Raw genomic sequence first — 144179 nt, 5'->3', positions numbered from 1 at the left:
TAGAAGATTCAGAGATTTTGAAACCGATACTTCGGAAGATCTGTTTTAAATACAGATATAGACATCTAGGCCGTACGTTGACCTATAGTTGTTAATTTCTGTGTCATTTTTGGTCTCTTGTGGAGAGTTGTCTCATTGGCAATCATATCACATCTTCTTTTTTATACTTAGGGTATAAACGGAGTTTATTTTCCTTACTTAATCTTGTAGATTTTGTTCACTCATCAATAGATTCCGATATCAAATTCATAAGTCTTACATTTATGCATAATGAAACAAGAATGATAATAATTAAGATCTTACTCACATAATGTAGACCGAACCTTGCCAATGGCGAACAAACGAATTTGCGAAGTTTACTTTCATCATGTTCATTGTCCGTGTCGAAACAGAAACAACAACCATTCAACAATCCTTTCTACATAATTCAAATATTAAAATAAACGAAAATTAATGAAAGTTTTAAGTATCATAAGTTTGTTTTATCTGTTCCTATTTTATTGGAAATGATTGAAAAATGAAATACAGGCGAATTCATCAAAATCGCAAAAATAATAACTCCCGTAAAAAGTACATATGCAGTATCTGAATCTAGGTAAAAAACAAAACACGAGCAGATATGCCCACAGACCGACACTCGGCTTGCACTTTCAAATTTAAATGTTCCGTAAATCGCAATTTGTATTTTTCGAATCCGAATTTAATATATGTTTTGTTACAAGTTTATATACAACTTTATGGTAAACTACGTCATTTAAAACCTTAGCCTGATACGAGACGGACAGATAAAAAGAAAACAGACGGATAGACAGACCTAAATACATAGGGTGACCTTTTGACCATGCGTTATAATGGCAGGAAACCCCAATTTGTTAAAAAAAAACATGTTATAAGAACTAAAACCAATATATTTCTAGAAAGAAAATAAGCTTTTTGTCCATCTTTTAAGATGTTTAATAACATTTTATATTTAGAATACTTTGTTTAACTTACATATACAATGGTTTGATTTCAAAGGGGTATACAATGTATATTACTACTGTATAAATTAACTTACCTTTAAAACACCTTTCAGTGACCCACCTATGTCATTGTACCATATCTTGTTTAAACGTCTCTGGCAACAGGATTGCGAAATGAAATCAAGCATCATATTTTCGTGTGCGCACTCCAGAGGACTGATTGTGATGTCCCAAACAGAAAATTCAGTCACAACAAGTTCCATTGCAAGTGCAGCATTTTCCTCATATAATTTTGATTGGAGGTACACACTTCTTTCTTCGTAAATCCTTGGAGTCAATAAACAAAATATATAAATTGATACCCCTAGGGTTTTTGTTTTAATGAATTGTAGGAGCTCTAACATCTTTTTCCTTTTGATAAACAATGCCAATTCTCTTTAAGAAGAAATGACTGCTTATATATTACATCCCTGCTGGACACAATGTATATCAAAGTGATGAACATAAAATGAGAACCATCAAGTAAAGATGGAATATAAATTCGATGTAGATTGATTGTGGAAGGTTGTGTTTCTTCTAAAGACGTTGAAAATTTGATACTTCTGTACGGTCTGTATCTCTCAAAAAACAGTGTTGCTTTAATTTTCTGCTAATTTTTTGGTTTAATTTAACAACAAATTGTCTACTCTCTTGAAAATATAGATCCTAGAAAATTATAAAATACTGATAATTATTTCGAACCTTTGTTTATTTCGTTTTTGTTGCTCTTCGTCTGTCATATTTTGGAGTTTCACCTTTATATCTGTAAAAGGTTGTACATAACAGTACAGGGAGATAACTCTGTAAAATTAGCTGAACGTTTTTAATCACGTTCTATTGTTAAGGAAAAACAAATCTTCTCGATGATGATTAAGATGAAACCATCCCTTTGAAAATTTACGAACGACATCACGAATGAGTCGACAGTTAAAAAAGTAATATCTGGATTACAGATTACGATAAATGTGTTCCAATAATTATGAAAGGTACTAGGCTCATAATTTAAAACGCCAGACGCGTATTACTTATTGGTTTCTGGACATTTTCTTACCTGGCCTGTTTTCTCATATCATCATATCGTGACTGATCTTTTGTGCTTTTGACTTTGTAAGCCATTTTACTGTATAGACAACTAGCAAGCAGAGCACAAACTGAAATAAATACTTAATATATAGTTAATGAAATATTTATTTTTACCTTTACGTATTGTAATGATCACGATAATTAAAAACATACTACATTGTTGCAAATCAAGCGGATTCTGATCTTGCCTATGTATAATATGGGTCACTTTTTTGCCATTTTAAATGAGGTAGCGAAGCGATACACAGTCACAAATGAGGTGCCGAATATTTTGGCTTCAACGAGTGCTTCACTTATGCAACTTATTGTGCAGTAAAATTATTGTTCATGATGGCTGAATTATCAAAACAGGTTTATATTATCATCAAGATTGTTAAAGGTATGTTTAAAGGGCTATTTTGCTCTTCATCTTTAATATAAGCTTTGGATTTCAAATATTTTGGCCACGAGCATCACTGAAGAGACATGTATTGTCGAAATGCGCATCTGGTGCAATAAAATTGGTACCGTTTTTTTTTTTTTTTTACAACTTAATGGAAAAATGACGTGAAACTGAAAATAATGAATAAAGAATGACTTACGCAATTGATTTCGAGATTTCATCCAGAAAATCGAAGCCAGATTTGGTCTGTTTTCCAGAATTGCCCAGAGCAACAAATCCTCATATGAACTATTGCTCTCCCAATCTATAGTGGTACCTGTACATAAAAAAAGTGATTACAAAAGAAAAAAAGGGAGTCTTCCGAAACTGGAATCAAAATAATAATTATTTGATAAACAATTTGCAAGTATTTGTCGGTTAAGGGACAGGTCATGGTTGATTAGCTGATAGTAGCTCTGACCTTTTTGACAAGTATTGTAATTATAACAAAAATAACATAATTTGTTTTCAAATTTTAACTCTTTGACTCCCTAAAATATAGAGTTAGCAAATCTTTACCGTTTTCCAAAAGTCTGTTTTTTTTCAATTTTCCATGTATATATTGTTATGGAAATAAGTCACATTACAATTTACCAACTGTTCCACTACTGTGTATTTTAATGTTCAATCTAAACCAAGAATGAATAAATGAAGTGTTGAAAAACGCAAATTTATCTAAAATTGTTTTCTAATGTTTTATTCTAATACGCCAGATGCGCGTTTCGTCTACATAAGGATCATCAGTGATGCCCAGATTAAAATAGTTATAAATCCAAACAAGTACAAAGTTGAAGAGATTTGAGAACCCTAAATTCTAAAAGTTCTGCCAAATACGGCTAAGGTAATCTATGCCCGAGATAAGAAAAACCTTAGTATTTCATACTTTTGTAAACAGGAAATTAATAAAAATGACCATACACAAGATATAATTGATATTGAAAATTAAACTTAAACAATCAGAGAAAACCAACGAACAACAGATACACGGCACTACAATAAATGCAAACGATCGATAAATTAAGGCAACAGTAGTATACTGCTGTTTAAAAGTCATAAATCGATTGAGAGAAAACAAATCAGTGTTCCAAAATAAATCTGAGGAAAACAACGAAACAACAGAACAATGAAGTGCAGACAAAACACAAACGACAATGTAACATACAGAAAGGCTAATTTCGTAGTCAGATTAATCTCAAAAGTGAGCATAATCATGGTAAGGAATACATTTAATAACATATTTGTCCCTGTTAACTATTATCTATGAACCCTCAAAGAGTCTTAAAAAATTATGTTTTTTATTATAGGTCTCCATAAAAAAGGCTATTTTATTTTATCTAATATCCAAAATGTCAATTATAAGCATATCGTGTCTTTCAAGTGCCATGCTCCTACCCCAAAATACCGAATCATTCGATAAGAGGTTTTTTTTTAAATACCGATTAAAGTTTATTTTTCCTTCAGCTCTTTAATTTTCTTTAAAATTCCTGTCAGTATAAGTCACATCTCATATGTATTTCAACAAAACACAAAAACAACCAAAACATTTATTTATATTATATTATATTAATAACCAATGACGAACATTTGTGTCAGCTAGTTACCGACTGCTCAAAAATTAGATTTTTAAATGAGAATGCACAGAATAGAATAGAAACATTATCGAGAAGTATGTTTCATAAACTATTCCAGCAACGAGCAATACTAATCGAACAGTAATCAAAAGCGTGAAATACCGAGCTGAAAAGAAGGGACATACCTAAAGATAAAACATTTTTTGTATATAGTGTATTTACATTTTACCGTTTTAATATGAAAGAAGCAACTTTTATATTTGAATGATGGACGACTTTTAGTGTATATCAGAATAGTGTAAATAATGGTGATAGGGTCACGTCCCCCAGAGGAGATAATTAATATCTCTTTTATAGTTTTAAAAGTTTTATCTTTTAAACATAATCCAGAGGATTTTAACTGTGTGAGTAGATATTACGCCGGTTTTAGGATTGGTGGTTCTCCTGACATAAGAGGGAGTTGCAGTACAGGTAAACAGGTAAAAGCTACAAAAATATTTTTTTGTCATGCATTCGATTTCACCTCGAGAGATGCACACTCCTGATGAAGCTTACTTGTTTAGCGAAATATTGCGTATTTTTATTTAAAATCTAGTAGAACTTTTTAATGTATTAATTAGCGTGTTTAAGTTAAATTCTTAGACATTTATATAATTTTAATTCAGTAACTGTATCAGTTTATTTTCACAACTGATCCACGCTTAAATAGCTTGAATGTTGATTGTTGCTATTTTTAGACATTATATATATATATATAGGCACTTTATATTCTTCGTCCATTTATTCCTTTCTGCACCATTGTATAAAAAAAATAATCAACGTGTGGTTCGTTTGATCTCAGTACTTCATTAGTTAAAATCCGATTATGACGTCGAATTTTCTTGCTTTCCTCTGAATTTTCTATTGTAACGGCATGAAAAAAGGCGACCAGGCCTGATGACGTCACATAGAAAGAACACATCTTTTTGCAGATCATTCGAAAAGAAGGAATAAGTTTGCCTGCATAATGTTAGAAAATCATTAGAGGAACAGATTCCACCACGAAATCTCGTGTAATACGATATTTATCCACTTTCGACAGTTAAATTTTAAATGTTTAACTGTCTCGAGTGGATAAATATCGCATAACACTACATGCAGAGGTAGAATCTATATATATACAACTCGTCTAAACATCAACCAAACAATGTTAGATCTGTAGATTTTTTTATTTTTTTTTCCCTCTACGGGATTTGAACCCATGCTATTGAGATATCGTGACACCAAATCGCCTGCACTGTAGCCGTCCCGCTAGACCGCACGACCACCTTGGCTTCACAATAATAAAGCTTTATGTGGCCGTGTGTTACCTTTACTCGTAAGTTTTAATCTAGAGTCGTACTACAGTACATGATATATAAGGCATGGAGATGTTATTGTTACAGATCAGCTCAATTATCTTTAGTAAAGGATCCTACAAATTAATGCAAGTTACAGTCACAGAAAATAATTGTATTTGTAACAACGTCTGAGTCAGTGACAACTCTACAACAGATTTATCTATTGGATCACCAGCAATGATGGTGATACATGGCTGTGTACATTATGTATATACAACTCGTCTAAACATCAACCCAACAATGTTAGAACTGTAAATTTGCTTTCGCAAATATATATATATATATGCACACGTATAAAAATTGCGGTTTTTATCCAACGCAATCATAGGTTTGAACGTAGTTTTCAATTTAGACTCGTTTATATTTTTTCGTTTGGGCTTGTATCATATTTTCCCTCCGGTTTATATGATCCGTTCCTCCTATATTGACTCTTAAAATTCAAGAGTCTATCTAAAAATGAGGGTACTTTTTATATGGCTTTCCAAATACCGTTTTGATCCCTAACACCACTGAAGAAACATTTATTGTCGAAATCCGGATCTGGTGTACTAAAAAAATATTAACACCGTATGTTTGCGGCATAACATCGTGGCAACAAGTTCATTTTTTTTTCTGTTTAGTATTAAATTTATATTAAGATCCATTTTATTACATCTTGTGATCAATTTTATTTGGCAATCGCCAATGGCAGTCGCAGCAGGGTTAAAGAACATCAGTTGTTCGACCTGATAGTCAAATGCGTTTTGTTTTAATATAGTAATTCACCTTTTCGGTCTTTTGGAAAATGTTGTTTGTACTGTTTTAGACCCTTCTACAACGAAATTTGTTTTACATGCACACGTATAAAAATTGCGGTTTTTATCCAACGCAATCATAGGTTTGAACGTAGTTTTCAATTAAGACTCGTATATATAAAGAAAATTTGCGAAATCAAATTTACAGATCTAACATTGTTAGGTTGATGTTCAGACGAGTTGTATATACATAATGTACACAGCCATGTATCACCATCATTGCTTATGATCCGATGGATAAATCTTTTGTAGAGTTGTCACTGACTCAGGCGTACTTATGAATATAATTATCTTTTGTGACTGCATCTTGCATTAATTTGTAGGATCCTTTACTATGGATAATTGAGCTGATCTGTAACAATAACATCTCCATGCCTTATATATCATGTACTGTAGTCCGACGCTAAAGGTAAGGTAACACACGGCCACCGAAAGCTTTAGTGAAGACTAGGTGGTCGTGTGGTCTAGCGGGACGTCTACAGTGCAGGCGTTTATGTGTCACGATATCTCAGTAGCATGGGTTCGAATCCCGGCGAGAAAAGAACAAAAAAATTGCGAAAGCAAATTTACAGATCTAACATTGTCGGGTTGATGTTTAGACGAGTTGTAATTGAGATAATATATATATATATATATAGAGTCTATAAGAATCTACCAACCAGTAAACTTAATAGGTATTGGATCATCAAAATTGACAGTACTACACAAACAGGAAAAATTATATGAGTCTGAAAGAATGTGTAACAATACCGATAAATAGATGGAAAACAAAACACTAAAAAGTGCAATGATATTCAACACCTTTTAGTGTTTTGTTTTCCATCTATTTATCGGTATTGTTACACAATCTTTCAGACTCATATATATATATATATATATTATATATATTATCTCAATTATTATTTTTAAACGGTACTATTGACATATATAACAGATATTTGCATTAATATAAACAAGAAATATAAGTAGGTAATAGACATACTTTTTGGATATTCCAGCAGTGATTGACAAATATTTCTACTAGCTAAAATACACATTTTACTCGTTAATACGGTTATGATAGATAATTCATCAGATATTGTCTCCTTGTGTTTTTCATTGGTCAGTATCTTCCAATTTTCTCTAAATTCTCTTTCCTTTTTCGAAAAAATTTCGGTAGGAGGAGTATCTACTATTATTTTATTTAAGATGCCAATTATTTCGTCAATGCATTTCAAATCATATTCTCCTTTTTTAAGTTTGTACGCTTTCTGTAATGTTTCAACAGCTCTTTTTGATGCCCACTGAAATAAATAAATAAATTTCCCATTTTGACTTAAATTCATTTACGAGTATCTGAAATTAAATTTTTTATAGTTACATTAGATGTATGTTTTATTATAAAACGTTATTCCGATTGGCTAACATTATTCTCTGGTCATTCTGAAATCGACCTTCATTTAAACATTAATTGTAACATTCATGTTGACACATGCTTCTACAGTTAAGTGCACAGGTGAATAAAAGAAAAACTTAATAGTAATCGTGTTCTCATGATCATAACGAACAAATGTAATAATAAATAGTTGATGCTTCTTTTACTTATATCACAGGGTTGTAAAAGCGTTACCGTGTGCACATGTTTAGAGTAAAGCGATATCGCGCTTCATACGGGTGCCACATGTGGAGCAGGATCTGCTTACCCTTCCGGAGCACCTGAGTTCACCCCCAGTTTTTGGTTGGGTTCATGTTGCTTATTCATTAGTTTTCTATGTTGTGTCATGTATTCTATTGTTTGTCTGTTTGTCTTCTTTCATTTTTGGCCAGGCGTTGTCAGTTTATTTTCGATTTATGAGTTTGACTGTCCCTCTGGTATCTTTCGTCCCTCTTTCTTACAAAATGCACTTCGGTCAACGCTTTTACACCCCAATAAAGCTACAAAAAGAAGCATTCAATTCTTAATTAAAGTATAACGCTGACTGTGTCTATGTAAAGATTTCGATTGGTCAATTTGCCAGAAAGAAATGCTAAAATAATAACAAAAATCTTGCTGCTTCTGAAAGTCAAGTTGCAATCAAGGTAGTTTCTATATATTTTTTTAGTATTGTCAGATTTATACATGGCATTTCAATGCTGTCTGTATTTTTTTTTAATGGAACAATGCTGTGAAACTACGTGCAGAAAATGTATATATTTTTTTGCAAAACCAGATTTATTGTTAGCAAATATAAGGAAAATACCTACTAAAACAATAACTCAAATTAAATAATTATAGAAACGCCATCAATAATAATATACGGTTAATATTCTTAGAATCGCTTAAAAAATGCTGAATCTGAATTGAGGGGATACGAATACAGGTTAGATTTTTCTAGGTAAAGCTATAGTAAAGTGTAAGATTTCATATTGGAAATCCAAATAAGAAATTCAGGATGCTATAATAATTTTAACAAAATTTTCTATCACGTTTCAAAAATAAAGAAATAAAAAAAAAACTAAAACATATTATGCTGCAACATCATTGGCTTTTTATCAGGATTTAATTTTATAATCATATCGATGCTGAATAAACACTTAATCATAAGTCTGTTCTATGTTCGTTTGGAATTTCAACCAAGGATGAAGAACTGGATCTTCCGTCACAGTATTGGATACCTAAACTACATATGTGTCCTTACAAAGAACGGTATATTGCTTGGTCTTCCAAGTGCTCAACGAAACTTCTTTCTAAATCATCAACATCTATTTTATCAGCAATGAAAGTCGGGCTCCAAAGTTATTGTGAAACTGCCTATTCTAGAGGTGGCGTGAATCAGATGTGGATACTAAAAATTTCCAAAGATCTTTTAGAGCACATACAATCAAAGACTGACTCTCTCATCTTGCAAAAGTATTAAATCATTTGACTTTTCTACACTTTACACAAGTATTCCCCATTCCAAACTAAAAGACAAATTGAAAGAGTTGGTATTATTTGTTTCATTAGAAAGAATGGCGAGCGTAGATACAAGTATCTTGTATTTGAGAGGGATATATCGCACTTTGTAAAGAATCACTCTGATTCAAACAAAAAATTCTCTGAAACTGACATTATCAAGATGCTTGATTTCTTGATTGACAACATATGTGTTACGTTTGTAGGACGTGTTTCTCAACAGACTGTCGGAATTTCAATGGGAACCAATTGTGCCCCTCTGATTGCCGACTTGTTTCTTTATTATTATGAGGCTGACTTCATACAGGAACTTCTTAGGAAGAAAGATAAGATTTTAGCAATATCTTTTAACTTTACGTTCCGCTATACAGATAATGTTCACTAACTAAATAATACAAAATTTGGTGACTATGCTGAACAAATCTATCCCATCGAACTAGAGATAAAGGATGCTACATATACAGTTAAGTCGGCCTCATAGCGTGACTATCATCTAGAAGTTGACAAAGAGGGTCGGTTGAAAACAAAACTTTATGACAAAAGAGATGACCTGTCCTTGCGGTCATAAAACTTTCGAGCACGATTGATTGTACTCGTACTCAAGAATCAACCAATCAAATTGCTGGATTTCGCATTTCGAGCATAATTTTTGTGCTCCGAGCACTGAGCAAAGTTTTATGCATTGAAGGCCTGGGGTTCGTATTGCTTAGTCTTTATTTTTCTATGTTGTGTCATCTGTGCTATTAATTGTCTGCTTGTTTTATATATTTAGCCATGGCGTTGTCAGTTTATTTTAAATCTATGAGTCTGACTCTCTCTCTGGTATCTTTCGTCCCTCTTTGACAACTTAAAAGCAGAAGGATGTTGTATTTGTACAAATATTATTTTTCAGCTCATAAAACAAATTGATACCTTAGAGCAATATTATTATAGCTAATATTTTTTCTAGATATCACTAAATAGAGATACATTTGCATTTCTCAAACGTCTGTGAAATTACAAAGTTAATGCACCAAACGACCTCCAGAAGGAAACAAACAGCATAAAAAACAATCTAAATATTGCATATGAATTTTAATATATCTATAAGCGAAAAAAGAAGATATTTCCTTTGTTATACACATAGGACAAATATACTGAAGAATTAATTTAAACTCAAGAACGGGAAAAAGTCTTCAAAAATTACAAGGGAGACAACCTTTACTACTGAAAAATTAAACGAAGACTCTCAAATCCTTCTATTTTTATGAATTTAATGCACTTACCTTAAATACGCCTTGAAAATCAGTCTTAGCGGCTGCCATTCCATTACAGAGAAGTGTTTTCTTAAAAATGAAGTATTTAAGTTTTCAGGAAACATGTATTATAAATATATTGATTTTATTTAACACAAATAAGGTTGACTTTTTTTTTTATCTCATGTGATCAAGCGCATTCAAGTTGTTATGATAGTGTTATTATAGAAACAGCCAGAAAATAACACCCTAGTGCAACTATTAAAGTTGTCAAATAAACACTGAAATGTTTTTCTTTGCAATTACAAGAAACTATACTTGAAACTATCTTTTCGCGGTGTCTTTTTTGTTTTAGTTTAAATAAATATTAGTGTGTGTATTATCCGTCCAAGTACACGATTACGGCTAACGCAATGCATTTCATCTATTCAAAGACTTAAGTCTTTATATATTCTCGATGTGGCAAATAAAAGTATCTAGCACGAATGAAATAATCCATTCGGAAAATGTGCTTTTGGTAGCTTTTGTAAACGAATATCAAAGGTCAATAATGTCATACAACACAAAAAAATATTCTGAGGCGAAAATCATTTGCAACATGAAGACAACAAAGTGTTTTCCACTCGGTCAATGTAACGCTCAACTATTTGTCTATGGATTCCAAAGTCTGTCAAAATATTAACAGTTGAAATTTCATCCAGAAATACTTGTACACGTACAGTTGTATCCGTATTTGGACTTATTTGATCATACCATATTACACTTAATTATATTTCACGTTGAAAATATTGTTCAAAAGGATTGATTTTCGAAAAAAGACTTTCAGTGTCTTGACAAAAAGGTTTATATTGTTTCTGTTAATACATAAACTTCTAAATGTGTTATATCCTAGATGGTTTTACTTTGAATGGGTTGATACATATACAGTCATTTTACGTTTAACACAAGAAATGTAAGAATATAACATGAAATGTCTTGTTTAGACTTCCGACTATTTTTCATATAATATATATATATATATATTACTGTGGTAAATTCAAGTACGTATTATATTTAGACAATATAGTGTTTATTCACTGAAACATTTTAGTATTTAATAACCTTAAGTAAATTTGAAAATTTATTAAGTAAGAACAAGATAAGTGCAGTGATAGTATGTATGTGTCAACAATTAATGACTGAACTGAACATGGAAACTTGACCTACTTATACTTTATTCAATCTTTGTATAATAAGTTTGGTTCTGGTTAAAACACTATTGTTTACATACCTGATATATGTCGGAAACTTGATTGAAACCTATTCGAACCTTATGTTCTTCCAACAAAACAGACACATACTCATGCCTATCAGCAATAATCGCTTCTTTAAGAAGGATCTTGAAATTCTGGTGAAAATGAGAAAAATGAACAAAGAGACAAACACTTCTATTGATTTTGGATATTGAAAACACTTCATCGAGGTGTGGTTTCAGTTTTGAAAACACTTCATCAAAGTGATATTGTTTTGAAAACCTGGTTCACTGCTGGAGTGTTGTTTTTTATTTCATATTCTTGAGCACCGGTATCCAAACTATATATATTGCTACTTTAGCTAGCTTCCTAGGCCTTTATTAATAGTCACATTAGAACACTGCTTTTAAACAAATGTACCGTTTTTTATTCTATTTTTTTTCAAGGTACCATTTATCTTGTTGGTAGTATGAAAATAAGATGTGTGGGTATGATTCCCAATGAGATGACTATACACTGAAATGCAAATCAAGTGGCTGTATGCAATTATAGTCTCAAAAATAAAAGAGATAATTTAATGAGAAATAATTCAAATTAAAACATTGCGACATATTTATAACAAAACAATTTGCACACTTTTAAAATAACCAACATAGAAGCGGGTTAGTCAATGTGCACCGCATTTGAGGGTTTTTTTTCCAAACAGATAGACAATATATTACAATCATTCTTTAATTATCTGATTATTATTACCTGTGTTTTGTTTCTTTTTTCCATATCTTGAATAGTCTGGTATGCAATATAATAGAATAGTGGTAACGATGCAGGACTCAAAGTAGCTTGATATTTTTCCATAAATGTCCCTGTATTAATTGTAGATATTTGGAGGGAATTTTCTGTCACTGGTATAGAATTGTGTAAGGTTTTTTTCTTGACAACGTTATTTCTTATTCCGTTGGTTAGCGTTGGTAGTTTCCGATTACTCTCACAGGGCTGAGTTATATCCGGGTCCTCTAAAAATTTAGAAATTGCGAGTAAGCATTCATAAATGAACTATAAAGTTGTCGTAACATGTAGGAGGTTCAATGAAAACCATTTTCAAACGAGTTTAGCAATAACTTCAAAACGGCATTCTGATTTAAGCCTGAATTTTTCCAAATAAAAGCATGTTTTTTTTTTATTAATTATATTTTTTATCAAAAATACCTTCAGTTCCTTTACTCTCTGAGCTATCTGTAGAGTTGAAACGTCCGCCATTTGACAATCCATCTCTTGATATATGTGACCATCCACGAATAATTGATGTAGTTACCGAATCTGTGAAGTGTGATGGTTTAGTGTCTTTGTTTATATCAAGGATGGTTATCTTGTAAACAAAAAAATATAAAAATATTGTCAATTGCAGTTTCGAAAAAAAACCCAGTAATTCCTTCATCTATAGCGCCGCACAAATAACATGACATGAAATTACTTCAATCGAAGTACAAAATCGTAGACTAGTTTTAGTTTCTATTTTTAAAATATAAAGATTTGCACAACGATACTAATATAAGTTGGTAATATACAAAGATGATGTTATAAAATCGTTTTGACAAATATTTCGGCTTAACAAATATCCTTCGTCAGTGTCAATAATTTTAACAATACATATATGTTTATGTATATAATTCGTCTAAATAACAGCCCGAAAATATTAGATCTGCAAATTTTTGGTCTTCCCTGACAGGGATTCGTACTTACAAATTAATGTAGGATGCAGTCACAGAAATAATTATATTATAAGTACTTCTGAAACAGTGACAACTCTACTACTATTCCAGATTTTATTCATGAGATCACCAATGATGAATACAAGGCTGAAAACCCATGCTGTATATATAATCCGTCTTAATAACAGTCCATTACAATGTTAGATTTTCGCAAATATATTTTAACCTGGCTAGGATTCGAATGCATGCTTAAATCGCACTGTGCCCGGTGCGCTAACCAACTCTAACACCAACGTTCGACTAAAATCACGCTTTCGGCAAAAATATATAAACATATAATTGTATAATACAGGATTATGTAGAACCAATATATTTAGTGGAATAGAAATGAATTTTAACATGGTTTCAAATTATCTTAAAACTGACAAATTACATTACACCTCTTAAGTAAAAAAGTTAATACATAATATGTGATATAACAAGTTTTTTATAAACTAAAATAAATATTAATAGGCTATTATGTAATTGAAATTTAGATACCACATTTTATTTTTGAATTACTGTTGATTTTAATAAAAAAAAAAAGTCTCCTTCATATAGTATTATATCTGAAGTATCGGTTTACACATTTTTAAACAGTTATATTGGTTTGTTTGTGCATTTACCGATATTTATTTTCTATGAAACAACATGCTTATCATGCTTATCGACAGGTTGTATGTATCCCCATGGGCACTAATGGTGTCCCATTAATAGCAGACTTGTTTTTGTACTGTTAAGAATCACAGTTTATGACTAAACTCAGGAAAAACCCGTCGAAATTGCATTTAATTGATAAATTCAACAACAATTTTACCGTTATCTTGATATTTTTTCGTTAAATATTCAAGAATTTTTTCAATACACTGCTGAAATTTACCCCAATGAACTTACTGTAAATAGATTAAATTTGTTCTGTAATAACTATCCTTTACAGGATTTAGATATTTCGGTTTTAAACGGGACACTCCACACTAAAATTTACGACAAAAGAGACGATTTTTCGTTCCCTATTATTAATTTTCCATTTTAAGATGGTGATGTTCCTTTGGCACCATCTTACGATGTTTATATTTTACAGCTCGTTCGCTATGCCCGTGTCTGTTGTGACGTTTTTTATTTTAACGAACGCAATTTATGTCTTACTGGTAAATTACTAAACCAGGGATATCGTTACCATAAATTACATAAAACCTTTACTAAATTTTCCCATAGATATAAAGATTTGGCTTTGAAGTTTGGTTGTACCTGTAGAGAAATTATTTCAAACAGGATAGCACATCCTCATTTTTTATCACTAGTATGTTATATACATATACATATTAATGGATCTACAATCTGTCAATACCTGTAACTTGGCTTTGCACAAGGTCATGTTTTTCTCTGGCTGTTTATGACGTCTTTACACTAAATCCATTGGATGTTGGATGTGTACGGATTGATAGTTTAGTCTAAGATGCATCATTTTTTATTAGTTGTTAGTGGCTTTGAACTAGCTGTCAGATAACTGCAAGTACTCTCAGATTTGTTCATTGTGTCTTTTTGTGTCGGGATGTATAATATACCGGTCACATCCACTTGTATTTTTGTCCATCTGATGAGTTAAGCATTTTTCAACTGATTTTTACAGTTCGTTCTTATTTTGAACTGTTATACCACTGTCCCAGGTTAGGGGAGGGTTGGGATCCCGCTAACATGTTTAACCCTGCCACATTATTTATGAATGTGCCTGTCCCAATTCAGGAGCCTGTTATTCAGTGGTTGTTGTTTGTTTATGAGTTACATATTTGTTTTTCGTTCATTTTTTTTATATAAATAAGGCCGTTAGTTTTTCTCGTTTGAATTGTTTACATTGTCTTATCGGGGCCTTTTATAGCTGACTATGTGGTATGAGCTTTGCTCATTGTTGAAGGCCGTACGGTAATCTATAGTTGTTAATGTGAGTGTCATTTTGGTCTCTTGTGGACAGTTGTCTCATTGGCAATCATACCACCTCTTCTTTTTTATATATTAAATGGCTAATCTTTTCAAAATTCAAAGTGTATTCAAAATTCAAAGTGTACGATGTATATCAACAATATCGTTTTTAAACGATAGAATTAAATTTCAGGGCGAACAATCCCGAAAGAATATACATTTGAATATACAACTTGTTGATAAATATTCCGTATCAACTTCACAAATAATACACGATGGTCTTGAAGTATAGATTTTGCGTACTGACGTTGTTTATCATTTTAATAACGTGTTATATTATTCTTTTATTTGTCTTTATTATATTACTTTTACTGTTAAGTCTGTTTTTTTTAGATATCCTTTTTGACTTAACTCTGTGCTTATGTATCCCATCATACTTTGAACGACAAAATTATTTTATGATGTGACTCTGTACCTATGTATCTTAATGACAAAATTATTTTATTTATTAACAGTTCTTTTACTGTTAAACCACTTTTTTTGTGATATACATTTGACGTGACTCTGTACTCATGTATCCCGTCATACTTTGAACCACACTATTATTTTATTTATAATTACTTTATACTGTTTAGCCATTTTTTATTATATCTATTTTGCGTGACTGTATTTATGCATCCCGTCATACTTTGAGCGACAAAATCATTTCATGTCTACCTGTGCGAATTTCAATCGCGCAATTTTACACTAGTACTCAGAACCCTCCTTCCTTGATGGGTGCATTTTACATAGACAAATAAAATCGTATAATATAATCAAAATGAGGATGTTTATTTGATGTATGCCTTTTTGTGCTTCTTCGTTACATTTGTTGTTTTAATAGTGATTAATATGATAACACAATGTTGACTGCTGTACCCCTATGTTTGAAATTTTTGACTATTGTGTCTGTTTGTTTTGTTCAAGCATCGGTGACAATATAATGGAATGTGATACCACTGTCATACAAGTGAGAGGTTTAGCTAGCTATAAAACCAGGTTCATTCCAACATTTTCTACATTTTAAAATGCCTGTACCAAGTCAGGAATATGACAGTTCTTGTCTATTCGTTTTTGATGCGTTTTGTTATTTGATTTTGCCATGTGATTATGGACTTTCCGAATTGATTTTCCTCTGAGTTCAGTATTTTAGTGATTTTACTTTTTGATATATGGCTTGGTTTTAATAACAAACTGCTTTGTTTACAAAACGAAAGATGAATTTCAACTTTTTAATCAGGTGTTAATAATGATACATTTGTAACAGAAATTGTTCATTTCTACAGTTAAGTGTTACTTACCAAAAATTTGTATTCATGAATGCATTTCAATCCTGCTTTAAGTTTGTTGAGACTTTTATCTTTTGGAGATACTATTCCAAACAATATTGCTGATTTTTCTTTAATATATTTCTCAATGCTTGAATCAGAACTATCGTTTCCATATCTAATGTAAGATAAAGATATGAAGTTAATGTACATCATAAATATGCTGAAATTAGGCAATGTAACGTCAGTAAAAAAGTGAAATCTGAAAAAAATTCTGAACTCAGTGGAAAATCTAATCGGAAAGTCCCTAACCACATGGCAAAATCAAATGACGAAACTATTGCTGCTTTAATATTACGCATTATATAATTCTATATCTAATGAGCAAACGACATAAATATAGAAATATAACTTCTTCTTATTGTTCGTAAAAGGTATCTAATTCAGCAGACTTTAACATGTTTAAGAATTTGTTATGAAATTGAATTGACTTACTCCTCTATGAAACCAGCCACAAAATCCGCTGCTTTTCCAGATCCTTTCAGCAATAGAACTGGTAGATCACTTTTAAGAACCTGAACTATTGCGTCTACTGTATATAAGTCGCCCTCGGCGACAACTGTTAGAACGGGCAATCTCCAGATAACTGTAATAAATCAAACATTTAAGAATAAAGTGTCTTTTCTAATATTCTAAAATTATTCGTTGTTGGGTACATTCATTAAGAGTTACACTTCCTTTTAGAATAGGATGACATTTTTGGGGTGCGGATTTGAAAACGGAAATAATAAAAAAAAAAAATATTCGAAATACACACCGAAATTAGATGTATCCCTAAAACTTATTGTACAAGTTGTGTTTGACATAAATTTATAATTGAGATTTCTTCATGGTTCTATACTGTTTCAGGTTTGTTGTTTATTACAGATTGTAATCTACTAATATCTAATGTGTATGCCTATTAAACCAGCTAGGTACTTATGTTTCTCTAAAAATTTCCAATATATATATATTTACTTAAGTACTATGCAGTTTGTATTGTAATTCCTTAGAGAGAATTAAGCTCATATACTTCTTGCATTGCCGTCACATTGTGTGCAAATGTGTTTCACTATGTTAATAAAAAAAAATATGATAAAGATTCATTTTGCATAAGCTAACGTCTGAAAGCTTCAGGAAATTTTTTTAAAGACATTTATTGTTTAAATCTACTTACGAGCTTTATTTTCTTCAAGTGTCATAAACTTTATTTCTTTTTCAGCAATGATTTTCATAGTTTGAGCGTGAAACATGGCAAATATCGTCTTTTTACCTAAAGCACGTTTCAACTGTATCTGAATAAAACATTTCGTAAGTGTAGCTTTTAATTGTATTAAAAAGGTTTTCTTTCAAATTAAAAAATACAAATTGTAAGGTCATTATGACCAATGAAAGGTACAAATATATATGAAAATCGAAAATAGTACAATACATGTACAAACTGTCAATTACAACTAAGTTATTTTTTTTAAATAGCCGTTTGTGTTCACCAAGTATATAAGTAATCCCTCACAAATCGTTATAATGTTATTTCCTTTTTTCAAAATTTCTTCGTCTTCATAATTTGTTTCTATTGGTTAAATTTTTATATCCATGCTTTTTGCTTTTGATGTTTCTTTCTTATTTATCCCTCTAAATCGTGATTCTTGGTTATTACTACATATATTGTAGTCTAAATGCATTTTGTCAAATTGAAACTAAAATGGTGCTTTCTCGTCGTCCAATGGTTCCTCTATGAATGAGCATCCAAGAATATTGACTGGTGGTAGATGCGCTTAATGTGTTGAAGAGGTTGATATAGTACGTAAGGTGTAAAACAGGTAGAACTTACTGATCAACAACTGCTGGATATTTGGAAATAATTTTCTTATCCTTTCCAAAGTTTCTTATCATTGAACTTAGCTTTCATAAAACTTATTTGTCTTTTTTTCACGCCTTTCATCCAACAAATTTGTCTTCCAATATAGTAATATCCTACTTGCATTTGTATTCTCATATACTTGCACCCGGTATGATAATTAGAGATAACTGGGATGTTCTTTTTAAAAAAATAAAGGGGCATGTCCTCAATATGAACCAATAATGACAACAATGAAATAGGAACAAACCATAGCTTTTTGTTTTTAAGACTCACTACTGATTTTAAGTTGACCTTAAACTTGTTATCTTCTGGTACATTGTCTGCTTTTTCATCTTCTCGTAAATACCATAAGTCATCTATTGCTTCCTTCACAATGGAGCTTATTCTTTCAGTTGATCCTTTGTATAATATTAAGTAATCTATTAAATAGAATATTGAGTTGTTATGGAATGTTATGAAAACTGAGATAAACCGTCGATTCAGACATAAACCAAATATCACTATTACGATAATTATTACATATAACAAAGATACTGGCGTCTAATACATTGCTTATTCTGAATAAAAAGATGAGGTATGATTAACTTTCCATGAGAGACCAAATAACACAAAAATTATCATCTTTTTTATTTTCCCTTGGTTTTGTAAGTTTATTTTTGACTTATGTATTTGAATGTTACTTCGATATCTTTCGCCTCTCTTTGGTGACTATTCCAGAAAATAGGTAAAGTAGGAGCAAGATATAACAAATGTGGACACTTAACAAAGCGAGGCTGTTCGTTCATTCAGATTGAAATTCAAAAATAATGATGTACAAAGAACACCGTTTCTAGAAGCCCGAGATTGGGGATACTTCATTCTACCTATACGCAAAACATTTCCAGCAGACCTTAACTCATCGACAATCCTTTAAAACCTAACATATAACCTGATAGTTAAGATTTTGTCATTTACATTTTTCCTACTGCCTTCAGAAACATGGTTATGAAGTTTATTTGACCAACGGTAACAAAAAGACATGGATTTTAACAAATTCTTCCGATTTTTCTCAAAATCTTATCAGAACTAGACTATTTCAATACGTTACATATAATTACAGGTATGTGTTTCTTTGAGGGAAAAAAAACTTTATAGTTATGAAGAAGAGCGACGGAACTAGAAACTACATAAGTTTAACGTGTACCATAATTATCACGAATCGTTTGACTGATACAGTTGGCCTTGTTCTTAACTCACTAGCCACTTGTTAACGTGGTCGTAGATTTTGGATAGCAGGATTTATTATAATTAAGCGATTGTGTCCGATTACTGACTGTGAAATTTTGACTCAGTGTATATTTTCATAGCGTGTGGAGCATGGATAACGAAATACGTCTACCTAGTCAAAGCACCCAGTTGTTTTGATTCTTTTAAAGTTCTTGAATTTAGTATCATTTTGATCATGTTGATACATTTTTGATAGTTGAATATTTTCAAAATACTATTGCCTCAGAGAATAACACTGAAATGAAGTAAAACAAGTGTGAAATACCTTTAGCACCCTTTGCAGTGGCTATTATTCCAGTTTTCAATACAGGTATTAACCAAGGCTTCGGAACAAAACTACTAGAATCACCAATTATTGACAAAACTAGTTTCGGAGGTCGCGATCGTCCTCGAAATAGTTCATTTATCAAAGCTGTTTCAAATGATTCATTTACATTTGATGCATTTTCGTGATTCTGATTCAGTATTGGATTGGTATTTGCCATTTTTCCTGTCTGTTAACAGTCCAAATTTCCTGGCTTTATCACTGGTTCGGTAATATTTTTCGTATCTTTCGATATCTAATTTGATCTGCCATATCTGTATAAAAAATATACTATCAAGGTTTTATAAAAAATAATTTATTATACTTGGCAGTTAACTGGGTTTTTTTTCAATTCAAGATTAAATATCATGGTGTCGTTAGTTTGTTGTCGACTAATAAGTTTGAATATCTCTATATCATTGTTTGCCTCTCTTCATTGAGATTGTTTTGATATTTTGATATGATCCGTACTTTTATTACTGTATGGGTGTCAGTATGAGTATCGTTCAAATCATGTCTTGAGCTTGAAAACCTGTACAAAAAGTATTATAAATTGAACATTACAAATTGAAGATAATTTTACACATGCATAAAGACACCCTTGTAGATTTCGAAAAAGAGCAGGCTAATGCCACTACAAGGCAGCACTCGCACCCTTAAAGGGGAAAGGGATTTTTATAAGTTGCAATAACTTCTTTCCCAATCCACTATAAATGAATATGTTTAAACTAAACATGCATAAAATAAAAAATATCAAAATGTAATTCAGCCCTAGTTATCATTGCTAAAGTTAGTTTTGATACAATATCGAAATTTACACGTTTTTTTGTGAAATTTAGCATTTAAAAGCAGCTAATTGTAATTAAAGAAACCCTGTTGATTTGTATATTCTCGCGCTATAATTCTCTTTTTAGTTTGTTAATAGACATTACATGGATTGTATTCTATAAAATAGAATACACTTCCAAAATGCAGTGAACTAGAATAAATCCCATTGAAATTTTCAACTTTCCAGTAACTAGTCGGTCCGCTAGTCACAGTGCAGGTACGAGGGGAAAACTATGATGGAAAAATGTAAACACGTGCTCTTGGAGGTAAATAAAAATTAAAAATTCTTATACAACAAATGACATTATCGTTTATCAAAGTCAAGATCCAGTAAACTTCGGCAACACACTTGAAAGTTAATCACTTGCGACCACTGAATGAAATATTATGTGTCGATAATACATTATAGATGTGTATTAAATACTTTTTTTTTAAACGTACATGCAAGACTTTTTTTTTAGTTAAGGCATGCATTGGTTCAATGATTTCGTCAAAATTCAAATTTCACGAAACTCGTTTAATATGTCTTCTATATTTTTGCCATTATGAATCTGATATTGTAAAATGCTGTAAACACAAATTTGTCCTAACCTTTTTTTGCTTGTTTTTGAATGTTATGAGTCGTTGATATTGAAAACAAGGATGATATGAATCAGAAATTTGAAGTAATCATGTTGTCTTAGCCACTACAACACACGACATTTAGGGGGAGGTAGGCGAATTCTCAAGCCGGCTTATAGTATGGATATTGAGCAGGGGGGCCTGGAATGATCCTCCAGATTTCGGGGGAAGCAACTTAACTTGTGTGATCAATTCAGCCTATTGTTTTTTTTAACACAGTTCCCGAATTTTCACAGGAATTTCGCATATATCTTGCAAATGTGAACCTGCTATCATGAAATATTTGATGATTTTTTTTTACAAATTTCTTTTAAACGTGGAAACTGATTCGTTTTTCATGATAGTTCATGAACGAGGGTACATTTTTCGAATTAGCTCCGCCACGGTTATCAACCCATATCCATGAGACACAATGAAGGCACACGTGTTGAAGGCATGAATGAACCTGCTATCATGGAAATATTTACATTTCATATTTCAATTATTTATATATTAAAAAAAAGGGTCTTTTGTTTATTTTGAGTTAATCTGTTTTTAATTATATTTTAAAATGATAAAATATGATACTTAACATATTGATTACGTTGAATATGATATCATTGATTATATCAAAGTCGCGTATTAATCTGAATTGTGGCTTTAAATACTGACGTTTATCTCGACATATTATCATGTTTAAAATTAGTGCATTCAGTATTATTCAATTGTTTATAAACTCATCATACACCATACGTACATCATCATTCAATTGCGCAACAATGCATTTCGTTCAACACGCGTTCAACATACAGTCATGTCTAACATTTCGTGCTTCATTCGTTTGGCCAATCTCTGATCTAAATGCGGGTATGTGTTGTGAAAACTGTATCAACAGTGGTTTTTAAAACCAAAAAGTATGAACAAATAAAAATAGTAACTGACAGAGTCAAAGTACGTTGTTGGCGGTGAAATCAAATGATTATTTCAGTTATAAGGGATATTATCATACGATATAGAAAGTTCCAATGCTCATTTTCTCCTATAGAAATAATGCAATTTTCGACCATTTCTGCATTTGAAACGTGTCTACTCTTGCAATGTTAGACATATAGTATTGTCATTTTTCATGTACATAAATTATAAAATACTGGGGTCACAATTGAACCATCTTAATTAGGAAACTTCGAATAATAACAAAAATGTATATAACTCACTTGTCGATGTGAAACAAACCTCTCCTTCTGTAAAACAACAAGATTTAAATATAGTACATGTTAATTAAAGTTAGAGATCACTGCAAAAGATAAACGTTGTTGTTTTATTCGTGACCTTTAAATAAGAACGATTTAAATGAATTGTGCATTTTCCGGAGATCGAATTGTAGAGCCTTGACAATACCTAGCCATCAAAACAAAGGAAGGTAGTTTAAGCATTTAAAAAATCTATATATATATATGACTCGTAATATTGGAATACAAATCAATTACAAATTGATTATATTAATGCATCATACTTGTATATCATAGCTTACTAGACTCGATCTTCATAGTTTATAGGCAAACATATAATATTGTCAATATAGTGTGCATTGTATTCCGTTTGTATTCTATAATAGTCATTTTATATTTTATATTATGAATTGTGTAATTGTGTTATTATGAATTTCTGTCAATTTTCCTCAAAGTTTATTCTTTTGTATTCCAATTCCTTTTCAATTTGACCAAATGTGATTAAACAACTTTCAGTTTCATAATGCAAGGGGCACAGTTGAAAAGTGATAGGTAATTAATTTAAAGGGGTTACATTAAATCTACATAGAAAGAGTCATTTAGCTATATATCATCTGCTCACAGACAGAATCTTGATATCAAAATCACACAAATCACAAGATATATACGAATCCCTGCTGCAGCTTTCAACACAAACATTGTCTACCTGTGGAATATTCGATGAAGTGCATGTATTGTATCTTGAAATGGGGTTGTCTTTAAGATACCACTTAATTTTTCCAATGAAAAAGAAGCTATCCAGACGGAACGGTATCTTTATTGGTGCTTTTAACCTTTCGATAATGCGTGATTACCAAATGTTTGCTCTAGAATAAACAAATGATATACAATTCAGATGTAAGGAAATACTTGTTTCGGTATTTGTTGGTTTTCAATGCTCTGCGACGTCGGACTTTGCCTTCCTTGTCCTTGTCAAGTGAACATTATTTTTACCTTTCTTCACGACCACATCAATTCAATTGCTCCAACGATTGTTTTATTTTTTTACACAATGGATTTATATCATCATGATAACAAATTCCTATGATTTTTTATTCTATTGACTGTCGAATGATTACCAGATACAATAAGCGAGGCATTATATTACAAGTACTTAACTTGATAGTTTGTTTGTTTGTTTGTTTGTTTACAAGTATTCAAACTTTCATCTGTTTGTATACTTTCCTGATTTTTATTCAAACATTATTCGTTTGAAACTTATATTTCTTTATCTATTAACATTTTCCTCGGTAATCTTCATGATAACTTTGTGTCTCCGACTATCCTTATCATCAATGTGATGTTTCTTGTACACTCATATCAACCGTAACAAACAATAAATTGCAAATGTATTCAAATATAAATGAAGAATAGACAAAGATGTCAGTTCATAGTCAGATATGAACTAGTTAAGTTCAAGATTTACAATATCAAGAAAAAAAGAACAAAAAAACGGCAGACAAACTTCCATGTGGATGTCCCATGTCTAGCAATGATATAGCTAGGATAAGGAAGACATACATTAATACTCTCATATGTTAATCTAAAAGGCCTTATCAATTTCCATATTCTCATGATATCTTGAAATGATATCCGAAGTAAACTTATTGGGATTCTCTATGTTTATTTATATTGACCGTCACCAAACTGAACAATGAATCTACTATCTGGTATAAAAATTACTGATGTGTCTCCATTTGATATATAACATGGCAATCCGACAGGGAACCAGAACATTTTCTTCTAATTATATTACTAATACCCCAACTCAATTTCTATGATTTGCAATATACTTCCCATATTTAAATTTAATTAACCTCTTTTGAACTGTACAAAAGAACTTTAATATTAGCTTTTTTTCATCAAAAGTTTATGTTGGAAGTCTTGTATCCAAATACAGAGGAGCTAATTGATCTCCTCCGTATGGAAACACTTTAGTAGACAAACACAATTTGTCACAGAAAGTAACGTTTATAATCACACCGACATTCTCTAAACATGTGAAAGTATATTAAGGAAAGAATGTAGTATATGTTACATAAAATATAACATCTGCAATCAGTTCTACGTGATATATAAATTAACGAATAACATAACGTTTCAATGCCTACCCAATAAATAAGAAAGAATTTTTCGAAATCATATCAGTCACCAGAGAGATGGCACTATATTTTGGACATATACAGTTTGTTTTACTACTATTATCTGTAAATACTTTTAATGCAGTTATGGCAATAAAGGAGGATAAATACAACAGATTTAGCAAAGTGATAATTCCAGTCGAATTTGACTTATCCAGTTTCAGTAAAAATCTGAAAAAAGCAATCAAAAGTGATACAAAAGCTATGGTTACAAAAACCATGGAATCAAGAGAACAAGGGATGGACGAAATAACATCTAAACATTTAGCAAAATCTAAGGAGATACAAAACGAGCTTACAGTTGAAATGAACAGTTTATCTATCAAGGAATTTAGAAAATTTATTAAAAGGAAAATAAGCAAAAAGGTGCGTTCAACTATTCTCAAAAATGTTTCCGACTTTCTGGAGTTCAAAAATGATGGCACTGCAAAACTGGTATGGCTTTACAAATACTTAAAAGGTAAGTTTTCAATTATTTACTTTCAATAGGTATTTCATCTCTAATTAAAAAGAGGTTCGTCCGTTTATCTCTGAATTCATTTCAAATCAACGCCATTTTCAGATTAAACGATGTTTACTACAGTTTATCAAATCATAGCATTATGTGTCTACCTGAAGCCGTTAACAGCATGTTTTTGATAATTTGGTCTATTCATGAACGTGATATAAAATTATAAATTACTAAAGATGTCTAAATATTACCATTTAGATACATGTTTGCTTTCTGGCTTTTTAAAGGCATAAAGAAGGGTAAAGCATGTTTGGTTTAACTTTTCAATACATTAGTTGTTATTTTGTTTATATTCAGGATATATCTGTTTGTGACAAAATTGCAGGTTATGTTTTTTTATGCAACAACTCATTTTCATCGATGGTTACAACTGCACCAATTCTTATCTACCAAAGTGAAGGCTTATCTCATGCACACACTGCACGCAAGAAATTATGACTGATTGATCCACACAAAAAAAACTTACTAACCACCAAAACATGACAGCACAATAAATTTTACCAACCAACAAAACATGACAGAACAATAAATCTTACCAATCACCAATACATGACAGAACAATAAATCTTACCAATCACCAATACATGACTGAACAATAAACCTTACTAACCACCAACTTTGCACTCAGCCGACAATCATTACGTACAAACAAAAAGAGACAATAAATTCCACAAGATTTATCATTTACAAATAGAAAACGTACGATACTGTGTTTCTTCAAGTTTATCGGTATCTTTATTCCCCTAATTGATTCCGATAACCTGGACATTTTGTAGATTGTACCTTATATAACAACTTGCAGTTGATATAGATGTGTCTAAATCAGTATGATTTATGATAACTAAATGTGACCTTTTTCAACCTAATACCATTTAAAAAAAGGGGCACTCCAATGACAAGAATGAGTACTTCACATTTAGATCATTTTCTCATAATGATGAGCCAGGTTTTTTTAGTTTCTTTTTTCCTTTTTACATTTTTTTCATTTTCGAGTAGTAACCTACTATTGTTTTAGTTACGTATTTGGTTTTGTATGTGTTCTTTGCTTTTTGTTGTTGTTTGTCTATTTTTTTGTATTAAGCGTACGAATATATATGTTACATCACTTTAATAAATAAAAAAATGTCTGTTTCTATATTTAGATGGGTTTGGTCATGGTAAAAAACGTAGGCCGACCAGCCATGTGGAAACTAGGACTGTCCCTATCAAAGGTAAAATTATAACTCTACTGAGGTCTCATTTTTGTTTCATAGTTTTTAGATTAAAAGAACATATATAAATAAATGAAATATAACGATGCTAGTTTTTCGTGACACCTATTGAAAAAAAGGCAATCGGCTTAAATACTATAAACTATTTAGTTTAAGAAATAAATTGTGGGAAAATAATCTACAAGATAGTTTTTAAACTTTACATGCATATTTTCATACTCTTTTATTTAAAAAGGTACAAAGTAAGAAATGGCGATATTCGTTTAGTGACATATTGTATTGATAGGTCAGTAAAGTCCAGTGAAGATATCACATGATATCAAAACTAGACGTGCTATAATGTTATAAGTTGAACCATGCCAAATGTATTACTTTCCAATTGTCAACTTCCCATTTATCAGCAGTAATATCCTCTCTATTGCATCGTATAGTGTTTATATATGTCAATTAATACGGTAGTATACTCGTGCAATAAAAAATCATTTGCATTTTTCAATTAATGTATTATGGTTTTTTTTTATATGTTTAACCGTCATTTTTATTATTATACAGAATTTTATTGTGTTATCTTTAACTTTTAGACCATAAAGGAAAAGAATTCGTTACAATGTTTCCCTCCCATGATGATACATCAAAATATGCATTAGCTGTGCAGTTGATTATAACAGCAGATATTCCTACACAGGTGAACATATATTCGGCCTATCCTGGTGTAACCCAAACAGTCAACATAACATCAGGCGTTGCCTACGTTAATCTACCATTGCATATAACAATGATTCCTATTGGACGAACATCCACGTCTATTTTGATTCGTTCAGATCAGCCAATTAGTGTTGTGTGCTACAGTGCCTTCGGAGAACATGAACCCTGTGAATATCGTGGTTATAAATGTTCATCCTACGCCTTTAATGTCTTACCTGTTAATAGTTTAGGGAAGTCTTATAACCCTTTAATGTACGAGTATCATAGCATACATATGGCTATAGTCGCAACGGCTCCGTATACAAAAGTTTGGATTGAACCTTTGCAAACTGACTTAAAGATTATGGATACGACTATAAAAGCATTGACAAATGGAACATTTACGTTAGCATATTTAGAAGGTTTACATCTGGAAACACATGATTATCGATACCTAGCCAATGTTCAGGCAAATGATTCCATTTTTGTAATATCGGGAAATAGACAAACTGTATATGATTACAGTTCCATGTATACATGCATGTTATCAGACAACCATTGGGGACAGTATTTTGTAGTGCCAATAATTGCAAAAGTGACAAACGTTTTCCTGCGTATAACTACAAGATCTTTTAATACTACTGTAAATATTGACGATAATGTACGTTTTTCACAAACAATAGTTATTCAATCTGGAAATGCATTATCAACACATTTATCGTCCAATGTACATACTGTAATTTCTTCGCAACCAGTGCTAATAACACTTTTCTGTAAGAGTAAAAACGGATTTTTCATGACATCCTTGTCTGCAATCGACCATTTTTCCAACAATTATGTAGTTGCACCACCAACACCTCGTTATACGAATCTCGAACATTATATTTCGATTATTATACGATCTTCTCAGGCTTCAGGACTTCGATTCGTTGGAAACTTACTGTCAATTCGTAAATCTGAAATTGCTTTAAACAATGACACTTATTCTTCAATTGTCATGAGCATGCGTGCCAATACAGTGATTAAAGTGAACCATATCACAGAGAATGTTTTGTTTGGAGTTACTGTGTACGGCTTTGGACCTTCTGAGGCATATGGGTTTTCGGCGGGTTTAAGAATTTAGTTCAAGAATACATTGCAAAATATGATACCCGTATCATGCCATCAACTGGTTTTAGAACAAACATGTTTATTTCCGATGTAAATACCCTATGAGTGAGTCAAATTGAATATTATTACAACAACATGCCATCGTTAATTACCTAATACCAGTACTGTAACTATATCCCACCTGAATAAGTCTGTTTAACAGTTTGGTTAGTTTTTGGACTGAATGCCGACATTTTTGTGTTTTGTATAACTATTACCGTTAAATACTGGATGTGAGTTACCTGAACGTATAAGATGTCTACATGTTGATTTATATGAAATTTAGAAAATGTTTCAGAAATACAATTCAAAGTTTTTGAAATAAATTTGAAAACGAAGATTGAAATCATGTTGAATACGAAATTAAAAATTAGTATTCGAGCACTGGAAAAGATTTATACATTTCCGAGTATGTATAAACTTAAATGTAAACAGAAACATTAAACAAAACTGATGATAAATGTCATACAATCTATGTCCTCGCATGGTGTTTTTCGTAAAGGGTATACAAAGGTTTAAAACATGTCGAAGAGTGCATTTGTGGAAATTCAGACGCTAAACATTAACATAACATTAGTTACCCCTATAAATAGGTGTTTGCGTAATTCTACATGTAACGAGTGCATCTTGTTCCAAATACGTACTTGGGATTTTAGGTCCTAAACCAGACCTGGCGCAAACTGCGAATTATCACACAATTTGTAGAGCTAACTGGATGCTTGTTCAGACAAATGCGCCAGAACAGAAGATGTTCAGTAATGTTTGTGTTGTTAGGGTGCGGCATCATTGATGATTATTAAATATGTCCATTTATTTACTAACAACACAGAAATAATGTATTTCATATTTTCTTGATAATGTGCTAGATAATATTAATTGATATGGTAAAAAGGAAAATGGCGTTTGCGTTTGCAACGTAAACAGTAAATAGTTAGTTTGACAAATACATATTGTATTAATGACTTAAGTTTGAAATTGTGATGTAAAAATCTCAATAAAATAAAATTTAATAATGAGTGAATTTAATATGTCTTCAAATACAGAGTATAATATGACCACGGTTCAGGAATGTACAATAAACCTGGATACTTATGTCTTAGAATAGGATCATTCCACAACCAAAGCACCCATACCCCTACTAATACAAAGGTTGTTGTAAATGAATAGAATAGAAATCGGCCATTGACATCCATTATCTGTCCTTTGCCCTTTTTAATTATTACCATTGCTAACATACATATAAAGGTTATGATGTATACGGAGAATATTTGTCCCTCCGTCACCAAGTACCTGTAAAAGATCAAAAGTACTGGTTAATTATTGTAGACTACTGACCAGACAAATGCTATGTATGTTGTTTTGGTGCGTCCGTAACCGTTTATATTACTTAGTTACGCTCGTGGCAGATTATTCTGAAAGCTAAATCCATATTTGATAATGTCAACAGAACATAAAACAGATCAAAGATAACTGGTTGAGAAGTTTAATGTTAGCTTTAAAAGAAATCATAGTTATATGAAATTTCGAAATTTGTTAACGATGATGACATTAATTGTTTGATTGTCGATTATTGCATCATTAGTTATTATAAATTGTTTCTAGAATATGGTGATTTTGAACTTGTGATCTTGTCCATTGTTGAAGTCTAAAAGAGCAGTTTCAATTGGTCGGTCTGTATTGTATGAATACTGTCATTGACTTTTGTTGTTAATTACGTAGTTGCATTACTTACCAGTAATATAATCCACTGACTAACATCAGCAGCCACCATGATGTTGTTGAAGATGGAGTTGTTAATTTGGAAGTGAAACAACCAACAAAATATAAGAAGAAGCTGATGAAAAATGGAATATACCTGTAAAAAAAATCAAACTCATCTTTTTAAGTATGAACTTTGACAGAAAAGTTGTTTGATTCGTTTGCTCATATATTAAACTAACATGTTTGAAAGCTTTAATACAAATTATGAGAAGTAAACTGTATAGAAATGACAGAAAATCTTTATCTGATTTAAGAATTACACAATCTAGTTCAAAAAGAGATTATATATATAAATGTGTTGGCTTTCATCTGTGCACTTTCATTGACCATATTGGGTCATGAGTTTTTCGATTTGCTTCAAGTTTGATATATCCAAGGCAAATTTAACTATTATGAGTTTCAAAATAAACGTTTAGCAGCCTTATTGGTGGCTTCAATCCCTTACAATAGATTGATTCCTATACATCACAATCGGCCTTATAACTACTGTCAAATCATTGGTAAAATTTCCTATGAAGATTCAATATTACGTACTCACCACATTAAATGGCCTATAACTTCATCGTATAGATATAAAAGTTCAAAAGAATCCACCTGTAATATACAGAAAAATTAATTTATTCGTTTATTAAATGAACCAAAGAAAATGATTTGGAAATTCCCATCGTAAACAGACATTTGATTTCAGATTTCCCAAACGTAACCATATAAATTATTCGAAATATAATTTATTGAGCAAAACATAAGTGTACTATACATGTGTAGTAGGTGTCAGTTTCAAGCCACAAATAAACGTTTAATAGTTGTTGTTAATGTTGACTTATTGTTGTTGTTGGTGGCGGTTTTACGACGAGAAGATAGCACGCTATACACGAAATAACTAGTATTCAAATATTCAGAATATGCAATTAAGTTTCAAATCAAAGCCAAAGGGAACAGCAATAAGAATGATAGTCAGTTGACTTGAGGAACATTTCCTTGGTAAATGAAATGTTCATTAGAAGAAATACAGGTTATACATTTGTAAGTATATAAAAGACGAGAAAACAAAATTCTTTGAAGTGAGCTAATGATCAAATATGACTCTAAACAACATAAGAAAAATAACTGTACTTACCAGTCCAGGTGGTTGCATCTGTTGCATCATGGGATTTTCCCGGACTGACAGATGAAGCTCGTATCCTAGCAACACCAATCTGTGATTAATTGAGTCTCCTACTAGATGAATGCTGGCACCCATAACAAATGTGATGATACATAACATATTGAATGTTGTTGAGGATTTGTTTGGGCTTCTTTCAAAAAGCTATAAATAAATATATTGTCTAATAATAAAAAAGAAAATAATTAAAAACCAATTCTTCAGAGAACAATTGAAGGTCTTTCCACCTCGATAATAAGAATGAAATTTAAAAAACGATGTTAGAAAATGTCACTCTGTGTTGATGTTATGTGGTAAATCAAACTGATATAAAAAAAAATAAGATTAATAGGTTTATGCAGAAGACTTAATTGTTTTATAATGAACCACAAAGATTTTTCAGCAAAGTCAAAATCTAGAACGTCCAATTGACCTTTGACCTTGACCTCAATTTTGAAGTCATAGGTCAGTGATTACAAATCAAAATACCCCAGGTCAATCACGTGTATGGTTGTGGAGAAATACCGATTTCAAATACAAAAGGGGAGAAAACTCCTATAAGGGTTAACCAAAACTCTTCGACTTAAAAAGGTTGAAGTTGCGCCTTTTTGTAAACAGTTATTTGGCAAACACATCATATCATTTACTGTCACAGTTTCTTTGGAATAACGATAACAAGCAAAATTCATAATTTATTACATGACCTTGGCTTTTGACCTTGACCTCAATTTCCTTCAAATGGACCAAGGACTTCATATTAAAAGACTCTAGGCCTCTACGACTTATAACGTATGAATTTATCCAACAAATCGCCTATCTTAAATTTTCGAAGGGAAATAACTCCCATAAGATGTCTTCCGATCACTCAAGTCAAAATTAACCAAATCATTCTGAAGAGTAGACGAACAATTTGGTGAAAACAGTTTGCTAAAATCTTTTACGGTTTTAGAGATATAGCGATAACAAGAAAAAGGGGACACGGTGAGATAACTCCTATAAGAATAAGTGTTCGGTCACACAGGGTGAGTTTTGAAACCCCCATTACTGTACAACATCATTGGCCAAAAAATCTATTCGATATGTTGTAAGAAAAAAAAGAATCTCAGACGGCAGAAGAAAAAAAAATAATCAGAAAAGTGGAAAGACCTAACTACCAGAGACCAAATGACGTAGATGTTAGCAGCTATAGGTTACCGTAATTAGTCTTTAAATTGTCGTCTTATCGTACTCTCTTGTTCGCATTGCTCAAATTTTAATTCAAACAATCGGTAACAGTTGTGTTTCTTCCAACAGTTATTTTACTTGTACAAAGCAAAATGCAAACTATGTTGAAAATTAAGGTAAGGTGAAAATCAGTTACTGTTACGCCTATGAATTTGTGTGAAGTCTAGTATGTATTCTTAAGTTTATTTATTTGCAATGGGATTGATGAATCTTGCAGTGTTGGTCAATACGTTTGATAGATTGTATCCGCTATTTTTTGTGTTATCTCAATACATTTAATAAATTTTATTGGCTGTTTTTGGTGTTATCTCAAAACTTCTTTTCTGGTTTATCAATCATAACATCTTTTATAGCAGTCAGAACTGTAATAAATCTGTATAGGATCTATATCATACCTTGAGTAGGCAAAATGGTGTAATAACATTGTAAGCCATATGACAATAGTCCCCAACACTAGGGTAGTTCATTGGAAACCATTTCTGGGGCACAAATAACTGGAAAGAAAAGTGTTTTTTAAACATTTAAAAAGCTTTTCAAATAAAGAATAAATACATATCACATTTCTTTGCATCATCTCAAACAAAACGTTCAGTGTTCTTTGGTTCAAGAAATGAAATGGTTTTAGGTCCACATCTTTTATAAGCGTCATTTTTGTATTTGTTTCTATGCTAACTTGAAAAATGTTTCTATGATATAAATATAGTCATTACTGCAATGAAAAATATTTTTGAATTGTAAAAAAAATGTAACCAAATTTTCAAGATATTCCAAGTAAAATGTTCTTATGACTTTATCTTGATATTGACGCTATTTTAAAAGACAACTCAAAACTTAAGTCTATATCAATCGCTTTGATCTTCGTATTCTACATTGTTAGATTCTCATTTTGGAATAATAACATGCGTGATTCTTGTCATAACAAAAGTAGTAGTTACTATGCAAGCTTGTGTTCTTACGGTAGCATTTTTACACTACACAAAATCTACATAGCACGAATTCGGCGTACTTTGCATGTGGTCTAGTAATGCGGATCATAATATTTTTAACTTAAGTTTGTCTACATACATGCATTTGTATATGTATTTACCATTTGTATTGGTATTAAATATGATTGATCTATATTTTTAGAATTTGTAAGAATCCTGTTCCTTCTTTACATCGTTATTATAAAATAAGATAGAAAATATCTAAAGGAGTCATTATATTTGACACTCGAAAAATGTTTGCTATTTTCTAATAAGATTTGTTTAGGTGCGTTTATTACTAGGTAAGTCTTGTATAGTATTACATGTTTGTTCTTACTGCAAATATAGGTCGCCCAAAATCAAACAGCCAATTCTCCACCGCCAACAGCAACCACAAATCCCAGTGGAACTTGTCATGAGACAGTGGTTTCTTCTCTTTGCTACAAAACAGTCATGCAAACAATTTAATCATACAATTTATTTCATATGGCATAAGATTAATCTTGCTACAAAACAGTCGTGCAAACAATTTAATCATACAATTTATTTCATATGGCATAAGATTGATCTTTTATCAAACCTTCGTATTAATTAACTAACTAAGATTAAAATCACTGTTGAGTTCAGGATGATTGGCTGTCGTGTTTTAATTGAATTGCTTTATAACTTGTATTCCTTTATTGCCTTCTCCTAGACTAAAAATGTATATATTTCTAAATGCCTGTATCTAAAAAAAATATTTAAAAAAAAACGGACAGACGTATTTCATTTATTCCACAGTTGTATCATTTACTATACATTTTCATTATTTATGAGCGTTTGTCAATTTGCTATTCTGAATTTCAATACAACTTTAGATGAATTACCCTTTCCGAATCTGGTTAATAAATGTATTTATAATGTGCATACAATTACCGGCCAAGGAAAATATGCATGCATAGTAAATAACAATAATAGTCGATTCTATGCAAACAGTGTCCTTTAAACAACTATCAGTTTATACTGTAATTCTCAAAGTTTGTACTTGACCTTTTAATATAAACCATATGTACACGACGAGAAAGAGTTATTTAGGATCTAACGTTCCTGATTATATTATACATGTACCATTGATCTATTTATTTATTTTTACAGTAGAAGGGACCTATTTTTTTCACTTTTGTCGGCTAGTGTTTCAACGTTGATATATGTATAATTTCTCCAGCGCTTAAATCCGACTTGTTGAAATAGATAAATTGAGAGAAAAAAACAAATTGAATGCGCATTTATCTGACTCACCTGAAATTAGTGTCTTGGTCCTCAACGTCTACATACGGTTGATTTTGTCCTCTCTTCCGTACTTTCGACTCCATTTTTAAAGTATTAAGTTTAGATAAATTGAAAATGTTTGTTTATCTCATAATTTTGTCAAGTGTATGATTACATGTACATTGTAAATGTATAGATGTGGGCATGTAATACATAGATAATAGTACAGGTATAAAAACTTAAAAAGATATCAGGATTAACTTATATATGTATTTGTAAGATGACAAAAGCCATATTTTGATAAGTGTTAATCTCAGGTCATATTTTGAAAATCTTATCAAATTGGTTTAACAAAACATTCATTGTCAATTACTGTTCATTTGTCATCATAGTGTAAGCGGCTTATTAATACTGACGAACTTTAAGAACGCAACACTAGATTTTTGTTTACAATTTTCATTTTCAAATGTATGCAATACTTGTAACATTGATTTCATTCAATACTTCAACGTCTAAATTAAGTTTGCAGTTTGAAAGTTGGAATAATTACATCTCGTTAAATGGTCAAACACTTATCATACCCTAGCTGGTGCTTCTCTTATCAATTGGAACGACTGCTTGTAACTAACACCTAAATTATAGACAGACTGAAGTCAATCAGTTCTGTGGCAGATGTTTCGAGTTCACTTTGGCTCTTATGATTATCCTTATAAATGTATCTCACTCATTGCAGACTTTTTTGACAATAATCAGTTTTAAGATATAGACCTTAATATGTTTTTCTATGTGGATTCTGTTGAATTCCAGTATTTGAGAAACATTTTAACCGAGCAAAAAAGAAATTTTACAGCACTCCAACCGAAATCATCTGACCAAGTCGCAACCCTCTCATGCTGAACAAAACATAGAAATATACATTTTCATTTAACGGTTTGCACGGTCAATGGTAACAACGTGTGGTAGAAAGGAACATTGCCGCGCAATATCGGTCCAATTACATCAGAAACGTTAACGTAACCCTAAATATGTGATCCCTAAATCGACTGTTATTTTGAAATAGTAAGGTGGTGCCATTATACAGATCAACAGAGGATTTGTTGTAAACGGACACGTCTAGGGTAGAAAAAAGGAATAACATTTCAAACATGAAAGATCAGATTTCATTAAAGCCAAACTCTTAGTACATACAAGTTGTAGAAGTTACTTCGGCAAATCATCGATGAAGTAAACAAATAGAAAATTGGTATGCGGGTCTCTAATTGTACCGCTCGGGATTTTAGTGGTTACGTGCTCGTTGTGATTAAGAGAGATCATGGGTTTAATCTCCGGTCAGTTAAAACTTACGACTTTAAAATTGGTATTTTCTTGTTCTCAACAAAATGGTTAAACCCGTTCATTAAGAAGTACATTGTAAGAGAAAATACTTCTTGGTGAAAACTGAGTCAGAGTAATGTTCCCTGTAGGGTCAGTGACATGTTTCCTATTGATTGTTACTTTTTTTTTTTAACTTTTGTCTGATGCATTGCTAAATTTTATAGACTTTTTTCCAACGGTACATTTTATCATTTTATCACGATGTGTATACTATACATGACTTTTAATCCACCTCTGAGTTAGATATATAGTTTGATGTAAGGTAAAACCCAAAATGAGCAATATGAATTTGAACACTGCTCGAACATGAAACAATACAGTTGCCACTCAAATGTTAATCAAATCTTTACTATCTAATGTGAAATTAAACACGAGAAAAAAAAATGAACAAATGTTAAATTTTTTGGATAACAGATATCCTTTATTTCTGACATTAGTATGATCACGATGTAACATGAATCATTTAAACCTAGATTGAAATGATTGATTTTTTGTTAACCTGTGAAGTATAATAGTCACAGGTTTAAGATAAGATTTCACATATTTCAATATCAATAAATAAGCAGTTTGCGTCATTTGACATGTAGGGGGGAATCATGATCCAAGGTTCTGGAACCTTAAAAATCCATCACATTCTTGACACTCAAACCAGGACCACACCAATTCCATCCATACTATATCATGGTCAATCCTAAAAGGACCACTATAAGGATTTATAAGGGGCATTGTCTGTCAAATTCATGTACACCGATTTGACTTAAACCATCAAATTTGATTTATAACATACTAAAACGTATATCCATTTTATAAAGAGTCTTAAATATACAATTTACAAGACATGAGATTGATAATATGTATCATAGTTCCGTGTGTATTTTAGCCAAGTCACCATCTAATTAACTATCGAGTTGACCTTCGAAGACTGCCGATGGTTATATAATCGATAAAATCAATATAGATATAAATAGATAGCGAACTCGTGCAATCGGATTTTTCTAGGTCTGTTTAAATTCATATTATAGGTAAAAATATATATGTAAATCATCGCTCTATCTGTATAAGAATGAGTTTTTATGGATTAAATCAGTCATTCAAATGGTTTACGATCATTTACCTTTGTTTCATTATCAATGTAGACACTATGGTTACTTTTTCTTTTGATAACAGTCTGAACACGCATAACTGATTCATGCGCAATCCATCTCTAGCTAGGGGTTAAATTGAAGGTAACATGAATGCGGATTCAATGAGGTAGAATTAATTTATTGACTTGCAAGCATGTGGATAATTATCAGCAATGTTTCTTAGCTTATTAATTTTGACCAAATTGAACCATACTGGATGGTAAAAGCGAATAATTATTTCACTATTTTACTTTTATTAATGATTGAACAATTTCCTTTTTTTTTTTTGTATATCGTAGTTAGTGCCCCTTGAAAGGATACACACATATTCCATTTGCATCTCTCTGTTGTGTGATTCAAGGTGAACAATGCCAACATGAAGACAAATATGTCACAGATAATACCAGATAGACTTGTGCTCGGCTGTATGTTTCTGAAATTACTTGAAATCATAAATTAAATAAATGTTGAATGATTACAGCTTCGTTCATTCTTCTTTGTAACTCTTGTAAGAAGCCTACGAATTAGAGTCATGCCCGAAAACGAAAGACATAATTTATCTACACCACCAAATATCACAATGCAATGATCGCTTCTCTCCCTTCCCACGTAAAGTTACATACAAAGATTTCGATGACATTAAAAGGTAAAGATGTCAAAGGATATAACAGAAGAAGCAGTAAAAAGTTTGAAAGCGAAGGTGTATGCTTGTGCAAGAGATGGTATGGCTATCAGTATTTTCGCCATGCTGTGGAATTCAGACAAAACAATTATTCACGAAGTTCTTAATCACGTCACTGAAGAAAACGAACAGAAAACTACACCATTAATTATTGCGGCTAGAAATGGGTCCGAAAAAGTAGTATCTATATTATTGTCAAACTTCAATGTAGATATAGAACAAACAGGCACTGTCAAATTCGAAAATTACACTATCGATAAAGCTACAGCTCTTTGGTGCGCTGCAGGGGCTGGTCATTTTGGAATTATTAAATTACTGATCCAAAACGGTGCCGATGTTAATCACCCAACTAAAACGAATTCAACACCTTTACGAGCTGCATGCTTTGATGGAAGATTAGAGATTGTCAAGTACTTAGTCGAACATAAGGCAGACATCAGTCTCCCAAATACTTACCGTAATACTTGTCTCATGATAGCGTCCTACAAAGGTCACATTGAGGTAGTGAAGTATTTGTTGGAAAAGAAGGGTAATCCAAACACTGTTGCTCATTGTGGTGCAACAGCTTTACACTTTGCTGCTGAATGTGGCCATGTCAGTATTGTGAAAGAACTTATAAACTATAGGGCAAAACAAATTGAAAATGATCATAAAATGACTCCATTGTTAGTTGCTGCCGAGGCTGGAAAATTTGAGGTTGTTGACTATATGGTTTCTTTACCTAGTTGCACTAAAAAAGACAAAATTGATGCTTTAGAACTATTAGGAGCTTTTTATGCAAATGACAAAATTGAATATGACCTAAACAAAGCTGTCCAATACTTTGAAGAAGCTATGCATGTGCGATATAGTGATCCAGATAACATTATTTATAAAGAATATTGTCCACCTGTCCCTGCATATGAGAATGTTAAGGAATGTCAAACTTTAGAAGATTTACAGAAAATCAAAGGACATCGTAATGCAATTCACATGCAGGCTCTAACTGTCAAAGAAAGAATCCTTGGTGAAGACAATCCTGAAGTTGCTAGTGCTTTGATATATCGTGGGGCAGTCTACGCAGATAGTGCTAGGTTTAGTCGATGTATTGAGTTGTGGTTTCATGCATTGAAACTGCGTCAGAAGAATAAGAGTTCTGTTTCGAAAGATTTATTGAGATTTGCTCAAGTGTTCTCTCAAATGATTCATGTTGGAGAAAAATTAGCAATAGCAGTTGTGGCTCAGGTTTTTGAAAAGGCTGTAGATGAACTTGTTTTTGATTCAGAGAAGTTAGTATTAGATGTGGAAAATGTAACAGCAAAAGAATTGTTTCAAATTAATATTCACACATCTTTATATCTTTTAGTTATTGCTCTTCACTGTGATCATTCAGAAGAAGAATTAGAAAAACTCAAGGCCTTGACTTACAAATTTGTCAAACTTAATCCTCTATTAGAAAACAACTATACTCCACTTCATATGGCAGTAGATTCCGCAACCATGGTGGATGACTTTCATGTTGAAGAAGTAGTATCTTTTCCTAATGGACTGTTGACTGAACTTTTTATGCAATGTGGAGCTTGTCCAAATGTCATTGACTGTCAGAAAAACACTCCATTGCATATAATTGTCCGACACAATGATCCTGATACACTAAGCCAGTGTATGCTTAGTCTAATAAAGAATGGTGCTCATACAGATATGTGTAATCTTGAGAAGAAAACACCATTAGAATGCTCAAAATCTGATGTGGCATGTTCAATAATGAGGAACAACAGTGAAATTTCTCTCAAGTGCATTGCTGCAAGGTGTATTCAGAAAAATATGGTTCCGTTCAAGGATTTAGTGCCAGATTTTTTGGAAGAATTTATAGCTATGCATTAATTAAAACTATCAAGATTTTAACCAAATTTATCCGAGGAATGTATATACTAAATGACTAAATGTACCTGATATATTTAAAACCAAACATTTAAAAAAGAAAACATTGTCAAATTATTAAATAATGGATCAGACAATTCAACCTCTAAATTTTATAAATTGGAACTGATTAAAATAATTAATTACATGTACATAAGACAAATGTAAGATTCAAGTTCAGTTGTAAAAAAGATTTGTATTATTACAAATGAAAAAAAATTCTTTCATTGAACTTACATGTACATCATTTGTACATGTATAACCATGCTTTTGCAAATGGGGGAGGGGAAGTTTATAAACCCTGTGTTTTTGCAGCTGTGCTTTGATTTTTTACCTTTTTCAACTTAGATTTGGTATTACATTTGTACATGTATCTCACTTTATTAATTATGTATGCATTATTTTATAATTGTAAGTGTGAACTCTGTATACATTTGTACGTATTTGATTTTGATTTTGATTTAATTTAAAAACCAGAATAATGTTCTGTAAATTAAACTACCCGGTACATTGTTTATCAAAAAAGTTTTTTACTGATTATTGCATATATACATTGAGCATAGTTTCCATATTTTTTGTAGAACCAATTTTAAATTGTAAATTTTCTTTCCAAATTAATTAGCTTTTATATAGATTGTACTAAATGTACTAGTAATTGTGTACATGATAACATTTTTGTACATGGTATATTTATAAAAAAGTATGTGCCATACACAAATGTAATGTTTAGTTTACAACCATTGTTTGTTTTGTTATGTTTGTCATCTGTCACTCATCATGATTATTTACAAAAAAAATGTTTTGAGAGAGATCAACTTTATTTTCCATTTACCAATTATTTGAATTCAAACTATTTATTTGACTAGTACTGTTATGGCCGATTGCATGGCGTGTCTATGTAAAGGTAATGTCTATTCTTTGGTTAGCTTGCTTGCTAGCTGAACTGTGAAATCATTATTAGGTAAGGTATACTACTCTCCTTTCGAAGTACAATGTGGCATAGTCCTACATACAGATATACAATGTTTGTATATTGGTTATCTGTCAGACTAGTCTACTCTTCAACATGTTAAAGAAGGGTAGTTTAGTACCTAATCTTAAAATGACTTCATGATATTACCTATACCTACAAACTCAATGGAATGGGCTGTAAGAATAAACATGTACATGTATATCACTAACATTGTTTATCATCTACTGTTTTCATGCTTTTACAACAATAGTTCTCTTTTATTAAGCATGTTAAGATAGAGAATTTAAACAAGGATCTGATCTTCCAGAAGCACGATAAGACATGTCCCTTTGTGTTACATAAACTGAATAAAATACAGTTTACATATTGCAATTTAAAAAAAACCCTGTTTGTTCCATTAAAGTTTATTTGGAGATCTGTGTGAAGTCATAATTCACTGTGTACTTTTTTTTAGTGTATCAGTACCTTATTTGGTGTGGAAATAAAAAATAAAAAAATTAAATGAAACTATGAAAATTAGACCTAAAAAATGATATGTGTTTCCACTATACATCGTAGCTAAACACAATTACTGGTAGAGTTGGCATAATGTTGGTACTAGGCAAATATTTTCTTTTCCTTTTTCATGAAGTTGTCAACTGGTTTCAACAGGGGAAACTCTCTGATTGAAGAACTGTTTGTAAAAGAATGACTTAAAAATCTTTAGGTTAGACATTACAAACTTGGATAGGAGAAACACATGTATTTATCATGCATAAGCAGATTAGTAACAATTCATCAAAATTCTCTGAGAAATACATTATTATGATTGCATATGTTCTTATAAGAGTATCTTCTTTTTTTTTTTACTTTACAGGTATTTTGCACTAAAGCCTTAAAGGGATTTATATTTTCTGCTGTTTTGTTTTATTTCAATTTTATATCTTTGGATCATGAATTTCAAATTAATGAAGCAAATTATATTAACTGTTTGTCAGTAAGTTATTAGAAAATATTGGATTTCTTCCTGTGTCCAATTTTTTTTTTTATTATAGAAACAGATTGGTACATATACAAATCAGGGTTCATTATGAAATTTACATGTAAGAATGATGGAGTTGTCTCTCTTTGTCCAAATCTAGATACTTTTAATAAAAAAATACATTATAAATGTTGACATATATTTTGTTTAGTGATAAAGTTAAAAAGTTTATATACAAAAAAGTAACAATCAGTACAATTTTTTCTAATGAACCAAATTACAATTATTCTCTTAGTTTATTGTAAAGTTTGTTTATTGTGTTATGAATAATTACATTGTAATTAAGTTGACCTTCAAAAGGCACCTGAATTGTTGATAAAATTATCTGTATCTACATAAATCATTTCATCTCCTTATAGTTTTAAGGAGTATTTTGACAAGTGATACTTTACAGAGTTAAGTGAAATTCATGTAACATTTGTAATGAGTCATTTTACTATATGTTGTCTTCCTTATTTGCCTGAACATTAATGTAATGTCAGTTAATTATTTGTTTACTAAGATGATTGTTGAGATTTCAACAGTGCAATCATGATCAAAACCCTATTGTTATTGGCTTGATGTTGTTATCCATGTTTCATTGTATGTATGTAGCCATATTTCAGTCCTAGGCCTCCTCTGTATCTTTGTTGGTAAACACCAGATTGTAGTGAAGGGTCCCTTCTTTAGATCATAGCCATGCCAATGTCATGCAATTTATTGATATTGTATACTTTTTAAATATTAATTTCTTAACCAATTTGTTTGTATATCATTGTACATGTATGCAATAATACAGGTTAGTACTTGTCACACTAAATATATCATTTGAAAATATATTAGTTGCAAAAAGTAATGCATGCATATTGTACATGAAACTGATGAATATACTTGTCTACCAACCAGACTTGGATTTATAGAGGGGCCCAGGCCCCCCCCCCAACCCTCCTTTTCTTGGAAAAACAAATGGTTGATTACATAGGGAATCACTGAAGCATGACCCCCTCTAAGGCAGTCACTGGGCACCGACTTATAAAAATTTCTGGATCCGCTGTTTGTCCGAAATAAAAGTTAATTGCTTCATTTTTCAGTTGAGTTATAGAATGGAATGTAAACATGGTAAATGAATAAGTTATTAATTTCATAGTCATCATTTTATTGTTTTGTCCTGGATTGACCTGAAATATTTGCCGCTGCTAAGCATGCTTTTATTTAGTGTATCATTGTTAATTAAGAGCTCAAAGCTTAAAATGTTTTTATTGTGATTGTAAATTGTATGATATTCTGTTAATCTGTGAAATTGTAATTTATTGAATAAGTGTCTATAAATACAAGTTTTTTATCTACTATGTGTTTGTTTGTAATCTTTATATAACTCATTTACACAATAATCATGATAATGATATCATACTGACTTCACAGCATTCAAGTCAATATTTGAAATTAATAAGTGAATTATAAGGCCTCTTATCATAGATGTTTTAGGGGCGTACAATAGTGAAATCAACAACTAATTCCAGGGAACACTCAGCTATGACAACCATTGTCAAGGTTCTTAACTTGTGACAGGCACATTAGTATGTGGAAGAGTTGAACGGTGGTATTCTGTTTTTAGTTTGTTTTCTAGCTTTGTCTACTTTTAATGTTAAGTCATCTCAGTCTTTTAAAGAGTAGGCAATATTAATGATAGACAGCCAGTGATTTCTCCTGACCATGATCCAATACTCCTGTTAAGATATTTCCTTCTGCATGACAGGTCAAATATATTTGGTTTATATTGAATACATTAATCTTCAATATTAAAGAACAATAGCAACAACCAACTTCTCTGAAAAATAGACATACAAACATTTGCATGAATTGTGTTAAATTTTTCTTTAGGTCCTTTTATAACTTGTTGAGCGGGATAGGATTTGATCATTGTCAAAGGCTGTACAGTGACCTATACTAGTTGATTACCTTTTACAGAGGGGGATTTAGGGGGGGGGGGGGCAGGGCCCCCCCTTTTTGGGAAAATAATTGGTTGCTTATATAGGGAATCACTGAAGCGTGACTGGAGTGGACCCCCTCTTAGGTCAGTCAGTGGGCCCCTACTTATGAAAATTTCTGGATCTGCCACTGTTTTAAATCATTTGATGTCGGTGTGAAAGTGTCTCTGACATTGCAATCATACCTCATTTTCTTATTTTAATGAACAACCTTCAACTCATTGTCCAGATCATCTTAATATTACTTTTAGTACAGATTGTGGTTGATATAATGTGTAAACCAGTTTTACATGCTCACAAACCTCCCCTTTTCCTATCAAGACAAAATCATGGAACTAAAGTTATAACAAGAGTGCACACGCTGAAATGTCTCGCCTTCTATACTAATCATTGATATTATGTTGATAGTCCTAAGTAAAAAGCTAAGCTTTATAACAACTGTACCATAAACCTAACATTAACCAAAATAACTAAACAAAGACCAATGAACCTTGAAAATGAGGTCAAGGTCAGATGAACCATGCCAGGCAGACATGTACAGCTAACAATGCTTCTATACAACATATATAGTTGACCTATTACTTGTAGTTTAAGAAAAATAGACCAAAACACAAAAACTTAACACTGTGCAATGAACCGTGAAAGTGAGGTCACGGTCAAATAAAACCTGCGCGACTGACATAAATATCATAAAATATTTCCATACACCAAATATAGTTGACCTATGGCATATAGTATTAGATAAAAAGACCAAAACTCAAAAACTTAACTTTGACCACTGAACCATGAAAATGAGGTCAAGGTCACATGACATCTGCCCGCTAGACATGTACACCTTACAATCATTCCATACAACAAATATAGTAGACCTATTGCATATAGTATGAGAACAACAGACCAAAACACAAAAATTTAACTATAACCACTGAACCATGAAAATGAGGTCAAGGTCACATGACACCTGCCAGTTGGACATGTACACCTTACAGTCCTTCAATACACTGAATATACTAGCCCTATTGCTTATAGTATCTGAGATATGGACTTGACCACCAAAACTTAACCTTGTTCACTGATCCATGAAATGAGGTCGAGGTCAAGTGAAAACTGTCTGACAGACATGAGGACCTTGCAAGGTACGCACATATCAAATATAGTTATCCTATTACTTATAATAAGAGAGAATTCAACATTTTCAAGTGGTCACTGAACCATGAAAATGAGGTCAAGGACATTGGACATGTGACTGACGGAAACTTCGTAACATGAGGCATCTATATACAAAGTATGAAGCATCCAGGTCTTCCACCTTCTAAAATATAAAGCTTTTAAGAAGTTAGCTAACGCCGCCGCCGCCGGATCACTATCCCTATGTCGAGCTTTCTGCAACAAAAGTTGCAGCCTCGACAAAAAACAATAACTTAGTAAGTTTAAGGAATGAAAATGATAGTTATGGATTTTGGCTTTTGCAATATATAAATATTGTTAATTGTCTTATGTTATGTTATTGCATTATACACAGGAGTGCACACAGAGTTGTCTGGTCAGCTTTACTAATCATGATTAAATCATGTTTGTTGCCTTTAAATCAAGTTTTAATACAATAAACCATGAAGTCTTTAACATTGATTAATCAACCATGAACATTAGGGCAAGGTTTGATCTTCTAATGACATGTACTACATCCATATAGCCCCCTCAGTAGTCCAGTAGTAGATTGCTAGCCTCCAGTTGTTGTAATTAGTAAAACTCAGTTAAAATTGGTATGTGCTGGTTGTAGCTTGGCATATCAAGTCTAGTATAAAGCAGGGTGTATATTAACCTGTTCTTGTCATGAATATGTATTTAATTCGCTGCTGGACAGTTACAGCCATCCATTCATCCATCAAGCATGCCATTAGTCAGAGATTACTCTGATGTCCAACGGAGTTATCTCGGACTAGCATGCTACACACCAAATATAGTTGAACCCATTGCTTTTTTAAGCTTAGACACAGACCAAACTATGAAAACTGAACCTGGACCAATGAATCATGAAATTGGGGATCAAGGCAAGATAAAACCTGTCAGACAAAAGGAGATAAAACCTGTCAGACAAGCCTACTGTAGAAAGTATCTGAAAAAAGGACCCAACTAAAATAAAATTTAACATGGTAAGATGAATATCACTACACTATTTTATTGACCAATTGCTTATAGTATCTGAGAAATAGACCTCATCTAGGAAACTGAACCATCATCACTTACCCATCAAAGGAGGTCCAGGTAAAGTGAACACACATGTAGACCAAAATATGTACATTGACTGTTCTTATACAAAAGATATATATCTCCATTACATGATATAATTTTATAGACATCTTTAAGTAGATTTTGTTATAATAAAGGACATGACCACTTGAAAGATAATTGCTTTAACTAGGAGATAGTTTACTTTTCGTCAGGACTTATTTGTGACTTATTTGTGTGTTTTTTTTATAAACCAATTCAAACTGTGTAACTTTTTTTTCTTTTTCTCCAAATGTGTATTTCAGATTTTTTAAACAAGTCTCTTTAGTAGAACATATGAAACTATAGAAACTGTCTTGTGCATAAAAACTGTTATAATAAATTGGATGTATTAAACTCAAATACAGGTTAGTTATTCATTATATTTTTTAATGTTAACAGCCTGATAATGTCACTTGATAAAGCCTTGATTCCTTTTCTTTACCACTAAAGGGTTTTGAACATCCTATATAGATTTGCCCTGTTGGTGTAAAGGCAAGGCAGTATGGATGGATTCTTTTCATAACCTTGGTATCATAATGAAATAAAAGTTTCCCTGTAGAATTTAAAATATGAAACACCTCTGTGCTTACATCCACTACAATAACATTGTCTCTGGGTGTTGTCACTATTCTAACTGGTGTGAATGGTATATCCCTGTTGATATTTGTATGCCCTGTATATATATTGATTATATCACCTCCTTGTCCTAACACCACAACTCTTCCTCGTTCACTGTCCACTTCACTATCTGCCACATGTATGTTCCCATTATTGCTACTGGCAATACTCTGTGGATAGGTAAAGATAGGTTGGTCCTGTTGATCATGTTCATACACTGTCTCGTGGTCTCCATTCTCATTCATCACAAACACGGCTCTACTACCTAGTTCATCATCATTGCCTCCTACCACTACTTTATTACCACTGGTAATGTGGACGGCAGTACAAACAAAAGGGTTCACATTATACATAGTGTCTGTCAATTCACCAGTGATACTATTGAGTTGTTTTAGAGTTGATTCTCCTTCTATACACAGCAGAATTTCATTAGATGGAAGTATCCCCATACCATAGATATTGATGTTGAAAGAAGATACTATGTTTAGATTATTTCCTTCAGATTTTACTTTCACTAACTTTTCATCTGTATCACAATTCATCCAAATTGCCCTGTCAGAACATGGAATGATATCTGTTACAACAGAAAGTTCAGTCTGATATTCTGAAATAATTTGGAGTGCAACACCTAATGTAACTTGACCGACTTCATTTTGTAGGATTCCAACATTAGACTGAGTGATCTCCCCTGGAACAAATTTTGGAATGGAATTGTATGATGATTTGGTTCTTGGTATGGGTATATATAGTGAATTCTCAAGTTGGACAACTTCCTGAAAGAACTTAGCAATATCTGTTGCCTTAATAAAATTTTCTATTTCATTGTTCTTGTCCTCTACCTGTTTCATAGATTTTAAAATGACATCAAGATCAGTGTCAATTGAATGCATTGTTGTTTTTTGATATTCACTTACTTCATGTTTTATCGCATCTATGTGTTTGTCAACTACTTGTTTTAAAGCATTCCCATGATTTTCAATGTTTTGTATAACCTCGGTGTACTTTTCATTTTCTCCAGACTTACATTGTTCTAAAAGTTCTTTCTTTGTTGCCAGCTTAGCTATGTTGGTTTGAATTTTACTTTGTCCTCCCTCTAGCTTCTCTATTTTCATATTGAATCCCTCACTGATTTCAATTAAATCATGTCCTTTGTGAATTTTAGAAATGCATATTGGACAAACTAGACTGTCACAGTTTGTACAGAAGCGACAGTACAATTGTCCAAAGTGATCTGTGCATTTGATGTTCAAAAACTCCACGTCCTCAGAATGTACACCTATTTGCTTAATGTCAATTATCTTATGATTTTGAGAGTTTATAATTTTTGAATGTTTTCTATCCTTACAGTTTGTACACAATAATAATCCACAGTCTTCACATTTCCATTTTATTGTTTCATTTTCACACAAGTTACATTTTACTGGTACTTGACATTTTCTAAATGATTGAGAGGACGCCATTTTGATAGATCTAGTTTGTTTAACAATGATGATGGAAGTTTTTAACAACTATGACTGGTAAAACATCCCTCTCACAGTCAGGTTTTATTATGTATTCTTCTTCCTGGTATATAACTAGGGACATCCTGATCGTGTTGTAGATAATTACGATGGTTTTATACAATAATAAGGAAAAAACTTCAAACTTTAATGACTGACAAAGTTTTATATTTCTTAGAACAGACCAAATTACTTGGAACTTTTTAAAATAGATTATTATATTAATATTATTTGTCATACAGTGTGCAATTGCCCTAATACGACAACTTATCGGTCAACAAAATTCATATCGGGTGAGGCGAATATGAATTTTATTTACCCGATAAATTTAGTATTAGGACAATTGAACACTGTGTAACGAATTTATCCTGATTTTGTTATATTACGTATTATTATATTCAAATTCAATTTTAGGACAATATCAACCAAACATGATAAAGATATTTAATCTAAAACTGAGAAAAATTTTAAATATTAGGACTATAAAGCAACTAAAATTTTATTATTTTTATTAGGTCAATGGTATAAGGGAGATAATTCCAATTGACTTGATAAAAATTTGTACTGAAATTTATTAGGACAATATCAGCCATTAAATTGCAAGAACTTACTCTAAATCAGAATAATTGTGTTTATTAATTTGAATATAATAATATGTAACATAACAAAATCAGGATAAATTTGTTACACAGTGTTCAATTATCCTAATACTAAATTTATCGGGTAAATAAAATTCATATTCGCCTCACCCGATATGAATTTTCTGGATCCACCACTGCTTAACTATAAAATATTTTATATACAATAGATATACAAAGTTAATCTTTTAATTGTTAACCCAGTCAATCTATGCAAAAAATACTTTACTTGAATCTTTTTTAAGTTTTCAGTTTCACTTGTTTTTTTTTCTATTAGAAAACTAGTTTCTGTGTCCTTTTAAATTTGTTTTCTTACAAAACATTGCCTGTTAACCTCATACATCAATAAAAATGCAACAGAAACTTCTTGAATGTTTTGTTCTAGTATTTCATCATAGTTGTCAAAAAGTCTATCAAGATAATAGTATAATAGTACTGGAAACTGATGATTTGGGGTTAAAATCATCTTTTTAAATTAAATTCAATGAATGAAAACTAGGAAATTTTAAACATTATGTCATGAATGGAGCAACATTTTGTATCACAATGTTTATCTTTTTGGAACATCACAATCATGAAGGAATAAGGAAACAGAAATAAGTCCATAAGCTAGTAATTTGAGGTAAAAAATAGATTTTTATCATCTTTATCATGAAATCTCTGAGAGCAGGAAGCTGGAAAAATTTGTCAATGTAAATTTATAAATTGAAACCTAACAATTCTTATTGTATTAGATTACCAACATAATATAATGTCAAGAAATAATTATTTTAGCCACAAATTATCATAAAATCTATGAAAACAGGAAACTATAAAATATGACAATTAATATGAAATTAACAAGATAAGTTAGTCAATATTACCCAAAATGTCAACGGAAAAAGTTAAGATATTAAAAATCTTTCATGACATAATCATTTCTAAATTCTCTAAGTCAATAATTCTTTTAAAAAAATAATCTATAACTGGCTAACCCGAATAATTCAGTCCCTCCCCGTAATCAATCTCCTATTTGCGAGGGCCTGAATTCCTAACACGATAAAAACTGTTCACGAATCCTGGATTTTGATTGGTGCCCTGTAGAAGAGGTGACTAATCAGCAATCAGCTCAATTTTATCGAGATAGGTAAATCCCAAACTAATTCTAAATGGTTGATTGAAGATTTTTCATTGTCTATGCATTCAGGCTTTAATGTAGTAATCGTAGATCAGCGGAATATAACGACTGAATTATTCTGGTTAATAACTGACAAATTAAACAAAATAAATGTTTAGTTGCTAGTTCTTCATTATTTGGTCCCTGGTAGAAAGTTGTCTCATTGGTAATTGCACCACATATAAATATTTTTGAACTGTAAAAAAGTAATATATTTGAGGGGGAGGACAGGGGGGTACCCTTCTCCCTTCTCCCATCCCTCTTCTCCTTTCTCCTACCCCCGTTCTCCTTTCTCCCATTAGAATAAAACATCTCCTTTTGAGATAAATTTTAAAAAAATCTCCTTTCTCCAACTTTTTCTCCTTTCTCCCAGCCTTCCTCTCCTTTCTCCTACCCCCTTTCTCCTTTCTCCTACCCCCTTTCTCCCTGTCTCCCTTACCCCTGTCCTCCCCCTCATATTTCAGTAAATTTGTAAAATCCCTGGTCAAAATTAAAATCAGTGATTTTATAAATAAGGTATAAGTTCAGAATTCAGTGATTATACATAGCTCCTGAAATTTCAGTGATTTTACAAATAAACTGTAAAATTTAATCAGCTCAGAAGTTTAAGTTAGCTCAGAAGTTGTTTGATCTCAAACATAGCCTCAATCTTTGTACTCATACTATTTCAAAATAAATTGTTCACACAGAAATATGTCACCCATGTATTACCTTGTCACAAACTTTAACTGTTGTGGACAGAGCAAGCTGCACAATTGTCTTACTTCTGTCATTTTTGTCAAAGACTAGGAAAAAATGTCTGTACCTAACCCATCATTTCAGATTTCACACATTGATTAAAAAAGCAGATTCTTTTTTTTTTAATTGTGTAATGAGTTTTCTGATTATGTAAATTATTGCGAATCAAATGAAAGTTTTCCACAGAGTTGTCTGCTCTTGACCAGGGTATTTAAACTTTTGTCTATTCTCTTGTCCTATTTACCAACCCTGCAAGGGCTGTATAGCCAGTCAAGGTCGTTAAAAACTTCCATTTGTTGTTGTCCTATTGCATTAATACAGTACCTATTGTTCTCTGTGCAGTTTTTTTCACTGGGATCTTTAATTTCTTCTAGAAAAAATTTATCACTCATTGATTAATTTGTCTGACCAAAAAATTATGAAATTTTTGTTGTGGTTCAGTTATAGAATACATTTATTAGATATCAAGACCTTAATTTAAACATAATAATTTCACGTTCTTATTTATCAAATACACAAAAAAAAGGCAAATTTTAATAGGTCAAATATTAAAAATTTAATCGAAACTAATAAAATGTATTATTGATATTGAAAAAATACAACACCACATGTAGTTTTGTGGGTCCTTATTTAGTATTTGTACATGTATTTTCATCATTGACAGTTAATTTTTTTGTTCAGGTGAATTAATCAGTGAGTGATGGATTATTCTTGAAAAAAAATCTCCACAGAGAACAAAAGCTATTGTATTTATTTGATGGGACAAAAGAACTTACAAAAGTTTAAATTGACAGGTAACTTGCAGGTGAATCTGTGGAAAAGTATCATTGGGTTCACAATAATGAACACATGAGTTGTAATGTATACCATAAATCTATTGGAATTTGATGCAACTGTCATACAAGTGAGAGGTTTAGCTAGCTATAAAACCTAGTTAATCCACCATTTTCTACATAAGAAAATGTCTGGACCAAGTCAGGAATATGACAGTTGTTTACCATTCGTTTGAAGTGTTTGGGTTTTTGATTTTACCTTTAATCTAAGGGACTTTCTGTTTTGAATTTTCCTCCGAGTTCAGTATTTTTGTGATTTTATTTTAATTGGTAGTAGGAGGTATTAAAAGTTTATAAAATCACTTTTAATTTTGGAAAACACAGAAATAACATTAAACATAGTCAAATCACATTCATCATTTTACTTTTTATCTGACAACACATTCATTCAAATCACAGTTAATCAAAAATATCAAAACACACAAAATATTCATCGATCTGTCAATTAAAAAATATGTATTTATGTACATATATGAGAGTATCAAATCAACAGTTAAAATATCAACAATGTTCTTCTTTCCACAATAACATTGACCTGCAATGCATTTTGATATTGGAAAGTTTCAATATAAGGAATACAAATATTTTTTTAAGTTTTGTAAATTGCTACATTCTCTTTCATCTTTCACTTATGTCAATTTGGTATATTAAACTTCAGAATATTTACAACATTCCTCATTATGGAAGTTTTTATAATTAAACAAACCTTTTTTTTGTTGAGACTATCCGCTGTGTACTTGAATAAAACATTGTTTGTACCTAACATGAAATAACATGGGGTTCATATAACATTTCAATACACTGTGAAATCATCGTTAGCATGGTGTTTAAGCATACTTCATTCATTTGGCAACTCTTTGAATGATTTCAGCAAGCAGTTGAAAATCAACATCAACACTCTATTCCTAACAAACAAATAAATAAACAACAGACCACCACCATTGTTAATATTGCTGACTTCAATTTAAGATACTCAACAAATGTTGGGATTAAATCAGTTTTGAGAGAATTTAACTATTCTATACTGTCTTAATCTGTAGTTGAAAAGGGCAATCGTTTAAATCAAAAAAAATTAAAAAAAAACAAAAAATTACAGTAAAAATAGAACAAGAAAAATTCTTTCAATAACATCAATTGTAATAAAAAAAAAGATTGAAAAACACCATCAGCAAAAACCAACTTTCATTACCTAGAGATAATTGACAAAAGTGAAATAAGTTTTTCATACATGTAATTTGTTTAAAAGAATTTACATTTGAATATTTTGACACCATTCCTTCAAATTTTTCTCCCAAATTTAGTTCATGTATAATAGTCAAATCAAATAAAATATCAAATCCCTTACAATGTAAATGATTCTTGAACTGAAATAAATGAAAAATTCAAGGATTTAGTTTCACTAAGGAACCCAAATATGATTAAAAAACTTAATTCAAAACAAACAGTCACTCACAAAAATAACATGCATAACAATAAATTACACGTACTCTCATCACAAAAAAAAATGGAAATTAAAATTCAATTACAAACACAATATATGAAATTATAAAATTACAAATTTAACAAATCAAGTCAATAATAAAGTTGGTCTAAATAGAATAAGACTTGTATAACCATTCTTAAAAATGAAATGTATATAAAGTTGGTCTGCCTTGTCATAGTTCATTTTCCATGGCTTTATTAGGGAGATGTGGTCCATCATAATGTAATTTTTATCAAATATGGTTAAAAAAATCTATTATTATTCAGAAATGTATAAAACTGTATTTAACACTTTCAATAATTGATAAGACATACATAACTGATTTTGTATTTCAGTTGGAAGATGCATTGAGTATTCTTATAATAGGTATATATGAACATATGAATAAATAATCAGCCAAAATAAGAACCGAAAGTTTCTGATCCCCAACAAAATTAAATCTTTGGTTGTCTTGCTTGCTAGCTGAAACGTAAAGTCATTATTAGGTTAGGTAAACTGCCCTCCTTTAAGAGTAGACTAGCCTGATAGATAACCAATCTATATGTCTGTAAGACTAGGCTACTTCAAAAGGGGGTAGTACACCTCACCTCATGACAACTACACTGTTCAGCTAGCAAGCAAGCTAACCAAATATATTACCTTTACCTACACACTCAATGCAACTGGGTGTAATCAATTTACAGTAGAAAAGATATTATTAGTACTTTTCACAATAATATAGGAGTCCTCAGAATAAAAAATAACAAATTAGATTTCTTAAGTAGCACATATTTTTCATATAATAACTTCTTCATCAGAGAGATGATCATTGTCAGCGTTCCTGGCCAACATATAATTGTCCATATCTATAGACCGACAGTTACTGATGGCGTATCTAAGTTTCTCTGCTAACATCTCTTTACTGGAATATATAGGTAGCTTAAGCTGGAAGAAACAAGTCTGGGCTGTTGGTAAACCTTCTGGTCCCTGCAACAACAAAAAATATCAATACTGTGGATTCATAATAAATAAGGTACTTGGATTTTTGTTGGTACGGATGACCCATGAAATCAAATGTTCAACAAAGGACAAATTTTATATAGGCATGTATGCAAGACAAAACCAAGAAATTAAATTTCTACAAATATGCAAGTTTTCCTTAATCCATGAAAATCGGTACCCATGAAAATAAATATCAACAGTATATGGTGGATTCATTATATTTGTTGAGAAACAATTTCATGGATTTTGTAGTTCCAAAGTTAATGGCAAATTTAAGTCTTCAACAGAATGCAATATTCAGTAGACATGATGAAAAATGCTAAAACAATGAAATAGAACACATACAAAAAGACAATTTTTCTCAATCTACAAAAATCTGTTTCCAAGGTAATAAACTATTCAACAGTATTCAACATACAAAATCAATAATTAATTGTCGCCAGAATTATAAAATGAGTTAACTTTGAAGATAGGAGTTCTATGTCAATACATAAATATTTTATATATCAGCAAAACTTTTTTTTCTCAAAATACAGAAAAAATTACAAAGCCTACACTTTTCTTACCCTATCTGACATCATAATTTGAAATCTTTGTGAAATGTCTGCAGGATTGGCAGGAAGTCTGGTTCTACCAGACACAAATCTTAGGAACTGAATTCTCTCGTCATTGGAAAACGACTCTAAAACTTCCCAGAACCAAGTAATGATATCTAACTTCTCATCTATACCTCTGTATCTAGAGAAGGAAAACAACAGTTCAATGCATAAATGTTATATGTATCTCAGTCAGACTCAACAGTCATACTTAGGATGGACGACTATTTAACAAGCTATGTAATGTATTTGAATTTGATGTATGTGGATGAGAATATGTCCTACCATTGTAAAAGAAGGAAATACTTTTAAAATTAGAATTTTTACATGCATCTTTCAATGCAGCTTTTGAAGAATGGGCAAAAATGTAATATTAATTATTGGGATTTCAGGAATTCTGCTTACAGATATATATTTAAGATATCAGAATGCTAGGTTTTATTATAGCGATAATAACCAAGTTGCGTTATTTGCATTAATAAAAACCATGCAAACATTTTTGAATTTACAGTAATTTATTTACCTTGTGACTTTTCTGAGTACATCCACACTCATTTCCTCCATACCACAGACCAGCTGTTCCAGATTTTTGGGTGTTAACAAAGTAAGTAGAGGTACAGGTATTATCCAGGACATACCTTCCCTTACAGCTGCAGCCTGTTACATAATAAATCAATAGAAGTTATATTTATAACGATCAATTAGATTTTTTGTCCTCAACTTTAATTGTTTGACAGATATTTACTATGTATTTTAACAATTCTACCTCAGAGATGCACATAGTATGAATTGAGTTAATTAAAAAAATACAGGATTTAAAAAAAAAATTAAATTATTTTTGGGACCATTTTAACAGATCTTGATATCAAGTTGAAAAACTTTTTTGAATTCATTCTTAGAGATGTTGTATAAATAAACATACCCGGGACCTAGACAAGGCACTTTGAAACGTTATGCAATGAAAATTTCTAGAATTGCCATGATAGATAATTACCTATTTTCAAAGTGCATCCCTGTATACCATGTATGATTTGACTGAATAGCCCTTAAATACATTTATACTTTTTAAATCTAACATTTCTGTTGACTCTGCAGTAAAAAAAATATCAAGTGTGTGGATCAGAAAAATAATGAAGTTGATGAAAGAGGGGCAAAAGTTGAATCATTTCTAACAACTGGAAGGATAGTGCTGTCTCTAGCTCGGTTGACTTCAAATTTCCCGTGAGTCAGTTTTCCTGTGGTCCTTTATGTATTTTTTTCTTACAAAAAAAATTGAATTCAAAGCCGGAATTGTATCCTTTGGTCTGTCAAACTTTCAGTAGTCTAAATATGGGTATCTTGAAATATTTCTCTGGTCCGTCTGACTTGGAGATAACAAGAGTCTTCTTACATTTTTTCTTTTCATTTCACAACTGAAATATATCCTTTAAAATATTATACCTGCTGATTCATTTCCCTAAGTCTGTAATTAAAGACAGATTCCACATATTCCTTCCTGTTATTGAATGTCAGCTGTATAGTCCTACCACCTGGTATTACTGGGACTAGCTGTCCTGTAACACTTTGTCCTTCAAACGAATCTAGTGGGATAAACTGAAAAATACAAATTCATTTATAATAAATTGTTAAATTAAATGTTAATTGTGTATGGCTAGATATTTTCTCATAGAAATTAATAAATTTATAAACATATACTAAAACTCCTAAATTTATATTAAAGAGTATTTTTAGAATTTGCACATATTTGCCTTGAAGGGTAGATCTCTTTTGGTATATGTTTAAATTGAATTAATGCAGTTGTAGTTTTGGTGTCTATTGTATCATAATTGTTTTATTAAAAATAATTGAAATTGAAGAAACCAAGTAATCTTTAATATAAAAATATTTTGTTTTGTTTACCTCATGGAAGTTTGTTTCGTTGACTCCACTTTCATGGATATCAATAATCCCTTTCAAACTCTGAATATAGATGTGGTCCACCTAAAAATAGAATAAACATAGGATATAAATATGTGGCCTTCATTTCTTTCAGATCTTTATTTATACATGCATACATTAATTTAAATATTTACAACTAAAAAGAATACACAAGCAAAAATTGCTCACTTCAAATGCACATGAAATTCATGTAAACATTTTCATGTGAGATTCAACTAAAATGGGCTTATACATCTAACTCCCATAACAAAAATTCACATGAATTTCACAATAAAAAAAATGTAAATCTGCCTGATTTTGATTATGATTAAATTTGATTTATTTAGATGCTACTTAAATTACATAATTTTAAAAATTCACGTCAATTTCAATAAAAATAATCATGTGATTTTATGTATGTCCATGTTAAACTCACATGAATTTCACATATAAGCTTGTTTAAGGTGAAATTCAAATGAATTTACATTCACATGAAATCAATATTATTGAAATTTCCATGTGTACTTGCATTGTTTTATAAGTTTTGAATTTCAAGTTGCAATTCCTTTGGACACTACCAGGATATCTTAAGATGATAAAAAAAAATATGCTTCTTTTTTCCAGTTTTCTCATCTTATATATATATCCACTAAGGAATTATAAAATACAAGGTTTTCACTTTTATGTTTGTACAGCCATGCTTACTGATTTGAAATAGGTATATTTTGCGCCTGTCCCTAGTCAGGAGCCTCTGGCCTTTGTTAGTTTTGTATTATTATTTTAACTTTTAGTTTCTTGTGTACAATTTGGAGTTTAGTATGGTGTTCACTATCACTGAACTAGTATATATTTGTTCAGGGGCCAGTTGAAGGACGCATCCGTGTGCGAGAATTTCTTGTTGCATTGAAGACCTGTTGGTGACCTTCTGCTGTTGTCTGCTCTATGGTTGGGTTGTTGTCTCTTTGGCACATTCCCCATTTCCATTCTCAATTTTATTTTATATCCAACTCTCTATGATTAACTGAAACAAGCCTGATAGAAAGTCTTAAAACAAGTTTACTTTTATTTGTTTACTGTCCCCACTTGATATATTAACATCATTATTTTGTAAAAATTGAAGAGTCACTACCAATTATTCTTGAGATTTCTCTATATTCAAAATTCTTGTAAAAGATTACTATCTGACGCTTAAATTTATAGGTACCTCTTCTAAATCTTCAATTCTAAGTGGTATTCCCACCAAAAGTTTCCAAACACTAGGTGCTAAATGTAGATCTAATGGTTTCTTAGTTCTGACAGCCACACCAAATAAGATGCCCATAAATCTAAACATAGCTAGATCTTCATCTGAGTTCAGTGAGGGATTTAAAAGAAACCTAGAAATAACAAAAAATATTAACATTATTGTAACAACAGTGATAACAATATGTTTTCACTTATATAAATAAAACCTAGAGAGCTCTATCTCAATGTGAAAGACTAAGACAAATGAAACATTCATTAAAACACTGCATTTCAAATTAATTTAGAATATTCTTTATCTGTTCAAAGATCCTTGTCAATAATAATAAAAAATTGCACCCTTGTATATGTTATTTCACCATTTCAAAACTTTAATCAAGATATGCGTTTTGATTTATCCTATTGTTTACAAAGAAATATGTTGTATTTATTGACAATGTCTTCAAACGCAAAATATAATTACCTATCCCTGTTATTGCCAGACTCATTCAAACAATTTGGTGTAGGAATCAGATATGGTACTACGCCAGTCTCTAACTCCTGCAAAAATAATCAAAGCACTGTAAGTGCTATAGGAAGTTAACCAAAAATCTAGGCAAACATAATTATGAAAATTGTGGCAATCATGAATGTTGCTTGAATTGTTTTTAAAGAACAAATATTAAACATTAATATATTGTACATTATGGTCATTTAATGAATTCATCATTAAGGCAAATAATTCATATTTTATCAAGGTTTTCAAAAGCAAGGCATATATCAAGTATATTTTTCATGGTCATGATTCTGCAGTGGTACAAGTTCGCAATGATTGCAGTTTTTCTAATTGATAGTTAACGTTGGTATGAGTTGAATGATAGTAGTTCAAGTTGACTTAGTACGAGCTTGCGAAAGTATGAATGGACTTGCTTCCCTGGAAAGAAAACTGAGTTTGTGTTCTATACTACAAAAGTTATGAGACACAAATCAGACAAATGTTTACTACTACAGGGATCAAAGGTGAGGTCTGACTGACCTACCCATAGTAAATGTAAATGACTCCTGCCTTCACCCCAAGTCCATGATGTCGAAGTTTGGAATAAAATGACAGGTAATTATAAAACAGTTGATCAAACATTCAGATTCTTGGGCTTGACATTGGGAAAAGTCGGATCCAATATTGTAATTGTATTCACCTCCATTTTGTTTTCAAAGTTGTTTTTGTCAGTCAGATATGATTTTACTCGAATTTACACATTTTTTGTCGGGAATTTTCTGTATAAAACGCTAGTGGTTTAACAAAATGAACATCCCTGTCATGAATAATAATGATGAAAATAAGTTTTGAGATCATTTATTTGGAACCTTTGGTAAAAAGGTTTGCAAAGTTATTTTTTATTTTGGAAGGTCTGTCGGGCGTAGCTAGTAACCAAGTCCAAAGTCGGACTTCAAAAGTGGAAGGTCGCAGACTCAAACCACCGCTCATTTGAACCCTGTCACCAAATTAAAAAGATACGAAAATTTCGTCTTCTAATTTGAAATTGCTGCCAACAGCATGAACAATTGAACTATTTTAATAAACTACTGACATAGTTGACTACGTATTGACGACAAACAATATTCCTACGACTTTTGCTATTTTGGAAATCTAAACTACTTGTCTTTAGAGATTTTTGGCGATTAAATATTTCATACATTTGTTCTGACATCTTAGCCAAAAGCTCAGGGGATAATAAACTACGTAAGAATTCCTAATGCGCTCTAATTCCTATGTGCAACTTCAAAACTTTTGGGTGGTTCGACGATCATTTAAGGTTTTTCTGGTCATATTTTTTGTTATCCAGAATTAAAAGTATGAAAAAACTGTTCAATTAGTAATAGATAACATAATGTCCAGCTAGATAATAAAAATGGCATGTATTTCAGCCTTTATTGGGTAGACCATAAATCTAGGGTGCTCCCATAAGGCAGCTTAACTGCCTAAAAATATCTGCAATTACACTTTTGTATTATAAATAATCAGTCAAACAGTAACTTTGTTTGCATAGTTAGTCTGTCCATCTATAGTTAACTTCATATGGACTAATGAGATGAATGTTATCATGAATTGTCACTGTAAAAGAGAATTTTCAAATTTTATTACTATTTAACATCTTAATTCACCCATACTGAGACTGTAGATGAGCTGCTCAACGTACACAAGTGTTTAGCAAATTATTGCCTATATCTTTTAATATACAAAGCTCATCAATAAACCTCTGCATACATGCCAAACATTTCTCCCAATGTGTCTTGAATAAAGAGTTTGTTTTTAAAAATATCCAATGAACGAAAACAAAAGTTTACAATAACCACTTAAGATTCAGCACCATTTGTGGTCATCCATCATTAGAAATTTAAAAGTCTACTTTGTCATGTTTTGTTTTCCTTTTCATCATTTTTTCTTGCCATGTTGTTCCCTTTCTTTCCTATATTTTTTCTTGCCGTGTTGTTCCCTTTCTTTCCTATATTTTTTCTTGCCATGTTGTTCCCTTTCTTCCCTATATTTTTCATTTCTCACTTAGTATCTTCTATTCCTTTTTGTTATAAACCCAATGTTACCTGACACATTTCTGTGATTGTATCATCAAACACACCACCAGCATCATCTGCCCCTTCACCTATCAGTTTAACCTTCCATGCTCTAGCTGGTAACCGTAAGTCTTCCTGTCTTAACTTCACAACCTGTTGTCCTATCTGAGTATAAACTGGTTTACATTTCTTTCCTCTATAAAAGTACAGATTTTATTTTACAATAATAAAAAAGAACAAAAATTAAAAATACCAGAAAAGTTGTATGGAGAGGAGAGGTTCTTGACTTCAAATGACCAATAGTTGTCAAATATGCCAATTCTTATCGGCAGTGTGCATATCCCATTATTCTATTCATTTGGATTTACAACGTAGGAATTTGTAAATTTTAGGGATTTTCACAAAAAAACAAAGGCTAAACCTTTGATAAGATATTGCTAACAGCATTTATATTTACCATGGTCAAATATGCCATGCCCCCACACTGCACATCTACATTTTATTTCCTCATTAACTACAAAGTTCAATTAAATTCTGAAGTTTGGTTTAAGAGGAGTTGTGATAACAAACTCTCACAGTAGTTAAATTTAGGTTAAAATTGTAAGTTCAAAAGGCACAAAAATAAGAATAAAATATTTTAATCATAATTGCCTCTCAATATGCACTTCTGAAAAGTATGTCCTTATCTACCAAGCTTCATTAACATTCTAATGTCAGAGTGATTGTAGAGGAAATTAAATGACTAGAACAGGACTGACAGAGTGACTGTAAATGAACTGGTCAAAAACGTTATACCCTTTGCAACTGTGTTGCATGGGGTATATTAATTTTGACTGATATGTTTACCTTGTTGAGAGCCTTCTGACTGTTATCTGTGGACCATAGTTCTTGCCCTGAACCATAGTTTTACCTATAGCTCTAACCATTGGTAATGTGTATACTCTTGGAGATAACAACATTCTCAGTCTACCATCAATAATACCCTCCATTCCAGCATCATATCTGTTTAGTTCACTCTACAAAATATTGGTGTAAAGGAAATAAAGTTAGGAAATTAACAGATTTACACATGAAATGCAATATTTATAATTCACTTTTAAATCCTACTAATGTTTTTCTTGTACTATTAATTCATTCAATTTTGTACTTGTCAATACACTAAAAACAATTCAATTAAATGTTTAAAATGTAAAACTGAAAGTCAATTATGCTACATCTCTTCCTAACACTTGTACAACCATGTAGATCTATTCCAAGGAAAATTGACAACAAATCTGTCTTATATAATATATAAATAATAAACACATTAACAGAATACAAGGATTTATTAACTAACCGAAAGAGTAGTCAGAGGTAGCAATCTCCATGATGTATAAATCAGATCTGAGAAATGATGAAGCAGTTTTAGTCTGCCTTGAACCTCCTCTAAGTTGATCCCCTTCAGACTACCAAACTGAGTAGGAACACTATCTGGTAGCCCTAATTGTAATGAGACTGGTACCCCAGGTACCCTAGGTAAAGCAGGAACAGCTGTCCAGGCACTGCTGTGTGTTCTACCTGCAGATATCTGAAAGATAAACAGATTATTTACTTTCTAAATTTGAAAATATAACCATAATATCAAAGGAAATGTTCACTTACTGATCAGTTTCTTGAAATGTCCTATAGTTATAGAGATATTATAAGTTGGCCTTATGTCCTATAGTTATAGAGATATTTCAAGTTGGCCTTAACAGTCATAATGATTTTATGTCAGTAACAAATTTTCTCTAATAATATATTCATCTCTTGGAGAAATATTATTTTTATAATTACCATATCTCAAACTTATACACTTATAAGGTATCTTCAAAATAACTGTCTGATCTTTGAAGCAAAATAACAATTGCATTTACAAAGTGTAAATCTTGTTATAAATTAATTCAAATACCTGTTTGATATTTTTGCCAGTCAAACAAGGTACGAGTTGTGGTTCTCTGACGGGTGAGTTAGTGTGACCTAGTCCCAATTGGCCTTCATTATTGTTACCCCAGGCCCAAACATCTCCACCACTGGTCAGGGCTAAGGTATGATCTGACCCGCAAACCACATCTTCTATATAATACCCTGCCAGTGAGGGTACTTCCTGAGGTCTTGTACAACTTCTTGCTCGTATATCTGGTTGGCCAATCAAACGATCTGAAAATAAATAATGAACAAGTTCTTTTTATTCTTTATATTCAAAATATATGTCTTGATATTAAACAAATGAAACGAGGATGTCAATCACTTACTCCAGTTGTCTCACATAAGCTTCAGCTTTTAAAAAATATCTTTTTCCTGCCATAAAAACAGGAAATTGAAATGTTTTATGACATTGATACTATTTATAATCGTCTGTTTGACTTGACTGTGACATACTGTTGAACTTTAAGATATTAGGGTAGGAAGAAGATACTAGAAAAAATAAATGTCATTTTATCAATAATTTCAAATAACAAGTGATGTATCTTTCAGGATCTTAAGAAAAATAATGACTAAAACAGTTGGAACATAACATTCTCAATCCTACAATTTTCCATTTAAGAAGAAAAAAAAACATTACCTTGCCCCCATGTAAACACTCTTCCATCTTTAGTCAAGGCTACAGAGAATTGAGCACCACAAGCTACTTTTTTGATAAACTGTCCTTGTAAAGCCTCAATCTTTGTTGGTACCAGTTTACCAGATGTATTTCCCAATCCAAGTTTACCATAGTCTCCATCACCAAAAGACCAAACTGTAGCTCCGTCAGTAGAAACGCAAAGGGTATGGTTCAAGCCACAAGCAACCTTATACATGTATAAATATATTGATCAACATGTTAATTGTTTTTTTTATCAAAGTCAGAAGTAAAGCATTTTCAAAATTTCCTTCCAAGCAGAGAATTTAGATTTCCTTACAAATTCCTCTTGCAACAGTTCACTGACATTTTTAGAACAAATAGTATGTTTTTTATGTAATCTTATCTGAAATAAGCTGATGAATGAATGAGAAGATAGAAATTTAACGTAATCATAACAAGATCTAACAAGAATCCCTTAGTTTTTTGCTTCTTATCCAGATCAGAAACTTCCTGTTTGTTTCAATCAGCTGACTTCTTTATAATCATAATTGTACTATACAATAACAACCCTAATATATACTTACATAACCTACTGGATGACCATCAAGGCCCATAACTCTTTCTGGTATTTTCTTGTTTGATGTTGACCCATGACCTAGTCTGCCATAGTCACCATTACCAAAAGTAAACAGTTTACCATCAGATGTTACAACAGAACTGTGTTTAAATCCACAGGAAAGCTGCGATAAAATCAAGAGATAAATTTACAAAGCGAGACTGCTCAATTTATTTTTTATCTGCTTAAGTAAAGTTGTCTAAGAAGTGATGTTGATATTTTTTGTTTAACCATAAATTCTTGCAAATAATTTCTCTAAATACGAGTTGTTTTAAAAATTATTAGAAATTGAAATAAATAATTCTTAGGTTGGTTTTGAAAATTTATCTTAATCTTTTCACCAGTGTAATAAAGACAACTAACAATTGCTATGACAACTCTTGTAAAACTTAAATTGAACTAAAAAATTGATATAGTTGTAAAAAGTGTATATTATTACTTGAACTATTTCTTCCCCTTGTAGAGCCTCAATCTGTCTAGGTCTCCTCTGTCTATCACTGTTACCATGACCTAGTTTACCGTAATCACCATCTCCCCAGCTGAATACTTCTCCACTCTCTGTCAGAGCCAAACTGTGACCATCTGATCCCACCGAGGAACACAAATTTGTCACCACAAATCCTGAAATAATTAAGAGACCTTAATTTTTTATGGGAATTCTTTATAGTGATGATTATATATAGACTGTTCAAAAAGCTTTTATAAATGAACAAGCGATTGAATCAAACAGGTTAAATCACTAGAACTTGGATGAATATTTTTTTTGCATTTGAGAAATTCTCATATAAGCTACTATGAACCAAGTGTTGCAGTCATCTGAGAAACCATGTAATAATCTACTACAAATACTTTTTGAAATAGTAAAACTGTACCTAAGCATACTGTTAACATTTTTTTCTTTCAGTCTTATCTGTCTTATCTTTCAGACTTTATAGTGATATTTTCATGATTGTCTACATTGGTGAGTTAATCATATAACAGAAAATACTGCATTTTGAAAACAATTATTTTCTACTGGTAAAAGTCAAGTAAATAAATCTGTATCAAAAATTAAATAAATTCCTATACCTTGAATGGTGATATCATTGAGTATGACAATTGGATACTGAACACTGTCCCCTTTAAATCAAAGCCCTTCTCAACCAAATAAAACCTACCTTGTGTGGATGATATCACAGTTTTATGTGTGGTGATCATCTGAGTTACCCTGACCTAGTCTACCATAACTCCCCTCTCCACAAGCTAACACTGTACCACTACTTTGTAATGGTAAAACCTACCTTGTATAGATGATATCACAGTTAATGTGTGGTGGTCATCTGAGTTACCCTGTCCCAGTCTACCATAACTCCCCTCTCCACAAGCTAACACTGTACCACTACTTTGTAATGGTAAAACCTACCTTGTATTGAGGATATCACAGTTAATGTGTGGTGATCATCTGAGTTACCCTGACCTAGTCTACCATAACTCCCCTCTCCCCAAGCTAACACTGTACCACTACTTTGTCATGGTTAAACCTACTTTGTATTGAGGATATCACAGTTAATGTGTGGTGATCATCTGAGTTACCCTGACCTAGTCTACCATAACTTCCCTCTCCACAAGCTAACACTGTACCACTACTTTGTCATGGTTAAACCTACCTTGTATAGATGATATCACAGTTAATGTGTGGTGATCATCTGAGTTACCCTGTCCCAGTCTACCATAACTCCCCTCTCCACAAGCTAACACTGTACCACTACTTTGTAATGGTAAAACCTACCTTGTATAGATGATATCACAGTTAATGTGTGGTGATCATCTGAGTTATCCTGTCCCAGTCTACCATAACTCCCCTCTCCACAAGCTAACACTGTACCACTACTTTGTAATGGTAAAACCTACCTTGTATAGATGATATCACAGTTAATGTGTGGTGATCATCTGAGTTACCCTGACCTAGTCTACCATAACTCCCCTCTCCACAAGCTAACACTGTACCACTACTTTGTCATGGTAAAACCTACCTTGTATAGATGATATCACAGTTAATGTGTGGTGATCATCTGAGTTACCCTGTCCTGGTCTACCGTAACTCCCCTCTCCACAAGCTAACACTGTACCACTACTTTGTCATGGTTAAACCTACCTTGTATTGAGGATATCACAGTTAATGTGTGGTGATCATCTGAGTTACCCTGACCTAGTCTACCATAACTCCCCTCTCCCCAAGCTAACACTGTACCACTACTTTGTCATGGTAAAACCTACCTTGTATAGATGATATCACAGTTAATGTGTGGTGATCATCTGAGTTACCCTGACCTAGTCTACCATAACTCCCCTCTCCCCAAGCTAACACTGTACCACTACTTTGTCATGGTTAAACCTACTTTGTATTGAGGATATCACAGTTAATGTGTGGTGATCATCTGAGTTACCCTGACCTAGTCTACCATAACTTCCCTCTCCCCAAGCTAACACTGTACCACTACTTTGTCATGGTTAAACCTACCTTGTATAGATGATATCACAGTTAATGTGTGGTGATCATCTGAGTTACCCTGTCCTAGTCTACCGTAACTCCCCTCTCCACAAGCTAACACTGTACCACTACTTTGTCATGGTAAAACCTACCTTGTATAGATGATATCACAGTTAATGTGTGGTGATCATCTGAGTTACTCTGTCCCAGTCTACCATAACTCCCCTCTCCACAAGCTAACACTGTACCACTACTTTGTAATGGTAAAACCTACCTTGTATAGATGATATCACAGTTAATGTGTGGTGATCATCTGAGTTACCCTGACCTAGTCTACCGTAACTCCCCTCTCCACAAGCTAACACTGTACCACTACTTTGTAATGGTAAAACCTACCTTGTATAGATGATATCACAGTTAATGTGTGGTGATCATCTGAGTTACCCTGTCCCAGTCTACCATAACTCCCCTCTCCACAAGCTAACACTGTACCACTACTTTGTAATGGTAAAACCTACCTTGTATAGATGATATCACAGTTAATGTGTGGTGATCATCTGAGTTACCCTATCCCAGTCTACCATAACTCCCCTCTCCCCAAGCTAACACTGTACCACTACTTTGTCATGGTTAAACCTACCTTGTATTGAGGATATCACAGTTAATGTGTGGTGATCATCTGAGTTACCCTGACCTAGTCTACCATAACTCCCCTCTCCACAAGCTAACACTGTACCACTACTTTGTAATGGTAAAACCTACCTTGTATAGATGATATCACAGTTAATGTGTGGTGATCATCTGAGTTACCCTGTCCTAGTCTACCGTAACTCCCCTCTCCACAAGCTAACACTGTACCACTACTTTGTCATGGTTAAACCTACCTTGTATTGAGGATATCACAGTTAATGTGTGGTGATCATCTGAGTTACCCTGACCTAGTCTACCATAACTCCCCTCTCCCCAAGCTAACACTGTACCACTACTTTGTCATGGTTAAACCTACCTTGTATTGAGGATATCACAGTTAATGTGTGGTGGTCATCTGAGTTACCCTGTCCCAGTCTACCATAACTCCCCTCTCCCCAAGCTAACACTGTACCACTACTTTGTCATGGTTAAACCTACCTTGTATTGAGGATATCACAGTTAATGTGTGGTGATCATCTGAGTTACCCTGACCTAGTCTACCATAACTCCCCTCTCCCCAAGCTAACACTGTACCACTACTTTGTCATGGTTAAACCTACTTTGTATTGAGGATATCACAGTTAATGTGTGGTGATCATCTGAGTTACCCTGACCTAGTCTACCATAACTTCCCTCTCCACAAGCTAACACTGTACCACTACTTTGTCATGGTTAAACCTACCTTGTATAGATGATATCACAGTTAATGTGTGGTGATCATCTGAGTTACCCTGTCCCAGTCTACCATAACTCCCCTCTCCACAAGCTAACACTGTACCACTACTTTGTAATGGTAAAACCTACCTTGTATAGATGATATCACAGTTAATGTGTGGTGATCATCTGAGTTACCCTGACCTAGTCTACCATAACTCCCCTCTCCACAAGCTAACACTGTACCACTACTTTGTAATGGTAAAACCTACCTTGTATAGATGATATCACAGTTAATGTGTGGTGATCATCTGAGTTACCCTGTCCTAGTCTACCATAACTCCCCTCTCCACAAGCTAACACTGTACCACTACTTTGTAATGGTAAAACCTACCTTGTATAGATGATATCACAGTTAATGTGTGGTGATCATCTGAGTTACCCTGTCCTAGTCTACCGTAACTCCCCTCTCCACAAGCTAACACTGTACCACTACTTTGTCATGGTTAAACCTACCTTGTATTGAGGATATCACAGTTAATGTGTGGTGATCATCTGAGTTACCCTGACCTAGTCTACCATAACTCCCCTCTCCCCAAGCTAACACTGTACCACTACTTTGTCATGGTTAAACCTACCTTGTATTGAGGATATCACAGTTAATGTGTGGTGGTCATCTGAGTTACCCTGTCCCAGTCTACCATAACTCCCCTCTCCCCAAGCTAACACTGTACCACTACTTTGTCATGGTTAAACCTACCTTGTATTGAGGATATCAGAGTTAATGTGTGGTGATCATCTGAGTTACCCTGACCTAGTCTACCATAACTCCCCTCTCCCCAAGCTAACACTGTACCACTGCTTTGTCATGGTTAAACCTACCTTGTATTGAGGATATCACAGTTAATGTGTGGTGATCATCTGAGTTACCCTGACCTAGTCTACCATAACTTCCCTCTCCACAAGCTAACACTGTACCACTACTTTGTCATGGTTAAACCTACCTTGTATAGATGATATCACAGTTAATGTGTGGTGATCATCTGAGTTACCCTGTCCCAGTCTACCATAACTCCCTTCTCCACAAGCTAACACTGTACCACTACTTTGTAATGGTAAAACCTACCTTGTATAGATGATATCACAGTTAATGTGTGGTGATCATCTGAGTTACCCTGTCCCAGTCTACCATAACTCACCTCTCCACAAGCTAACACTGTACCACTACTTTGTAATGGTAAAACCTACCTTGTATAGATGATATCACAGTTAATGTGTGGTGATCATCTGAGTTACCCTGTCCCAGTCTACCATAACTCCCCTCTCCACAAGCTAACACTGTACCACTACTTTGTCATGGTTAAACCTACCTTGTATTGAGGATATCACAGTTAATGTGTGGTGGTCATCTGAGTTACCCTGTCCCAGTCTACCATAACTCCCCTCTCCCCAAGCTAACACTGTACCACTACTTTGTCATGGTTAAACCTACCTTGTATTGAGGATATCACAGTTAATGTGTGGTGATCATCTGAGTTACCCTGACCTAGTCTACCATAACTCCCCTCTCCCCAAGCTAACACTGTACCACTACTTTGTCATGGTTAAACCTACTTTGTATTGAGGATATCACAGTTAATGTGTGGTGATCATCTGAGTTACCCTGACCTAGTCTACCATAACTTCCCTCTCCACAAGCTAACACTGTACCACTACTTTGTCATGGTTAAACCTACCTTGTATAGATGATATCACAGTTAATGTGTGGTGATCATCTGAGTTACCCTGTCCCAGTCTACCATAACTCCCCTCTCCACAAGCTAACACTGTACCACTACTTTGTAATGGTAAAACCTACCTTGTATAGATGATATCACAGTTAATGTGTGGTGATCATCTGAGTTACCCTGACCTAGTCTACCATAACTCCCCTCTCCACAAGCTAACACTGTACCACTACTTTGTAATGGTAAAACCTACCTTGTATAGATGATATCACAGTTAATGTGTGGTGATCATCTGTGTTACCCTGTCCTAGTCTACCGTAACTCCCCTCTCCACAAGCTAACACTGTACCACTACTTTGTCATGGTTAAACCTACCTTGTATTGAGGATATCACAGTTAATGTGTGGTGATCATTTGAGTTACCCTGACCTAGTCTACCATAACTCCCCTCTCCCCAAGCTAACACTGTACCACTACTTTGTCATGGTTAAACCTACCTTGTATTGAGGATATCACAGTTAATGTGTGGTGGTCATCTGAGTTACCCTGTCCCAGTCTACCATAACTCCCCTCTCCCCAAGCTAACACTGTACCACTACTTTGTCATGGTTAAACCTACCTTGTATTGAGGATATCACAGTTAATGTGTGGTGATCATCTGAGTTACCCTGACCTAGTCTACCATAACTCCCCTCTCCCCAAGCTAACACTGTACCACTGCTTTGTCATGGTTAAACCTACCTTGTATTGAGGGTATCACAGTTAATGTGTGGTGATCATCTGAGTTACCCTGACCTAGTCTACCATAACTTCCCTCTCCACAAGCTAACACTGTACCACTACTTTGTCATGGTAAAACCTACCTTGTATAGATGATATCACAGTTAATGTGTGGTGATCATCTGAGTTACCCTGTCCCAGTCTACCATAACTCCCCTCTCCACAAGCTAACACTGTACCACTACTTTGTAATGGTAAAACCTACCTTGTATAGATGATATCACAGTTAATGTGTGGTGATCATCTGAGTTACCCTGTCCCAGTCTACCATAACTCCCCTCTCCACAAGCTAACACTGTACCACTACTTTGTAATGGTAAAACCTACCTTGTATAGATGATATCACAGTTAATGTGTGGTGATCATCTGAGTTACCCTGTCCCAGTCTACCATAACTCCCCTCTCCACAAGCTAACACTGTACCACTACTTTGTAATGGTAAAACCTACCTTGTATAGATGATATCACAGTTAATGTGTGGTGATCATCTGAGTTACCCTGTCCCAGTCTACCATAACTCCCCTCTCCACAAGCTAACACTGTACCACTACTTTGTAATGGTAAAACCTACCTTGTATAGATGATATCACAGTTAATGTGTGGTGATCATCTGAGTTACCCTGACCTAGTCTACCATAACTTCCCTCTCCACAAGCTAACACTGTACCACTACTTTGTCATGGTTAAACCTACCTTGTATAGATGATATCACAGTTAATGTGTGGTGATCATCTGAGTTACCCTGTCCCAGTCTACCATAACTCCCCTCTCCACAAGCTAACACTGTACCACTACTTTGTCATGGTTAAACCTACCTTGTATTGAGGATATCACAGTTAATGTGTGGTGATCATCTGAGTTACCCTGTCCCAGTCTACCATAACTCCCCTCTCCACAAGCTAACACTGTACCACTACTTTGTCAAGGTTAAACCTACCTTGTATTGATGATATCACAGTTAATGTGTGGTGGTCATCTGAGTTACCCTGTCCCAGTCTACCATAACTCCCCTCTCCACAAGCTAACACTGTACCACTACTTTGTCATGGTAAAACCTACCTTGTATAGATGATATCACAGTTAATGTGTGGTGGTCATCTGAGTTACCCTGTCCCAGTCTACCATAACTCCCCTCTCCACAAGCTAACACTGTACCACTACTTTGTCATGGTTAAACCTACCTTGTATAGATGATATCACAGTTAATGTGTGGTGGTCATCTGAGTTACCCTGACCTAGTCTACCATAACTCCCCTCTCCACAAGCTAACACTGTACCACTACTTTGTAATGGTAAAACCTACCTTGTATAGATGATATCACAGTTAATGTGTGGTGGTCATCTGAGTTACCCTGACCTAGTCTACCATAACTCCCCTCTCCACAAGCTAACACTGTACCACTACTTTGTAATGGTAAAACCTACCTTGTATAGATGATATCACAGTTAATGTGTGGTGATCATCTGAGTTACCCTGACCTAGTCTACCATAACTCCCCTCTCCACAAGCTAACACTGTACCACTACTTTGTAATGGTAAAACCTACCTTGTATAGATGATATCACAGTTAATGTGTGGTGATCATCTGAGTTACCCTGACCTAGTCTACCATAACTCCCCTCTCCACAAGCTAACACTGTACCACTACTTTGTCATGGTTAAACCTACCTTGTATGGATGATATCACAGTTAATGTGTGGTGGTCATCTGAGTTACCCTGTCCCAGTCTACCGTAACTCCCCTCTCCACAAGCTAACACTGTACCACTACTTTGTCATGGTTAAACCTACCTTGTATAGATGATATCACAGTTAATGTGTGGTGATCATCTGAGTTACCCTGTCCCAGTCTACCATAACTCCCCTCTCCACAAGCTAACACTGTACCACTACTTTGTCATGGTAAAACCTACCTTGTATAGATGATATCACAGTTAATGTGTGGTGATCATCTGAGTTACCCTGTCCCAGTCTACCATAACTCCCCTCTCCACAAGCTAACACTGTACCACTACTTTGTAATGGTAAAACCTACCTTGTATAGATGATATCACAGTTAATGTGTGGTGATCATCTGAGTTACCCTGTCCTAGTCTACCGTAACTCCCCTCTCCACAAGCTAACACTGTACCACTACTTTGTCATGGTTAAACCTACCTTGTATAGATGATATCACAGTTAATGTGTGGTGGTCATCTGAGTTACCCTGACCTAGTCTACCATAACTCCCCTCTCCACAAGCTAACACTGTACCACTACTTTGTAATGGTAAAACCTACCTTGTATAGATGATATCACAGTTAATGTGTGGTGGTCATCTGAGTTACCCTGACCTAGTCTACCATAACTCCCCTCTCCCCAAGCTAACACTGTACCACTACTTTGTAATGGTAAAACCTACCTTGTATAGATGATATCACAGTTAATGTGTGGTGATCATCTGAGTTACCCTGACCTAGTCTACCATAACTCCCCTCTCCACAAGCTAACACTGTACCACTACTTTGTAATGGTAAAACCTACCTTGTATAGATGATATCACAGTTAATGTGTGGTGATCATCTGAGTTACCCTGACCTAGTCTACCATAACTCCCCTCTCCACAAGCTAACACTGTACCACTACTTTGTCATGGTTAAACCTACCTTGTATGGATGATATAACAGTTAATGTGTGGTGGTCATCTGAGTTACCCTGTCCCAGTCTACCGTAACTCCCCTCTCCACAAGCTAACACTGTACCACTACTTTGTCATGGTTAAACCTACCTTGTATAGATGATATCACAGTTAATGTGTGGTGATCATCTGAGTTACCCTGTCCCAGTCTACCATAACTCCCCTCTCCACAAGCTAACACTGTACCACTACTTTGTCATGGTAAAACCTACCTTGTATAGATGATATCACAGTTAATGTGTGGTGATCATCTGAGTTACCCTGTCCCAGTCTACCAGAACTCCCCTCTCCACAAGCTAACACTGTACCACTACTTTGTAATGGTAAAACCTACCTTGTATTGAGGATATCACAGTTAATGTGTGGTGATCATCTGAGTTACCCTGTCCTAGTCTACCGTAACTCCCCTCTCCACAAGCTAACACTGTACCACTACTTTGTCAAGGTTAAACCTACCTTGTATAGATGATATCACAGTTAATGTGTGGTGATCATCTGAGTTACCCTGTCCTAGTCTACCGTAACTCCCCTCTCCACAAGCTAACACTGTACCACTACTTTGTCAAGGTTAAACCTACCTTGTATTGATGATATCACAGTTAATGTGTGGTGATCATCTGAGTTACCCTGTCCTAGTCTACCGTAACTCCCCTCTCCACAAGCTAACACTGTACCACTACTTTGTCAAGGTTAAACCTACCTTGTATAGATGATATCACAGTTAATGTGTGGTGGTCATCTGAGTTACCCTGTCCCAGTCTACCATAACTCCCCTCTCCACAAGCTAACACTGTACCACTACTTTGTAATGGTAAAACCTACCTTGTATTGATGATATCACAGTTAATGTGTGGTGATCATCTGAGTTACCCTGTCCTAGTCTACCGTAACTCCCCTCTCCACAAGCTAACACTGTACCACTACTTTGTCAAGGTTAAACCTACCTTGTATAGATGATATCACAGTTAATGTGTGGTGGTCATCTGAGTTACCCTGTCCCAGTCTACCATAACTCCCCTCTCCACAAGCTAACACTGTACCACTACTTTGTAATGGTAAAACCTACCTTGTATAGATGATATCACAGTTAATGTGTGGTGGTCATCTGAGTTACCCTGTCCCAGTCTACCATAACTCCCCTCTCCACAAGCTAACACTGTACCACTACTTTGTAATGGTAAAACCTACCTTGTATTGATGATATCACAGTTAATGTGTGGTGATCATCTGAGTTACCCTGTCCTAGTCTACCGTAACTCCCCTCTCCACAAGCTAACACTGTACCACTACTTTGTCAAGGTTAAACCTACCTTGTATAGATGATATCACAGTTAATGTGTGGTGGTCATCTGAGTTACCCTGTCCCAGTCTACCATAACTCCCCTCTCCACAAGCTAACACTGTACCACTACTTTGTAATGGTAAAACCTACCTTGTATAGATGATATCACAGTTAATGTGTGGTGGTCATCTGAGTTACCCTGTCCCAGTCTACCATAACTCCCCTCTCCACAAGCTAACACTGTACCACTACTTTGTAATGGTAAAACCTACCTTGTATAGATGATATCACAGTTAATGTGTGGTGGTCATCTGAGTTACCCTGTCCCAGTCTACCATAACTCCCCTCTCCACAAGCTAACACTGTACCACTACTTTGTCAAGGTTAAACCTACCTTGTATAGATGATATCACAGTTAATGTGTGGTGATCATCTGAGTTACCCTGTCCCAGTCTACCATAACTCCCCTCTCCACAAGCTAACACTGTACCACTACTTTGTCAAGGTTAAACCTACCTTGTATAGATGATATCACAGTTAATGTGTGGTGATCATCTGAGTTACCCTGTCCCAGTCTACCATAACTCCCCTCTCCACAAGCTAACACTGTACCACTACTTTGTCAAGGTTAAACCTACCTTGTATAGATGATATCACAGTTAATGTGTGGTGATCATCTGAGTTACCCTGTCCCAGTCTACCATAACTCCCCTCTCCACAAGCTAACACTGTACCACTACTTTGTCAAGGTTAAACCTACCTTGTATAGATGATATCACAGTTAATGTGTGGTGATCATCTGAGTTACCCTGTCCCAGTCTACCATAACTCCCCTCTCCACAAGCTAACACTGTACCACTACTTTGTCAAGGTTAAACCTACCTTGTATAGATGATATCACAGTTAATGTGTGGTGATCATCTGAGTTACCCTGTCCCAGTCTACCATAACTCCCCTCTCCACAAGCTAACACTGTACCACTACTTTGTACTACAAAAGTACAGTTCTGTCCACATATTATCTAAAAAAGGATACAGGTTTTTTTTTTTAAATACATCAACTTTCATCCAAACAAATAAGCTGTCATAATACTGGGCCAAAAAAATCAATATCAAATGTGATTAAACTCAAATCTAGCTCTGATATTGCACAGATATAAGAGTATTTAATACTTGGGTTTCTATTATTGAATTCTAATAAGAAGAAAATTCATAAGAGTTCCGTGGAACCCAGTGTCTCGCCTACTTTTGCTGTTCATCGCAGGCTCAACAAAAATGAGGAGAAAATCAATAAAAATATTTCTCTCGATACCAGGGCTTCCAAAAAACATTTGAGCCAGCCGGATATTTTATATCTGATCCCGATTTTAATCCCTTAAGACTAAGTCACAAAAGGCAATTATGGTAATCAGATGGCCATTCCAATGATAATGACATTACATTAAAAAATGATTTTAAACTTTACTTTGTTTTGGATGTTTGGATGTAAACTGTTATTAAATTGGCAGTGCATCATTCAAAGTGTGCACATCAGCGTGCTCATATCTGCCATAGACTCTTTATTTGTGCAAAATGACATGTCAAAAACTTCATTTTCGTTTTTAAAATCATGTTTTTCTAAAACCGGATGTTGACTTGACAATGGTAAAACATGGACCATAAACGGATACGTAAAATCCGTGTACGTTTGCAAAGCATTACTGAGTGAAGAAGCTCTTTCCACGTTATTTCTTAAACAAAATTCTTGAAATGAATGTTTAGATACAGGTATAAATGATAATTTTACCATTTTGAAGAAATAAAGGATGCATAATTAAATTTCCCACCTTTGCACATGCGCACACGTGTTCTAGTTCATTCGACGTAGTTCTGACGATTTTTCATTTAAACCTTTTAAATTTTTTTATCAAATCATGTAGATAAACTAATTTCTTATAATTTTAATCTTTTGGACTAAATCAATGAGCTAAAAACCGCTGAAATGTAAGAAAATAATTGTGAATAGACCGATCAATTTATACAATGTCCGGTACTGAACATAGTTTACCTGTCACCTGAACAGGTAGATATCACCTGTCCAACTAATTAGCTTTGATTAAAATTAGAAAGTATTGAAGTAGGGGTTGTTTTGATAGTATTTAATCATCATGTCACTTTTATGACCGGAAATGTGTAGATGTTAAAGGCAAAAGGTTGGGTCAAAAAGATCGTGACTTATGTTAAAATGACCGAAAAAGCCTTGAAAACTAAAATGTATATGACCGTTTCATGCTTTGCCCAGCCAGACTTTTACCGGACATTAATCAAATGTCCGGAATGTATGACCGTTTTGGAAGCCCTGCTCGATACTATCTTTTTGATTGTAAGAAGCTCCAAGTTTGTTAAAAACCCAGGATAGTTTACGAATCTAATAAATGTTTTAAAAACTTTAACTGCAGACTGTATGTAATGTTAACTGGAAGAAAAACTAAGTCAATTTTTAAGTAAAACAGTGAAAAAGGAGATTTTTTTTTTTTTACAAAATTTACTTCTGGATACTACCTTATGATCAGAAACAAGCTACTGACCAAGTTTGGTACAAAAACAGGATAGTTTAAGAAAGTTATTAAAATTTTAAAAACTTTAACTGTAGAGTGAATGTATTGTTTCCTGCCTATTTTATAAGTAAAATACGGAAAAAATGGAATTTTATTTTTTCAAAATTTGCTTCTGGATACTATCTTATGAACATAAACAAGCTTCTGTCCAAGTTTTGTAGACATCCAAGCTAATTTAAGAATGTTATTAAAATTTATAAAACTATCCAGAGTGAATATAATGTTTCCAGGCAGAAAAACTAAGTCCATTTATAAATAAGATATGGAAAAATGGAATTTTATTTTTTCAAAATTTACCTCTGGATACTATCTTATGATTATAAACAAGCTTCTGTCCAAGTTTGGTAGAAATCCAGGCTAGTTTCAGAAAGTCATTAAAATTTCAAAAACTTTAACCACAGAGTGAATATTTGTGGACGCAGCTGACGCCGCTGGAATGTATGATCGCTATGTCTTGCTTTTTCGACTTAAGTCGAAGGCTCCACAAAAAATGACTTAAACCAGTTAAAGAATAAATGCATATATTATTTTTCCATAAATTTTTCACTGTCAGAGCATCTTTAATGGATTCACTGCCCTAAATACTTATGTATTTTCCGGTGAAAATAGCTATATCATCTCTTTTACATAGTATTTTTTATACCATGTGTTTGTATAAGTATATACCTGCTGTGCACAAGAAAATGTTGGTACTTTTGTGGGTACAAATGAAGCTCTTCCTCCTTCACATATCTGACCATGTCTACCATTACCCCACAGATAGGCTTCACATTTCCCTCCAAGCTGCCAATCTTCTGGTCTCTGCATAGCCCAAACCATGATCTGGGTATCCATATTTAAATCCCATTTCACATTGTCCTATTCAATACAAATCAATAGTTATTGTAAACTTCATCCCGATCTACACTGTCTTTTAAATCTTAAAACAACACCAATAATGAATGAATTGAAGAAAAATATATAATTTTTAGAATAACTGCTTTTTAATGGAAAACTCTCAACTATAAAATCTTTGTTCTAATGAAGAGGATGATCAAGTAAAAAACCTATCTTCATATTATTCATCACTGTTATTCAAAGTATTGATTTAACAGGGATGTTCAAGATATCTGTCACACTGAGATCTGATGTTACTATTTTTATCAACTTTTTGGTTACCTTTAACAATCAAGTTATCTAAAAAAAAATCTAAATAAAAAAAGACAGTGTTAAAAGTGAAGCAAGTAAAATTTGAATGAGAAAAATATTGTATTACCAGAATTTCAGGTCTTCTTTCTGTCATTTCCCTGTTTAACAATTTAAAGGATTCTGGGAAGTGTGTTCTCTTTGTTAATGCTTCTGTGGATTTCAGAGCAGTTGAAAAAGCCAGCAACCATTGCCACTCTGGGACAAGTCTTTCTATATCTAAAAGTCAAAATTGTTGTTCCATTAACTGCTTCCCTAAATAAATTGTCTAAATAGCATTATGCTAGGGCATTCAAAATAAAATAATTTCCAAAAACAAACAATAGGTACAATATTGTTAGCCAGGTGGACAATTTTATATCTATAACCTTAAGATCTTTTAAAACTATGTGTTTCCATAAAGATTACATATAGACAACAAATCTATAATCTTTATATTGAATCTTCACTCTTTGTTAAGCTTTTCTTTAAAATCACCTTAACTTTGATATGCATAAAAAGTGTTTATGTAATAATAGTGTTGGATAATCGGTTGAAATTACCAACCGATTATCTATTACAATCGGTTGACAGCAACCAACCGACTATCGGTTATAATCGCATCATAACACCTTGCCCTTGTTTTCAAATGAAATCATGCATTTAGTCTCATTGTACATGTCTAATGTGTATATTCCTTATCATTGCAGAGTTTATATATTCATATTTGATCTTTTGTTTCCTTTTCATATTCTGTCGTACTAAATTATAATCCTGGTACCTTTGATAACTATTTATTTAGCAGTTAAAACAATAATTAATAAGAATCAAGATTCATATTGATCTCATAATTACAACATTAATTACCAACAGTGACACTAACATTTCTAAATTTCAATTGTGTAACTCACAATACAATTTCAATAACAAAGCTGTATAAACATTTGAATGCTTCTAATTAAGAAAAGATACATAAAATTTTTAACTCTAAGAAATTTAAGATTAACAGAAAAAAATAAAACAATGCATTTGCATTGAAATATATACAGTAAACAAAGGGGATTAAGCCAATGTCTGTTAATTCGTGTATAATGCTTTTTTCACATTTGTGATCATTATTTTTTCTGTCAATTGTGTCATTCGTGCGTCTGAACTTATAATTACAAGAATGCGGAATTATTACATAGTTGAACCGTATCCGATTCGTGATTCTGATATTTTTCAATATGGCTGACAAATTTCGGAAAATTTACAAAAATAAACAATGTTTGGCAAGCAATTTGGAAAGGAATATAACGTTTTTGATGCTACAAATAAATAAAACATTAATAAAAGGCAATTTGCAACACGTTCTAATGAAGCAAAGAAATTTTTTGTCTAAAATTAGAATGATTTTATGTACGCTCTCAAGTTGCAACTACCGGTATTGAAAGAAAGTATTTCAAAGTTATTAGTTTTAAATAATATTCCATCAATCTGCAAATATTTATAGTCAATGCATTTGTCACGTTTATAAAGAAGGAAATTGGTTATGTCTTTAATTATAGGATGTTTGACATCGTTATTGTCATTGATCCTGGTATTTTTTGTTATTATTTGTTTGCTGCGCATATAAAATGCAAACCAGAAACGGACCGGAAGTTGATAAGCTAAAGTCCGGAAAACTTTAACAACAATCGATCAAACAAAATCTCAATCGATTATCGACATTGCCAGGCCCAACCAACGGAACAACACTTTGTAATAACATTAGATAACAAATCATTGACTTACTATTAACATCCTGACAATGGTGTGGAGGAACAGGACTATAACATAAAGCTTTTTCTAGATTTAGTCCTACTGCTAATACAGCTAAATACTGAAGGAATGGACTATGGACTAACTGTTGTCCTGATACAACAATCGCCTGAAATTATAGCATATTTTATGACCAATGCAACTTTGCAGTGGATAGTGTCATAAAAAGAAATCAATAGACAAATTTAAAATCATTTGACTTGACTGAAGAATACAATTTAAATTCTAACCCAGACATGTTGGAAGCAATATATTTACTGTGGATTCATTTAATTTTGAGGGTATTAATTTTCGTGGATTGCCGAAAACTGGCATTTTTGTGGATATTTGATTTCATGGTTTTGACAATTTCTGTATGCAAAGCCTATTGAAAATATGTTATTCGTTAAACAATTGAATTCATGGTTCACCTGTACCCACGAAACCCACGAAAATTGGTATCCAACGAATAATAATCAATCCACATTTATATATTCTACGTGTCCATAATATAGAAAATTGTTCACCTTTGGTAAATCAGCATAAAATCGAAATTCTAACTTCATCTGAGTTTTTCTAGTAAAAAGAATTGTGAATAATTTTCAAATCATTTGGTCCAGGCAAACTTAAATAAGAAAAGCAAACGAAAAATATAGCAATTTTTCCATTTTGTAAGGAGGCACAACTCTTGAAAGCTAGAAGTGATGCAACCCAAATTCAAACTTGATTGGCATTTTGTAGTAATAAGCATTATGTATCAGTTTAATAATATTTGGTGGAGGCAGACAAATTTAAAACATTTGCCTATTTTCACAATCTACCTTCAAAACACTCTGAGGAATGTTTAGTACTACATTTGCTTTTTCTAACAAAGTTTGGGGTTACATTTGTGTTCGGTTGTTATTAAACTAGTAATTAACAACTTACATTAATTGACAATAATTATTACCTTTTCATGTAAATATTGGTCCTGGAGAATATTAGGAAGACATTGGAGCAGACCTTGAAGACATGGTGCCTGACTCAATCCCACAATGCCTTGCTGTTTGAGTGATTTCCTAGCAATTGCCTGTGCTCTGTATTTCAAGTATGTTTCAGGTAAATAATGTAACAGAACAACATCCTACAAGTAAGCATCAGCACAGACATTATCATTGGTGGATTATCATTGGTAGTAGTCACATTTTTTTTGTATACCTCTAAGAGTATTTTGATAATTCATTAAATTCATTAAATTGTTCCTAAGTTTTATATAAAGTCCTTTTTCATTGATGAGCAGCATGACAACCATGTTGAATACACAATTTCAAGATCCCTTCTCTTTTCAAAGGCAACTTTTGAATGAGTTAAGAGTATCATGGAGAATTTCCAAGTTTCCTAAAAAAACAGTGTGTATGTGTTTAAACATCATATATTACCTTTACTCTATTGAAGCAAGCAGCTAATCCAAAATCGGCATACCAGCTAAGATCATTTACACTGCCATTCTCTATATGGGTTTGTAATAAACAGCCATCCTGTCAAAAAAATAAATGAATTTAATGAAACTACTGTTAGTGTATGAAATTTCTTTTTAAAGTTTTGTTTTTATTCCCATTGTTTTTTGCTTAGATTAAATAACTATCCTAATCAAATTTCAATAATTAACTTTTCTAAAAAGTTTTGCCTCAAATGTGAAATTTATGTTTCACTAGCAAAATATAGCATATTTATTAACTAGAAATCAATTTCTATTAATATACAAAAAACTATTACAACTTACAGGAAGAGACCAAATATTTAACCATCCTCTAGTACATCCTGAAGATAACATCATTCCATTAGGACTGAAAGATAGAGCTGTTATTCCTGTGATGTGTCCATACAGTGATACTACAGGAGACAGAGTTATCTCCTCATGGCCGTCATACTCCCCATTCTCAGTTTGTTCCTGTAATTATAGTTTGTTCAAAACATTAATTATTTATGAAGCAGATCATAAAACCAACTTCCCTAGGGATGGGGGAGGGGGATTTATAGAAGTTATTTAATTAAATTTATTTTTAATATGATTATATTATAATTTATTCCAAAGTATTCTTAAGACTTATCATATACTGAGTATTCACATCACTAACTTGTAAATTTTTATCTCTTATTCGCATGATATCAAAAGAATAACAATACCACACATGTCATGTCATTCACTTACGTCTTGTAAAAATGTATGTATGGACAGTAGTTTGAACACCAAAAAGATCAATAAAATTTAAAAAAAAAAACAGATGCTCCGCAGGGCGTAGCTTTATACGACCGCAGAGGTTGAACCCTGAACGGTTAGGGCAAGTATGGACACAACATTCAAGCTGGATTCAGCTCTAAATTTGGATTGTGATTAAATAGTTGACACAGCATAGGTTTCTGACACAGAATGAATGTGTTCTAATGAACTTAAAATTTTTGTTTCTCTTAGAGCAATTCACTATGCTGTTGAATATTAATCCTTTCAAAAAAATGTTTGAAGAAATTTTCTTTTTTATTTATGAAATTTCAAATGAGAAAAATTGAACCCAATTTTTTTAATCACATCCCCTTTTCCCTTATTCCAAAACTAATCTCAATTAAAATTTCTAATGGAGTTTGCAACAATAACTACTCATTTAAATACATCATAAAATATTAAGATGTAAAAAAACTGCTTGTTATCACTGAATGGTAAAGATTATTTTAATTTATCAGTTGGTAGTAAAAAGTGAATATACATTGTATATTGTATATAACAAAGATTTAAGTTGATTCTGGACAAAGAAAGATAACTCCAATTAAAAAAAAATCTTGCTATTGCACAATATTTTGCAATTAGATATTTCTTGCTTACTATTCTGGACAAAGAAAGATAACTCTAATTAAATTTTTTTTTTATATTTCACAATATTGTGCAATTAGATATTTCTTGCCATTGCGCAATACTGTGCAATTGAAAAGACTTGCTATTGCACAATACTTAATATAATAATTTTAGATCCTGATTTGGACCAACTTGAAAACTGGGCCCATAATAAAAAATCTAAGTACATTTTTGAATTCAGCATATCAAAGAACTTCAAGATTTCAATTTTTGTTAAAATCAGACTAAGTTTAATTTTGGACCCTTTGGACTTTAGTGTAGACCAATTTGAAAACAGGACCAAAAATGAAGAATCTACATACACAGTTAGATTTGGTATATCAAAGAACCCCATTTATTCAATTTTTGATGAAATCAAACAAAGTTTAATTTTGGACCCCGATTTGGACCAACTTGAAAACTGGGCCAATAATCAAGAATCTAAGTACATTTTTAGATTCAGCATATCAAAGAACCTAACTGATTCATTTTTTGTCAAAATCAAACTAAGTTTAATTTTGGACCCTTTGGACCTTAATGTAGACCAATTTGAAAACGGGACCAAAAGTTAAGAATCTACATACACAGTCATGACAGTTAGATTCAGCATATCAAAGAACCCCAATTATTCAATTTTGATGAAATCAAACAAAAGTTTAATTTTGGACCCTTTGGGCCCCTTATTATGTTGGGACCAAAACTCCCAAAATCAAACCCAACCTTTCTTTTATGGTCATAAACCTTGTGTTTAAATTTCATAGATTTCTATTTACTTATACTAACGTTATGGTGCGAAAACCAAGAAAAATGCTTATTTGGGTCCCTTTTTGGCCCCTAATTCCTAAACTGTTGGGACCTAAACTCCCAAAATCAATACCAACCTTCCTTTTGTAGTCATTAACATTGTGTTTAAATTTCATTGATTTCTATTTACTTAAACTAATGTTATTGTGCGAAAACCAAGAATAATGCTTATTTGGGCCCTTTTTTGGCCCCTAATTCCTAAACTGTTGAGACCAAAACTCCCAAAATCAATCCCAACCGTTCTTTTGTGGTCATAAACCTTGTGTCAAAATTTCATAGATTTCTATTAACTTAAACTAAAGTTATAGTGCAAAAACCAAGAAAATGCTTATTTGGGCCCTTTTTGGCCCCTAATTCCTAAAATGTTGGGACCAAAACTCCCAAAATCAATACCAACCTTCCTTTTGTGGTCATAAACCTTGTGTTAAAATTTCATAGATTTCCATTCACTTTTACTAAAGTTAGAGTGCGAAAACTAAAAGTTTGCGGTCGTATAACAAAAACAAAAAAACATTTTGACAACTGGTTTTATTCTAACTAATAACTAGCCATTTTATTGATGATAAAAAAAATTGTCTCTCAAAACTTTGCAACTAAATTGCAGTGTCGATCCATGCCTACCATAATAAAATCTTTTTAAAATCCCTATAATTTTAATATGATACCCAATACTTTTTTCTAAAAAGGGATCTAGTATAAATTAAACCAACATAAAGCATTTACCTGTCTTCTTCCTCTGAATGGGGAAAGGTTGATGTCACTGTTCATTATCTGTTTGACTGCCCAAATATTTACACAACCAATATCACTTCCACTGTAATTAATATTTTTTTTCATCAAACTTGTAAATATTGATATTATAAAAACTAAATCTGTAGCATCTTCACATACCTGATCTAAAGACCTTTAAATGATTTTTCTTTTCTTTCAAAGCAATATGACAGAAAATAAAACTATTTCTTAGAAAACGCTAACCAATATTTGAAAATTTCATTAGTCAATGGTAAAACAAAAGGCTATCACACTTACAATATTTAACAGTCTATAGAATTTGATTCTTGACTGAAAATTGGAAAATTCCTATATTAGTGTTGAATATTATTTCCTTTCAACACATTTCAACTTTAGTTAACATACCTTGCTAACATGAGTTGTTTATTATCTCCCTTGCCAAGCATGTTACACCATTCCAACGTTCCTGCAGGAGTAGTATGGGGAAGTACATACAACAGTATTAACCCCTCCCTTTGAGGGAACCAGAGTTTAACATTCAGGTCACCATCAGCACAGGTTGCCAGGATGTGGCCAGTGGGATCCCACTTGAGACTTGATATAGCACTCTATAATAGCAATATCAGAATGTAACTGTTAAAATACTTTATTTATTTACATGGGTAACATTTATTAAGGATTCTGAAAGAAAAACTTGTACTTTCATTAAACATTTAAGTTTGTGGCCTGTTTATAACCATGAAATCAATGAAAAGAATGTAACTGTTAAAATACTTTATTTATTTACGTGCTTAACATTTATTAAGGATTCTGAAAAAAAAAATTGTACTTTCATTAAACATTTAAGTTTGTGGCCTGTTTATAACCATGAAATCAATGAAAAGAATACCACACACTTAATTATCAATCCACAAGACACACGGTTTAGAAAAACCTTTGGAAGACCTTTAATTATAAAGGGTGTACTTATATATTTTTGAACATTTGTATTCTATCAAATTTAAATATAGAAGATTGAAACAGGAATTGATTTAATTTTGTTTTTCAAAAGTGAAAATTTCTGCAATACTGCTAGAAATATGAATAGATCTAACAAATTATCGTTGAGTTGCTTGTACATGAACATATGACCTATGAACTACTGACCTGATGCGCCTCTGTTGTTACAGGCTGCTCTATATCTAGCTTACTACAAAGGGAGACTACTCCATCACTATAGGCAACAGCAAAGTTTTTATCCTCATCAAACCAGGCAAGTTTTGTGACTGATACTACAATATTTCAAAAAAGTAGAAAATAGTAAAAATAAAACGTATGGCCTTATTGTAGTAATTCTTCAAGTTTCCTCAGTAGTGTATACTTGATTCTTATGAATGATATTTTCTGTTTAACTTTTTTTCAAATCAAAAATACAATTCAATTGTAACTGAAATTGCATTTGTCAATTTCTTCTCAAGATGTTTTGTTTATTCTCTTGAGAATCTTCTTTCAAAAACATCACTTTTTACATTCAGTCTAATGAGAAATTATTTGGATGGAATCCTGTGCATACATCACATTTGTTATAAAAATAATATTGAAAATGTAAGTATCCTACCATTTCTTCTATAGCACTGTTCTAATTCTTGTCTTCTAAAGCTACTGGTATCCAGAATATCTATATAAGCTAATGAGCCATCTAGTCGCCCTATTAATAAACTGTCTGTAGTTAAACCAAGACAGCCCCCAATAACACCTTTATGTTGAGGCCAGGCAAGAGCAGTCACCCAATGTGGTTGTACATCTAGATAGCCTCTTCCACCTTAGAGAGAAACATTAGAGATGAATTACCAAAATTAAAAATTTTCAAAGTAGAATTTTTATTTAATTGTGTTTGAATTAATTTTTTTCTCAAGTTTTAAGGTAAGCTAGTTGCTTGAATAAAATTATTAAAGAACAAAGGAAAAAACAAATTCATGATTCAGTCCAAACTTCAAGCAGGGGAAACAAAATAGTTACCTCCAGTAGTCCAGATATTGACTAGACTGTCCATAGATCCTGCCAGTAACTTTCCAGTACTACTCCAGCCTACATTATCCAGTAAATGACCATCTAAATCCTCCCCAGATATATCCTCTCCTCTGTTGAATATACAGGTGTGTTGTAAAAACTGATGGATTCTGTTTGGTAAGTTCCAAAATCTTACAGTTCCATCATATCCACTGGAAATATAAAATTACATACAATATTCAAAATTAAAATAAAGAAATAAAATACTGTGGATTCATTTATTTCTGTGGGTATCAATTTTTCGTGGATTGAAGATAACTTGCATTTTTGGTGGATATTTGATTTCGTGGTTTAGCCAATCTCTGTATACGAAGCCTACAGAAACTTTTGTAATTTGTTTGACAATTTAATTTGTGTTGCACCTGTACTCACCTGTACTCACCTCACAAAACCTACCAAAAATTGGTATCCAACAAATAATAATGAATTCACAGAATGCTCAAATTTGTATTCTATAAGTTACACTTTAAATCATTTTCAAAGCAACCTCTTGTGTGTTGTATACAAGTCTATAACATGGTCCTCATTCTTTAAACAGATTGCTCAATTTCAATTGGGAAAAATATTTCATAAAACTTTAACAATTTTAGATTTTTATATGAGTGTCCAAATTCAGGAGTCTATAGTAGTTTTTATCTTTTGTTCATGTCTGCCATATTTGTTTTTTGTAAAGTTTTTTGTGATATGCTGTTCGTTTTCTTGGTTGAATTGTTTAACATTTTTCATGTTGGGGCTTTTTATAGTCTACTATATGGTATTGGGTTTCCTCATTGTTAAAAGCCATACAGTGGCATATAATTGGCTACTACCACTTCAAATATCCTGTTATTTCTTGATAACGTAAAGCGTCTGGATACAATCAATTTTATATTAAAGTTCTACCTTGTAGCTAACAGATTCTTTTTGTTACTCCATTTACAACTATCCAATCTGTTTTGGTGAGCTTCTAATTTGGACACTTGACAATGTGGGAGGTCCCCACCTAGATCAGCCTGATTCTCCAGCCCCTGGGGGATGATCACCTGTGTAGATAGGGATTGTAGCAGATGTTTAGCAGCCCATTGTTTATGATGGGCTAATAACTTTGTTGACAGTATACATGCTGACAGAGCATTGATCAGCTGTAAAGGTGATACATCATCTGATGTTGGGAAGTTTGATGTTGGACTAGGTGGTAATGAATCTGTTTCTGGTGAGACTGATCCACCTGTGATAAAAGATAAATTATAATAATTAATTTTGGATGTAATATGTCATATGATTGGCTGAGAGAACTTTGTCTAATTTTGTCATGTGATCATCGTGATGTCAACAAGGTTTTTTCTCTATTTACTCTGCCCACTGCTAAATAACCAGTTAGGCACCACACTTTTAAAAACAATATAACAGTCATTCTTTAAATATTTATAATAGTATACACTACACCTTTACTGAGAGAGAAAACCAATCAGTCTGTGACAAATGTATGATTAATATCTGTTAAAGTATATATAATGAAATGTTTTGCTAATTGGAATTCTGAAGAAAAAGATGAACACTTCATACTATGAAAAAGACTAAGAAATAAAGGAAAGCCTAAAAGAAAATAATCAAATAAGCTTTACTGTTTTCATTTATTGGTTCATTTTCTTATTTCTCATTGACAAAGATATGAATTTATTTCTACATTTACACTTCATCCTATTCTCTTTTATATGCAAAACACTACAACTTTAAATGTCTGCATGAGCATACCTCTTAAAAGTCTTGCTCCAGAAAGAGACCTGACCATTTTTGACGTCCATCCTTTCTGTGTAAGAAGTGAAACCAATGCCTGAGTTACAGCAAATGTTGAAGACTCTGTGACTTTTGTCAACACTTTAGACTTCTTTCTCACAATCATATCACTCTTAGAAGAGACACCCATGGCTGCACCAAGTAATTCCTGTAAACATGCATGTACAATAAAGCTAGCAATATTTAAAGATGTTAACAAAATATTCTGATAATACAAACATTTTCAATTTGTACAACAAAACCTTATACTTTCACGCATAAAATACAAACCTAAAACATGCTGTTTATCTACTTTATTCATGGTACATTTAATTTTTATTTTCCCAACACAGTTTTTTTTAATATTAACAACACTTAATTTGTTCTAAGCTTATCATTAATCAAATTTCAAATATGCTGTCCATTTTACTTGCTGTTTACTTTGATGAAATAAGAAAAGAGACAATGCTAAAATGACGTTAAAAAGAAAGAAAATATTTTGGCAAATGAAGTGCCAAGAATATCAAAATCTGCCTATATATCATCAGAAAAATCAGTATGATCATTGACTTGTGAGCAACTGCCTGTTGTGTCTTACTGTTTGTCTCCAATAAAGTACAACCGAATGTCATACCTGTGTGCAAAGCTGAATCAACTGTTTCAATGCTGAAGTATTTTCCTGTACCAATGCTCCAATACTAGTAGTCAAGTGAGACAAACTTTCATTAGCATCTCTTGGGGAGGACAGGGTTGTTGTGTACATTATCTTTCCTGTGGCACACAAACACATCATTTGTACAATCAACATAACATCCGACAGACCAATATTCTCAAGAGCAGCTGGTAAACTACAAGATGGACCGCTGGAATGTAAAAAATAACATTTGTACAATAAACATAACATCAGACAGACCAATGTTCTCTAGGGCAGCTGGTAAACTACAAGATGGACCGCTGGAATGTAAAAAATAACATTTGTACAATAAACATAACATCAGACAGACCAATGTTCTCTAAGGCAGCTGATTAACTACAGAATGGACCCCTCGAATGTAAAAATCAACATTTGTACTATCAACATGATCAATATAACATTAGACAGCCCTATATTCTATTGAACAGACCACTGAAATGTCAATAACATCCTAAAGCCCAATGCTGTTGTTGTTTTGACATCAAGCAACCAGAATAATATTTATGGAAAATGGTTTATTCTCTATTCATTTTTACTTTTGACAGTTTCCTTTTTCACTTTTTTTCCCTTTTTTTTTTATTGTCCTCCAAGAATAAAGAAAACCAAGTACTCAAGATTTTCAATATTGGTATATAAAAAAAAAAAATTAAAATTAAAAAACATGAATTAAAACCTAACAAAGCTTCTTTAAATTGAATTTTGCATTACATCTAATACTATGGCCTCATAAAAACCTTCCTCTGGAATTTTGCTATATCTAAATTCTTTTGAGAAGCAACTTCCTTTTGCCCTTAACATATATTCTTACCTGCCTGCCAATACTGAGAGGACTTTGACAACCATACTCCTTGCTAGCATTACCATCATAGATGATGTGACCCTTTTAAGAGCTATCTGTCTGTCTACAGAGTTCTTTATATTGGCTGCCTGCTCCCCTAACTGTTTCGGTCTTATGTCAAGTCTATTGGGTTTCTTGGGTGTAGCTTATTAATACAATAAAGATGAAATTATACTCTTATAATTATATATGTTAAATGATGCACATAAGATTTAAAACAATATTTCCAAAAACAATAATGTTTCACTTGGTCAGTAAATTCATTACAGTATCTATTTTAAGAATAATTTGTGGTTAAATTTTAAGAATAATTTGTGGTTAAATTTTAAGAATAATTTGTGGTTAAATTCAATTTTAAAGTGGAACCTAAATTACTTGTTGAAAATATCAATTCTCTTTGGTTTTTATTGGCTTAGATCAATCAGTTGATAAATAACTTAACCATCCATTCATCTACAAAATTTTGGTCAAATTGACTCAATTTGTAGTGACAAAATATCCTTTCCTTAGACAAAACTTTTTCAAAATCATGACCTTAATTCAAATGACACAAAAAAAATCAACAAAAAGAAGAGATGCAGTATTTACCCTAAATTCCTTAGGTAAAAGGACAGTATATTTTATCTTTGCTGAAGTAAGCCAGTTATATCTTAATTTTCCTAATAACATTTAAAAACAGAAACAATTAATTTAATACTCTATGTGATATGACACATTATTGTGTAAACCTTACTTAATGATTCAATAGCGGTAGTGGCATTATTTTTAGAATTGAGCATCAGTTTGGAGCCCAGTGGATCATTCTCCGTAAATCTGATAGGATCTGGTGCTGGTTTCCTGTCTGTCAGTCCTAGTCTGCTCATCACATTGTCATATCCACTCATTGATGCATTGTGATGTTCATTGAATGGAAAAGGTGTTTCTAAAATATAGATGTTAAAATTTAATAGACTTACACATATGTTAGTAAATAAAAACTTAAAATGCAGTATTAGTCATTTTAATAAAACCATTTGAGTGGGGAAATCATTTAAAGATATGCAGAGTTTCTAAAAGGTAAAAAAGAAAGAGAATATTTTTGACATAACATCAAGTGTAAATGATTGTAACATGAACCATAGATTATTTTTGTAGGTAATGTTATTCTGACATATTTTTGGACGTCATGTTTGCCAACTATTGTTTATCTTTAAATCTGTGTTAATGTTTTCACATGTCCAGAAAGAAATTACCAATAACATTGAATGATGAGCTTACCATAACCCTGATCTATGATATCCAGAAGATCTGGTGCCCTGTTATAAGCTTGGACATTAGAATACGCATGTTTATCAGTGGGTGGTTTGGTTTGTGATCGTGACGGCTGATCATTATGTCCACTAGCTAGCATATATCTATCACGACAGTTCTGACACATCAGGAAAAATGGATTTCCAAATCCACACACTCCACCAAACCATCCATCCACGTAAACACCATTGCTTCTGTATCCATGGTTACCACAGCTTCCTGTTAAAAAATTAAAAGCGTTCATTCATATTAAATGTTGATAAATTTATTGCAAGTCTATCATGCATGATTATATCATTATGATTAACCATTAAATAGTTTTTGAAATAAACAAGAATGTGTCCCCAGTACACGGATGCCCCATCTACACTATCATTTTATATCTTCAGTGGACCGTGAAAATTAGAGGTAATCACTTATCTGGCATTAAAATTAGAAAAATCATATCATAGGGAATATGTGTACTAAGTTTCAAGTTGATTGGACTTCAACTTCATCAAAAACTACCGCGACCAAAAACTTTAACCTGCAGCTGGACAGATGGAAGGACAGACGGACGAACAAACGGACGAATTAAGGGATGGAAGCACAGACCAGAAAACATAATGCCCATTAATGGGGCATATATATACAGTTTTTTAAATATGTATACAAAATCAGTAAAGAGAAATAATAGGCATTTACCTCCACAACCAGGATGTTCTAATCTCATGTGTCTATTGAAGTTCACTGTCTCTTGTCCACATAGTTCACATGTTATTGTACTCTGTTCCTCTATCTCTCTTCTCTGTAAAACACAAAATCAGGTTTCAGATATTAAGAAAACTTATATAAATTTTTCTCATAAGATGACAGTAAATATATATTCTTCATATAAATAAGCTACAACACAATCTAGTGATTTCATACTTGGAATTTGCGGAAAAAAATAATTTAAAAAGGGTATTTTTTTAATATAATTTGCCCCATTCCTCTCTGCAAATGAATGCTGCTGCAATAGGATACAGGATTCATATCTGTCAAAAATATATAATACCTCGTCGCTGGAAAAGCTAATTCATTTTTAAAACAATAGGACTTTAATAATGGCCAGAACACTAAAGAGTTCCAAGTATCAGTTCTTTTTAGCTTGATTCAGTTAATTAAGTGCAATAGTTCTAGAAGATTTAAAATTCCTTTGCATTATAATCTTTTGTTTTGGTTGTTTCATATGTCTAATAAATAATCACCAGAACATTGAAGAGGTCCCATGTATCGAGAGCCTCTGGTTCCATATCAAACAAATCACTGGTATCATGATCTCTATATAGCTCTTCCTGTAGATCTAGAATGTCATCATACAGCCCTACCAGTGACATGGCTTCATTAGAGGTGTCTAGACTATCTGGTCTCTCCAGGAAGTCAGAGAAAGATACAGCATCATTGGAAGGAAATGGTGGTTCAGATCTTTGTGCCTCTCTTTCATTATCTGGAAAGAAATACAAAATAGTAGCAAGCTTTTATTTGTTTTTCATGGTTTTGTCTAAATTATAAACATGATAAACAAAACAGGTGGCAAATACAAGAAACTATTGATCTATAAGCTAATTTTCTTGCAGACTCCATTTCATTTTGGTTGCCAAAGTCTTTTATTCATTTTATGATGATGGGGGCTGTTTAAAAGTCAGTATAAACTTATCAAACTTACGAATATTTGACAGGAAACTCCTGATATCTACATGTCTGGTTCTTGTCAGAGGTCTCGGACGTCTTGTAAATAGAGAATTTCTAGATTCTTCTTCCTGGTTTGTTTCATCTGAAGCACTCATCAAACCATCAATTGACATGGACCTTCTGTTACCAATCTGTCTGCTAAAAATAACATATAACAATACCTAATTATAACTGTCTAAGACATGAACCAGTCCTCTGACACATTAAAATATCAAAACAGAATTTTTCTTGTACAGACTAAATGTATTGATTAATCATTTAAGTTATCATAAACATGTTTATTTTTTGCAGAGTTTAAATTTTGACAATATCAGAGGCAAATGTGTTCTCAAAGATTTATCTTTGCATTTTCTTGTCTTTGATTTTGATCTACTGGTGCCTTAAAGATCAAATTTATGCAATGGGATATTTTCTTGATTTTATTTTAATCTTGAAATTTATTCTTATTAAAATATATCCAGCATATACAAATTTTGATGTTACATGTATTAACTTTTACACTGTTCAGTTACCATTGAAACCAAACACATTGGGTTTTCAGGGAAATTTTATCATGCAAGTAATAAATTAGTCACGAAGGTAGCTGCTTAATAGAAAAAGGCAAAATTGAAAGAAATGCAATTTCCATGACCAACATAAATGCATACCTCTGCCTAGTTGACTCTGTAGCTGATTCCTGTACTGGACTGTCCATCCTTATTCTGATTTCAGATCTGTAATTAGGTTTACTCAGATCTTCACTACTATCCTCCTGGTTAGGATGTTCTAGTATCCACATGGCAACAGTATTAATACCTGAGAGGGACACTTCAGAAGGATTTACACCTAAAAGTTAGAAAGAATGATTATCATGATAAGGGTGTTCTAGTATCCACATGGCTACAGTATTAATACCTGACAGTGACAATGGCTACAGTATTAATACCTGAGAGGGACACTTCAGAAGGATTTACACCTAAAAGTTAGAAAGAATGATTATCATGATTAGGGTGTTCTAGTATCCACATGGCTACAGTATTAATACCTGACAGTGATACTTCTGATGGATTCACACCTGTAAGTTAGAAAAGAATAATTATCATGATAAAGGTGTTCTAGTATCCACATGGCTACAGTATTAATAACTGACAATGACACTTCTGATGGATTTACACCTAAAAGTTAGAAAGAATGATTATCATGATTAGGGTGTTCTAGTATCCACATGGCTACAGTATTAATACCCGAGAGGGACACTTCAGAAGGATTCACACCTAAAAGTTAGAAAAGAATGATTATCATGATTAGGGTGTTCTAGTATCCACATGGCTACAGTATTAATACCTGACAGTGACACTTCAGAAGGATTCACACCTAAAAGTTAGAAAGAATGATTATCATGATTAGGGTGTTCTAGTATCCACATGGCTACAGTATTAATACCAGACAGTGATACTTCTGAAGGATTCACACCTATAAGTTAGAAAAGAATGATTATCATGATAAGGGTGTTCTAGTATCCACATGGCTACAGTATTAATACCTGACAGTGACAATTCAGAAGGATTTACACCTAAAAGTTAGAAAGAATGATTATCATGATAAGGGTGTTCTAGTATCCACATGGCTACAGTATTAATACCTGACAGTGACAATTCAGAAGGATTTACACCTCAAAGTTAGAAAGAATGATTATCATGATTAGGGTGTTCTAGTATCCACATGGCTACAGTATTAATACCAGACAGTGATACTTCTGATGGATTCACACCTATAAGTTAGAAAAGAATGATTATCATGATAAGGGTGTTCTAGTATCCACATGGCTACAGTATTAAAATACCTGACAGTAACACTTCAGAAGGATTTACACCTAAAAGTTAGAAAGAATGATTATCATGATTAGGGTGTTCTAGTATCCACATGGCTACAGTATTAATACCTGACAGTGACACATCTGATGGATTTACACCTATAAGTTAGAAAGAATGATTATCATGATTAGGGTGTTCTAGTATCCACATGGCTACAGTATTAATACCTGAGAGGGACACTTCAGAAGGATTTACTCCTTAAAGAATTAAACATTTTCATTCAATGGAAACTTATATATTTTTTCATTGGAATATATTTTCTTAGTTTGAGCAAAAATTCCCTTTTCCCCAGAAATTTGATTTTTGGTTTGAACAAATTCTGCATAAAAGTATAATTTATACCAAAATTTCATCTTGTCGAACACTAAATTGATTGTTCACCTTTTCCCAAGAAAATCCATGAAATTAGAACCTAATAAACCCTAATGATTTTAAATTTCTTACAACTTCAATCAGTTTCATATAGTCTTTTGTATAACCAATAAATATGCTTTTAAACTGCTGCTAAAGGATTTGGTAATTATCACAACCAGTTAGGAATCTATAATACTAAAATTACGAGGTCCAATTTGTCAGCCGTCATCGGGTAAAAACGTCAAATCAAAGAATTCAACTCTATATATAGCTAATATAGGACAATGGTGTAGATTAAAAATTACACCACTCCAGACCCTTTTGTTTTCTACATAATTAAAATTGCCAATAATTAACAAGTTCCGGGTCGAATCCGATACCGATACCAATAATATATTCACCTGTTACCTATTACCTTATCTGTACGTTCCGCATTTGACAGGCGCACCACCAAACGGTGTATTTAGGATTTTGCTATATACACGGGTCATAATAAAAGGGAACGTTCCGCATTTGACAGGCGCACCACCAAACGGTGTATTTAGGATTTTGCTATATACAAGGGTCATAATCAAAGGGTACGTTCCGCATTTGACAGGCGCACCACCAAACGGTGTATTTAGGATTTTGCTATATACACGGGTCATAATCAAAGGGCCGACACTACTAAATTCAATCTTTATCAAATTTTTCCCTATTGTAGTTTTTATTCAGCAATCAGCAAGACTTTCTAAGATAACTAATATGGGATAATGATGTTGATTAAAAAATACTCCATTCCTGGATAGCCAGGACCTTTTGTTTTCCAAATAATTAATATTACCAATAATTAACAAGTTCCAAGTCGACGGGTTCAAACAGAAAGATTTGAAAGCAGAGAAAACTGTGTATCTCAGTATAATCGACATGACTTTATCAGATGACAATACCAATTACTAAAATAAGGCTTAGGCATAGTTGTATACTTTAATTCAGTTACGGACCAGCGATATCACGGGTGTATACTTGTGATATTTAAAGGTATTTCATTGTTTATTCTTTTCTTTATTCTAGTTTAAATTTTATGAAGTGTTGATTCCTTATAGTTTTCATAGATTAATGAAAACTTACATGTTTGTGAATGTCTAATTTTGTGGTTTTATTGAAGTCTGTAACAAATAATAATGAATCCACAGTAGTTTTTATTGCGAACCCAATTATATTTTTATGTACAAGTTTTTAAATGTTAAACATGTTATTTCTATCAATTTAGCAGATACATTTTTTACTCGGGTAAATTAATCAATGAGTGATAGATTTCTCTAAGAAGAAATTTAAAGGTCCCAGTGAATAAATTATACAGAGAACAATATCTGTTGTATTTGTTCAAATGGACAAATGAACAGCCAGAAGTTTAAATAGACAAGTAACTATCATGTGAATCTGTGGTAAGGTATAATTGGGTTCACAATAATACTGTAGATTTATTTATTTTTGTTTTTTGTTATTTATAGTGGATGGACAAATTATGTTTCATACTAAAGTAACCTGTTCATTCTGTCAAAAGTGTTAATAGTACAAACCTGTTTTAGTTATAGCCTTTTTAATAGATGGCATAGTGAATCCCATTTCTAGGAGAGGAGTGGCTATGGGAGGCGGTGGGGGTGATGGAGATCTGGTTCTGATTGGTGGGTGTGGTGGCCTCCTCTGAGGAGGTGGAGCTGTCCTCAAGGGAGGGGCTTGTGGTGGTACTTGTATGTTATTTGATGCTCTTGTTGATATGATGCCTGCTGGGTGTCGTTCCCGCCTTGTTCTTCTGCTGAACAGGTTTCTTGATAGTGTTCCAGCACTTTCTTGTCTGTAAATAAAGCATTAAAGTTTAAAATACTATGTCACAATCACATACCTTCACCAGTTATGCTCCATGTTGCCTGAAACTCATGGTCATGGAAAATCTTTTTCAACTAGAGGCTCTCAAGAGCCTGTGTCGCTCACCTGTTAATGTGTTTACAGATGTTGGCCATCTTCGTTGGTAGGCGGGGTCATTAGACACTTTTTTTTAAAAAAGATACCCTAGTATTATGATTGTGGCCAAGTTTGGTTAAATTTGGCCAAGTAGTTTTAGAAATGATTTTTATACAAGTTACAAAAATGACGAAAAGTTGTTCAATATTGACTATAAAGGGCAATAACTCCTTAAGGGGTCCTCTAACAATTTTGATCAAGCTGACTTATTTGTAGATCTTACTTTGTTGAACATTATTGCTGTTTACAGTTTATCTCTATCTATAATAGTATTCAAGATAATAACCAAAAACTGCAAAATTTCCTTAAAATCACCAATTTTAGGGCAGCAACCCGACAACAGGTTGTCCGATTCAATTGAAAATTTGTGAGGGGATATATCTTATTCTGATGGACATTAAAATCTTGAAAGATTTGCCCTAAATGTCTTAGTTTCAAAGATATAAAGCAAAAACTGCATTTTACCACTATGTTCTAATTTTAGCCATGTCGGCCATTTTGTTTGGTAGGCTGGGTCATCGGACACATTTTAAAAACTGTAAACCACAATGATAATTGTGGCCAAGTTTGGTTAAATTTGGCAAAGTAGTTTCAGAGAAGAAGATTTTTAGAAAAGTAACAAAAAATGACGAAAAGTTGTTAAAAATTTACTATAAAGGGCAATAACTCCTTAAGGGGTCGACTGACCATTTTGGTCATGTTGACTTATTTGTAGGTCTTACTTTGCTGAACATTATTGCTGTTTACAGTTTATCTTTATCTATAATAGTATTCAAGATAATAACCAAAAACTGCAAAATTTCCTTAAAATAACCATTTCACAGGCAGCAACCCAACAACAGGTTGTCCGATTTGTCTGAAAATTTCAGGGTAGATAGATCTTGACCTGATCAACAATTTTACCCGTCAGATTTGCTCTAAATGCTTTGGTTTTTGAGTTATAAGCCAAAAACTGCATTTTACCCCTATGTTCTATTTTTAGCCATGGCGGCCATCTTGGTAGGTTTGACGGGTCACACCACACATTTTTTAAACTAGATACCCCAAGGATGATTGTGGCCAAGTTTGGTAGAATTTGGCCAAGTAGTTTCAGAGGAGAAGATTTTTGTAAAAGTTTACGGACGACGGACGACGGACGCCAAGTGATGAGAAAAGCTCACTTGACCTTTCAGGTCAGGTGAGCTAAAAATGAAAACTTGAACACAACAGTATAGGATTTCTTTTTTAGATATGACATTGCTGTCACCTTAATATAAGTGAGAAACGTTTAATAAATTTGACTATTTGGAACACTGCCTTAACTCAAGGTTTTGTAAGTAACCATACCCTCGTCTCAAATATTTGAGTATAGATGTTTGTGAATTGCCATTATTTCTGGCATCTTCATTCTCTCCTGAAATCATCTCCTCTGTTCTGTTAGCTAAGTCTGTTGTAGAAGTTTTAGTTGAAGGAGGGATGTCATTTATTATCTGTTCTGGTTTTATTTCTAATTCCTCTATTGATTTTGATAATAATGTCACTTTCGCTGAAAAAGAATAAGATTAAGTTTTACCATGCAATCTTTAAACCCTCCTTAATACTTGAAAATCCATACAGAAATCAACACAGTTTTAAATATCTTGCTATTTTACTAAGAATATATTGTCATACAGGCACCCATTGTTTGTACAAGAGCTTTGATGGGCCTTCAATAAAATTGAGAATGGAAATGGGGAATGTGTCAAAGAGACAACAACCCGACTTCAATGTCCATTTTACTATTGTATCTGTAGAATTTACCCTATAGGACCATATAGGACAAACATAAAGTGATTGTTTTTGGAAATATCAGTTGTTTATTTGTCTTAGCGTTTCATCTATAGAGACTGGATCCAGAGGAATATATTCACTTTTCATTTTTTGAAGGAAAGATTGTTTTTGCTAATCTGTGCATCTTGAAATTACTATATCTTGTGCATTTTTACTTTCCAGGTAAACTCTTACTGTGACTTTCAAGATAATGAGTTCAAGAAGATCCTCTGCCAATCTGATACTGTTAAAAATATCAGAAAAAAATATATTTTCAGAATATCATCGCATTTATTCATGTGTCGAGAAAATGAAAGGACTGCTTTCATTTTGCAATATCAAAGTTCTTAAAAAATTATCATTGTTTATTAAGAAATTTGTTAAAATATAATTAATATGATTATATGTTAACATTGTTTTGTAGTAACCATAATTATGACTAAGTATTTTGACTTTTGTTGCACATGTAAATATGTGTCTGAGTGTTTCCAAATAAAGTATTATAGTTAACGTTATAGTAACACCAGGAGAAACATTTCTAAATGTCCTGCTTCTTGCACTTATATTGTATTGTTTTCTATGTGCCATACTTACCATGTAGATCACCAATACAAGACTCCTCCTCTGCTGTACATGTTATCAACGATCTGTACAGTACAGTTTGTGCTCTCTCTAACTCAGCCAAAGAAAACACTTTGTTTAGTAAGGAGGTACACAAGGCAACTTTGACCATCTTCTTCATTAACAACCTCAGCACGGTCTTCATATCTTCATTCCTTCTAACTACAGTGCCATCAATTAACGCCTTGTTACTATCAGCAGCCAGATCAGACTTTGGTACCAATAACATTTCTGAGAACTTGTTTGTCCAGATTATGTTATTTAATGCTTTCAGGGCACTGACTTGTACAAAAGATGCTTGAAACTCTTTCTTTTCTGATATTTCAGGTTCTAATGAGTCACAGCTCTCTGATAAATCCTCTGGCTCCAGTACTGGCTGTATTTCTGGTTCCTCTTCAGGGTGTGTTTGTTCAGCTGGTTCTCTCACTTCTGGTGGAGACACTGCGGGTAATTTATTTGAGTAAGAGGCAGATTCCTGCTCCCTCTCCTCGTCCACTGAACTTTCCTCTCTGGGAGAAGACACAGTAGAAGCAATACTACAATCCTCTAGTTCTAACGTCTCCAGTGAAACCAAAGGTGCTTTCCTTTTATCAGCATTATGATCCTCTTTACCTTCTTCTAACTCCTGCTCAATTACCCTAGCTATGTCTTCGTCAAGTTTCTTCATCAATGCATCTGTTGCAGCTTTTTCTTCTTCTTTATTCTTAGAATCTTTTTCTGTTGTTGTCTGAGTATTAACATCCTTTGTTGGCTTTCCTACTTGGTTACTAGGAAGGGATAACAGTTTAACTATTGCACCCAAGTGAGCAGCTGTGAAACCATCTAAATGATTGGCATCAAACAGGACTGGTTCAACTGCTTTCAGCTTGCTTATTAGGACATCACTGAAAATAAAGCAAAAGATGGTCTTTACTTTTATGACAAAAATGTTTAGACATTAGATTTTGAAAATTAAACATCATGATTGAATCATCAGTATTCTATAGTTAGTAGTTCAATCATTGTTCGTATTTGAATTCTTGGATGAACAATTCTTTTTGGTATTAAAGGTAGACATACAGGGACAATATCCTTTTCTACAGGTCTCTTATCATTGTGATGCAGTTCCAGTGACAACATCTTTTCACATATAAGAGTTGATCAGGCTCAGCATAAGCACCTTTTCACATATAAGAGTTGATCAGGCTCAGCATAAGCACAAGTTAAAGCTGTTCAAAAAGAATAATCCTATCCATTAATAAGCATGATATGGAAAAAGTTATTTTTTTCTTCTCTATCATCTCAATTTAGTTTGAAATGTGTGAACTATTTATATCTACTGCCATACTTTTGTAACTTCTGTAACTCTTTACATCATGTTAAAAAGTGGCTATAACACTTTTGGTCTTATATGCTTCATACCTGTAAAATTTATCGAATTATTAGAAATATAAAGGCAGGAACATTACAAATGTCAGCATTGTCATAATCAACAACATAATGGAAGACAAACCTGCTTGTAGAATCTCCATCATCCCACTGGACTTTGACTGTTGTGGCTCCTTCTATAGACATACCCATTATATAGCCTCTCTTTGATGTAGAGGTGTGGATACATCTTCCTCCAACATGTAGGCCTGGATCTAAACCACCTATCACAGCAAGACTGGGCCATACCTAAAATGATACATAAGTTTTATTTTGAAAAAAATCACATGTCACAGCATACAACATCTATGAGTAAATATAATAAAGAAGATGTGGTATAATTGCCAATGAGCCAACTCTCCACAAGAGATCAAATGACACAGAAATTAACAACTATAGGCCTTCAACAATGAGCAAAGCCCATATCGCATAGTCAGCTATAAAAGGCCTCGAAATGACAAAAGTCAAACAATTCAAACAATTCAAGACAATCATACTACTATATATACTGGATTTGCACTTTATGCAACATCTCCAAAAATTCATACTGTTTGACATGTTTCAAGAATGTTTTTAACACTTGTAAGGTTTACTGGTTATGAGTCAAGGTTTTATACTATTGCAAAAAACTTGAAAATGATGATGATTGCATTTTGTTATTTCAAGTCTTTCAACAGTTATATGCAAAGCTGACCAAAGAGTATTTTCATACAAATATGAACCAAAAATTGCATTATATATTTTCTTAAGACCTAAACATGATATTTTACAATACCTCATTACATAAAACTTTAATTGTTTCATCATCATTATAATCGACTGTTTCCTCCTCTGTGGTAAGTTCAACATTGTCTTCAGATTCCACCTGTTCTCCAGTCTCTTTGTTATCAAGGTCAGATTTAGAATTATCCTGATCTAAAGTAAGGAAAATAAATTTACATTCACCATTATTGTTTCAACATTTTAGAACAAAATTGAAGTTGAGGGTTGAGAATGTTGTTACTGCCATGTTAATTTAACACTACGGTAATCAATTAGAAAGATGATAATGAAAATGCACCGAGTTTTATTGAAATTCTGTCCCAATTATTTTTGGAATAGGAGCAAAATAAAGATGCTTACAAGCCATCTTGAATTTGCATTTACAGTAGCAACTAGAGAGAGATCTTCTTATTCTTCTGGTGCACCTGAAATCACTCCTACTATTGAATGGAGTTCATGTTGTTGTCCTATTGTTTTTATATAGTGTTTAGAAGACTTGTTTTTTCGTTGCTCTTCATTTTTTATACCAAAGTGTTGTCGGTTTCTCTTTGACTTATGAGTTTTTAATATCCCCTTATCTTACACCTTTATATAACTAACATATATCCTCCCCCACCTTCTGATGAAAAAAATACATGTGTGTGCACAATGTCATTATGTAATGAACTGGAAGTTTCTATAAGTTTTGGTATATAGATTATGCCATTGATTTACAAAACTTATATTTACGAACAAGATAAACCTACTTTTAGATGGTGGTGTAATAAGTTCTTTGACTTTGCCTAACTGTTGAAGCATTTTCTCACAAATATGTGCAGCCCAAACTTCATTTCTGTGTAATGTCCTAATGAGAGATATATTGGCCTCCACCATTACTGCAGTTGCTGGGGCACACTGAGGATCTCCTGCTAAGAGTTCATGAGAACTTTCACACATCTGCATGTCCCCCATCCTCACCTATAATTAAAATATATATTATATTTAAATACAATTAGTAGCGTATCTAAAGTTTCTAATAATTCACTACACTTAAGATTGGTAACACTCAGCTTTTACATTTATGAATGGAAGAATTATCTTTAAAATATAACATTACAGAAATCTAAGGCTGAAGTCAATTGCCTTTGTCAGTACATACTGATTAAGGCTTTGATAAATTGGACCATCAAAAACTTTAAGTTCCATTTAATGTAAGAGAGGATTTTTTCATATTAAAGTTTTGTCTCATAGCACTAAATAAATGTTTGTAATCAGATGCTGCTTTTTTTTTCACATTTTTTCCCAAGTTTCATGTTTTCAGTTAAATGCAAATAAAAATAATAGAAATGTTTTGTTGTGGGTAGCCATGCAAAACTCAAATCAAAATTTTAATTAGATTTATATATTTACTTGATGTATAAAAATAACTACTGCAAATACTGCAATTTCAATTGATTTAACATGTACATTACCTTTTCCCATGGATTTCCACTATAAAACATAACACAAGGATAAAGTTCTGATGCATCAATGTCTTCAAAAGCAACTCTCAAATCCTACAATATATATACTTATTAAGTGATCAGTATAAAGTGATATTTATGATATTTATGATACAAAACCATTTCTTGAAATTTTATATACATGTGGCCATGAACAATGAACATAAAAAGATACTGCTACAAAAGCATTGACAAAAATCTATGACTTTGATCATTCAAATCTTTCAATATTTTACAAAAAATCTCAAATGGAACCAGTATTTCAGCAAAAGTTTTCAATTCCTACCTCTCCATTTTTGGCAAAAGCTAATGTTCTAGCATCCATGTCCAGTACAACAGTGATACAATCTCCCTGTGTATAACATGGTAGAGTCAGACTGTGTTCTCCTCCGTGATAAATGTTCCCACTGTAGGCTCTATATAGCCACATATCATGGGTCGATCTGTGGGCGTAGTCATGGACAGGCCATTTAGCTACACCTAAACAAGTACCTTCATTCCCTTTGTTTTCTTTCATCACATATACCTATATGATAAAAGTGAAATTCATTGATTTATAAAGGCCAAAATTAGCATTTTTTTTTTTTCATTTTTTCTTCAAGAAAAAGGAATGTATTAGTTTTTGGAATATATTTAGAAAGCAAGCAATAGAATATTTTATTCAATTGCTCGGATGGATGTAAATAAAAGCATTCATAATTTCACATATATATATTAACTTTTTCAGAAATGTCCTGCTTTGAAAATAGAAATTTAAACTTTTGAAGAATCTTGCGGATATAATCTCTTAAAAAAATCATTCTTTTATCCAGATATACATGTCAAAGTTTGAAAGTAAATGTTGTTTAAAGCAGAGAGTTGCAGGATCTTTATTTTCTTATACCAAATCATACACAGAACATCTCAGTCAAAATATCTTAAATTTGGTCATAAAATTTTTTCTTTCACGAATCATCAAATTTGAGTAAAAACAGATGATTGTACTTTCACCAATATATACTGACACAGATCCAAAAATAACCCACCTTCCATTTGTAACATCCATTTCTCATGGCAGTAACCCCAAGTCCATAGCCTTTCCCTGAGGAGCTGTGTGTCAACACATTATTTCCTTCCACTGTACAATTTACACATTTGTCTGTATCAAACATGGCATCCTGGATGTTTGTCTCAGTAACCTCCCCTTTCTCAGACAAATCTTCCTGTCCATCCATGGCAGATAGTTTCCATAACAACTGATCTTTCTTGGTATTGACTTCCTGGTTTGCTATTTTCTCAGGTATTATCCACATGTTGTTAGACAGGAAGGTGAAGAGATCATCAACAACCTGAATTTAGATATATGTGAACAATAATGATCTTTAGAAATACAATAATAATCTTGTATATATAAAAAAGAAGATGCGGTATGATTGCCAATGAGACAACTCTCCACAAGAGACCAAATGACACAGTAATTAAAAACTATAGGTCACTGTATGGCCTTCAACAATGAGCAAAGCCCATATCGCATAGTCAGCTATGAAAGTCCCTGAAATGACTGATGTAAACATTTCAAACAAGAAAACTAACAGCCTATTTTAAGTACAAAATATGACTGAACAAGAATGTGTCCAAAGTACACGAATGCCCCACTCGCATTATCATTTTCCATGTTCAATGGACCGTGAAATTGGGTAAAAAATCTAATTTTTTTTTTTTTTTTTAATTTTTATTATTTTCAATATTTACAACAAATACAACACATCAAACATACATACAGTAATATTAGCGATAGATTTGAATATATATTTATTTATGACAATAAACATTGTTGTAAATTAATTTTTTCTATTTATATGAAAAAAAAAGAAGCAAGAAAATACAGAAGAAAATATAATTAGAGTTAAATGTTTATGTACCACTGTGTGGCACTTGAGAATTTTAAAGAATTTTATAAAAAAAAAGAAAAAAAGGAAGAGGTTAAAAAATATCCCGTAAGATTTTCAGTACATAATAAATTAATTGTGCTATTAGATACAATAATATTTTATGTTAGTTTTGACAATAAATATAGATTGTAAAAACAAATGACAAATTGAATTATAAAAATAATACTTTAAATGCATTCCACATGGTATCAAAGTGTTTTTGTCTCTTATTTTTGACTGCCATTATTTTTTCTAAATTGTACATATATTTTAACTTTTCTTTAATGGCACTGACAGAAAGATCTTTTGAAAAACATCTACTGTTGTATATATATTGTTTCATGTATAGAAAAATCAAATTATATGGGTCACCTTTTCGAACTTTTGATATATCTCCAAAAATAAAATTCAACTTATTCAATGGCAGGCTTACCCCACCAGATAAGAACCAATAATCTACATCTTGTAAAAAATTTTGGATAATCTCACAATTCCACAGAATATGTTCAACAGTTTCATCTTCTAATTTACAAAAAGTACATAGAGGGTTATCGATAAGTTTGATTTTACATAAACATTTATTTGTGGCAAGAATTCTATGGTTGATTCTGTACTGAAGCCACTGTAGTTTTGTATTGACAGTGACTGTAAAAGGTAGTTTGAGTATATGTTTCCAAATGAGATCTTCACCTAATATTTCACTCCACTTCAGTTGTCCTGGTGGAGTCACCTTGTTACTTATGAGTATTTTGTACATATCTTTAGAACCTTTTCTACTTTTAAAAAAGACTTGTAAGCAAGCTGGAATAAATGGACAACATAACTTATATGAACCTTTTTTGTAATTGTTTGCTGCTTTTTTAATAGCAGAAATAACACTCATGTAATTCAGAAAATTTACATTGATATCATAACATTGCTGTAACAATTCTAATGAAATAAAACATCCATGTTCATCTATTACATCATTAACATATTGTAAACCATGATTAAACCAATGTTGATAAAAAACAGGTTTATTACCAATTCTGATCATATTGTTAAACCAAATAGGACTTGATAAAAAATATTCATAGTCCATATTTCTTTCTTTATCAGTAATCATTTCCCATGCTCTGAATACATCTTTCCAAAAACTGTTTTTGATATATAAACTAGCTTGTTTGATATACTGAACACCACAATTAAAAAGTTTATTTTTATCAATATCAGACATCAAGATACTTTGCCACTTATTATCTCTCTGAAAAATCCTTCTTATCCATGATGATTTTAGTGCCATGGTAAAACTATAAAGATCTATCATTTTTAATCCTCCCTCCAAATATTCTTTAATCAATATGTCCTTCTTCACTCTATGAATAGGAGAATTCCATACAAAAGAATAAAAAATGTCATTAATTTTTTGGAATACACTGTTTGAAGGATTAGGCAAAGACATAATAAGGTGGTTTAAAATAGGTAAAACAAGAGTTTTTATCACAGTTATTCTACCTATTACTGTAAGGTTTCTTTTTGACCATTGTTTTATTATGTTCTTAATCTGTATAATTTTATCATTATAGTTGATGTTGACAATATTGTCTAAGTCCACATCAAAATTTATCCCAAGTAGTTTAAAAGTTGTCTCCCCCCATGAAAGGTTAACGTCGGGACATAAAATTTCCTTGCTATACTTTTTATTTCCAAACCAAATTACTTGTGTTTTCTCAAAATTTATATTTAAACCAGATATTTTTGCAAACCATTCCAATTCAGATAAGGATTCATATAAAGATTTTTCACTACCATCTAAAATCAATGAAGTGTCATCAGCAAACTGTGACAACTTATGCTCAACTTGAGTTACTTCAATACCACTAATTTCCTTATTTCCTCTTATCTTTAGTGCAAGAATCTCAGCACAAAGGATGAAAAGATAAGGGTAAAGGGGATCACCTTGTCGGCAGCCTCGACCTATGTTAAAAAATTCAGAAAGGTTACCCCCTTGTATAACTGCAGACTTGATATTATTATAAAAAGCTTTTATCCAGTTGATAATTGATTCCCCAAAATTAAAGAACTCTAAAACATTTAGCAAAAAATCCCAAGAAATAGAATCAAAAGCCTTTTTGAAATCAATTAACAACAAGAGTCCAGGTATTTCGTGATCTTCTGTGTATTGCATGATATCATATAAAAGCCTTATATTTTCTCCTATGTACCTCCCACTGATAAAACCAGTCTGATCAAGATTAATAAGTTTGTCAAGGACAGTCTTAAATCTGTTTGCAATTACTGCTGATCCAATTTTATAGACAGTGTTTAAAAGTGAAATAGGACGCCAATTTTTCAAAAAATGACGTGGTTTATTTCCTTTTGGCAGGCAAGTAATAATTCCTTGCTTTTGTGTTACTGACAATTCTCCCTGTTCTGAACCATAATTTAAAGATTCAACCACAAAAAAATGGAGATCTTTCCCAAAAAATTTAAAAAATTCAGTAGAAAAGCCATCAGAGCCAGGAGTTTTATTATTTTTCATATTTTTTAATGCCTGTCCAGCCTCTTTGACTGTGATTTTACCCTCCAAGCTCTCCTTCTCATCATTAGAAAGTATTGGAACATTTACATTTTTAAGATCTTCTTTCAGATCAGCTACTGAACTTGAGTTATCTCTCTTCTTATATAAATTTTCATAGAAAAGTTTTACTTCTTTTAAAATTTTGTTCTGATCGGTAAGTATTTCCCCATTATCTCTTTCAATTTTTGGTATAATTTTACTCATAAAATTTTTTGACTCCAGTCCACAAAAATAATTTGTTGGTTTTTCACCTTCCTCTATCCATTGAACGCGTGATCTGACTATTTTACCCTTTAATTTTTTAATACGTATTTGCTCAAGTTCAATTTTTTTGCTCTCAAGTTTAGCTATTGAAAGTTCGTCAACATTCTCCTCTAACTGTATAATTTCATTTCGTAAAGTTGTTTCCCTTTTTTCAGATTCCCTTTTTTTGTAACTGGAATAAGAAATACTTTTCCCCCTGATTTCCATTAATAAAGTTTCAAGAAAAAGTTGGTGATTAATTCTCATTTGAATATCTTCATTATCTATCTCATCAATATTGTCAAAATCATAAACTAGTGCACAATATTGTGCTTTGATTTCACTAATCTTTTGTTTAACTGTATTTATGTATTCTTTATCATAAAGTAAGGAGTTGTTGAACTTCCATAAACCTTTTCCTCTAATAAAAGGATTAAATTCCAGTTCAAGTAATACCATAGAATGATCTGAACGATAACTTGGATGTACTTCACAGTTTTTGAGACTATTTAACATATTATCTGTAAGAAGAAAGAAGTCCAATCTAGCCTGTTTAAATGGAGTTCTTTTTCTCCAAGTATACCTTTGGACATTGGGATAAAGCTCCCTAAATGGATCTATTAAACTTCTTTCTTCTATGATTCCTAAAATACTATCTCTAGCCTTAGGATTATTAGTATGTTTGTAGTTACAATAATCTATATAAGGGTTCTGTACAAGATTGAAGTCACCACAAATTATGTAACTTTCATTTTCAAAATCATCAACAATGCCCATAATATTATCAAAAAAATCAGGACTATCCATATTTGGTCCATATAAGCACACTAAAGTAATTTTTTGATTTTCTACCAAAATTTCTAAAATCAAATAGTTACCATTTATATCTTTTTTTTCTTTTAACACTTTGAACTCAAAATTATTGTTGAATAATATAGCAACTCCTCTAGAATTGGAACTGACAGAAGAAAAATAACTTTCATATCCCCACATAGATTTAATACTATTTTCTAAATCACTTGTAAAATGTGTATCCTGGATACAGTAAATATTACATGCTTTTAACTTCAGCATATTAAAGACATCTTTTCTTTTAACTTTATCTCTGAGTCCCTGACAATTAACAGATAGAATTTTTAAAGAACCCATATTTGTAATAACTTTGTATCAATATACAACATAAAATATTTTTCAAAAACAGCACAACATTGCTGACAGTAACAGGATATATAGATATCATACATGATAATTAGCAGAAATTGAAGACAGTAAATTTGAAGAAATTGTAATGAAAAAAGATTAAAAACATATGTAAATGATTCAATATGGCAACACAAAAGTATCATTCTATACTTTTTATGTCAAAATTTGTAGTATTGCAGAATTTATATTTTACAACTAATTTTGCCAACCTAATGTTTGAACAATAATTTAATAGTATTTATATATATATATAGTTTGTTTTCAAATTTCTATGTTAGTATATATATCTTATTCAAAAATTATCAATTTATAAAGTCAAGTGTTCATTTTCTTTCCTGCAGTCTTCTTCGAACGTCATCAAAAAGTCTATATTTCAGTTGCAGTCCATCTTCAGTTCTTCCAAACACCCCACAATTATAATACCACACTGATTCAAAGCATTCCATGTCTCTAAGTTTGGTAATCAGTTGCATATTTCTCCTTGTGACGTCATCAGAGAATCGTACCTTGTCCTTCAAGTCTTTTCTAACTCTCATTATGCTCCTTTTAACATCACTATTGAAAAGTCTAACAATGACAGGGTTGGGCCCAGGTTGATTGGAGGGCAAGCGATGGATAGTGACTACATCTCTCTCTTGTAACTGCACATTCAGATCTCTCCTTACTTTCTGAATGAAATCAGATCTTAAGTCTTGTTTTTCATGTCTTGGAAAATTCATAACTTTTATATTATTTTTCCTTGAGTATTGTTCGTTGTAATTTGCACTTACAATTGCTTCTTGTGTATAATTAACAGTGTCTTTTAAAATTTTCTTTTCATTGATGACTGTGTCTCTTACTTGATTAATTTGTTTTCTAAGGTCTTCATTTTCAACAGACAAAGCTTCAATTTTTTCTTGCATTTCTTTTTCTACCTGTGCTACCCTACAATTGATCTTTTTGTCCATGGTAGACTCAAATCTTTGGAAAAGTTTATTTACAAAAAATCTAATTTGGCCTTAAAAGTAAATTGATCAACCAAAAGGGAACATGTGTACTAAGTTTCAAGTTGATTGGACTTTAACTTCATTGAAAACTACCTTGACCAAAAACTTTAACCTGAAACTCACACTTATAATTTCTACAAGTACACACCCGTGATATCGCGGGTCCGTGACTGAATTAAAGTATATATAACTATGCCTAAGCCTTATTTTAGTAATTGGTATTGTCATCTGATAAAGTCATGTCGATTATAAGATACACAGTTTTCTCTGCTTTCAAATCTTTCTGTTTGAACCCGTCGACCTGGGACTTATCAATTATTGGAAATATTAATTATTTGGAAAACAAAAGGTCCAGGCTATCCAGGAATGGGGTATTTTTTAATCAACAGCATTGTCCTATATTAGTTCTCTTAGAAAGTCTTGCTGATTGCTGAATAAAGCTACAATAGGGAACAATTTGACAATGATTGAATTTAGTAGTGTCAGCACTTTGATTATGACCCGTGTATATAGCAAAATCCTAAATACACCGTTTGGTGGTGCGCCTGTCAAATGCGGAACGTACAGATAAGGTAATAGCTAACAGGTGAATATACTATTGGTATCGGTATCGGATTAGACCCGGAACTTGTTAATTATTGGCAATATTAATTATGTGGAAAACAAAAGGGTCTGGAGTGGTGTAATTTTTAATCTACACCATTGTCCTATATTAGTTATATATAGAGTTGAATTCTTTGATTTGTCGTTTTTACCTGATGACGGCTGACAAATTGGACCTCGTAATTTTAGTATTATAGATGTTCAGTGGACCATGAAAATGGGGTCAAAAGATTAATTTTGTTTTAAAATAAGAAAGATCATATCATAAGGAACATGTGTACTAAGTTTCAAGTTGATTGGACTTTAGCTTCTTCAAAAACTACCTTGACCAAAAACTTTAACCTGAAATGGGACGGACGGAAGGACGCACAGACCAGAAAACATAATGCCCCTCTACTATCGTAGGTGGGGCATAAAAAACCTATGTAACACAGCAACAAATGATGTGCAAATTTTGAACCTGTTTGAAATATTTTTGCTCACACCCTTAAATTGTTTCCATTATATAGATAAATGAAATATATAATTTTGCAAACACATGTAATCTTAAGTATCCCGGATTTCTGTTTCTGTGAGATAGCTAGTTGTGATTTTATTATATATTTTTTAGAGATTTAAAGTCATTTTCCAAGATATTTAGCATAATCATATCCATTGTGGTTTTTTCAATAAATATGATATGCATACATGACATATAGATAGGCTACCATTAAAATGTTGAAACAACATGGTGACTTAATCTTAATACAACACAATTTCTTGTCATGTTTGGTAGTTTTAATACATAGACTCGTAGGAACAGATAAATTACAAATTTCAAAACACTTTAGTGAGAAATAGTCTAAACTGCAGTTGTTAATATCAAGCAATTTCCAAACATTAAACTAAAGACCTGTTTAAAACTTACTTGTTTCAGGAAATCTTTATCCATTTCTAGTGTTATAGAAGACAATACTGTTTCTAAAGTATTCATAGCTATAAGTCTAGTCCTAAGTTTATAGTAAGTGTTAGTCTCTGAAATGTAAATGAAATTGCATTCAATATTTTAACAAAAATGGTTCAATAACATATACAGTATTTACTTTATTTGATTCCTTCAACATTGTAAACAACAAAATGCTTTTTTACTTCCTGATGACCAATATCTTACCTAAATTATAGCCAGCTATGGAAAGAAACATATTTATCCACTGTTTTGATGACAAATGTTGTTGAATTGTTCTTGTTGATGCAACTCTCTGCAGGAACAACAAGAAGTCTCCTTGCACAGTTGGACTATATTTGGTGTTACCTATAAACAAATATAAAAGCACATAATTTTCCATTGTAAATTTCAAATTTTGCTACTATTCGAAAATTTCCAAAGATATGAATGACTACATCATCCAAGAAAATACTTTTCTCTACAGAATTGTATTTTTTTGGGGTAAAGTTTCAGCTTAGTTTTAATTTTAAATCATTATGTGGTCATAGCTGCCAAGGTTTTGTAATTAAAATGAATTTTAAATAAAATATTCTTCATCAAAATGCTGTTGTTGCTTAGAAACTTACTATATAGTACTGTGGATTCATTAATATTTGTTGGATACCAATTTTTGTGGGTTTCATGAATTGAACCAAGAATTCAAATGTTCAACAAATAACATATTTTCAATAGGCTTTGTATAAAGAGATTGGAAAAACCATGAAATTAAATATCTACAAAAAATTCAAGTTTTTCGGAAATGCATGAAAATTGATACCCACGAAAATAAATGAATACACAGTGTACAGAGACCTGTTCTTACAATCAGTTTTAGCTGTTATACACTTTATCATCTGTTGTTCAACATTACACAGACTCTGAAGCTGTCTCCATAGTAGGTCCAGTACTCCTTGTATTACACCACTACCAAGCTTGTCAGCATATACACTGAAATAAAACCGATCATAAATGTATATACAATACCATGTACAGTCTACTACAAGTACAAAACTTTATTTGTATATTCGGTTCTATAATTGACATTTTCTTTATTTCTTACTTTCACAAGTCCGTGTTTACAGGAATTGAAACACTGAAAAATGACATCATGAGTAAAATATGCATATTTTGAAAGAACAGCTTTTAATTGTTAATGATATCTTCTATTTTTTGACACTCATTTGATCCACAAAAACACTAGAAATCCATGTTGAAAACAAAAAATTATCTTGAAAAGTAATCAATAACAGCTTTGAGCTTTTCTTAAAATAGATAAATATTAAAAGCCATAACAAAAAAATAATTTGCAATTTATTCTTCTTTAATTCATACTGGGTTGCTTTCTATATAATTTTCTACTACTTTTCATAAAAAAAAAGTACAAAACGTACATTCGCATAAAAAATATTATCATAACATTCTAAATTATACATACCCAGCAGTCAAGGTAATAAGCCTCATCAAGTTTCCACTGGACATCTGTAACACTAAACTCAACTGATCTTCCTGTAGTTTCCAGTCAGCTGAGGGCATTATATAGGACATATGTGTAGTTCCACCACTCAGTGAGAACAGTAATGGTAGAAGTCCACAAGACACGGCTAGAGAGATGTCTGATGGACAGTACTTCATTGACAAAGAATACCCGGTCCATAATAGTAGCTTCTTTTTCACATCTGAAATGACATTGTTGTTACCTATTAAAGGTCTATTCAAGGAAAAATAGTATTGGGGTTAGACAATATTTTTCATAATAATACATGGATACAGGGAACAACACTATTCTCACTATATAATATATTTTTATTTCCTGATTATTCTTTGAAAATTGCAACCCAAAACTTAATTCATTTTTTTCCAGGAACATCCTTAACACAAAACCATAATAGGAGAAAAACACCATGGAATTGTATATAAAAGTGAATAGTAAATAAATTTGTTTAAGGAGTACTTGTGTGATGTCTATTCCTTTTGTAGATATGGGTTTTGCTATGGAAAATTACAAAAATATCTTTGACCAAAATAATGGAATTGGAGATGCTCAATGTCATTACATACTGATTTGTTTATTTTAATTTCCATTAAAATGCTGTTTCTGGTCTAGGAGGAATTGTAGATACAAAGTGTTGAAATAAACAAATATCTGATCAAATGAATATCAATATGCACAGCAATGTCTATATATTGCCACTTCAGTAACCAGATTAATAAAAAATAATAATAATTAAAACCCCCAAACCAACCTGGATTATAAGTATCTATTTTGTCTGTGTTTATCAGATCTTTTACTAATAATTCATATATCTGGTGCACAGCTAGCTGTATTTCCTGTTGTGTTTCCGTCTTGGCAGATTTGATCTCATCCTATAAAGATAAACAAAATTCTTACTAAATCACTTTGACTACCTACTCCAGAATTTTTATTTATTAAGTAATTATTCAGCTCTCTATAATGTTGTCAAAGAATTAATTTGTTGTTCTGTGTTGTTGTTTTCTTGCACTTATAATTTTCTTTAAAAACATACATATTCAATTAATCAAGTGTTGTAAGTCTTCAATTGGAACTCTTCCAATATGCAAATTGTTGAACATTAAAATTCATGGTTCATCCAAACACATGATATCCATGAATATTGGTATCCTACTAATAATAATGAATCAACAGTTACTGGAATTAAAGAACCTTAGTGAGCGAGCTCACATATTCCAAGTCCCCACATTGACACTGGAGAAAAAAAATAACTAAGAAAAAAAATTGTATAAGAAACGAGAATGTGTCCCATGAACACGGATACCCCATCTGCACTATCATTTTCTATCTTCAGTGGAATGTGAAAATGGGGGTAAAATCTCTAATTTGGCATTAAAATTAGAAAGATCATAAAGAACATGTGTACTAAGTTTCAAGTTGATTGGACTTCAACTTCATCAAAAACTACCCCTACCAAATACTTAAACCTACCTTGACCAAAAACTTTAACCTGAAGCGGGACGAACGGAAGGACGGACGGAAGCACAGACCAGAAAATATAATGCCCATAAATGGGGCATAAAAAAAATTGAATCATAATTTCCTGTCGATATGCACATCTACGTAGTATGTCCTTATTATTTACAAAGTTTCATGAAATTCTGTTGTGTGGTTTCAGAGGAGTTGCGATGACAAACTGTTGCAGAGGTATATTGAAGCAATTAAGTTCAAAGGGGAGTAAATCTTAGAAAAAAAATTGAATCATAATTTCCTGTTGATATGCACATCTGCATAGTATGTCCTTATTATCTAAATAGGTTTCATGAAATTTTGTTGTGTGGTTTGAGAGGAGTTGTGATGACAAGAAACTGAACTGACAGACTGACGGATGGGTAAAAAACATTATACCCTGGCAACTTCATTGCATGGGGTATAATAAAAGCATCATGAAACAAAATACCTTAAAATTGATAGTTTAATTTTAGTTATTTGAAAAAAAATTTCGGTATCTAAGTTTATTACCTGGTAGTGATATAACTGTGCATTTTGATTAGCTACATGCATGTCTAAAGATGAGCCAAAGTTGAAGCATGAACCAAAACTGAAACATCCTGACAACAGTTGTACATGTACAGAACATAACAGTGTTGTCAATGTTGTAGGCTGGCTATCTGATTTCTCTTGTAACTCCTGCTGGGTGGATAGTAGCTCTCTTATCTGATTCAAAGCATACAGTCTAGCCTGGAATATAAAATATACACATACCAGATTTTTAATTATATTCAATAACAATACATAAAGCCTATATACATATATGCATTTTTTTCCAGAAATATAATGAAAGGCAATTTCATAGGAATATAACTGTTTATTTAGATATCTAACATTCATACTCATTCCTCCAATAAAATTTCATTGGTAAAGCAAGGTTGTTCTGTAACTGATATTTTTTTTATGGTTCAAATGATTTTTAAAACATAATCAACAAGAAAAATTTCCCAAATATATATATTAAACTAGCAAATAACCAAAGCAAGGACAGGAATAATAGTGAACAATTTTTAACTTATGTTGTAACAACTTTGAGATAAATTTTTTGTATGTAAATGTGATTACCACCTGTAAAATCTTATATAAATATCTTTTGTATTGAGTAATGCATTTTCCTAAATAATCATAAAATTTATTCCTTCAGAAATATACATGTGTAGATTTTATTTGACAACAAACTTGTCATTCAACAAATAACAAATACAATATAGTTGTTCCTAAATTGTTTTTTCATGTTTAGTGGACACATTCTAAAACAATATGAACAATGTGTATCCTTAATATCAAGTAAATGTACCTCTGCTCTAGATTGTTGATGTTCTAATGCTATTGCCATCTCTTTAGGATCAGTATTGGATATCTGTGCAGTACCTTCATGGTCAGACACCCCAGAACTACAGCCTCTAACACTCTCTCCACATACAAACTTACAAACATTAGTGGCTACCTCTCCTACAAAGGACCTCTTCCTTACATGTACTGATGAATGGCCATCTCCAAGTCTCTCTTGCTGCCATCTTAATCTTCTTAAATTCTCCTTCACTCTTTTTAAGGACAAAAACTGTATTCCTATAAAAGGGAAAAAAATGTTCTATCAGATATGCCATAAAACTTGATTATCATTTTTAACTTCCAAGGAAAACCACCGAGTTGTTTAAATATTTATTATTGAAACTTTACAGATAGCTCCAAGCTTTAGAATTTTTCATCATTGCAGAACAAAAATATACTCAAATGAAGTAATTTTCTGCAAAAGATGTTAAAGAAGTTGATAAAATTTAAACTTTAATGATAGAAGCATTTTGGACTGACAAGAAAAAAACATATAGCAATGCCAACATCTTTTCAATTTTAAGCTATTAATTTTTCACTGTCTTAATCATTCATTATAACTAGAGGCTCTAAAGAGCCTGTGTAGCTCACCTTGGTCTATGCGCATATCATAAACGAAGGACACAGATGGATTCATGACAAAATTGTGTATTGGTGATGGTGATGTGTTTGTAGATCTACCTTACTAAACATTCTTGCTGCTTACAATTATCTCTATCTAATGAACTTATGAATCTATCCCAGTAGTTAAAATCTTTTGAAAAAACTTACAAAATTTGTGAAAATTGTTTAAAATTGACTATAAAGGGCAATAACTCCTTAAGAGGTCAATTGACCATTTTGATTATATTGACTGATTTGTAAGCTTTAAGTTTTACTATGCTGAACATTATAGCTGTTTACAGTTTATCTCTATCTATAATAATATTCAAGATAATAACCAAAAGCTGCAAATTTTTTCTCAAAACTACTGATTCAAGGGCAGCAATGCAACAAGAAGTTATCCAATTTATCTGAAAATTTCAGGGCAGATAGAATTTGACCTGATAAACAATTTTCCCTCCTGTCAGATTTGCTCTAAATGCTTTGGTTTGAGATATTAGCCAAAATCTACATTTCATATTATTAGCCATGGCAGCCATCTTGGTTGGTTGGTTGGTTGGTCAGGTCACCGGACACATTTTTAAAACTAGATACCCAAATGATGATTGTGGCCAAGATTAGTTTAATTTAGCCCAGTAGTTTTAGAGGAGAAGATTTTTGTAAAAGTTAACGATGACGGACGACAGATGCTAAGTGATGAGAAAAGCTCACTTGGCCCTTTGGGCCAGGTGAGATAAAAAGTAATACATAATTTATTACCTCTTGTATTTTCCATAGAATTATCTGTTTCCAAGTTGATATTACCTTCCTGAAACTATATAATTCAAAGCATTCAATGCAAAACTCTTTTTAATATTTTAAATTAAAGTATGTTAAAAATGTATCAAATATTTAGAATTTATATTGATGTATAGTAATTTTACCTGCATTAAAGATTATGCATTTGTTTCTGCACCCTTGGTTATAAAAGAACACATTCAATTGATATGTATTTAATGTACACAACTATGATTATGTAGGGCAACATCAATTTAAGAAATGACAAATCTCTACTAAGTTTTTTTTTATAAATTATCAAAGGATGTTATGCACTCAATATATGTTGAGTGGCACATTAAATGTTGAAATATCTGTATTGAAATGGGTGATATTGTACTTAAAATTTTTAATGAAGTTACACTTCTGGGTGTATATATTCATTGTTCTTTTCACTTGGTCATACCATATTGATATTAAACTAAGAGTATTAATAAGAAATTTTTGGATTAATAGCATCTGAACCAAGATGATTCTCCGTCATAGTTAATGATACTTGTCCATTATTCAAATATTTTTTCTTTTAGATTTTGAAATTCCTCAAATTTAACTATCCCTTTGAATGGATATGATAACCAACCTGTCCACTAATACTTCTGCTGAGAATATCTGGGAAACTTCCTCTTCTGGGTAAAGAGAATGCATTTTCTTCCTCTGACTTTGTCTTTTCCTCTGTTTCATAAAAAATAAATAAAAAAACAATCTTTTAAAATGAAAATATCTTATAACATAGAAATTTGTATGCATGTGTATTCATGCAAAATCAAGGTTAAATGGTTGAATATGTGTAAATAATTCAAAAGAACAAGTCACAAGGTAATACAACAACTTGAGTGTATATGTTCAAGACCATATGAGTATTTGGACCATATGCGTATACTCATATGGTCCGACCATATGAGTATAATATTCATTTGGTTATAAACGGGCCAAACCATATGAGTATTTGGACCATATAGGTTTGTTTTTTTAAATTACATTATAAAAGTTTCAATAATACAAAAACTTTATCTGAAAAACAATGATTGTTACATGACAATGTATTATTTTTATAATTCAAATACTACGTAAAAATTAAATATTGATGCTATAGTTAGTTTTCATCGCATATTACATTCTTGTATGTAGGCTTGGGGTGACATTTACTTCCACACGGCATCATAGCTTTTTTGCATTTGGAAGTCTTGGTTGTGCACCATCCTTTTCATTGTTTGGGAGTGAAATTCTAGCCTTTTTGTAGCTGCGTACAGTGATACCGTGGTCTTGGGCCATTCCGATATGTCTACGGTTTTTTAAAGAAGCTCTAAATCTCAAATATGGTAGCATGACTGCAATACACCATACTCGCAAGATAACTTAAATAAACTATGTTACTTTCCACTGACTTCTTGTGTAACAGTTCATTAAGAAATTTTTGGAATTTATTATTTTCAGTCGACATATTGCCATTCACTCGTAATAACAAATTGGTAATGACCATCGTCATGTGTTTATTATAGTTTTGACAAGTAAGTAAAATTAACTGTGTGAAACTTCTAATTTTTATTAAGCTACAATGTACGTGTATGGTCCAAATACTCACATGGTCCGGAACATATATATAGAAAATAATACACCCTCTTAGCAGTTCTATAAGCAATACAAATGATACCTACCATGATAGGATGTTGTCTTGTCATTTCTTTCACTTATAGACTGTTGACTAGGTGGATCTGTAAAAAAAACGGTCAATATTAAATTCAACATCTTTTAAGAACACAGAAATCAATATAAGTGTAAGTGTATTGTCAGGTAAACAGTAAGTTAATAAAATTAGTAATACATGAACATGATGACATGTACTGGATTCTTGTTGGGCAGGGAGTAAACATGGGAAATCATACATTACAGTTCACCAAAATGAATATGTATTCATAGGAAAAAATGCCTTCTCATTATATAACATTTTGTGTTTATTGAACTGCAACCTTTTGGTCAGAACCCTACTTTGGCATAAAATCTAAAAAGTAATATCAAAATGAACTTCTGGAGCCTGTAATTCAGTGGTTGTCGTTTGTTTATTATGCTACATATTTGTTTTTTATTCATTTTTTGACATAAATAAGGCTGTTAGTTTTCTCGTTTGAATTGTTTTACATTGTCTTATCAGGGCCTTTTATAGCTGACTATGCGGTATGGGCTTTGCTCATTGTTGAAGGCCGTACGGTGACCTATAGTTGTTAATGTCTGTAACATTTTGGTCTTTTGTGGATAGTTGTCTCATTGGCAATCCTACCACATCTTCTTTTTTATATATTAATTTCCAAATTTGAACCTGAACAAGGTAAGCAGTTGAACAGATCAACATGTAAACCAGAAAATATAACACCCCCTTACTACCATACTGAGCATAAAAATGTGTATGGCTGGACAAAACATTTTCCTGTAAATATTCTATATATATTTAATGATTTCTAACCTGTGACTGCTGGTCTGACACCAAGTAATATGAACAAACATCTATGTTGATATTCCCTACAAACATCTTCAAATGATGTCTCTTTCAGTGGGGGAAATGCATCTTTCACTGTTCCTTCATCATCTGTAAATTATACAAAATTGTACAAGTTGATCTATTACATTATTTAACACAATTTTATTTTAAGAAAAAGAAGGGCTACAACTTTTGGACAGTAAAAGTCAAATCCTTATAAACTCAATCAGGTTTTTTCTATTTGTTGAACAGTGAGTTATGATTTCAAATGATTTGGTCTAGCAGTGATTTAATCATAACTTGGAAACCACAGTGTTGTTCAGACATAAATTAAATATTTTATACAAGTACATAACTGCCATATAATCCTCTTCTTCTTTTTAATTTTAACATTATATCAGAACATTCCATGAAGGTTGACAATCCATCCATCTAGTCACTGTCCAATACTGTATTTACACAAATAAAATAATTATATATATCAATGTTTGAAATTATGACATTTGAGTATTTTTCAAAAACGATTTATACCTGACAATTGTTCATATTCTGGCTCTTCCTTCCCCTCCTCCGGTTTCCTTTTATGTTCTACTTCTATCCTTTCTCCAGTCTCAGCTCTCTCAACATCATACTTAGAATCATCATCTTTCTTCTCAACATGCTCAAATTTATATACTGATGGATCAGCTTCATCTGGAGTGACTGCCTCAGAATGGTCAGATTCTGGTGATGACTTAGATCTCATGAAAGCTCTAAGTCTGCTTCTAACTTTGTATACATGGTGGAATATGCCTAAAAGCTGTTTTGATGGCTCTCTGAAAGAAGATGTTGACCTTTAATCTATGAATCTAGTGATTTTCCAATTGACACTAGTACTGCACTAAAATCTTATCATTTATGAAAATAATGTTATTTTTTCATCAGTTAAGTTTTTTAGGTTTTAAATACATTTTAATAAAAGTCTTTCATGCAAATTAGCCAATCTATTTTCAGTGACACCTACTTCTTTTGTGACAAAGCATGTTTGGTTAGTCCTAAGTGCTTCAATAATGCAGCCAACAAACATCTGGATGTACAGTCTAAATCTGGCTCATTTTCCAGCTCACAGGTATCCCAATCTATAAATAATAAATAGCTATCTTAAATAGTGAAAATCAAAATGACAGCAAATATCTAGCTATATGAATTTAAAAGGAACAAGTATTTACTATTAAAGACCATAAATCCAAAAAAATAAGTACCCTACACACAATAAAACACAGTACTATAAAAAGTAATTTAAAGAAAAATAAACATAAATGATACAAATGACAAAGCCACACATGCACTGTTAAATCAAAGAAGTGAAGATGTTTCTCTCTGTGATTTTTTAAGTAGTGTGAGCCTTGACACACAAAAATAATTATTAATTTATTCTCTTTGCATAATATTAGAGAATGTTACTTTAGGAAAAACTAACTGCCTATAAAAAAAATTGTATATGTGAGAACTCTAGTAAATATTTGTGTTTAATTTTAATCACATCTAAAATAAAAATATCATGATAAAATTTCACTGTTCATGGGAAAATTAATTACCTTCTAAACTAGCACAGTCTAACATCATTTCCCAGAGATTGCTAGTAACATCAGATTTTAAATCACAGCAGAACTCAAGCAAGGTCATTGTATCCTGATCAAGGTCAAAATCTCCAACAGAAAGGTCTATTGATTGGCCTGACTTATCTGCTATTTTATTTATCAATATATCTGAAAATAAATATAACTCATTATAAGATGTATTTTTATGGCATAATGCAAGGACATATATATAATCAGGGGCGGATCCAGCCATTTTAAAAAGGGGGGGGGGTTCCTAACCCAGGACAAAGGGGGGGTTCCAATCACATGTTCCCATTCAAATACATTGATCGTCCAAAAAAAAGGGGGGGTTCCAACCCCCGGAACCCCCCCTCTGGATCCGCGCCTGATAATTTAAGAGGTGTTTACAATATATTTTGATTATATAAATTCATAATAAAACAAATTGTAGATTCTCATTGTATTGCCTTGATTTTTTGCTACCTTCCTTTATTTTGCAATTAGTTATCACAAAAGTTTGCAGACTAAACTATCTTATCAAGACAAAAATATTTAAAATAGTCATACTAACCAAGTTGTAAAGCTGTCAGCTGTGGTCCATTTCCAAACAGAATATTGTCTAACCACGAGGAGCAATTCTTCTCCTGTGTAGATAAAGGACAACCAACCAACATACTGCCTAAACATTGACCAATCAATGTAGAGCATGTTCTCTCCATATCAATGAACCAACTCCAACTTATTGATTTATCTGCTGCAATTAAAGTGGAGATTTTAAACTTAAATGGACATGATAGAAGATAAAAAACGTTTTTCAAAGAGACTGTAAATGAAAATTTGATTCAATTGAAATTAAATGTTTCTTGTTTGGTGGCTAGAACCTATTCCATGTTACCTTTATGCATTAGAGTTTTTTCACTTATCAAAGTTAATAAAATTTTACAAAAATATTTTTAAAATATCTTCACGGGAAGTTATTTTAGCGTGACAGACAAGTTATTCTGGTTGATATAAAAGACAGCCTTTCTTCCTACTCAATATCCTTTATCTTTGTGGGAAAAAAACAACCACCAATTCAATATAGTTTTTTTTCCTTTTCTGTGCTTTACATATTTAAAATTGGGCAAGATGCTGCAGCTGAAATATTTCTAGAATTCAACTGAGATCTTATATTTATTTACAAAATATATGTCCAACTACTACTATATTTACCATCTTTATTTTCTAATTCAGCTGACTCTATTGTATTAACTTCAGGTAGAATTCTAGAGATCTGGTCCAGTTTAGACAACAAAGACATCAACTCGTGCATTATAGGACTGACTTTCTCCATGGGAAGTAATAACAAGGCATGTAACATATGGAATAGTATTGCTCCTGCTGGGGACTGATAGAGAATATCTAAAACATAATAACAAATTGGCAATTATCTCATCATCAAGTATATGAATAAAGAACTCAAGAACATAATTATAATTTGTTTTATAGACCAAAGCTGTCGACCAAGATCAGTTTCTGATTCTAAAGTAAAAACACGATTGCACATGCTGAAATGTTTTGCCAGCTTTTCGACACTCTGATAACTTTTACTATTTCCATATTTATGTGTATTATTTTGGGTAACACAATGAGAGATCTTATTGAAATCTGTACATATACACTTTGAGAGAAATAATAAACTGCTATGTCATATATTATAGATGAAGATTCTTCAATATAATCATAAAACAAAAAAGTTAAAATAACAAACAATAATTTACCTTCAATAGTTGTAAAGAGTGAGGCTGACAAGTTATAATCAGAAATCAGCTGTTCTACTTTACTCAGGATGTTCTTTACGACGGGTAACATCAAAAATAAATGTTGGTGTAATAACTTTACTACTGGTGATATCTGTTAATATAAAACAAGAAAATAAACTAACAAATGAAGTTGATCAAAGATGTATGTTTCATTCTGATTTCTTAACCAAAGATCAATTACCACTCTATCTTACAAAGATATTAGCAGGCTAATTGTGATCGTGTTCTTCTTTTTTTATTGTCTATTCAAGTCATTTATTGGTAGTTGAAATAACCCTTCATCAGTATTCTTAAATGCACAGATGTAGCTATTCACATTTAGCATTTGTATAAAGGCCAACTTGAACTTGCAGTGAGTTTTAGTATTTTGGAATGGTGTTTAAGGAGTTCACTGTGAATTTAAGATGAAGAACAGCAATACTAGCTTTAAGTTTTGACAAGCGCTGTAGGAATTTTCTATCATGAATTAACACAACATATGCCTTATATAAGATCAACTCTGCTTTCCTAATAAATTGCATTGAAATATTAAAAAGAGGTTTTATCATTGATTGGAAAACTCTCTTGCTGAGTTCTTCATATTGTCAATAACAGACTTGATTTGTGAGAAAGTTTACCCAAAGTTGTGCCAGAACTAGGATGTGAGTCTAATATGAATGCTATAACTTTAATACATAATTCTATTCATCTTGGCAAACATCGCATATAGAAATGCATAAAAATTAATTCATAAAATTATGATTACTGCACGCATATTTTTTTCAATTGAATAAGTCTTTTTTCAACTATTATTAAAAAGAATCCAAATGCTTTTGCATATAAATCTATGTTTAATAAAATATTTAAACATCATATGTCTGTGACCTATTTCAGTAAAAGCTGTTGGGGTAAGATGAGCATAAAAACAATCTCTGGTTGGATGGAGTTTAAATCAATGCTAAGGAATAGTTCTTATTGTTATTTTTTTAGTTACATGTATTTAAAAAGACTTCCAACCACCTTGTTTTTAATATTCCTAGAAATGTATAGGAGGTAAGATAAACTTATATACAAACCACTTGATGATCAGATGATCTGTTATAACAGAATGCTAATAGATGTTTATGTAATGCGGACAGTAGTGTATGGAGGTGTGGTGGAGATTTATATTCAAACGACTGGACATCTGTAGCTTTATCTAAGTTTTTACCCAAATCATCAAGAGTCTGCTCCTGTTAAAAATACAAATATCTATCATCACTAAAACTAAGATATTTCTTTTAGATTTATGAGTTATCATTTAAATTCATACTAAGGAATACTGAAGCATTTTTTAGATTTATTTTGTTTGACAGTTAAATTAGAACTTTATTTGAAAAGTAATTAAACAAAATCAAAACATGCATGATTAATAATCCCTAGAGTTTAAGGGCTATTCCAGTAAAATTTACCTAGGAGGGGCGGAACGCCGACGATATTTTTTTCCATAGGTGGGGGGTTATCAACATAATTGTATTCTGGAGGGTGGTGGTCCCGATTTAAATTCATTTCTGTTGGTGGGGGGTTTCTGAATGATAGGTTAAACATATTGTTCCCCCTGTTATGAAGGAAGATTCTCCTGAAAAGGTCATCCGACTGCAAATAAAGTTGGCAGACCACTAATTTTAGGCGTCCGTTTGTGTTCTTGTCAAACCAGTGATCGGGAAGGACGTGCCCCCTGCGACTATAGCGCATATTGACAAGAAATGGCGCATATACAGTAACAAATGTAAGCGCCCACGTGGCGCACGATACTTTTCACTTCGTTTCGAAACGTTTAGATATCGTCAAATGAATTCCCGATCGTGTTCCATGCCGCCATGTGTGTGTACACAACTGTGTAATGTTCCTCCAATAATAGGAGCACCTATATATTTTTGGGACGTCTCGGATGTTTACATATGATAATAGAACCATGCGATTTCACGTCTCGGGTGTTTTCCTATTGTAATAATAAAACCATGCGGTCTAACTGATAACCCGAAAAACGTAATTAACCATCATTCATGATATATATTTTTTTTATAAACAACTTTAAATTTGTTAAATTTGGCTAGTACAGACGAGATTTAGCCCTTATAATAATCTCATTTAGTTTAGCTTGCTATTATTTCGATTGAAGAACCCCAAAGACTTTTTAGGAATATAGTTTTTGTCTCCATAAAAGACGCTTAACTGTCCTTGTCATTTTTTGGTCTATGGCTCATTTTGACATTTTGTAAACATGACTTCTTCAGCGATTTGTTGTATTGTTCTATGAATTAATGGTACTCTATACTGTTATTCTTGTCACCGTGATGAAGATATAATGATACAAGAAGTGCAGAGGAATTGCCTGAAATGTCCTCTGATACGGAACGTCTGGAATAAGTATGGTATCGACGAAGACCCAAATTTAATGTAAAAAAAACCAACATGAACATGAACAAGGCAACAGTACCAGTTTAAACATTGTAAATAAAGGTTAACTTAAATATTGTTGCGGTTGGAAGAAGTTATTGTATATTCATTGAAATTGAAATGGCAGAATTTGCTGTACTTAAATCTCTTTCCTTGCAAAGAATATGTCCTTAATAAGGTGGACTGGCCAATTCTTTGCAATTTTTGTCCCAAATAATATTTTATTGCATACAGTTTATAACAACTTCAAGTACCCTCTCCCTTGTATACCGTCTCCCCACAAAAAAATATGTGTGGGTGACATCCAAACTATGCGGTCCATATAAAAATATTTATATTTGGCACAGACAATTAGATTTTTATTGCGCATGTTGCGTGGGTGGTATTGAAGGAAAAAAATGGCCTAATTTTTGCGGGAAAATATGGCCTTGTTACACAGGAGAGTATATCATCTTCCTCAACATTTGCCTATTGAAAAAAAAATGTATATAAGAAATACAAAAAATAAAAAAAGAATTACATTGTGCCTACCAAAAATATTTTATGGCTCAAACTAAACTCTGAAACATCAAATGGTTGGTGCCAACCAGTTTCCCCATCTGAAGAATATGTCGTACCTGAAAATGTTATTGACAGTTTTAAAAATAAAATGGGCCATAATTAAAATCGCACCCCCCTTTTTCGGTCACTGTGAGCTATTGCCGTCATGTTGCATCTGTCGTCTGCTGCTCCATAACATTGTTACATGTTTCATTTTATATTTTAATAGCAACATAGCTAGTATAAAAAAGAAGATGTGGTATGATTGCCATTGAGACCAGAGGCGGATTTAGGGGGGGCCAGAGGGCCCCCCCTTGTTGGATGCACTGAAATAGATAAACCAACAAATTTTACATTTATTTGACAGGATGCAACATTTTTGTATACTTTAAAAAACTAGCTAACTTTTATTTTTTTTCTCTAGGTAGGGGGTCTTAGAAGAAAATACATGTTCTAGGTGAGGGTGTAGTTTTTTAATCTTTTCCATAGGTGGGGGGTAAAAAAATAAGTGGCGTTCCACCCCCCCTGGATAATTTTTACTGGAATAGCCCTAAAAATATATCTTGAATAAATTAAGGAAAATATTTTAAATAATTGACTCCATGAATGTGTTTAGTTTCTAAATTTCACATATTTCTTTTTGATCCAGACATCAAGAACATGATTCTTTACCGTTTCATACGCTAAGTTTCTGAGAACAGTCTTCATAAGTATTTCTGAGAGCTGTAAATCTGAGAGTTCTTTCTGACTAGCACTACCACCTCCCATTCTAATATCCTGTGTATCACTAAAACCAAGTAAGGTAGCTATATGGTTACTGTCTTGTAGACTTATCAATATAATTGTCAACTGCATCTTCTACAAAAGAAATTATAAAATTCAATTATATATTTTATATTCAATTATCTAACAACCTCTATATACACTACACACTGTTACCTGTAGTGACATTGTTGTTGAGTAACTTAATCAATTGGTCAAGAAAAAAAAAGCCCTTATAAAAAGAAATTTTTCATATAAATGTTGGTTATTTAACCTCTTTTTATAACGAACAATCAGAAATTTCACAAAGATAAAAAAAAAATTTCAGTTTAGAAACAAAGTAACATGAATACAAAGTCACCAATAAGGGGGAAAAAAAGGATCTCCAATAGCAAATAAGCTTCAACTTTCCTTTCATCAAATGAAGTACTTTGGAATTTTATCTAATATCAAACTATTTTTTCTTGCATGCAATATTCTCTCATAAGTTTTTTTTATTATCATATGATTTATCAAGACATGCATGATCTATCTTAAAAAATAATTAATTTTAAAATTATTTCAGCATTGTTTTAAATGACATAGTATTTACCTGTCCCAAAGATAAATCCGTCCATCTTTCCTGTCCCTTTGGTAACAGTGAGAGTAGAAGTTCCATTCTTTCTCTTAAAGGTGGCAGTAGCAGAGGAGCTCCCACAGATAGAGTTTCTGCAACAAGCTACAGAAAATAAAGGAAATATTTCATTTTTAGTTTTTGTGGTTACATTGATTTCATTCCACAATGAAGTTATATAATGACTTCATTTCATTTCTGATTACCACCTATTTAGTTTGTGTCTTAAACCAAAGACTATGTTTAAAGGAAACTTTCAGTGAATATTAAGTATATGTTGATATTTTCCAAATGATTGAGTGGTTTTCGTCACATTATTATTTTAATTTTATTTCCACCAACTATAATTCAATGAAATTTCTTTAGATTCTTTCTTTCATAATGCCACACCATGCCCTTAAATTTTATTTCTGATAAATTTAATTATTGACCTCAATCTTTTAAATAAATTATTTATTCTAAAACCATGGATGACCAAATACTTTGAATGACAAATAATACCTCATGTATTGACTGTGGCAAGTTACTATCTATCAGTCTAAACAGTAGATTCCTTAGAGGTGAAGCTTGCTGTCCTAGTAGAACATTGGTCATTCCTCCAGCTACAGCTAAGGACAGATGGGTACTTAACATCTTAAGACATAACACTACAAAGTGGTAATGCTCTCTGAAATAATAAATAAATATCTTGGTTTTTAAAAGTATTGAAATTTCAATTATAATTGCTAAACAAAAGTTAACTTATAAATTATAAAAAAAATAATTTAAAATTCTTTAATAGGAATTCATTTTTATAGTATGCATTATGTATGTGGGAACAATTTTCAATGTGACATGTATTTGCTTTGAAAATTGAAAATATAGTTTTGAAGAGCAAAGTAACCTTTTTTTCAGATACATATCTTTGTTTCCTCTGGTGTACTTTAAAATGTACCACATGAATAGTTTGACATTCTATTTATTGTTGAAAGATTTATCAGTCTCTACAGAAATTGTGAATATGTTTTAGAAGAAAACTGTGTTGTTGCCCTACCTGCACATACTATTATTAACTTGGATAATTGTATTTCCTCTCTGTACCTACAAATGTTTGTATAAAATGGCTAATTTGACTACTCATTGGTGTTATTCATTCTATGGATGACACCATGAGTGTAAACTTACTGTTTAGTAGGAAATGGAGGGAGAGGTGAATCACTACTAAATCCTGTACAGAAATGTTCTAGGAAAGATCTCATGGTAGAAAATGTTGCTTCTTGTAAGTCTACACAGAATGGTCTGTGCCATGGTATAACATGTCTGAAATAACAACAGTGGTGTAACAAATGTAGCATTGCCAGAAATGTTTGTTGAATTAAACATTTAATTAACAATGTTATACAAAACTTAACTTAAAATTTGCAATATGGTAAAATATATAAAAACTTTTTTTTTACAATATTCAACATCTTGTCTACAAGTAACATGCTTACACACATTATAAATTTTACAATCATATAAAATTTGATAAAACACCATATATTTCTTAAAAAAAAAGAAAAAAAGACCAAGAATATTTTTCATCTTTTCATGACTAAAATAGTTTATTGACCACAGTGTTTCTTCTGTTAATGCATATAATCTGAACTGAAGCAATTTTGTTTGTCCAGTACGTCTTTTCTTTCATATGACAGACAAATTTAATGGCCAGCATTGCATTAACAATAATAAGTGAATCGATATTTTCCTGATGTAAACAATACCTGTCAATAGGTAATGATGTCCATGCTACGCTGTGAGATGTACCAGCTGATATCTGATGAATATTTACACCATCTAGTCCTATCACCTTCCTTGGTCTGGTCAGTGGACTCTGAGCATGACCTTGTCCACACTGACCCATGGCATTATTACCCCAGGCATACACTTCATTGTCTGTCAAAAGTGGAATAAAAAAACATGTTATGACGTTTTTAAAATAAAACATTAAGACTTGTATGTTGACCTATAGTTGTTAATTTCCGTATCATTTGGTCTCTTGTGAAGAGTTGTGTCATTGGTTATCACACCATTCACCTATGAGTTCTATATATTTATCGTGTAAACATTCCATTCTTTAGCCTTAACCTTGTCTTTGGTCAGCAGTATAGATTAAATAAGATGTGAATGACTTTTAGTAAATAACCAGTTGCTGATTCTTTGTGGTGTAGAGGATATATATTTACCGTTTAATTTATGAAAAAGAGTGAGGGGAATCTCATTTTTCTCCCCATATCTAAGATTTTACAAGATAAAATTAATAAAAAAGTCTGTTTATATCTTGTTTAATGCAATCATGACCCTTTTGTTAAAAATCCTTGATTTGTCCCTGACAACTTACCATGAGACAAAGCCAAACAATGGCTGTCTCCACAAACAATATCAATAATTCTTTTTGTCTGTAAATCTTCAACATTTCTTGGTCTCAATGCTGTGAATTCTGCAGAACCACATCCTAAGCAGGGGCCACAACCCCAGGTATATAACTAGAAAACAAAACAGAACCACATCCTAAGCAGGGGCCACAACACCCCAGTTATATAACTATAAAACAAAATAAATAATGAAAAGAAGTTCATTCTTAGAAAAAAATATAAATCTTATTGAAAAGTATATATATTTTTACCTAAAATTATTATATAGAAATCACAAGCTTTCTCATTCTAATGCATTCCTTTTTATTCATTTGAATGCAAACTAACTGCAATAAAAGCACAGTTCGTTCGTTTTTTGTATTTTTTTCCTGTGCATGGACAGACTTTAATTATCTATTTGAAGAGGATTGCCAACAGCCAGAGAACACATGTCGGTCTCCTGACTTGGAGTCATGGATCAATACCCTGAATCCTTTGTTTTTTTATCATGAAAACATGAACTTATGAAATTAACCAAAGTCAATTAAAATTCTTTAATCTTTAAGCCAAACTGTTTCAAAATATTCTTTTATTCTATTTTTTCTCATCTTATTGTTTTTTGTTTCTTTATTTAAACTTGTTTTAGGGGGCTTCCGTAGCCAAATGGTTTCAGAAGTCTAACTAATGTATCACTAACGAAGTCAGTTTAAACCCAGCACAAGGCGTCTAGGCCACTTGAATGCAATCTCATTTGACTAGGATTGTTAGTTTTCCTGTTAAAGGATAGTGGTTATCTCTGGGAACTCAAGTAAATGCACCAAAAAAAACCTGACAGTCATGAATAAGCAGCAAGTGGCATTAAAAACCAATCAATCAACTAGACTTTTTCTTCATAAACATTATTCTAATCTACACGACAATATCACATCAAAAATACCTGTCCTGTTGATGAAAGTGCCATGGAACATTGACTTGTACAGGCCACCTTCCTAATGTACAGTCCTACGAAGGCTTCTATGATCTTTGGTTTATATTGTCTATTGGTGTCACCATGTCCTAGCTTACCTTAAAATGTATATTATATCACTGTATTTTGTAAATTTCATAACCGAATTTTTGATGAAAAGTAAATGTTTACTGTGCAGCTGAATTTCATTGAAAAAAACTGCCTCTTGTGTGGTGACATTCTATGTTTGTGCAGAAATCAATGCTTTAAAAAAAGAATAATTCAGGCTATTGTGGTAATTTCTATAACTTAAGGGAATTAATTGATTGAACAGAAATTATTTACAAATAACTGTTCAATGATCTTGGGACACATCTGAAAAGAAAACAAAATCCATTGTGTTTTTCTTATATTTTATAACAAATAATTGTATTTTCTTTCTTTTTGTCTGTTTTTTTGTTTGTAAATCCTACTGTGGATTCACTTATTTTCCTTGGTACCAATTTTCGTGGATAAGGGAAAACTTACAAGTTCTTGGATATTTAAATTCGTGGTTTTACCGAAGTCTGCTTATAAGCCTTTACAAATTTAATTATTTTTTTAATGTTTAATTTTGTGGTTTACCTGTACCCACGAAATTGACGAAAATTGTTATCCAAAGAATAATAATGAATCCACAGTATTTTATCCTATTTTGATCTGACAATACTTTGTTATCTGTAAATAATAATTACCATTATCACCACCTCCAAATGACCAGACATGTTTACCATCTTGAGATACAGCCAGAGTGTGTGAACTACCACATGTCACTTGTCCAACTGGTCCTATATCCTGAACTTTAGTGGGGAAATTCTTACTGTTACTATCACCATGACCTGAAAATAAGACAAAATAAATTTTCTTTCCATTCAATAACAACATTTGTTCCTCCTTCTAAATGATCATGATGATACAAATTTACAGTATTTGATGCATCTATTTTGTGTGATATTTCATTTATATATATGGTACACATACCCAATCTACCATAGCCCCCTTCTCCCCCATGTATATAGTTCTCCCTCCTCAGTTACACTTACCTGATCTACCATAGTCCCCTTCTCCCCATGTATAAAGTTCTCCCTCCTCAGAAACACTGACCCAATCTACCATAGTCCCCTTCTCCCCATGTATAAAGTTCTCCCTCCTCAGTAACACTTACCTAATCTACCATAGTCCCCTTCTCCCCATGTATAAAGTTCTCCCTCCTCAGAAACACTGACCCAATCTACCATAGTCCCCTTCTCCCCATGTATATAGTTCTCCCTCCTCAGTAACATTTACCTAATCTACCATAATCCACTTCTCTCCATGTATACAGTTCTCCCTCTTCAGTTACACTTACCTAATCTACCATAGTCCCCTTCTCCCCATGTATAAAGTTCTCCCTTCTCAGGAACACTTACCTAATCTACCATAGTCCACTTCTCCCCATGTATAAAGTTCTCCCTCCTCAGGAACACTTACCTAATCTACTATAGTTCCCTTCTCCCCATGTATAAAGTTCTCCCTTCTCAGGAACACTTACCTAATCTACCATAGTCCACTTCTCCTCATGTATAAAGTTCTCCCTCCTCAGTTACACTTTCCTAATCTACTATAGTTCCCTTCTCCCCATGTATAAAGTTCTCCCTTCTCAGTAACACTTACCTAATATACCATAGCCCCCTTCTCCCCATGTATGTAGTTCTCCCTCCTCAGTAACACTTACCTAATCTACCATAGTCCCCTTCTCCCCAAGTATTTAGTTCTCCCTCCTGAGTTACACTTACCTAATATAGCATAGTCCCCTTCTCCCCATGTATAAAGTTCTTCCTCCTTAGTAACACTCACCTAATCTACCATAGTCCCCTTCTCCCCATGTATAAAGTTCTCCCTTCTCAGGAACACTGACCCAATCTACCATAGTCCCCTTCTCCCCATGTATAAAGTTCTCCCTCCTCAGTAACACTTACCTAATCTACCATAGTCCCCTTCTCCCCATGTATATAGTTCTCCCTCCTCAGTAACACTTACCTAATCTACCATAGTCCCCTTCTCCCCATGTATATAGTTCTCCCTCCTCAGTAACTGCAGCACTGTGCCTATATCCAGCTGATATACACTTCACAACCTTTAATTATTATATAAAGTAAATGAATTTGTTTACTGTAAACCAACTTATTTTCAGGAGTGATTTAACATCAAAAACTTTGCAAAATGAGAATAACATGAATATAAACCGTCAAGAATATGTGAAAATTGGATCTTTCTTATTAAAATACATGATTTAAACTTGGAAATTCAGAAATCAAATAGCCATAAAGAGGACTAGAAAGTAAAATGCAAAATAAAGTATCCCGGAAACATAAGTTGGTTTACAGTAATGTGTATAATTTGGTGTTTCATTGGCCTCATTAACAATAATTTTATGTTACTGGTACATTCCTAAAAGACAAATAATGTACAAATAAGAAAAAATATGTACAAATGTTCTGACTAAAGACAGGGATCCCCATTACAAGGGTGTGCTTTTCCTCTCCTTTATCCTCGATTTTCATCCTGTGGTGTATCTAGAACCAAATCTTTTTATTTTTCATTTATATATTAAGAAATTTCGGACACAGGTTTTAGTTTTAAACTTTAATTGCTAAAGGTCATTGGGGAACATTCAAGATAATTTCTAAATTTCGCAATATCTACATTTAACTTAATATGTTTTGAAGACACCCTGCCTACTGCCAAACAAATCCAAGGGCTGTAATTAAAACTAATGCATGCATTTATTAATCCAAAATCTTATAATTTGGCAAAAATGTCAAATCTAATGAATAAGATTGAAAACAAAATATTATCAAAATTATCAATCTTTTCTTTTGAACATATCAATAAATAACCCACCTTTCCTGACAGCAAGCCTTGAATCACTTTTGGACTTTTCTGTGTGGAACTTGTTCCATGACCTAGTTTTCCATAATCACCTTTAAGAAGTAACCCAAACAATTAAAATCTCATGTTGAAAAAAAAACCAACTACAAACTTTTATCTGTTTGTTCTTTAATTTTAAAAATACTGTTACGGACATGTGCAGTTTGCTTGTTAAAGTATGTTTCTACAGTAAGTCTAGAGGTCAAATAAAGGTCACATAAATATATTTATATAAAAAAAATATATCCACAAATAGACATTTTGCATAATTACTGTTATAAAACACTATCATATCAAATAAATATTATTGAAAAGATAATAAAAAGCTTTTAGCTTTCTTCAAAAAGTTCTTCCTTTTTTTGCAGAGATTTTTTTTCTCTCTTTCAAATACAAGCCATTAAATTATCAACACAATTACCATCTCCCCAGCTGAAGACCTCCCCTTCTGTTGATAAAGATAGAGTATGACCATCAGATCCTTTTGAAGACGTGATTCTCTTGATACATCGTTTAGGGTCAAAGGCTAACTTCTTAGGTACAGCTCTGTTATTGGAATCTCCGAGTCCTAGTCTTCCATAACTGCCCTTCCCACAGGCACTGACAGACCCATCTGGATGAATTATAAAAGAACAAAACTGTCCAGCTTCAACCTGAAATGAAAAATACAACATTATATCATTAAAATATGCTCCACATCTTATATGTTAAGTAAACCTAACAAAAGACATTATGTCCAACACTATATTCTGTTTCAATATATCACAAATAATTTGTATAAGTTGTCTTTACTTACTGTTTTAATGTTTAATTTTTGCAGGGAAGTCAGTATAGTGGAGAAAGTATCCTCAGTGTTTTCCATTCGGCATTTAAGCCGGGTGTGCCGACCACCTTCTTTTGAAAGCCGACCACCTTTCGATTTTAGGAGGTGGTCGGCTTTTTTTTTCAAAATCCGGATTTTTTTCGGTTCCGTACCGTTAAAATTTGAATACTAATCCCGCCTTGTTTTCAATGACAAAGATGGCGTCCAATCGTCAAATTTCAATGTTTTCATTAATCAATCGGGGGAAAGAAAGGAAGATGACGATGATGATAAAGAAAATACTAGACCAAATAAGTTAAATAAAATTGATAGTAATTTTGAAGTTAAGGAAATTGAACAAAAATCAACCAAACAACGGAAAAGACACGCAAGTGAAGACAAATATGAGCAAGACTTCAAAATGACTTGTTATAGTCACAGAGGAAGGATACTACTGTTCTGTGTGCCAAAAATACGGCACAAAAGCAAGAAACAGAACAGAAACCTGGATCGAAAGGCCTTAAATCCATGCTGATGCATAAAATTGTAAATGAAAGAAGAGATAAAAGAGATAAATTTTTGAAAAATAAAATCAAAGAATTATATTTGACAATTAATATGACTACTTCTATTTATGTTTGTTCAACTCAATAAAATGTGAATATTATACTAATCTTTATTTCTGTGACCCCCACGTGCACCCACAGTAAATTAAAAAAGGTTGGACATTTAAAAAAAAACCACCCGGTTGCAAGTTATTTTTTTAAAACACCCACCTTATCTTAGTGAAAAAAGGAAAACACTGATCCTTAACCTTGGCTTTTGAAATTGAGTTCAACCCCCAAGATTTTAATGGGATTAATATCATATTACACAAACTGAGGTTTCTGTGCAATGTTTTGTGAACAGTTTGTTTGTTTCCGCCCTTTTCTATGATGTCACCTTTTATACTTCAACTTTATGTTTTGTGTTGTCACTTTTGTATCTAACTACAATGAATAGTATTGGATACTTAATAATATTACTGCAAGCTAGCAAGAAAATAAGGCATATCAAAGACATTACTTAGCATTTCAATGTTTCTTTAGCTTGGTCAAGCCATATATAGTGTGTACTGTGGATTCTTTAGCTTAGTCAAGCCATATATAGTGTGTACTGTGGATTCTTTAGCTTGGTCAAGCCATATATAGTGTGTACTGTGGATTCTTTAGCTTGGTCAAGCCATATATAGTGTGTACTGTGGATTCTTTAGCTTGGTCAAGCCATATATAGTGTGTACTGTGGATTCTTTAGCTTGGTCAAGCCATATATAGTGTGTACTGTGGATTCTTTAGCTTGGTCAAGCCATATATAGTGTGTACTGTGGATTCTTTAGCTTGGTCAAGCCATATATAGTGTGTACTGTGGATTCTTTAGCTTGGTCAAGCCATATATAGTGTGTACTGTGGATTCTTTAGCTTGGTCAAGCCATATATAGTGTGTACTGTGGATTCTTTAGCTTGGTCAAGCCATATATAGTGTGTACTGTGGATTCTTTAGCTTGGTCAAGCCATATATAGTGTGTACTGTGGATTCTTTAGCTTGGTCAAGCCATATATAGTGTGTACTGTGGATTCTTTAGCTTGGTCAAGCCATATATAGTGTGTACTGTGGATTCTTTAGCTTGGTCAAGCCATATATAGTGTGTACTGTGGATTCTTTAGCTTGGTCAAGCCATATATAGTGTGTACTGTGGATTCTTTAGCTTGGTCAAGCCATAAATAGTGTGTACTGTGGATTCTTTAGCTTGGTCAAGCCATATATAGTGTGTACTGTGGATTCTTTAGCTTGGTCAAGCCATAAATAGTGTGTACTGTGGATTCTTTCAATTTCATGGATTGAGGACAATATTGCATTTCACAGATATTTTAATTCATGGTTTTTCTAAGGTCTTCATACATGCCCATGGAAACTTTAGACAGTACTTCATTGTACACATATGTTCATGTCTTACAGTAATCAAACAAATTCACAAAATTTGGTATTCCATGAATAACAATGAATCAACAGTATATAAACGTATTACATGCTTGGTTTTTTTATTGTACAATCATACATCTTTTTTCCCTTTATAAATCTGTATCCTTTACCTGCTGACATTCCCCAAATGAAGAAGCCTGTTTTGGTGTAAGAATTTTTTCCAGACTTCCCTCAGCCAGCTGATCACTTGTGTTACTACCCCATACATAAACATCACAGCCACCGCTAACACCTGTATTGCTGTTAGAGACTGACGAGTTAGAGTTCTCATCAGGTCCAACACAATAGTTACTCGCATAATCAGCTGCTAAGTTGTATAGCTAAAATACAACAGTGAAAAATTTATGATCATATCTGCATATTGCATAAATAAATTGTACCATTACAAAACAGTGATCTACTATTTTATCACTACAATGCTCTTAATGGCATATACACCTTGACTTTTTCATTTGGTACAGTGTATTTGAATTAAGAGAAATAACAATAATTTTATTAAGAAAACAGATTATTCAGTATGTAGAAAGGAGTAGGTCCTGTAAGGACTGATTTTGGCCTCAAATTTCAGGTTCATCTGACGAAAGATTTTGACCACTTTTTAAACACTTAAGTGTCTATTTCATTTGATTCAATTAGTTAAAGTGAAAGATTTTAACTGATTTAGTCATTAAAATCAATCCGAGTCAAGCTCAAATATGAAAAATCTACCAAATATGCCGAAAAATGTCACTTTTCAGACGTTTTTTGTCAAAATTGAAAGTGGCCGCATCCGTGTTCATCCTCAACTTTTATATATGTTATGTATTATCATAAAATACAACTTGCATTTCAATATTAAGGATGAACACGAATGCGGCCACTTCCGTTTTACACGAAAACCGTCTAAAATTTAACTAAAATGCTAGAATTGTAAAGATTTCAGTAATTTAGCATGACTTAATGGTGCTAGTACCCGATATATGTGCATTGTATTGTCAAAAACAGTCCATATTTATGTAGCAACAGCATTCTACTGTCCAATTAATAACTAAAAGTTTACATTTTAACAGTTTTGTAAAACTGCTATATTTTGGGGCCAAAAAGGGGTCTTACTGAACCTACTCCTTTGAGTTCCATGAAAACTCATCTCAGAAATGTTTTAATAGTTTCCTTATGACTGATTTTCTTTTACCTCCTCAAGAAGAACTACCGCAGCAAAGTACAAAGACACAAGATTATCGCCATCTAGTGGTGGATTTCTAGTGAATGCTCCTCCTGTCATCTCTGCACCTCCCTAAAATGCAAAATATAATTAAAAGAATTAGATAAATGTTCATTTTTTAAAGTGAATTGCATTGCAAACCTATCAAAAGTTTTAATCAACCGTTGTTGGTTTTGGGTTACTTCTCATTGATGATTATTTTATGAATCCTTTCATTCAAACACAGAGGTAAAACATGTGTAAATGTCAACAGACAAGTTCTTTATAATCACAAAAGTTTTTAAATATTGAATGAATTAATTTTAATATTTCATGTGGGTCTCTTAACCCATAATTTCTCTATAATTCTTTGTCTCAATCAATTTAAATTTGTCAATTGAATTGTCATCAATACTGTTACCTACTTACCACAGATCTTATCATTTGTTTAACTGTATTTGTGAAATATGTCCAACTAATACGACCTCTTGATGATCCAGATTCTGTTCCAATGGTAACTGCAGAATGCATTGCCATGTTGATCCATTCTAATGCATAGCATAGGGAACCTCTTTGTGCAGCCAATGAGATCATAAGTTCTGCTGCTAACTTTTGACCTACAGGATCTGCACCAGCCTGAGAACTTGCAACTCCATGGAGAAAACTGTTGACTTGGTTTAGAGATTCAATTCCTAAAGGAGTAAGCTTAGCTTCATTTGCAAGGGACAGTGGTGGAAAGCTTGATACTATTGACGATGCTGTTTGGAGAATTTCATTGGAAAATGATAATTGTCCTGTTTGTCCAGCTAAAAACCAGTTCTGTTTTAACAAAGAAAACAACAAAGTCAAGCCAGTTTTTATACCCAATTCCATTAATGCATCACTGCCTTGTGGGAAATGGAAGTTCAAATTGGTACCTTGACAGACTGTCTTTTTGTCATTTATATTCTGATTGTCTACCCCTTGATTATATTGCCTGTGATGTTGTTTGCAATACACAGCATGATAAATACGTTGAAGCACAATCAGTCTTTTTTGTAAATGCTGAAAAAATCTAGATGAATTGCATACAACCCTGGCAAGATTTCGCTGACAACCAAGGAAAGCATTAATTAAATGTTCCTGCTCATCAGGTGAAACCATATCATGTTCAAAGTCTGGTAGTGATGGACCTTTAAGACTAACTGGTTGCATGGGAAGTATACTGATTTCTTTGTTGGACTGAAGCCTTTCATATAAACCTTCCAATCCATAATTAGATGAAATACTCTCACAATCTTCATTCATCCAACTGGCATTGAAATGGTCAGTGAACTTTGTATGAACTTGTGAATTCATACTGGATGTCTACAATGAAAAAGAAATTTACAATTTTATTTAAATCTCTCACAACATGAACTACAAGACCAAAATCAGGTGCATGCTTCCTTATTTTAGTTTCCTCTTTCAACAAGAAATATGCTTTGATTTTGTTTCTTTTTTAATTTAGTTAAACAAGTTGTTTATAATTTAGCCTTCATTATCATGATTATGGAGCAATGACATCGAGTATCTCCACTTCAGTATGTAATGAATATATTGTTCTTTATAAATTAGGGTTAATTTCTTTAATTTACTCTAATCAAGTTTTTTAGAATGATGTCACATTGTGTGCAGTAATTCTTGCACATATTGAACAGGGAAGACACCGTAAATTACCGTTGGAAAAAAGATTATGTCCTCTCTGTAAAAAGGATGTAGAAGATGAATATCATTTTACTTTAAAATGTCAAATTTTAGAAACATTAGGCAAAATCTTTTTAAAGAAGTAGAGAATATAGTTCCAGATTTCATCAAAATGTCTGATGAGGAAAAATTTGTATTTATGTTTACTTTTAATTAGTATGACGTAACTAAAATTATTGTCAAGGGAGTTAATGATTTATATGTATTAAGAAACAGCCTAGCTGATAAGAATCAAAGAGCTGAAAGCTCTGAAGAAAAATGACGCCACTGTCTCTAATATTGGGATAGTTTTTATGCAAGTCTTGATTTTCACATACCGTAATTAGTTTAACAATGCAACATGTCTTGTAAGCATATAATTGATATTCGTATATATGTGTGTGTGTGAAGTGAAGGTGACAACTGGCTGTTTTTTTAAGACAAATGAATAGGTCAAGACTACCTGAATTGTACAAATAAATACCGTAAAAAGGCTTGTATATTTCTCACTGGTACATAGTCTGAATCCGGGTCCGTTCGCGCCCACTCATGTTCGCCCCCTTTCACTTTCACACCCTAAATGTTCGCACCCAATCTTAATTGGTTTTGTGTTTAATAACTCTGTAAGCAAGTGTTTTCTTATAAGTATAATTGTTGTCATTGTCTCAAAATAAAGTGAGACAGCATTTTTATTTGTGTTGAATAAATCTTAATCATGTTTTGGATAGCGTATTGTTAAAAATAATAATAATCCTTTCTAATTAAAGTGGTATTTTGTCAACGTTTTATTTTGTGTTGAATAACTCTTAATCATGTTTTGGTTAGTGTATTGCTATAACTTTGTTTCATTGACTTCTTTCAAAATGAAGTGAGATTCTGACTATGTTTTTTTCTGTGTGTTGAATAGATTTTATCATGTTTTGGTTATAATAGTGGATTGCTATATTTTGGTTCCTATATTTTATTGTTTCGTTGTTTCAGATCAAAGGGACCAAGCTGTTAAAAACAATTATCTTTTGTGTTTTTCCTTTAAAATCTTCAATGTTTTACTCATACCAAGCTATAAATACATTCAGTATTTACACCAAAGCAATTTAAAACAACAATCACGATTTTCCAATTATTCAACTTGAATTTGAATTAAAATTGAGCGCGAATGAGTAGAGTGAGAACGGACCTTGGGTGCGAACGTGCGAGGTGCGAACCTGCAAGGTGCGAAAGTGTATTGGGCGCGAACAGACCTGATACCACAAAATATTAAGTAAATAATCTTTTTGTTACTGTTATCAAAGGTCTAATGAAACTCAGGTAATTTCAAACATTTGTCAAAGAATTCTAGTCAAACCGGCACCTGGTTAAATTGGCACCTGGACAAATCAGCACCTGGTTAAATCGACACCTGATATAGTCAATTCGTCACCCATGTTAAATATATATTTTAACAGTATTTTAAGCAAAAAGAGTAAAAATCAGTAAGGGGTTGCCAGAATTTTTTTCAGTATTTAAGCAAAAAGAGTTAAATACTAACTTTCACATTTTTGGGTGTTCATTGTACATTTTGTATATAATTATTTTTCTCAACTAAATGACATTTTTGGTGTATTTTTAATGATATATATATGAGTAGTCAAAATAATTATTACGTCTGGCAAGGCTTTATAATTTTATTCTGGGACACCTTTCTATGACCGCAAGGCTATGTTAAATTTTTTCTGGGACGCCTTCCTAAGAAAGCCTTCCTACGAACTTCGTAGGAAGACGTCACCGAAAAAAAATAAATAGCCTTGCCAGACGTCATAATTATTTGGACTAATACATGAGATATTGGATATTTTTATGCATTATTTAAACCAGTTGAGCATTTTACAGGATTGTTTGTTTAATGCTTTTTAAACTTTACTGAAAAAAAAACACCTTAAATTTGCTTATTATTTGGCATGAAAGTTTGATTTATTGAAAGGGACTCATAGTTTTCCATTTTTTTTTTAATAATTGTCTAATTGTTAAAACAACAGCTTGGGTAAGGGCTTCGTTGTTTACCTTTATACACAACAACATAATTTCACTTTGGTTTCGTTGTTTACCTAAATACACAACAACATATTCACTATGTACTTGGTAACAGTTATTAATTAATTGAATAGAAAATATTATAACAAATATTATTGGATGCCGAATCGACGTCAAATAGGTGCCGATTTGACCAGATGCCAATTTAACCAGGTGCCGACTTGACTTGTACGTTTCAATTCCTCTGCGATCGTTTGCGGTATTTTCTTGAGAAAAACCTATTTTCCATCATCAAAGAGAAGAAGAAACTGCTTGAAAATGATTCTGGAACGCTTCATGATTGTTAAAATAAGTTAAATTCACTCAAAAAACAATTTTAAAACTTGCGATGTTTAAACAGGAAGTTTCAAAAGCACGTGTAAAAAAAGAAATTAACCGGTGAGAGTGGAAATACGTACATAACAGATATCACTATAGTACGACTTTGAAAGCAAAACAGTTCCTTCCTTTTGTAAAACAGTCTTTAATATACCTATCACATTAATGTTTGAAGGGTCTTAAGCTTATTCAAACCATAAAAGTCGGTATGAAACACCAAAACGGAATGAACAATAACCGATTACGTTTTGTAGTTTACAAATTCTAAACTGGTTCCCGTCAAACTACAACACTTTGTCCGAGTGAAGTGGAATACAAGCAGAAACCAGTTAGTTTGTAAACTGGTTCCTGGCTGATTACTACACAATGACCTCTCATGCATAATTAATGATAACACAAGCAGATTCCAGTTTGTATAGAAAATAGTAAATACGAAACCAAGCGCGGTAGGCAGAGAAATGTAATGAAGTTCAGGTCGCCAGTAATGGAACAATGACTGCGTCATTTTCCAAAAACTAGTGGATGTAAAAAAAATTATGACTATTTTATATTTTCTTATAGTATTTGTAATGATATATTTTATAACAATTGCATTAATGTGAATGTTTGTACTTGTACTTTCAAATTTGCAAAGGTATCACCTCCTCCAAAACATTTAAATAATATAGTCTTTTAAGAATATGAATGTTGTTTAAATTTAGATATTATATTATGTTTGTAATGATTGTCATGTTTGTCTTGGTAACAAGCCAATATTTGGATTTTACACCAATAAAATGATTTGATTTGATTGCACATGTTGCACTTTGAGGTTTATGGTCTAAATTTTTGACACAAAATCATTGTAAACAAAACACAATCTATGGTTTTCTAAACCTTAAAATAAGCTTTCTTTGATCCAACTTAATAATAGTAAGCCTTATCTGTGCTATTATAATTACGGGATATGGAAAAAGCGAAATCAAGATCAAGATTTCATAAAATTTTAAAACGAAGACAATACAGGACAATTTCCAGAGGGAAGATGGGGATGAAAATGATAAATTAATACACCTTATTACTTATCATCCCCCATTACTGGTCATCATAAAGGTTCTTGTAAAATTATAATTTTTGACACCACAATTGAAAAGTGATTGTTGTAAATATACAGTGGTGAAGACCTGGAGATATGAAGATTGCCTAGCCAATTGAGTCAGGGAAGATCTTCTTTGGCTCACTTTGTTAGAGTGATGCCTTAAGATCTTGAGATCGAGGGTTTGAATCCTACTAGTTCTTTCCAGGGATTTTCACAACAGCCTGTTTACTTTAAATGGTTTTAATCTATAGAAAAATGGAACAACATCTTTTAAAGAAATATATTTTTATAAGGGGAACATTAAATTTAAAGGCCAACTATTCCTTTTGTTGTTGATCAGGTGTTCAGATACATTTTGTAGGTATACAATAGATCGCAAGTTTTGTCACTTTAGCAGAAAACTGATCATCCCAATTTTTAGTAAAGTGCATTTGTTGATGCATATAATGCTAGAGATTATAGCCAATATAACTAGAAATTGCCTTTTCTGCCCTAATTTGCTTTTAATCCAGTGTAAACAAAAATACCCCTTTATAGAGGGATATACAGGTATTATCACCATACAGCGGGTTTGTTCCCAACCTGTTTAATAGAGCAGGGACACAGGCAAGCCTTCTATCTGCCATAATCTGGTAAATGATGTCATACAGATGATAATGTGCCGGTACTGATTTTCATGAATATGTGCCATTTCAAGCATTGATCCATGGACAGTACCAGAGGGATTCAAACCCTCAATCTTGGAATCGAAAGGCAGTGCTCTAACCAATTGAGCCAAAGAAGATCTTCACTAACTCAACTATTTAGGCTACCTTTTATGTCCAGGTCTACAACAACATTTGCCATTTTGCCATTTTAAATTAAAAGACTTAGTTAAGAAGTTTCGTTTTTTAACACTACAAAATTATTACTCAAATGAATAAAGGGTTATCCCCACCCTGTTTTTGACAATAAGGATCCTCTTTTAGTTGTCAAAATGGATTGTATCTTGTGTGTTTTGTTTTGTTTTGCAAGGAGTTTTGTACAGGTTTTGCACGTTTTCCAGTTTTACCAACCAATCACTTCAGTTGTAAATGCAGCATTTAGGTTTACTTCAAACGAATCCCGAACATAATTTTGATAGATGCCTTTCAAAATATTGTTTACAATTTTGTAGTCTGCAACTTTACATGCCGGAAAGAGAAATTTTACAATATATGCGCATGACTGTAAAGAGTAAATTCCGGTATATTACCACGTGGGTTTGTTTACCAACAAACTAAATGAAAGACACCGAACAAGGTCAACAGTTCCAACACAAATGTTGTTAACGTATGCACAGGTTTTTTTTAAGAGAACTTTTTGTTAACATATTTTTCTCTCATGTTTCTTGAAATAGACAGAGAAGTAAAGAATATAAACAACTGAATATTAAAGACGTTTCGGCCTTGGTCGGTTGGTTGTTTCTGCTAGATACAATCGATACACTTCTGATATCTAATTAAAAAAAAAGAGATTTTGGTGTAAAATATATAATCTTTAAATGATGTCTCATTTATAACTTATCTTCGAAAGTCAATTTACATGGAGTTCAAAGAATTCTAAATGCATTCTGATTCAAAATTTAGTAAAAGACATAAGACATAAGACATTTTATTTCACTAAATTAAAGCCCCCACATGGGGTATGTTAGTACAACATTTTTTAACAAACTATAAAAGTATGAACATATTTACATTAGAACATGGTTAACAAAGGTGCAATAATAGTATATATATAATTAATACAGATATTTGACAGGAAGTACAAAATATAATAACATGATTAAACACACGTATTAAAAGGTTTTAATAACACTTTTACAAAATTTTGCTATTCCAGTAAGTGTGAATAAATCTGATGTATTCATCAATTCTTTAAATTTTAAAACATTTGGGTTT

At 32.4% G+C, this 144179-nt stretch overlaps 6 protein-coding genes across 7 annotated transcripts in view; 2 read left to right on the top strand and 4 right to left on the bottom strand.

The window, feature by feature from the left end:
• LOC139518952 (transient receptor potential cation channel subfamily M member 1-like) overlaps window positions 1-22861 on the bottom strand; it is a 35144-nt gene extending 12283 nt beyond the window's left edge. The window contains exons 1-15 of one of the 2 annotated variants that reach the window (XR_011663489.1): window positions 22715-22820; window positions 20034-20347; window positions 18776-18921; window positions 17819-17936; window positions 17098-17248; window positions 16636-16780; window positions 12837-12996; window positions 12384-12643; window positions 11669-11785; window positions 10429-10488; window positions 7232-7532; window positions 2666-2782; window positions 2053-2152; window positions 1058-1289; window positions 308-418 (exon numbers count right to left, since the gene is read on the bottom strand). Coding sequence is in view for 1 of the 2 variants with exons in the window: in XM_071310647.1 (XP_071166748.1) it covers window positions 308-418; window positions 1058-1289; window positions 2053-2152; window positions 2666-2782; window positions 7232-7532; window positions 10429-10488; window positions 11669-11785; window positions 12384-12643; window positions 12837-12996; window positions 16636-16780; window positions 17098-17248; window positions 17819-17936; window positions 18776-18921; window positions 20034-20253 (2238 nt within the window). In the remaining variant the exon portion in view is untranslated. Of the gene's footprint in view, window positions 1-307; window positions 419-1057; window positions 1290-2052; window positions 2153-2665; window positions 2783-7231; window positions 7533-10428; window positions 10489-11668; window positions 11786-12383; window positions 12644-12836; window positions 12997-16635; window positions 16781-17097; window positions 17249-17818; window positions 17937-18775; window positions 18922-20033; window positions 20348-22714 lie in introns of both variants that reach the window. The other variant, XM_071310647.1, reaches the window with a different exon arrangement.
• A 1995-nt stretch (window positions 22862-24856) lies between these two features.
• LOC139518950 (uncharacterized) lies at window positions 24857-29463 on the top strand. The gene is made up of 3 exons (XM_071310645.1): window positions 24857-25369; window positions 26563-26631; window positions 27213-29463. Exons 1-3 carry the CDS (start codon window positions 24928-24930, stop codon window positions 28436-28438), a joined length of 1737 nt encoding a protein of 578 aa, XP_071166746.1. The 5' UTR covers window positions 24857-24927; the 3' UTR covers window positions 28439-29463.
• A 6-nt stretch (window positions 29464-29469) lies between these two features.
• Window positions 29470-34998, bottom strand: LOC139518951 (ceroid-lipofuscinosis neuronal protein 6 homolog). The gene is made up of 7 exons (XM_071310646.1): window positions 34834-34998; window positions 33893-33995; window positions 32986-33084; window positions 31343-31531; window positions 30764-30819; window positions 30197-30319; window positions 29470-29754 (listed from the first exon to the last, which is right to left on the bottom strand). The coding sequence occupies exons 1-7, from the start codon at window positions 34905-34907 to the stop codon at window positions 29487-29489; spliced, it is 912 nt and encodes a 303-aa protein (XP_071166747.1). The 5' UTR covers window positions 34908-34998; the 3' UTR covers window positions 29470-29486.
• Window positions 34999-37795: 2797 nt separating this feature from the next.
• On the top strand, window positions 37796-43181 carry LOC139518948 (protein fem-1 homolog B-like). The gene has a single exon (XM_071310643.1). It carries the CDS (start codon window positions 37954-37956, stop codon window positions 39844-39846), a length of 1893 nt encoding a protein of 630 aa, XP_071166744.1. The 5' UTR covers window positions 37796-37953; the 3' UTR covers window positions 39847-43181.
• A 3313-nt stretch (window positions 43182-46494) lies between these two features.
• Window positions 46495-48431, bottom strand: LOC139518949 (uncharacterized). The gene has a single exon (XM_071310644.1). It carries the CDS (start codon window positions 48190-48192, stop codon window positions 46507-46509), a length of 1686 nt encoding a protein of 561 aa, XP_071166745.1. The 5' UTR covers window positions 48193-48431; the 3' UTR covers window positions 46495-46506.
• A 3512-nt stretch (window positions 48432-51943) lies between these two features.
• On the bottom strand, window positions 51944-143451 carry LOC139518947 (probable E3 ubiquitin-protein ligase HERC1). The gene is made up of 78 exons (XM_071310642.1): window positions 143316-143451; window positions 137520-138437; window positions 137082-137183; window positions 136021-136230; window positions 133511-133742; window positions 133066-133145; window positions 132202-132298; window positions 130878-131021; window positions 130135-130262; window positions 129185-129329; window positions 128568-128739; window positions 127990-128124; window positions 127327-127492; window positions 126805-126930; window positions 126123-126308; window positions 123548-123703; window positions 122451-122583; window positions 121903-122091; window positions 121262-121444; window positions 120688-120858; window positions 120114-120228; window positions 119642-119925; window positions 119096-119218; window positions 118293-118349; window positions 117218-117309; window positions 116581-116635; window positions 115184-115455; window positions 114358-114576; window positions 113108-113228; window positions 112300-112540; window positions 111688-111812; window positions 111051-111191; window positions 110808-110914; window positions 103421-103723; window positions 102682-102921; window positions 102366-102449; window positions 101661-101871; window positions 100928-101067; window positions 100238-100401; window positions 98719-99629; window positions 97663-97861; window positions 95895-96169; window positions 92773-92950; window positions 92100-92263; window positions 91642-91880; window positions 91097-91199; window positions 90380-90631; window positions 89856-90044; window positions 89093-89267; window positions 88225-88453; window positions 87570-87759; window positions 86718-87042; window positions 85785-85987; window positions 85384-85587; window positions 84933-85057; window positions 84192-84394; window positions 83778-83868; window positions 81147-81314; window positions 80803-80901; window positions 80334-80507; window positions 79379-79514; window positions 77697-77845; window positions 77108-77299; window positions 74728-74866; window positions 64005-64186; window positions 63534-63689; window positions 62950-63175; window positions 62296-62543; window positions 61702-61932; window positions 61212-61381; window positions 60396-60561; window positions 58279-58355; window positions 57778-57949; window positions 56556-56636; window positions 56097-56249; window positions 55180-55313; window positions 54627-54798; window positions 51944-54045 (listed from the first exon to the last, which is right to left on the bottom strand). The coding sequence occupies exons 2-78, from the start codon at window positions 138426-138428 to the stop codon at window positions 53854-53856; spliced, it is 14430 nt and encodes a 4809-aa protein (XP_071166743.1). The 5' UTR covers window positions 138429-138437; window positions 143316-143451; the 3' UTR covers window positions 51944-53853.
• Window positions 143452-144179: the final 728 nt, after the last annotated feature.

Source organism: Mytilus edulis, chromosome 4 (genome assembly GCF_963676685.1).
Source record: "Mytilus edulis chromosome 4, xbMytEdul2.2, whole genome shotgun sequence".
Lineage (NCBI taxonomy): Eukaryota > Metazoa > Mollusca > Bivalvia > Mytilida > Mytilidae > Mytilus > Mytilus edulis.
Note: the sequence above shows the minus strand (reverse complement) of the source record. Positions and strands in the feature narration are given on the sequence as shown.

Excerpts from the sequence above, each read along its gene's own strand:
- LOC139518950 (XM_071310645.1), top strand. The coding sequence starts at position 24,928 with ATGGCACTATATTTTGGACATATACAGTTTGTTTTACTACTATTATCT. Across the intron at positions 25,370-26,562 it reads GCTTTACAAATACTTAAAAG|ATGGGTTTGGTCATGGTAAA; the intron begins GTAAGTTTTCAA and ends TTCTATATTTAG. Across the intron at positions 26,632-27,212 it reads TAGGACTGTCCCTATCAAAG|ACCATAAAGGAAAAGAATTC; the intron begins GTAAAATTATAA and ends TTTAACTTTTAG.
- LOC139518951 (XM_071310646.1), bottom strand. The coding sequence starts at position 34,907 with ATGGAGTCGAAAGTACGGAAGAGAGGACAAAATCAACCGTATGTAGAC. Across the intron at positions 33,085-33,892 it reads TTGGGCGACCTATATTTGCA|TTATTTGTGCCCCAGAAATG; the intron begins GTAAGAACAAAC and ends TTTTCTTTCCAG. Across the intron at positions 30,320-30,763 it reads GTTATAGGCCATTTAATGTG|GTATATTCCATTTTTCATCA; the intron begins GTGAGTACGTAA and ends TTTTTTTTACAG.
- LOC139518948 (XM_071310643.1), top strand. The coding sequence starts at position 37,954 with ATGTCAAAGGATATAACAGAAGAAGCAGTAAAAAGTTTGAAAGCGAAG.
- LOC139518949 (XM_071310644.1), bottom strand. The coding sequence starts at position 48,192 with ATGGCGTCCTCTCAATCATTTAGAAAATGTCAAGTACCAGTAAAATGT.
- LOC139518947 (XM_071310642.1), bottom strand. The coding sequence starts at position 138,428 with ATGAATTCACAAGTTCATACAAAGTTCACTGACCATTTCAATGCCAGT. Across the intron at positions 114,577-115,183 it reads ATCAACAATCTAGAGCAGAG|GCTAGACTGTATGCTTTGAA; the intron begins GTACATTTACTT and ends TTTATATTCCAG. Across the intron at positions 91,881-92,099 it reads GAGTTTCCTGTCAAATATTC|ATAATGAAAGAGAGGCACAA; the intron begins GTAAGTTTGATA and ends ATTTCTTTCCAG.